This window comes from Musca domestica, unplaced genomic scaffold, assembly GCF_030504385.1.
Source record: "Musca domestica strain aabys unplaced genomic scaffold, Musca_domestica.polishedcontigs.V.1.1 6, whole genome shotgun sequence".
Classification (NCBI taxonomy): domain Eukaryota; kingdom Metazoa; phylum Arthropoda; class Insecta; order Diptera; family Muscidae; genus Musca; species Musca domestica.
In genome coordinates, this window is record NW_026712363.1 from 25,862,376 (window position 1) to 26,004,744 (window position 142,369).

Genomic DNA, 142,369 nt, shown 5'->3' on the forward strand with positions numbered 1-142,369 from the left:
GATCATTGGCGGCGACCTTATTCTGAAATAATGGAAGAAGGCCAAGTGAAAAATAAAGGACCTTTTGCGCAAAAAACAAAACTGGGATGGATCTTGTCTGGTAAAGTTCAGCTTAAAGATAAATCCAGAAGATTTTATTCGGCAGTGACAAACTTGGAAAGGTTCTGGGAGTTGGAGGCGGAGGACACGCCATCAAGTATGACGATCGGAGATGACTGGTGCATGCAAAGGTACAATGAAACGACGGTGGTGGAAGATGAAGGAAGAATAGTGGTGTCATTACCACTGAAAGATGATAAATCCCTTGGTGATTCGAAAGATGAAAGCTACAAAAAATTGATGAAGGAGTTCGAACAGCTGGGCCATATGGAAAGGTGTCAGCAGCAGTTGAAGGGAAGTACTACTTACCGCATCATTCAGTCGTAAGAGAAGGAAGTATAACTACGAAAGTACGAGTAGTCTTCGATGCATCGACAAAATCAACAAATGGCAAGAGCTTGAATGACATTATGTACACGGGACCTAAGCTGCAAAGGGACATATTTGACATCATGCTACAATGGCGTATGTGGCGTTACGAGATAACAGCGGACGTAGAGAACATGTACCGTCAAATAAAAGTGCATCCAGCTGATCAGGAATACCAGTATATATTGTGGAGAGAGGATGAAAAGCAGCCGATCAGCAATATAAATTGACAACAGTCACTTATGGAACAACAGCAGCGCCATTCTTAGCTGAGGAGTCTGTTTAGAATAGGAGACGATCCAGAAGTTGACACACATATAAAAAGATTATACGAGAAGATTTTTATATGGACGATTTGATGATGGGTGCGGATTCAATTGACGAATGCAGGAGGATTGTAACCAAGGTATCCAAGCAACTGAAGAAACATAAATTCAACATCAAAAAATGGCTCTCAAATACGACGAGGAAATCCTGGAATCAGTAACAGACAGAGGATACAATGATAAATATTTGACCACATTGCAACACAGAAGAAAGTGGTCCCAGCCAAAGGATAATGTGCAGAAAGGAGATGTGGTGATTGTCAAAGAGGAAACATCGCCTCCAGCAAAATGGCCTCTTGGACGAGTCGACGAGACATTTGCGGGCAAAGATGGCAAGGTACGGGTAGTATCAGTAAAGTTGCAAAACGGATGTTTAAAACGGCCTGTTCAAAAGATTTGTCCATTGGTGAAGGCAGAAGAAGAAGTTGATGTCCAGAAGAATACTAAGAAGGACAACAAAGTTTCAGCAGTTGGAGTGTTCCTGTCGGTGTTGTTGATGGCGTCGGTGAATTCAAGTAGAGCGGCGCAAATTGGCGGTACAATAACCCCACTGAATAATTCAGCAGCATTATACCTGGACTACAGTGGCTCCGTGGATGTAGTAGCGTCAACATGGAATGTAATAGTACATTTCAATATGCAGCCGTATTTTGAGTTAATACAACGAGCACAGTTACTTTTAAAAGATATGAGAACATCATGTCCAAAGCTAATGGACTTTGAGAGCCAGTGCGATCACGTGCTAGACGCGATAGGAAGACAGGTGGGAAATATGGAAAAAACAAATCAATATTTGTTCCCCGGGGAAGTTCAGCGAGTGAAGAGAGCTCCCCTGGAGTTCATAGGATCGCTGCAGAACGTGTTGTTTGGACAATGGATGCGGATGATCGAAGACATATGGAGGAAATATGAAGAACCTATTAAACAACCAGCATGATTTGAAATTCCTGATCAAAAAACAGACATCAGTGGTCGAATCTACTACAAATGTGTTGAGAAGAACCACGGAAGAGGTGAATGTTATTTCAAGAGGTTGGCTGAGAGAATCAACAACATCACGGAAGCCGTAAAAGAGAATTATTTCGTGTATAAAGAGTCCATAAAATTCTTCATGGTGACAAAAACCTTCAGCTAATGGTGGAAGAGAATGAAAAGGTTCAGGCGCAAATAATTGAGTTGCTGATTGATATAAACCACGGGAAATTGAATACAGCGCTCCTCACTCCAGCACAATTGCAAGACGCAGTAAACCACATCAGACAGCATATACCAGACCACTTGAAGCTGCCAGGGAAGAAGGATGATCAGTTGCGGACAATTTATAAACTGTTGACTGCCAGAGCTACTACGTTGAAAAATGACTTGGTGATTGCTGTATCTATTCCTCTCTTCAATGACCAAGTGTCTCAGCTGTACAAAGTTATTCCGATTCCGTTTATGTTTGAAGGAACGAAGATGATAGCCACATCGAGGAACCAGTTTCTTATATACAATTACAATGCGGATGCTTACCACTTGATGTCACAAGCGGAGCTAAACGGATGTCAGCGATTAGCAGAAAATAAATATGTATGTCAAGGAGGATGGCCGTGGATAGACGCAAATGACAACTCATGTGAAGTGTCGTCGATAAAGCCTCTCAATAGCCACAGATGTCAATTTACAACAACACAGCTTGAACATCTATGGACAAAGTTACATGCATCGAACAGTTGGCTAGTTTAGTTCTTTCAACATTACGTCGGCACATCTGCAATGTAATCCAGGAGGTCAAATGATAATGAAATTGCCGCTTCAAGGGATAGTGGAATTGCAACCTGGATGTACTCTGCGTATCAAAGGTGTTTTAATTTCTGCACCGGTACAATTGAAGTCGGAGCGAATTGTGGATAACAAGATGATGTTGGTCACCAATGTTACAGAGATAACTGCATTTAATATGGGTCCACTGAATGATATGAGGATTAACCATACGGAGACCATGCAAGGACTGCTTAAAGAAATCGCTGAGTTGAAGAAGACGAAGCTGAACCTTAGAGGACTGGATTTTCATCATCATAGCGGCATGGCGTCATTAATTATAGTACTTACATTCGTTTTAATAGCAGTAGTATTAAACATTAGAAATAGGTATAAAATGAAAAGGGCATTAGTTAGGATAAATTTAGATGTACCAAAACCACGTGAAGAAACAGAAAGTAGATTATAAAGATGATGGAAATTATGGGGGTAAATAAGCCCGGGGAAGATGTTCACGGATGAGTGAACAGATTTCATAAAATTATTTTAGTTGAATAGAGGAGATAAGTTGTGGAAAGGAAATCTATTGTTAACAAATGTACAGTCCACAAATAAATACAAACACCAAAGGGGCAAGCATGTGGGGGTCTTAAATAAGATAAGAAACTGTAGTGAGCAGACCTTCGATTTAGAAATAAATAATACAGAATTTTCAATTGCTGCATGTGTTATGGTGGAGTTAGATTATGGGATGTAATCTTTACTCAGGCTGATAAGCAAGTGCAGCATGTTTGCTTGCCACATGTAAGATAGCTATGTGTGTGTTTGACCTCCTCCTATGGTTTATGGTGGCATGGTGCATATGCATGTGTACAGTTAGAATCTATCTCTCTCTCATTTACACTTAATGATAATTTAGGTTAAGTCATATTATCATAACTAGTTCTTAAGAAATATTTTTAATAAATAAATTCAGTGTAGTAAAAATATTCCAACGGTGCGTACGTTTCTTCCGCGAACACCAAGTCTAAATGGAATCGTATTTTAATTTCGAGTTTTATGAACTTCATTTATTATTCAAATTTTGAACCTTTGTGGGGGAGGTACCAGAAGGAGTGAGCCAATATATTTCATCTTAACACCAGATCTTGTGTTATAGAAAACGTTGAGTTGTGTGAAATCTGAAGAGAATCGGATGCTTAGTTCGGATCATTTTAATTATTCAAAATCTCGACCCTTTGTGTGGGAGGTACCAGAAGGATTGGTCGGATAACTACCCTCTTTATAACAGATCTTTTGTTGATAGAAATATTCAGATTTGCCAAGTCGACAAGGAATCGGATGTTAATTTCGAGCTTCTGGGATATTAAAAATGTTGACCCTTTTGTTGAGAGGCACCAGAAGGAGTAGACCGATATATTCCATGTTCACACCAGACCATTTTCTTTGAACATTTCGACAATTTGCGGGGGAGTACCAGAGTGGGAGTGGACCGAACCATCCCCTAACTCGATCTAAGTTTGACAATAATATTAAGATATACCAAGTTTGGACCAAGCGGAAGCTCCCTTCGAGAGTTATCGTTCGCACCAGACAGACCGACGCACATCGCTAGATCGACTCCAAATGCCCTGAAACGGATTTGGTCCAAAGAGACCTAGGTCTAAAACCGTTATTTCAATGAGACATTTTTTGGCCGTATCAAATACCCTCTCTATATACCCTCTCGAGGGTATAAAAACAGAAAAAAAATATTGGTAGGCAATAACCTCCTGATACTAGGATATCTTATTGCCCGCTGCCGAATCAAGGTAAGTATGCCACCAGCAAAGGCAGAAAAATACAAAACCCTGAAAAAAGGATGATAGGTCATCAGTCACTTTTAACGACTGATCCAAAAGGTGCGCCGAGTATTTTAACTGACAATTACGTATTAGATCTCTTCCCGCCGAAGAGAAACCACCACAGTTTACGATGGGTGATGTTGCAAGTGTCATCCGAAACGCTATTTCATCCAAAACCAGACGGAATCTCAATGGTAATGTTAAAATAAAAAGTTGGAAACTTTTAATAATCAACTCTATGTGAGGACGCCAGTCATACATGAAATTCCGAAGCAAAAAATCCAACCCTGTAGAGTGAAACATGGTGATCACCCAGGTGGAGTGATATCATTGAGTCGGGACCCAGCGTTGATGTCACCTATCTCGTGAAGCTCGCCGCCTACTCCCACGCGAGGGATTTGAAAATATCCGCCACTTAATCAAATGCCACACATAGTCTGCGGAGATGAGAACAGAGAATGTGCAGGTAGAGGAAAATATAATATATAATAAATAAAAGACCCAACATAATCTAGAGAGTAAGGTCCACCTCTATGAAAAAGAGCCTCTAGATCAAGAAACCTGTCCGGCAGGTCTGAGTGGCATTCAAACTGATGCAGTCACAAATGCCATCAAAAATGACAGTATAAATACCGTCCCCCAACCATACATTGCAGCTAAAGAAAGTCGGCCGCCTAGACAATCAAGGGTAGTTTAAGCGCAATTACGCTCAGGATGGTGCAGTTATCTCAATTCGTTTTGGGCACGATGTGATGAAGATGTGCGTAACGTCTGCCCGTCGTGTGATCATTATTTGCCCTGCCAGACCTATCCCACTCAGCCAGAAATTTTTTGACTTCAGCCCACGAAAGTAGAGGAATTTTGAATCTGGGGCTAGGACCGGATTTGCAGAAATTAACAAACCATGTGAAGCTGTTACAACCTCAAGCTACTAATTGGGGTCCACTTTTCAGTATTTAAACGCCTTTTTCGGCCTTTTTGGACTTTTTAAAGGCTTTATACATTTGCGATGTCCGTCCGTCTGTGGCAATCAATCTAGATTCCGAACGAAATGAATTAGGTTGATAAAATTTTACTCAAATATATTATATGTCTGCAGGACTTTTTGTATTGAAAATGGGTCATGTAGCCCACGTTTTGGTATAGCCCCCACATAATGGTACCTCAAGACATTGGGTATTTTGATGATTTTAGTGACATTATTCATCGGAATTGTTTCAAATTTGTTATTTAAAGTTCGTAATGGATACTACAGCCTGAGACAGAAATTTTTCTGTGCAGATCCACGTTCTGGTATAGCCCCCATATAATGGTATTTTGATGATTTTAGCGACATTATGCAACGGCATAGTTTCAAACTTGGTATTTGAAGTTTGTAATGGGAAATACAGCCTATGCAAAAAAAAATTCGTATGCATGTCCACGTCGTCGAATAGGTTCCATATACGGCACCTCCCGATATTCGGTATTTTGATGATTTAAGTGACAATTTTCACCGGAATTGTTTCAAATATGGTATTTGAAGTTCGTAATGGATACTACAGCCTAAGACAGAAATTGTCTGTGCAGGTCCCACTTCATCGCAAAGCCCCCACATAATGGGGGGACATTATTCACCGGAATCGTTTCAAAATTTGGTTTTTGAAGTTCGTAATAGATTCTTCACCCTATGACAGAAAATTGTCTGTGCAGGTTCTCTTCTTCGCAAAGCACCCACATAACGAAACCTCCCGATACTCAGTATTTTGACGATTTAAGCGACATTATTCACCGGTCCACGTTGTCGTATTTAGGTCCACGTTGTCGTGTAGACCCTAATATAACGGCAACATTCGATATTTTTACAGATTTTTAAAAGATTTGATTTGTTTTGAAAATTGCCAAATTTGTTCCAAATAATAAAGGGTATTCAAAGTTCGGCCCGGCCGAACTTACAGCTTTGTTGTGTGTCATCAAATAAATGTTATTGCTAAACACAAAATTAAACAATAATAAAATAGAGATTGGTATCAAATGTCCACTAACCCCCAAAATTGTTTAGTAAGGCAAATAGTTATTCCGGAGCTAAGCTAGCCCGTATGAATTTCTTTCTTCTTCTCTTTATTAACATCAAACAAATTTTCCACAAATTTCAATAGCAACCAATTAGAAATTTGTGATACATTTTACACAATTTCACCTCTTTCTAGGAATGAAGAGCAAGCGATCAAGTAGCCCATAGATTAATTTCTTTAAACCCTCGGATGACTCACTCACGACCAGCAACATTACTTGATTATAAATACAATGTATAGTGATTTATGTGGCAATGTGTGTGGGGGGGAGAGGAGAGAGGCTGGGTGGGGGTGCTGGTTTGAATGTCTTTCTATGTGTAAGTATCAACTAATATAAAATGTTTGTCCATCATGTCTTTAATTTGCCATAATTAAAGAAACTAAAACAAATTCCTTTATTCTACTTCTCCTTCTCAAAGAAGAAATAAAAAAATTCCAAAGAAACAAAAAAAATTCTATAGAAAATTGAGGGAAAAAACTGCGCGCTTTTTTTTGCTTTTTCTCAATGCAATAACAACAAAGGAATAGTCCGAGCCAGCCAGCCAGCCAGTAGTGCACACAGTTCATAGTCAGCAGATCAGAAAATTTAAATAGTTTCGAGTGTGCATTTTCTTTATTTGAATGCAATCATCATCGGGGGGGACAGGAACCTAGAGACGGACGAACCCTTCATAGAAGCATGTGATTGTTGTAGTATTGCTAAGAATTTCTGAATTCTCTGGCATAGTACCCATACAGAGTACGGATAGTAGGGTGTCACTGCGTCAGCGGCGACCAGCATTCTTCTTCCTCAGTTTTTATTGATATTTGCAATGTGAAGAATCTGCAGGCATTAGTTTGTCTATTCTCAATGCATTTGCATTGTTGTTGCCATTATTGTTTTTATTTGGTCTCGTGCTGTGCTGCCGCCGTCCATCCACATTTGTTGGCATCGATTCCTCCTCTCTTTCCCCGGCATGGTAATTCCCTTTGCCCAGAAGCGGGTTCAAGTAGTTTACATTGACGTTTTATTTATTGTTTACAATTTTATTTTTGTTTTCGGCCATTGGCTGGTTGGGGATAACAATAGCAACAAAATAAAAATTGATAAACCTTTTTATCTTTGTTGCTTTTTGGGAGGACAACAAAAGCAAGGAACAATTTCAAAAAAAAAAACCCTTAAAATTTCCCTTTTAAATGATTTAAATACCGAATATCGCGAGGCACAATTATATGGGGATACACGAAATCGTTGGCCCCTATAGCCAAATATCTGACAGACAAAGCAGCAGATTTTCAATTTTGATACAATTTCGTTGAAAAATATGACTAAATTTTCAAATGTCGAATATCAGGAGGTACCACTATATGGGGACTAGGCTACAACTTGGGCCTATGTGGACTGTTCTTTGCAAGAATGCTCCAGTCAATTTACAAAACTATGACTTAAACACCAGAAAAAACATAAACTGGTGGTGCTGTGATACCGGGTCTATAACAAAATGTGGATCTGGCCTAGGTGGACGTTTTAAATTCCGAGTAACATTTTATCGACATACAACATTTCATTCGGAAGCTAGAGTGATTTCAACAGATGGATGGGTTCTGAAATTTTTATTTCGAGGAGCTACAAACGAAATGATAAACTTAATATACCCTCCAAAACCTATGGCGTGGATATAAGCCAAACTCAATGCAAATCAAGTCGGACCTCCTTCCTCCACAACATAATAATGTCATGGATAACAAGTGAAAAAGCTGTAAGTTCGGCCGAGCCGAACTTTGAATACCCTTCACCATTTGAACGAATTTGGAAATTTTCAAAAAAAAAAAAATCCGATAAAATTTCTGTTAAAATCTTAAATATTCAGAATGTAGCCGTTATATTAGGGTCTATACGACGACGTGGGCCTGCATAGGCAACTTTTGTCATAAGCCATTACAATATTCAAATGCGAAACTGTCGAATGACGAATGTCGCTAAAATCATCAAAATACCATTTTATGGGGGCTACACGAAGACGTGGACCTGCACAGACAATTTACTGTCATAGGCTGTAGTATCCAATACGAACTTCAAATACCAAATTTCAAACAATTCCGGTGAATAATGTCGCTAAAATCATTAAATACCGAATATCGGGAGGTGCCGTTATATGGGGGCTATACGAAGACGTGGACCTGCACAGATAATTTTCTGTCATAGGCTATTGTATCCATTACGAACTTCAAATACCAAATTTAAAACAATTCCAATGAATAATGTCGCTAAAATCATTAACATACTGAATATCTGGAGGTACCGTTATAAGGGGCTATATGAAGAGTGGACCTGTGCCGACAATTTTCTGCCATAGGCTGTAGTATACATTACGAACTTCAAATACCAAATTTCAAACAATTCCGGTGAATAATGTCGCTAAAATCATTAAAATACCGAATATCGGGAGGTACCGTTATAAGGGGCTATAGGAAGATGTGAACCTGCACGGACAATCTTCTATCTTAGGCTGTAGTTTCCATTACGAACTTCAAATCGAAAATTTGAAACAATTCCGTTGAACAATTTCGCTAAAATCATCAAAATACCGAATATCGGGGGGTGCCGTTATATGGAGGCTATACGAAGGCTGTAGCCAGAGATCTTCTGGAGTGAGTTGGGTAGGTTTGGCTGTGCAATTAAAAAGGTGCAGCGTATTGTGCGCGCCTGTATCACACGCCGGGCAGGCGTCACGCAGATCTTCGCCAATTCGTGCCCAATACGAATTGAGTCGACTACACCATCCTGAACGTTTTTGTGCCAAAACTTCCCTGGTTTGTCTAGGCAGCTGGGGTCTTCAGCTGCAATGGATGGCGGGGGTGGAGTCCGAGGACGACATTTATCCTGTAATTGCTGATAGCATCTGCGACTGCATCGGTATGAATGCCACTCAAACCTGTCTGATTGGCTTCTTGTCTAGCGGTTCTCTCTTATAGCATTGGACCTACCTCTCTAGATCGTGTATGTCCTTTCTGACACGCCATATCATGGTTATGATGACTCTCACGGTAGCACCCAAGCAGGTACTGCAACGAAAGCATATGATTATGCTGACATAAGGGGAGGACTTTTGCCTCCTCATGTAGATGGTCCATTGGTGTCATGAGGAGGCACCCTGTCGCAGGTCTGGATGTACTTCCACTGCGTAGCACTAGTATTCGCAGACCACACTGGAGCCGCATAGCTGACCACAGGTCAACATGGTTTCCTTGCCCGCACCCTCAGATGCTGCCGGCTAGCGCCTTAAGGACCTTGTTCCTACTTTTCATTTTGTCCCAGATAGCAATGGCTTGCGCGGACGACTTGAGCAATGCTGTCGACCCCTAGAATTTGGTGTAGTTCGTGTTCGGTATTAAATTCCCCTCGATTTTCACATTCAGCTGTGTTCTCATCTCCGCAGACCATATGGTAAAGAGTGTGGTCGTTGATTTCGTGGCTGATATTTTTCCTCGCGTGGAAGTATAGGCATAGGATTAGGATTTTAGTGTAGTTCACGATGGAAATTAATTATCTCTAGGCCTGTACATTCGGTTGTGTTCTCATTTCCACGGATCTTTAGGGAAACTAATGTGGCGTTTGGGGCCTTCGTGGCAAATTCCTCGCTTGGAACAAGGCAGCAAGCTGCACGAGATAAAAGTTCAGCCATACACACATGTTAACAACCAAAATACCCGATATCCGATAGTGCAGTAAACCGCATATATAAAGATCTCAATGTCGTTTGGGTGGGGGAGGAATTCCGGCAAAGTAGAGGTTTAACAGTTTCGGAGATATGTATCAGCATACCTTGGGAAGCAACACCCACATTGGTCGATTACGCCCCAATGTCGCTTAGCTTATAAAAGACTGGTCATCAAACTGGGACCCGGGACTCTATAGATTGATTCTTCAACTAATACCCATACTAAATTCCCTTCGCAGTAAAATGTCTCATGAGAGCAGCTTTAAACAAACTTTTAGGCCTATAACTATGAGATGTAAAGACTTTTCCATAATTGAATGTATAAGGGCAACCTGTGGTAAATACATGCATTTGAGGCGTCCATGGTAAGCCAATCTATGGACTTAAGCTGGTTTAAAATAAATCTCTGACCATCAGTTTGTATTCGAATATTATCTGGGCTCTATTCAGAAGGTATGTCCAATTGTCAAGACTTTTTTTCCGCCAATTCCTTTTCAAATCCAAAAAAAGAAATCAAATAAAATTCCTACGAGACATTACGCCATATCCCAATGTATACAAATAATCACTCGCCAATATAGGACAAATCCCTGAAAACTATTTGGGAAGATGTTTAATTGTTTATCTTGTTTACTTGTTCTATATATTTTTGCAAGGTGGCTCTTGTCTTTCTACACATTTAGAATCTAGAAAAGAAAAAGAAATTATAAATACATTTGGCTTTTTGAATAACAAGGGGGGAGGGGAGGAGGCTTAGGGCATACCACCACATTTGTTTGGGAATGGCCAAGACAGGCCGCCGCAATTGCTCCCTATTTTTCCACTATGGTTATGGTTTAGGACAAAGATAATATTCATTGTTTCATTGAGAATTTGTGTTTTCTTATATCAATGAGGGGGGATCTTGTTGCGGAAGTTTATCTTTTGTATATATCGTACTTTGACTTTGGAGCTGGCACAACAGCAACAACAATACAGTAGCCAACAACAATCCCTAACATATATAGCAGCACTGTGACGACGACGACGACGAAGCAACGTCGCAGACCCCTCCTTTCTTCGACCAACTTTTTCTCAATAAATAAATGTACATGGTAGCCAGAGTATGTAATGGGTGACGACAATGTTGTTGGTGTTGTTTTTTTTGTTTCTGCACTATCACCACTTACAGGGGAACTTACAATAATTTTTGTTTTTTTGGATAAATTTAATATTTTTCTGTTCATTCATTGTTACTCATACTCTCCAGCCAAGACGACGGGGCATATTATTTTTCTTTTTTCTGCTACACACACACACACACACGAACACTTGTACAATCATACACAATATACTTATATGTTCCCCGTCCGTCGTCCGTCCGTGTCACCCATCTTCAACAACAACGACGGACGGCGGCTACGTCAACGTCGTCGTAGTCGTCATCCATCATTTCATTTGATATCATCTCCAAAACCACCAACCAACCAAACAGCCAACCAAACAATTTGGCAAGATACACCATAATAACTCACCTATTGTCGATATAAATGTTGTATTGAAGGCATCTTCAGAGAATCGGAATAATATGCACGTTTTCCAACACCAGAATCACCAATTAACAACAATTTGAACAGATAGTCGTATGTCTTAGCCATTATTCTCTGATAAAATAAAAAAACACTTTCTGCGCGAATGCGTGTTACTTCTTCTCGAGCAACGAACAACGAAAAAATACAACACAAAACCAACAACCAAGCAATTTGACGACGACGTAGACGATGTTGTGATGATGATGAGGATGGTTGCTGTTGCTATTTTTCCACGATCGTTTCTATTTAATACATAAATCGAATACCACCGACGTTCTTCAATTATTGTATATTCTCAAACTTTGAAATCCTTTTCTTGTTACTTTACACTTCTCTGATGACAAAATCAAAATCTAGTCTTTCCACACAATCAGTCTACAAAAATTTTTCGTCGACGACTTTATGGTGGTTGATAAGTGTTGCCAGAAGGTTGGTTATCATGTAAGCACTGAGAGGTTCACATGAAAAAGATGAAGCACTGTCATCAATTCCCTTTGCATGAATCGAGGGTGCATAGCAATTTTACTTTATCTTGACCGTCGTCTCCTTGTTTTTCTCTCCTCATTCGTAACTCCATTTCTTTTTAATTCTGTATTTTTCTGTTCGTTATTCATCATCTACTTGTTGTTAGATGACCTGTTACAATATAGGTGGCATGTCCACTAGTCAAGTTGTTTTATTATTGGTCCAAACATGGTACAATGCATGGTACAATGAATTCAAGGTAGGGCAGAACTACCATATGATTTAAATTTTTTTTATTTTTCTGGCTTAATATGTCAACTTCATTTGCTTATGTGTGTGTCTTCTTATTAATAATAAAAAAATTGTTCAGAAAATATTAAAATTCGGGTGTTTTCAAAATGCTTATTGCAACGAATGCATCGACAAAATCTACAGTTTTTGTCGCGAAATAAACCATAAGAGATATATAGAACATGATATTGAAAAGAAATTTTGACCATTCATTCAGTTTTCGCGGTTTTAAATTATTTATTCAAAATCAATGCAACAAGTTTGCTTTTTTTTATTGTTTTGATAGTAATTCTGACATTACAAGCCAAACAGGTAGATCTCTATACTTGCAATTTTTTCAAAGTTGACCTACCTTCTCTTCATTGTACCATGGCTGGAAACCAAAGCGTAGTCCGACGTCAAGAAAGTGGGCGGAAGAAAACAGTAAAACAGTAACATCAGCAGAAATGTTTCGAAAAGTAAAGAAGCGGCCGAAAAATGGCTCGTGAGCTGAACATATCGCAATACTCCATTCAGAAAATATTGAAAAATGAGCTCGAGGTAAAGCCATTGAAATTCCAAAAAGTGCAAGAACTTACACCGCAACAGAAATAAAATAGACTCAAAAGAGCTAAATAGTTGTTTGGCTTGGCCGAAAGTGATGAACTGCCGAATTTGGATTTCTCCGATAAGAAAACATTCGTTGTCCAGCAGTAGGTTGTATTGTTTAACTTCTAATTGATCCCATGGTACAATAATAAGGAAAGGTAGAGCTAGCAGCTGATTACAATTTTTTTTAAGTGTGCCCGACTTCTGTCAATTTTGTGTATGTATTATTGTTTTGAAAAATAAAAACAAATATTAAATAGCGGGACGCACATTAATGATATTAACCAAATTTGCCACGGATTTAAAAGATTGAAAATTTAGGATCATATTTTTAAGAGAACGTCCAGGCATTTCATTCACCTTTCGCTCTATTTGATGCATTTGAAAAATTACCAAAAAATATAATAAATGAAAACTTGTTGGATATAATTTTGAATAATTCTGACAGGAAGCGGGCATAGCCTCAGGGCTGTATTTCTGTAGTTTTACGAAGCTGTTCTACCTCTTTATTGTACCATGATTGATCCTATGTTTCCTTCATGCACGAAAATCTTATTTTCAGTTATTCTTTAAATGAGACATTTAAGTTGGATTGAATTTTACAGCTTTCTCCCTGGTTCTTGTGTCATATGGTTCATAATTTTGAGTTATGCGTAATTGATATGACAATTTTAATCGAAAACTATTGGGATAACCCATTTATATGTAAACGTACTGTAACATGTTTAAAACTACGCACAATTTATGAAAAAAAACTCGAAAATGACAGATGACTTGTCGATGTAAACGTGACATAAAGTTTTGGGTTTCTGTAGATATATATTTTATTATTATAATTTAGCTATTTTGCATTATATTCAATAGGTACTTTACAAATCATTATATAGAAACCACAAATTGGTGTTAAGAGTGTATTGCTTTCATGGCATGATTGCGTTGTTAAATTAAAAACAAACAACTTCCATTTATATATTCAATATTGCGCATAAATTAACAACGAACGCCTTTCATTTCGTTTTCACCGACCCTTTGTTTTTTGTGTTATCAATGCACTGTGAACGCTCCACCAGCCCCAACAGTCGAGAAGAAGAGCTAGTATTGTTAACTTACAATGAAATTTCTTTTTGGTCATAAGATGATAATTTTCCAAAATAATATGGTGAAAATGTCGCATTGCAACATTGATAGTTGGCCAAGACGGTGTACTAATGAATTCCTGTGCAAAATGGATATGAAATTGGAACGCAAGTTATGAAAAACAAAATAAATAAAAAAAATAAAGTGTTAATAAGACGAAAAAAAAAAATCGTGTAATTGGCCTGAGAAAGAAGTGAAGAAAGAAAAAGAGAAATAAAAACAGACGTAGTTTTTTTTTCGTATTGTAACTGCCTCTGCTTCAAAGGCAGCAGTTTGGAGTATACGTGAGTGTGTGCGTGCGGGTTCTATGAGTTTTTGTTATTGTTATTTCGTTTGTCTTCTTTTATGAACGACAAAAACAACGACGAAGAACGCAGAGAATATAGCGAGCGAAGCCAGCGTTTTTTGTAAGGTGTCGTCTCTCCGGAATTTGAATTCCACTGAAGTTTGTTTTTTCTTTCTTTGGTTTGGCTAGCCAACCAACCAGCCAGGTGCAGTTAGCCATCCGCACTTCCATTTACAGATATTAACCACCACCCCACCCATTTTGCAAAGACAGCAAAATGGGTGCAAAGGAATCAAAACAGACTTGCATTAGTTATGAGGATGCAGTCAAAAGAGGTAAGCAAAGAAAAAACTTGGCTAATTATTTTCTTTTTGTATGGGGTTCATCTATTTGTGATTTATAGTCATCTTATTATTTGTGGTGGAGGCCATGAAGATAGCTGGTGTGGTGGGGGTGTTTTTGCTTTCTTTTGCAATGTCCACTACATGTGTGTGTGTGTGTGTGTGTGTGTGTGTGTATAGGAGAGCGCGGGGCCAACACCGAAAGGGGGTCAATGAAATGGGTTATTTTGCCTTATGGGGAAGAGGGCAAACAAGAGTGTAGAGTTCTTTATTTTTTTTATCATTAACTTTGTTGTTGTTTTCAAGTTTTTCTTTTATTTCTAATTTTTATTATTGTTTTCGTAATCTTTTTCAACGTCTCTTTAATTTTTGATTCTTAGATTACTATGATAGATTTTAGTTAATTTGTTTCTGTTGTTGTTTTTAATAATTTATACGCGAAGAAGAAAACCCAACTGAAGGTGTGTGAGTGAGTGTGCGTGTGGACTTATTGTTTTGCCTGTAAGTCGGATGAAGTTTATGACATGAGGGGGATTTTTTTTCTCTTGTTGCGGGATGCAAAAATGTTTGGCAATCTGGAATTGCGATTGAAACTAATGACTTAGATACCTACCTACAATTAATAAATATATTTAATTGATATCCTTATGATTGAACGCAAAATTCAGTACATTATATACTAGTAACCCAATTTACTAAATTTAATCAGTTAAGAACTTAAAATACAAGGTGAGATAAAAAAATGCAACAAAGTCAAACGCCATAATTTTTTTCCTTTTTTTTAATTTTTTTTTGAATGAAAGCAAAAATGTCGGAAATAGCATCAAATTTTAGAATAAGTTTTGATTTGGTCGAATTGGTCACCTTTGGCCTGAATTATGGCCAATGAAACCGTCACACGTTGCCCGAATGTTGCTCTGCGGTGTTTTGGCCCATTCCCGGCGAAGCGCTTGCTTGAGGTGCTCGACACTTTGGTATTTTTTAGTGGCAACTTTGCTTTCCAAAATACTCCAGACACTATAGTCCAACGGATTGGTATCCGGAGATTTTGGTGGCCACTGTGGGCTGAAAATTAAACAAGGAACCTCATTTTGTAACCATTCTTAGTAATATTCTGAATATCTTCAAATTACACACATCACTATACTTTTATTACCCCAATGCCTGGTGTGAAGATGGAATATATCGGACCATTCTTTCTGGTACCTCCCCCACAAAGGGTCAATATTTTGAGTATCCATGGAGCTCATAAAACACGAAATTGACATCCGATTCCATTCAGACTTGGCTCATCTCAATATTTCCATAAGCACAAGATCTGTTATGAAGATCGGACCATTCCTTCTGGTACCTTCCCCACAAAGGGTCAAAGTTTTGAATAACCAAACGATCATGAAATCCGATATAAGCATTCAGTTCTCCTTAAATTATACACAACACAATATTTTTATTAACCCAAGGTCTGGTGTGAAAATGGAATATATCATCCACTCCTTCTGATCCACTCCTTCTGGCACCTTTCCCACAAAGGGTCAATATTTTGAGTATCCATGTAGCTCATAAAACACGAAATTAACATCTGATTCAATTCAGACTTGGCACATCTCAATATTTCCATCAACACAAGAACTGTTATAAAGATGGTACAGATCAAACCATTTCCTTTGGTAACTCCCCCACAAAGGACTCAAGATTTTGAAAAATAAAACCCTCAAAGAAAGCAAAATAAGAATCTACCTCTCCTCACATCCAAATATTTTTGCTAACGCAAGATCTGTTGTGATATATTTGCCAACACCAAAAAGGGTCACAATTGACAATACTTAGCTACAAATTCTCCACAAAAATATATTTTTCTCCAAAAAAAATTTTATCCGCAGTCTTTTCTCTACAAAAATATTTTATCCGCAATGTTTTCTCCGCGACAATGTTTTGTCCGCAAACAATTTTTCTATAAAAATATTTTATTCGCAACATTTTCTCTACAAAAATTTCTCCACTAAATTCTATCCACAATTTTTTCTCCACGAAAATATTCTATCCACAACTTTTCTCCGCGATAATGTTGTATCCGCAACATTTTCTAAGCGAAAATATTCTATCTGCAATATTTTTTCCACGAAAATGTTGTATCCCTAATATATTCTCCACATAAATATTTTATCCGCATCATTTACTCCACAAAAATATGTTAACCGCAACATTTTCTCTACGTAAATATTTTGTCCGCAACACTTTCTCCACGAAAATGTTGTATCCGCAACATTTTCCACAAATTTTCTCCACAAAAATATTTTATCCGCAATCAATATTTTATCTGCAACATTTACACTACAAAAATATGTTATCCGTAATATTTTCTTCACAAAATGTTGTTATCCGCAACATTTTCTCTACGTAATTATTTTATCCGCTACCTTTTCAACACGAATATGCTTAATTCGCAACTTTTTCCCAACGAAAAGGGTTTATCCGCAACATTTTCTCCACGAAAATATAATTTCTGCTATATTTTCTCCACGAATATGTTTTATCCGCATTCTCCCCGAGAATATTTTAACTTTTTCTCCACGAAAATATCCTATCCGCAGCATTTTCTCCACGAAAATGTTTTATCCGCATCATTTCTCTAAGAAGAACGTTTTGGACGAAACTTTTCTTCTATAAAAATGTTTCATCCGCAACCTTTTCTCTACAAAAATATTTTATCCGCAACATTTTCTCCACAAAAATATGTTATCCGCAACATTTTATTCACGAAAATCTTTTATCCGCAATATTTTATTCACAAAAATGCTTATCCGCTACAAATTCTCCACAAAAATATATTTGTCTCCAAAAATATTTTATTTGCAGTCTTTTCTCTACAAAAATATTTTATCCGCAACAATTTCTCCGCGAATATGTTTTATCCGCAACATTTTCTTTGCGAACATTTATTATCCACAAACAATTTTTCTATAAAAATATTTTATTCGCAACATATTCTCTACAAAAATATTTTATCCGCAAACAATTTCTCCACGAAAATATTCTATCCACAACCTTTTCTCCACAACTTTTTTCCGCGAAAATGTTGTATCCGCAACATTTTCTTTACAAAATGTTTTATCCGCAACAAATTCTACGCGAATATTTTCTATCCGCAATATTTTTTCCACGAAAATGTATCCCCAACATATTTTCTCCACATAAATATTTTATCCGCATCATTTTCTCTACAAAAATATGCTTTCCATAACATTTTCTCCACAAAAATATTTTAACCGCAACATTTTCTCTACGTAAATATTTTATCCGCATCACTTTCTCCACGAAAATGTTGTATCCGCAACATTTTCCACAAAAATATTTTATCCGCAACAATTTCTCTACAAAAATGTGTTATCCGTAATCTTTTCTCCACAAAATGATGTTATCCGCAACATTTTCTCAACGTAATTGTTTTATCCGCTACCTTTTCTCCACGAATATGTTTTATTCGCAACTTTTTCCCAACGAAAAGATCTATCCGCAACATTTTCTCCAGGAAAATATAATATCTCCTATAAAAATATTTTATCCGCTACGTTTTCTCTACAAAAATATTTTATCCGCAACATTTTCTCTACGTAAGTATTTTATCTGCAACATTTTCTCCACGAAAATCTTTTATCCGCAACATTATATTAACGAATATGCTTTATCCGCTACAAATTCTCCACGAAAATATATTTTTCTCCAAAAATATTTTATCCGCAGTCTTTTCTCTACAAAAATATTTTATCCGAAACGTTTTCTCTACGTAAATATTTTATGCCCAACTTTTTTCTGCGAAAATGCTTTATCCGCAACATTTTCTTTAAGATTTTTTATCCACAAACAATTTCTCTATAAAAATTTTTTATCCGCAACAAATTTTCTCCACGAAAATGTTGTATCCCCAATATTTTATCCGCAACATTTTCTCCACAAAAATATGTTAACCGCAACATTTTCTCTACGTAAATATTTTATCCGCAACATTTTCTCCACGAAAACATTTTATCCTCAATTTCCTCGCCACGAATGTTTATCCGCAACATTTTCTCACGAAAATGTTTCATCCGCAACGTTTTCTCTACAAAAATCCTTATCCGCAACAATTTCTCCACGGCAATATTTTATTCGCAACATTTTCTTAAAAAAAAACATTTTATCCGCAATACTTTCTCCACATAAATATTTTATCCGCAACTTTTTCTCCACAAAAATATTTTATCCGAAATATTTTCTCTACGTAATTATTTTATCCGCAACTTTTTCTCCGCGAAGAAGATATTTGACCTCAAATGTTTCTCATCGAAAATATATATTATCCGCTATATATTCTCCCCAAAAATATTTCAACATTTCTCCACGAAAATAATTTATCAGCAACATTTTCTCTACATACGGGTTTATCCACAAATCTTTCCCAATTAAACTGTCTTATCCGTAACAATCTCGGGTTGATTTTTTTTTCTCTGGTACATTTTTATCCTCCGCCTTTGCCATGGAAAAATCCTGCATGAGATATTTTGTAAAGGTATTTCCCTTTCCTAACCTAAAAAATTCGCCCAGGGAACCCCAAATTAAGTCTGATAATGAGTCATTTCTTATTTTTTTCACGGCAAAGCCCATTAGGCTCATTCCAACCCACTCCCCCTTATGATATCCATACACTTTCACTATCAATTGTTAAACAGAAATAAAATTAATTAGGCAATATTTGTTTTATACGCAAAAACGTGGCGAAAAACAAATCCTTTTTAATAATAACAAAAATAAATATCGATCAGAACAGATTTAGAAGTGGCACAGGGGCCCCTCGACAATAAATGTATAAAATTAATAATACATGCTGCTTATGTCAATATTCTACATAAGGTTCTTTGGCAAATATAAGATAAGATTTCGAAACAGTGATTCATTATTTAAAAAAGCTATAGTAGAGTATGGGAGAGGTGGGGTGGGGGTTGAGCAAGCAATAACTTTAAATACGATTTCCAATAATTTGTACAAGACATTATTTGGTTAATACATTTAACTATTGTGATTTTTATCATTTATTGTATTGCTGACTTTTTAACATAGTAATTGATTAATTATTTGTTGTTCTATTTTGTTTTATTTTTTCTAGTCTCTGAATCGGAGTTAAGGCGCCTGAAAGAAGCCTTCAAGAAATCAGCTGGAGTTGGACGTTTTTATCTTAGCCGCAATGCCTTCCAACAGGATGTCTTGTTCGAGGGTGTTCCGGCCAATGTCACAGATCTTTTGTACACAGCCTGTGGCGGTACGAATAAGGGCATATCTTTCAAAGATTTGTTATGTGGTTTGGTTCTAATAACAAAAGGTACCGAAGATGAGAAAATAAGGTAGTTATGATTTGAATTTTTGCCAATATTGCAGTGCTAATATTTGCTCCTTATTTTCCAGATTTCTGTGGAATCTCTATTGCAACGATAGCGGTACCTATATCCTGAAATCGGATTTTACAAAAGCCCTCAACTTATTGCCCTACGAGAATGCATCCTTGTTTGCCCAAACAGATCGCATTAATTTTGAACAGTTTCAAGCGTGGTTACTGAAAAATCGCACCTCAACGGTCCTATCCAAATGGCTGTTATCCGATAATTGTATTTCCCTAACATCGGAACTGGAAACACCAACATTCTATCAAAGTTTAGCGGGTGTAACACATTTGGAGGAGAAGGTAAACAATCCCCAACCCTCAAAGAAAAATATGCTTTGTTATTTACTTTTTTTTATAATGCGCATGACATTCCTAGAATCTAAAATTGCTTTCGTTTGTTTTGTAAATGCAATAACATCTATTTCATCCATCCTCTTTCATGTGCATAGCATTTGCATCTGCACAAAGGATCAAAACAAAGAACTCCATTTGCTTTGTTTTTCAATGAAAACTATGAATTGGTCAGCTTTTAAAGAAGGTTAATGGTCCTTTGACACATAAATCTGGGAACTAAATTTGGAATAGAACATTGGCTAAGATAAGGAGAGCGTCATGGCTCAACAAATCATTTGATACGGTCAAAACTTACCTCATCTTTGAACCAAATCCGTTTCAGGACATTTGTAGTCTATCTAGCGATGTCCGTTTGTCTGTCTGGCTGGCTGGTGTGCACGATAACTCTCGAAGGGAGTATTCCAATTTGATCCAAACTTGGGACATCGTTATATTATTGTCAAACTAAGATCGAGTTCGGATATGGGCAATATCGGTCCACTTCTTCAGGGTACCTCCCCCCACAAAATTTCAAAATTTTCAAAGAAAATAATTTACTGCACAAAAACAGAAAGGATAGTCCGATTTTGCTCCAACTTTGAAAATCCTAATATTTGCATCAGTGCTAGGTCAGGTACGAAAATGGAAAATATCTTTTAACTCCATCAAGTACCTCCCTCACAAAGGGTCAAAATTTTGAATAATTATAACTCCTCCAAAATCGAAAGTAAGTCTCCGCTTGCCTTCAAATTACATACATCACAATATTTTTATTAACCCAAGGCCTGGTGTAATAATGGGATATATTGGTCCACTCCTTCTGATACCTCCCCCACAAAAGGGTTAAAATTTTGAATAACCAAAATGATTATAAAATTCGAAATAAGCTTCCGGTTTTCTACAAATTACACGCATCACAATATATTCATTAAGCCAAGGTCTGGTGTGAAAATGGGATATATCGGTTCACTCCTACTGGTACCTCTCCCACAAGGGGTCAAAATTGTGAATAACCATGAAGCTCTTAAAACACGAAATTAATATCCGATTCTATTCAGACTTGGTACATCTCAATATTTCCATAAACACAAGATCTGTTATAAAGATTGTTGAGATCGGACTAGTCCATCTGGTACCTCCCCCACAAAGGGTTAAAATTTTGAATAACCAAAACGATCATAGAATTCAAAATAAGCATTCGTTTCTCTTCAAATTACACGCATCACAATTTGTTTATTAATCCAATGTATAGTGTGAAAATGGGATATATCGGTTCACTCCTTCTGGTACCTCCCCCACAAAGGGTCAAAATTTTGAATAACCATGAAGCTCACAAAACACGAAATTAATATCCGATTCTATTCAGACTTGGTACATCTCAATATTTCCATAAACACAAGATCTGTTATAAACATGGTAGAGATCGGATCATTGCTTCTGGTACCTGGCCCACAAAGGGTCAAAGTTTTGAATAGCAAAAACGTCCATAAAATGCGAAGTAAGCATTTGGTTCTCTTCAAATTACACAAATTACAATATTTTCGTTAACCTAAGGTGTGGCGTGAAAATGTGATATATCGGCCCACTCCTTCTGGTACCTCCCCCACAAAGGGACAACATTTTGAATAACCATGAAGCTCATAGAACACGAAATAAACATCCGGTTCTCCTCAAATTACATACATAACAATATTATCAATAAGCCAAGGTCTGGTGTGAAGATGGAATATATAGGTCCACTCCTTCTGGTAAAATTTCTGGTAAATTTCACAACATCAAAATATTTTTGCAAACGGAAGATCTGTTGTCAAGATGATATATAACTAACAACCCCTTCTGGTACCTTGGTCAATTGGCTTACTGCTTTGGAACATTCCCCATATAGGGTCAACAGTTTGAATAATCATAACTCAAGGTTGGGGGTAGACATCTGTCGGCAAAATCGACTGACGGACTAGTTCTTCCAAAATTTACTATTTTTGTTCCCTTACCCTCTTTTTTTCCAGGACATTGTCGACTTGGAAAAGGAGTTTTGGCGTTTAAAAAACTCCTCACCAAATGGCCAATTAGATCGGTTATTTTTGGCACCTTTACTGAGTCCGCCAATACCAAAACATGCGCTACAAGGTCTCTTCAATGCCTTCGATGAGAATCGTGATGGTCACATTGATTTCAAGGAATTATGCTGTGGTGTCAGTGCAGCTTGTCGTGGACCAGGCGTGGAGAGAACTCGATGTAAATAGAGAATGAATTTCATTTTTGAATATTTTAATTTCCCAATATCTTTGTTTGCAGTTTGTTTCAAAATATTCGATGTTGATAGCGATGGTGTGCTCAGTCATTCCGAAACGCTGCAAATGATAAATGTTCTGCTGTATGTGGCCAAAGAGAATCGTAATGTTGATATGTACAAAGATATAACCAAACAAGAAGCTTTACGGGACATTGTCAATTTCACCAATCAAAAGGGTGGCGGAACAGCTGGAGTCAATGACAATAAAATGATGGTGAGGAAAATGAAAAAAGTTAGATTATCTCATAAATATAGAATTTATTTCCTCTTCTTCAAAGGATTCCAAACAGTTGGCCGATATGGCCATAACCCTTACCGCTGAGGACTTTATGATGTGGAATGTGGAAAGCAGTTTGAAATTGTTACAACCCTTTTTGGACTTGATATTTGAGGTGTGTCACATTGTGTTTGGCCTGTGGCCCCAATGTCGCCATATGGAACATGATATTGGTAGGATCCATTATTGCCTTTTCTAAATTCTAATAAATTATTATAATTCCAAAAAAAAAAAAATGTTTTTCTCTAGTTCGAGGTTGGCTGGATCGTGAGGAGAAACGTAAATACACAGTTGGACAATTTTGGTATTTAATATCACGGGACTGGTGGATCCAATGGCTGCATTATGTCAACAACACCACAGTGTCTTGTGAATATTGTAAAAACACCACGAACGGCACATATCAGAGGACATCATTTTCCGGCATCGATGAGGCGGTGGTATGTGATGAAACTTTTAATACAAATTCCCTGGATTCGGTGGCAGTGTGTGGTGACTTGGGCGGCGCAGTTTCGGCAGATAATTGTAGTTTAGGTAAGTAATTCTAACTTGAATTTGAAAATATTTTGAAATTTTCACTTTTTCCCCTCAGGCTCTTCCAGCAGTGGCATCTCATCATTTCGTCAGATGGGTGCCCGTCCCGGCCCCATAGATAATACCAATCTTGTTACCCCCAATCCCTACAAGAATGTTCGCACCCTTACCGGAGAAGGTGGCCATTTGAAACGAGACACCCCCTTGGTACAAAATCATAATTTCGAACTGGTTCCCAAATCATTGTGGAAGGCTTTGAATCGATGGTATGGTGATAATTTACCACTGCCACGGCAGGTCATACAGCCACCAAATACGAATCAAGTGGAGTTGGAGTTATATCCTTTAAATTTAAGGATATTGTTACATCAGATTGTGCCACAACAACAGCAGCAACAAATGGCCAACAATTGGGGAGCCATGACAAGTAAGTTTTGGAAATTCTCCATAGTTTGAAATTGTTTTTTTTAACTCTCCCATTTAATTTCAGGTAGTTATGGTGTCATTGCTTCCGGTGGAGGATTTGCGGCCATTTCATCGCCCAATGTCCTGCAACAACCTAAACGTTATTTGGCCTATACAGCAGCTTTTAGTCGATTGGCCACGGTACAAAAGTGGCGGCCTTCCTCTGTGAACAGTTGCGTTTGCGTTCCGATGATATACGCTTGTGGCACATTCCCTCGGGTAATGTGGACAACAGTGCCATTTTATTGGAAGAGGATAGTATGACGCTAAAAGAGCTAATGATAAAGGACAACGATCAAATTCTCTTGGAGATACGCAACAAAGATCAAACATGGCCCGAGGAATTGGGTTCACTGTGTCAGACACAATCTGGAGGATCTTCCATAAATGATCGTCGTTTAACACGCACCTCCATAATGTCGCTGCAATCCCCCGGTGCCACAGGTCTACACAATTTGGGCAATACCTGTTTTATGAATGCCTCACTACAGGTACTCTTCAATACTCAACCCTTGGCTCAATATTTTCGTCAAAATATGCATTTATTTGAATTGAATACTACCAATAAATTGGGAACACGTGGAAATTTGGCCACACGTTATGGTGAATTGTTAAAGGAGGTTTGGAGTGCCACAGCACGTTCGGTGGCACCACTAAAACTTAGATTTGTTGTGACCAAGTACGCTCCTCGTTTTGCGGGTGGTGGTCAACATGATTCCCAAGAATTGTTGGAATGGCTGTTGGATGCTTTGCATGAAGATTTAAATCGGGTTATGGAGAAACCATATAGCGAGCTGAAAGATTCCAATGGCAGGCCGGACAAAATTGTTGCCGCCGAGGCATGGTCTCAACATCATGCCCGCAATCAATCGATAATTATTGATCTATTCTATGGTCAGCTAAAATCGAAAGTTAGCTGCATGTGCTGTGGCCGGGAATCGGTGCGTTTTGATCCATTCAGTTTGCTTAGTTTGCCGCTACCGGTGGAGAATTATATTTACTTTGAGGTTTTGGGTAAGTTTCCAGTAGACTTCTTGCTTTTTAAAATATTTTGTGGTTTCATTATTCCTTTTTTTTTTCTCTTCCCTCCCCAGTTATACTCCTTGATGGGTCCGTGCCCGTAAAATACGGCCTGCGTCTCAACTCCGAATGTAAATATTTCGATTTGAAACGCAAACTGGCTTGTGTGTCATATTTAAATCCCAATTTCATGTTAATCTGTGAAATATGGAATTCCCAAATACGACACATTTTTCCCGACGAGGAGAAAATCAAACCGACAGCAGCCAAGGAGTTGTATTGCTATCAATTGCCCGAAGAGTGTCAAGATCGTTCCAGATCCAGTTCAACTATGGGTGTAAATATTGAAAAGGGCCTAAAGGATATACAAAGGAGTTCGGGTAAGTAACAAGGTTATTAAATTAAAAACAAAATAACAATTTCCCTTTTTATAGCAGCCATGTTGACGGCATATGATTCCTTTTCCTCACTAAATGCAATAAATAATTCCACCGGTAATGGCGCGACCACCACCGCCACAAACACAATTTCCAATAACTCCAATTTAAATGGTGGTGATAGAATCCTATATGCCGAAACATCATTTGAGGAAATGGTTGCTCCTCCTCAATTGCCAACATCACCGCCACCACCAACGGCCCAACCACAACCTAGTCAGTCGGCAGCAATAAATGTTAAGCCCACAACAAAATCCTCGGCACTGCAACAACGCTATCAGAACAATAGTTTCGACAATGTTCCCATGACCGTTATCGGTGGCGGCAGTTGTGGCCACGATGACGGTGACGAAACCGAAGACGATGACATTCATGTATCAACGAAGGTAAGGCGGTGCTTTGGAAACAATATGTGCATGCCCCAGACTTTATTATGCTTCAAGGTATGGCTATAGTTTTTAAAATTGCAAACATTTATTGTATTTAATAACGTATATACATTATATTTCCTTTTTTTTCGATAAAATATCCAAAGCACCAGGGGATGCAATGCTGAAGATGAGTAGTTAAATTTCAAAATTATGTCTGGCTAAAACATGTTGTTTCTCCAGCTTAACATGATTTCGCATTTGGTAACAATTATTTCCCTGAGAAGTTGTGAATATTTTCAGGGAGTTTGGGAGAGGTTTCAATGTTCGTTTCTTCGAATATTTTTTTAAAGGACTAGGCTGGCCAATTTTAAGGCGAATAAAATTGACATCATTTTTAAAGAACTATCCTAAATTAAGACGTAAAATTGAATATATTTTTGAATAACTATTCCAGAGAGGAAATACGAAGGCTTGCTGTTTTTATGCAAATTTTTATACCCTCAGCCATATGGCTAGAGAGGGTATATATCATTTGATACGTCCAAAATGTGCCTCATCGAAATAACGATTTTAGACCCTAGGTCTCTTTGGACCAAATCCGTTTCAGGGCATTTCCAATCGATCTAGCGATGTCCGCCCGTCCGACTGTCTGGCTGGTGCCCACGATACCTCTCGAAGGGAGTATCCGATTTGATCCAAACTTGGTACATCGTAATATTATTGTCAAACTTAGATCGAGTTTGGAGATGGGCAACATCGGTCCACTGCTTGCGGTAGCTCCCCCGCAAAATGTCAAAATTTTCAAAGAAAATAATTTACTGCACAAAACAAGAAAGGATAATCCGATTTTGCTCCATCTTTGCAAATCCTAATATTTGCGTCAGTGCTAGGTCAGGTGTGAGGATGGACAATATCTTTTCACTTCTTCAAGTACCTCCCTCACAAAGGGTCAAAATTTTGAAAAATTTATGAAGCTCATAAAACACGAAATTAACACCCGATTCCATTCAGACTTGGCAAATTTGAATATTTCCATCAACACAAGATCTGTTATAAAGATGGTAGAGATCGGACCATTCCTTCTAGTACCTCCCTCACAAAGGTTCAAAGTTTTAAATTACAAAAACTATCATAAAATCGGAAATAAGCATTCATTTTTTTCTTTAAATTGCACTCATCACAATATTTTTATTAACCCAAGGTCTGGTGAAAAGATGGAATATATCGGTTCACTCCTTCTGGTACCTCCCCCATAAAGGGTAAACATTTTGAATAATCATGAAGCTCATAAAACACAAAATTAACATCCGATTCCGTTCAGATTTGGCACCTCTCGATATTTCCATCAACACAATATCTGCTATAAAGATGATAGAGATCGGACCATTCCCTGTGGTACCTCGCCCACAAAGGGTCAAAGTTTTGAATAACAAAAACGATCATAAAATCCGAAATAAGCATCCGGTTCCCTTCAATTTACACACATGGCAATATTTTTATTAATCCAAGATCTGGTGTGAAGATGGAATATTTCGGTCCGCTCCTTCTGGTACCTCCAACACAAAGGGTCAAAATTGTGAGTATCCATGGAGCTCATAAAACGCGAAATTAACATCGGATTCCATTCAGACTTGACACATCTCGATATTTCCATCTACACAAGAGCTGTTTTAAAGATGGTAGAGATCGGAACATTTCATGTAGAACCACCCCCACAAAGGGTTAAGATTTCGAATAACAAAAACGATTATAAAATCCGAAATAAGCATGCGGTTCTCTTCAAATTACACACATCACAATATTTTTATTAACCCAAAGTCTGGTGTGAAGATGGAATATTTCGGTCCGCTCCTTCCGGTATCTCCCCCACAAAGGGTCAAAATTTTGAATATTCATGATGCTCATAAAACGCGAAATTAACATCGGATTCCATTCAGACTTGGCACATCTCGATATTTCCATCAACACAAGAGCTGTTTTAAAGATGGTAGAGATCGGAACATTTCATGTGGAACCACCCCCACAAAGGGTTACGATTTTGATCATCCGGTTCTCTTCAAATTACACACATCACAATATTTTTATTAACCCAAGGTCTGGTGTGAAGATGGAATATTTCGGTCCGCTCCTTCTGGTATCTCCCCCACAAAGGGTCAAAATTTTGAATATTTATGATGCTCATAAAACACGAAATTAATACCCGATTCCATTCAGACCTGGCACATCTCATTATTTCTTTCAACACAAGATATGTATAAAAGATGGTAGAGATCGGACCATTCCTTCTGGTGCCTTCTCCACATAGGGTTCCAGATTTTGAATAGCAAACCGCTCATAGATAGCGAGATAAGCAACCAACTCTCTTCATTTTTCACAAATCCAAAAGTTTTTGTTAACCCAAGATCTGTTGTGAAGATGATATATATCTGTGAACCCCTTCTGGTACCTCACCCACAAAGAGTCACAACTTCCAATACTTATATCTGTCATAACTTTCCTGATCGGTCTAAAAATTTCTCTCAACCAGAAACCTGAGATGAATATGGAATTTATGATTTCGCATAAAATTGGGTATAAATGTTCGATTTCCTTCCTTAGATGAAGTATGAAAATTGAATACTTCGGTCCGCGCAAATTTCCACATTTTCCAAAAATTTGCACATATCTCATATAAAGTATGGGAAATAGTCGATATAGTCCAAATCTGGCACATTGTAATATTTTTTTATCAATCTTAGGTCAGCCACGAATTGATCAATATTGTCCAGTTGCTACGGAACCTCCCTCATAAAGGGTCAAAAGTTTGAATAATCATAACTCAAGCCTGGGCGTATAAATCTGTTGGCCTCTGATACTATTTTACTTGTACTAAAGAGTATTGCTACAAAGACTATGGCAGTTTTTAAAGGACATTTTTTACCTTTGAAGGTATTAGAGACTTAAATGTCAAGGCTGGGGGTAAAAATCTTTCAGTAAAACCGACTGCTACTATTTTGCTTGTTCTAAAGAGTATTGCTACAAGGACTATCGCAGTGTTTAAAGGACATTTTTTACCTTTGAAGGTATTAGAGACTAAAATGTATTTTCAGAAAATTTTTTCAAAGTCATACAAACTATTTTCCAAGGACTCTTACCAGCAATAACAACAAACCCCAGCTATCCTGAATCGATTTTAAAATATATCTCTCTGTATAAAAAGTCCCCAAATATATTTGAACTGCCAATTTTCAAATTTTCCCCCAAATTCACATTGCATCCCCACCAATTGGCAAGAAATCTTTCAATACATATTCTTATTGTTAAGAATAAATACGCGCATTACATAGGCTTTGCTGCTGCCGTCGTTGTGTTGTCGTGTCGTAACAAATATATATATATATTTTTACAATTCTCAAACAATATTTGTTCAAGAAAAATAGAGCAAATTTGCCATTAAATGTTAGAGCATCAGTGCATCATATTATTAGCCCATAGGAATAAGGGTTTCAATGCAGCCATTAACTCTTTCATTTTCGTTTCACTGGAATTCACTTAGAAATGGTGAAGAACAAAAACAAAAAAAAAAGAAAAATGGACAAAACAAAAAGTGATACGTATTAAATACAAATGTTTACACTAGTAGCGAACCGTTCCTTTTTTTAGTATTTAGTTGTATGGTTTTGGATGTAAATATTTTTGGTTTTTTTAATTAATTTAGTTATCTTTTTTTGTAATGCAAACAATAGCGCAATGATGTACAATTGAAACTAATATTTTATTCTGCTTTCGGTCTTTGATTTTAAGAAGGTTTTCTGTTAAGGTCTTTCTAGACTATAATTTAAGGACTTTTAGATCTGTAAACGTGGACTTTCAAAGGAATGCTTTTTAGCATTTAAGGGATATTTCTGAAGGACGATGAGAGCTACATATCGTGACTTTTGTGGAATTTTTCTAAGAATATTTGTGTACCCTCCACCATAGTATGGAGGGTATATTAAGTTTGTCATTCCGTTTTTAGTAGTATATTTATATTCTTAATCAGCATAAAATTCTATGTCGACCATGTAGGTCCACTCCTTCGTATAGTCCCCATACAATGGTACCTTCCTATTTTCGGTATTTTGGTGATTATAGCGACATTATTCACCTGAAATGTTTCAAATTTTGTATTTGAAGTTCGTAATGGATACTACAGCATATGACAGAAAATTGTCTGTGCAGGTCCACGTCTTTCTGTAGCTCCCATACAATGGTACCTCCCTATATTCGGTATTTTCATGATTTTAGCGACATTATTTACCGGAATTGTTTCAAATTTCGTATTTGAAGTTCGCAATGGAGACTACAGCCTAAGACAGAAAATTGTCTGTTCAGTTTCACGTCTTTCTATAGCCCCATATAACGGCACCTCCCGATATTCTATATTTTGATGATTTTAGCGACATTATTCACCGGAAATGTTTCAAATTTGGTATTTGAAGTTCGTAATGGATACTACAGCCTAAGACAGAAAATTTTCTGTTCAGTTTCACGTCTTTCTATAGCCCCATACAACGTCACCTCCCGATATTCCATATTTTGATGATTTTAGCGACATTATTCACCGGAATTGTTTCAATTTTGGTATTTGAAGTTCGTAATGGATACTACAGCCTAAGACAGAAAATTTTCTGTTCAGTTTCACGTCTTTCTATAGCCCCATACAACGTCACCTCCCGATATTCCATATTTTGATGATTTTAGCGACATTATTCACCGGAAATGTTTCAAATTTGGTATTTGAAGTTCGTAATGGATACTACAGCCTAAGACAGAAAATTTTCTGTTCAGTTTCACGTCTTTCTATAGCCCCATACAACGTCACCTCCCGATATTCCATATTTTGATGATTTTAGCGACATTATTCACCGGAATTGTTTCAATTTTGGTATTTGAAGTTCGTAATGGATACTACAGCCTATGACAGAAAATTTCGTGAGCAGGTCCGTTTAAGTGATAATGCCCCCTTCCGAATGGTAGGGGGTATTAAAAGGACATTGTTTTTTGTTTTTGTCGAAGTTGATATTTTAACCATTTTGTGTTTGATATTTGACCACGAAAATAACAACGGCAAAACCATTTGGAAATATTGAAGTCATTTCCGACACTGGTCTAATAAGACCCTAGCGCTAAAAACCTCAATGTTGTGGCCAATTGGAACAACTCTAGTTTAGTAAAAACTTTTCGATTTTTTTCGACATTTTTCAGAGGTAGGTATTTTTACCCTGTCTTAGAAAATCTATTTTTTCTTGGGGGACGGGACCCCGAAAGTCCGGGTTCAGGACCCGGATTCACTTACCCGATATATACAAGTATCGTTTGAAAGCTTATTAAAATACCTATCCATGTGGTCACGTGACCACCGGAAGGCCGGCAACTTACAACAACTGTTAAATTTAGAAACCTTTAGTTCGCGTAGCCGATTGAACATACCCAGAAGAGAGTATCTCTGGACCCAGAAAAGGTACTAGCACAAATTATAGCATTTTGGAAAGGAAAGAGTGTCAGCCATAATTCGGCATCACTTTTGTTGTACCCCATAATAGACCCTTCTTCGACTTTTTGGGGGTTTTATAAAAAAAATCGGGTCTAAAAAATCTATAATGACCACTTGATGAATAGGTATTTTCATATGCGATACCTAAATAGTCTACATTGGGTAGGTGGATTCTAGCCACTTTTGACGATGTGCATAGAATCATATAATGAGTCGATTTATGCCGTATGTTCGTCCGTCTGTCTTTCCATGTATTTTTGTAAACAAATACAGGTGGCATTTATTTGAAATCTTGCACAAATCATTTGTTTGATCCAATGACGAACCCCATTGAAATTGGAGATAATCGGTCAAAATTTAGATATAGCTCCCATATATATCTTCGTCCGATTTGCCTTTTACTGTGCAGCAAACGTGCAATATCAGTCCAAATAGTATGGCATTTTACATATAAGAAAAAATAAGGCCTGAAAATAAGTATGCCAAATTTTATCGAAATCGGTTCAGATATAGCTATAGCTCCCATATATATCATTCATCCGATTTGTTGTTTTTGTCCTGCACAGACATAATATGCACTCGGTAGTAACGATATTCGGGGAAATATATCAAATACAGCTCAGAAATATCTTCGCTAAATTTCATCAAGGTCGGTTCAGATTTGGATGTAGCTCTCACATATATCTTTGTCCGATTTGCCTTTTAGTGTGCACAAAACGTGTAATATTAGCCCAAATGGGATAGAATTTGGCACTTACGACAAAATTGGGTCTAGAAACAAGTGTGTCGAATTTGGTGAAGATCGGTTCAGATATAGCTATAGCTCCCAAATATATTGTTCATCCGATTTGTTATTTTTGTCCTCCGCAGTCGTAATATGCACTCTGTAACAACGATATTTGGGGAAATATATGAAATACAGCTTAGAGAGACAATTGATTAGAGACTTGACTTGATTAGAGAGACAATTGATGGACGTGATAGTGGTGTTCTTGGTGCGCTGGATATTTCGAAAGCATTCGATTGTGTGGATCATTCAATGCTGATTGAGAAACTGTTCTCATTATATGCATTTGACAGTAATTCTTGTAAATTAATTGCTTCATATTTATCTGGACGTTCTCAATATGTTTCATATAATGGCGAGGCATCCAGCTTACGTAATATTTACAGCGGGGTACCTCAAGGTTCAATTTTAGGTCCGCTTCTTTTTGTTTTATATGTCAATGACATTAGTAGCATTCTAACTAATTGCGACTGTCATCCGTTTATGTATGCGGACGACATTCATTTATTTTTTAAAGGTCAATCAGACTTTCAACTAGAGAATACCATAAATACAACATTAGGTAATATTTCACGTTGGTTGAGAAATAATAATCTAGTAGTAAATGTTTCTAAGACAAAAGCAATGACATTTGGTTCACCTTGCCGACTGAATAGCGGTATTAATATACAGGTTAATGGTGTAGCGGTGGATTTTGTTGACCGCATAAATTGTTTAGGTGTTGTTCTTGATGCCAAGCTTGATTTTTCTTTGCATATTGATGCACTGTACCCCAAAGTTATAAATATGCTCCGAAAATTACACTCAACTGATTTCTATTTGCCCTTATTTGTAAAGAGAAATCTTGCTCATTCTATGTTATTTTCGGTAATTTCCTACTGTATTGAAGTGATTTCTGGTACAACACATGAGTATTTAATGAAATTAGAAAAACTTTTTAACATCATTGTAAGATATGTTTATAATTTGCGTCGTTTTGACCATATTTCTGCGCATGCAGTCCTCTTTTTAGGAGTGTCATTCTCTACTTTTGTTAAACAACGCGTGGTTTCATTTCTATATAAATGTATCTGTTTAAATCTTCCTGGTTTTCAGCGAGATCGGCTAGTGTTCTCTCGGTCTACTAGGAATACGCAAATAATTTTCCCTCATTTTTCTACGTCTCTATATGAAAGATCTTTCATAGTTCGTTCCGCACGAATCTGGAATCAGCTTCCAGCTGAGCTACGACAATTCTCGTTTTCCCGCGGTGTTTTTCGCCGCATGTTTGAAAACTTTGTAGAGGCAAATGGAGGTTAACAATTTGTTTTTTTAATGATATTGACGATACTGTATCGTTTGATTAAATATTGTTTTTTTTTATTACCAGCAATAGACTTAAATTTATTTTCATTGGCTGGGGAGCCTTTTTGTCCATATTTTACATATGATTTCTTAGGTTACTTTAAGATACACTATGTAATATTTTTAAGATGTTTTTTTTTTATTTTGGAGTACACTTTTGTAGTTTTGATAGTTGTGATACTTATTGGCCTAATGGCTTTTTCATTGCAACATATAAATAAATAAATGAAAATGAAAATGAAATTCCCTTCCCAAATTTTATCGAGATTGGTTCAGATTTGGATATAGCTCCCATATATATCTTCGTCCGAATTTCCTATTATTGTGCACCAAACGTGTAATATTAGCCCAAATGGGATGGAATTTGGCACTTACGACGAAATTGGGTCTAGAAACAAGTATGTCAAATTTGGTGCAAATCGGTCCATATATAGCTATAGCTCCCATATATATTATTCATCCGATTTGTTGAATTTGTCCTGCACAGACGTAATATGCACTCGGTAGCAACAATAATCGGGGAAATATATCAAATACAGCTCAGAAATATCTTCGCTAAATTTCATCGAGGTCGGTTCAGATTTGGATGTAGCTCTCACATATATCTTTGCCGATTTGCCTATTATTGTGCACCAAACGTGTAATATTAGCCCAAATGGGATGGAATTTTGTACTTACGACGAAATTGGGTCTAGAAACAAGTGTGTCGAATTTGGTGGAAATAGGTTCATATATAGCTATAGTTCTCATATATATCATTCATCCGATTTGTTGAATTTGTCCTGCACAGACGTAATATGCACTCTCGGTAGTAACGATATTCGGGGAAATATATAAAATACAGCTGAGAAATAACCTTTCCAAATTTTATTGAGATCGGTTCAGATTGGGATATAGCTCCAATACATGTATCTTCGTCCGAATTCCCTATTATTGTGCACCAAACGTTTATTATTAGCCCAAATGGGATGGAATTTAGCACTTACGACAAAATTGGGCCTAGAAAAAAGTGTGTCGAATTTGGTGAAAATAGGTTCATAAATAACTATAGTTCCCATATATATTGTTCATCAGATTTTTTTTATATGAAGCTTTACTAAATATGCAAATTTGATGCAAAGGGGTGTAGGGTATCATAAAGTCGGTCCCGCCCGACATTAGACTTTCTTTACTGGTTTTAAACTGTCGATGTCGCTTCTGTGCTTTACCATACTTACTTAATACCATTTTTGAATCGAAGCGATGGCGACTTGCACATAACGTCGACGACGACTATAGAAGTGACATCCGTAATTGGGCCGATTATGACCTTTGGTATTTGTGTCCTTGTTGTCCCATTGAAAAGGCTGAGCATTGGCATTACATCCAACTACGAGATGGCCTTTGCTTCCCAGCTCCAACTGCCGGGTCGGGTTGCTCATACGGCACGTAGAGGATATTGAAGATCAATACTCTGCCAGAGTGTGTCTGCTGCGTTCTCAATGCCGTAATATCTCCCTTTGAAAAGGCTGAGCATTGGCATAACATCCAACTACGCTTTCCAGCTCCACCTGGCGGGTCGGGTTGCTTATACGGCACGTAGAGGGCATTGAAGATCAATACTCTGCCAGAGTGTGTCTGCTTTCTAAACGCCGAAATATCTCCTCCCCTCAAATTACTTAGGAAGATTACGTTTAACTTTTTCTTTGCAACAATAAATGTCCTTAACTTATCTCCGTTAGAGGTGGCGTTTGTGATATAGCAATACAATGCCAGTTACTTTCCTTATCTTTGTGAAGAGTATGTGGTTTTTGATGAATGTTTTCTAAAGCGATCTGGAAAATTATCTTCCAGTGATCAAAGAAGGAACACCCAAAGTAGACCTTCCAGTCCGGTATAAGCGAATCATTCTCGTTAGCAAGGGTGAGATCAATGACTTCCTCCCTGTAATTATTTTGAAACGTCGTATTTTGAAAGAGATTCGGCCCTATTACCGTTGTCGTCGTCGACGTCGCAAAATGAAGTTGAGGCGACAATAACGGTATTAGGGCTGTTGTTTTAAGAGAATATCTGTGACGACATTGTGTTTTTAACCGACGTTGATATTAAAGATTATTGGTTTTTTGGTTGGATTCCAACATTTCTTAGGGAAGTGGATTTTTTTGTCAACTTTGCTGAAAATTGTACATCTTTGTGTAGAGATTATTATCATTTTTCAAATTAACTCTCCAAAACTATAAATGTGTAGTTCCGTTGAGTGTGCTGTAAATTAGCTATAATCACTGTAGAGCACTTTCGGTTTTTAAATTTTGAAATAATTTGGTTTTTTAGTTCCCTAATTTGTGGTGTAGCAATCGTAGCCGATTAATTTGTTTTTTTTTTTTTTTTTCTTTTAATTTTTATAAAATGTAGATCTTTAATTTAGTAAAAATTTGATTTGATTTTCGGGGTCTATGCCACCACAACATCCAATGCGAGGTAGCCATTACCACTCATTTGATGATGTGATTATAGGCCTGTACTTAGTTTTTGGGGTCAGTGTTCTGTAATGGCGATATGAAATGGGTAAATGAAAGCATTTTCCAAAAAAAAAAAACTCATTTGGAATGTTTTTTTTTTCTTTTCCCCCAACATTCGTAGCGTCATGCAGAAACAGGCTCCTCTTCCTTTTTTAATTGTGGTGTGGAGCAAGCGTGCTTTGTAAATATTCAAATAAATGCTTTTTCTTTTGAGCGTTTATCCAAACTAATTATTATTTAATTTTTTTTAATATCACCAATTTTAAACGCTTTTGTTATTGCACTTGGCTTAATAGGTGAAGAGTTGTTGTTATTTATTTTTCTTCATTGCCATAAACAGTTTAACAATTTATTGAGCTTCTTTTTCCTCTCTATTACCTATCCTAAACCCAAAGCACAATTGCTTTTCATACTCTTTTTAATTTTAGTCCTGTACAAACAAATGCTAATTTTTAAAAATAAAATACCTCTTTTTTTCAAATTTTCTAATAATATTATCTCTCTGTGCTACAGCACACCTCCAATGTAAGTCGTAGTCCCGAAAACACTTTCGTCAATGGAGGCAGTTTGCAAAAAAATATTTCCACCTCCAAGCTGTTGCATGGCACAACCACAGAACCAAACACTTGTTCCTCATCCTCCATTGCAACGGCTACACATTCCGGTGAAAATTCCATGGAAAGTTCGACCTGTGATCCGGCTGTTATAAATAATTCCAATAATTCCGAAACACCCAGTTCGGCAGCGCCAGTGATGTGTGAGGGTGGTTTGCGGCGTTTAAGTGAGTGCCCGTGTCGTTTGAATAATACCGCCGACGAGGCAAATGCCCAACGTTTAATGGAGTCGGAAATAAATCGTCAAAATTTCCTGAAACAGGAGTTGAATGATTCCTTTGGTGGCGGCGGCATGCCATTGAATGGCATGGATGGTGGTTTGTTTTCCCGAATGCCATCACAGCATTATAAAGTCGGCAAATATCTAATGGCCTTGCATCGTAAAATCACACGACAGGATAGCTATTTTTTGTCACATCATAAAACGCGACCCAGTATCTTTGGAGTGCCTTTGCTGATACCCAATCTGGAGGGTGGTACAAACAAGGATTTGTACTGTGCCGTGTGGCTACAGGTTAGTCGACTGCTGACACCACTGCCCGCCTCGACGGATCAAGCGAATCATGCAGCTGATTGGTGAGTGTGATGATGGGGAGAGACATCCCCTTTTTGGGTTGTTATTCGTCGTCGAAACATTTTATTTGGAATTCGTGGACTCTGTTTGTAATTTGTGATATTTCAATGCTAATTTGAAAAATTCATTTGAAATTCGTTTCATTCCATTTAAAGTTCGAGATATTTCGTTTGTCAATCGAATATTTTCATTTGAAATTCGAATTTTCCCATTTGAAATTCGGATTCAAAAAAAAAATAAAATCCATATTCAGTTACAATTTTTACATTTTTAATTCCAATTTTTTCATTTGTAATTCGAATTTGTTCATTTGTAATAGACATTTTTTCATATGTAATTCAAAACAGCAAATACAAAGCATTGGTAATTCGAGAATTCTGTTTATAATTCGTAACATTTCAATGGTAATTCGAGAAATTCATTTTCATTTAATTTTTAAATCGTATCATTTACAATTTTGATTTAAATTATTTAATTTAAAATTCGAATTATCCAATTTCCAAAAATTTTTAAAGAACATTTTGAATATGTAATTCGGAAAAACCTCGATTTTTTTCATTTTTAATTCGAATTTTTGTTCTTCGTAATTGAACATATTTTGTAATTGAATTTTTTTTTATTTGTAATTCGAATAATTTCACTCATAATTGCAATTTTTTCCATTTGTAATCAGAATACTTTTATTTATAACTGAAAAATGTTCATTTGTAATTCGAATAATTTCATTTGTAATTGAGTTTTTTATTTGTAATTCGTATAATTTCATTTGTAATTCGAATAATTTTATTTGTAATCGGAATTGATTCATTTCTAATTAATTAATAATTTAATTTGTAATTCTAACTCTTTATTTTGTAATTCAAATAATCTCATTTGTAATTGGAATTTTTTCATTTGTAATTCGAATAATTTCATTTGCAATTCGAATTTTTATAACCTCAGCCATATGGCTAGAGAGAGGTTATATATCATTTGATACGACCAAAACGTGTCTCATTTCGAAATGGTTTTAGACCCTAGGTCTCTTTGGACCAAATCTGGTTCAAGACATTTGGAGTCGATCTAGCGATGTCCGTTCGCACAATAACTCTCAAGGGGAGTATCCGATTTGATTCAAACTTGGTACATCGTAATATTAATGTAAAACTTAGATAGAGTTCGGAGATGGGCAATATCGGTCTACTCCTTCTGGTACCTCCCACACAAAATGTCAACATTTTTAAAGAAAATATTTTACTGCACAGAAAGAGAAAGGCTAATCCGATTTTGCTCTAACTTTGCAAATCCTAATATTTACATTAGTACTACAGCAGGTGCGAAAATGGACAATATCGGTCCACTCGAACCTCCCCCACAAAGGGTCAAAATTTTGAATAATAAGAACTGTTATAAAATGTGAGGTACGAGTCCGATTGCCTTCAAATTACACACATCACAATATTTATATTAACCTAAGGTCTGGTGTGAAGATGGGCAATATCGGTCTACTCCTTCTGGTACCTCCCCCACAAAATCTCAACATTTGCAAAGAAAATCAAATCTGATTTTGCTCAAACTTTGCAAATCCGAATATTTTTATCAGTGCTACAGCAGGCGCAAAAATGGACAATATCGGTCCACTCCATCCAGAACCTCCCCCACAAAGGGTCAAAATTCTGAATAAAAGAACTGTTATAAAATGTGATGTAAGTGTCCGATTGTCTTCAAATTACACACATCACAATATTTTTACTAACCCAAGGTCTAGGGTGAAGATGGGCAATATCGGTCCACTGCTTCTGGTACCTCCCCCACAAAGGTTCAAAATTTTAAGTATCCATGTAGCTCATTAAAGGCAAAATGAACATCCGATTATATTCAGACTTAGTACATCTCGATATTTCCATCAACACAAGATCTGCTATGAAGATGGTAGAGATCGGACAATTCCCTGTGGTACCTCCCCCACAAAGTCTTAAAGTTTTGAATAATAAAAAAGATCGTAAAATCCAAAAAAAGCATCCGGTTCTCCTCATGTGTGAAATAACACATCCAATTATTTCTACTAACACAAGATCTGATGTGAAGATGGGATATATCGGGCCACTCCTTCGGGTACCTCCCCCACAAAGGGTAAACATTTTGAATATTCATGAAGCTCATAAAACACGAATTTACCATCCGATTCCATTCAGACTTGGGACCTCTCAATATTTCTATCAACACAAGATCTGTTAAAAAATGGTAGAGGTCCAACATTTCCATCTGGTACCTCCTCCACAAAAGGGTCAAAGTTTTGAATAACAAAAACGATCATAAAATCCGAAATGAGCATTATTTCTGCTAATACAAGATCTGACGATGGGATGTATCGGTCCACTCCTTCTGGCACCTCCTCCACAAAGAGTCAAAATATTGAATATTCATGAGGCTCATAAAACACGAAATTAACATCCGATTCCATTCAGACTTGGAACCTCTCGATATTTCTATCAACACAAGATCTGCTATAAGATAGTAGAGATCGGACCATTTCTTCTTGTACCTCCCCCACATAGGGTTCAAGATTTTTAAAAACAAAAGGCTGAAAGAATGCTAAATCATTTGAATAATTTTTGCTAACACAAGATCTGTTTGAAAAAATTTCGAATTACAAATAAAAGATTTTGAGTTTCGTGTGGATTTTATGGGTTTTGAATTAAATGTTTCCAATTACTAATAGAATTTTCAAATTATAATTTTAAATGTTTGGATTTTAAAAAAGAAAAAGAAAAAGAAAAAATAACAACTCCCTTCTTTCCCCCTCAGTGATGACAGCTTGGGTTATGATTTCCCCTTTTCGCTGCGTGCCGTAAAAAGCGATGGTCTAACATGCGCCTTATGTCCCTGGTCAAATTTTTGCCGTGGCTGTGAAATACCCTGCAACAATGAATATGTATTCCAAAGTTCATTATTTAATAATAGTTTTGATACAAGTAAGTCATTCGAAATTCCCTTTTCTGGTTTCCACCATTCACCATCATTTTTTTTTTTTTTTTTTTTGCAGGTAACACTTCAACTCCAAAAATGATGCCAAAATCTGCAAATAATTCCATGGTTGTCGGTACTTTGGATAATCGCAAACCCTTAAATTCCACATCATCAGATCGTGATTCATTGCAATCGCAGCAATCGATGATTTTGAGTCGAAACTATGATAATAAATACATAATTGCCATCGATTGGGATCCAACGGCCCTGCATTTACGTTATCAATGTACACTGGAGAGGGTAAGTTGTGAACATTTCTTAATCCGTAATTGATCTGAAATGTTTGTTTCTTTTTATATATGTCCTCCCAGCTTTGGGTAGACCATGAATCTGTGGAGATATGTCGCAAAGAACAAATCGAACCGGTCGATCTGAATCATTGCCTGCGGGCCTTTACCTCGGAAGAAAAGCTCGAGGAATGGTATCACTGTAGCCATTGCAAAGGCAAAAAACCAGCCACTAAAAAGTTACAAATCTGGAAACTGCCACCAATTTTGGTAAGTAAGAGTGTTGGGGTCTATATTAAAATGATAATTCCGCAAACTGACACCATGGGTCTTAAAGGTTTAATATCTTCAAATCATAAGTCATAGTTTCATAACTTACAAGAAAGAAAGAAATGTGTGTTTAGTGCGAAATAAGTGGGAGTTGAATGAGAAAAATAACCTTATGTGGGGGCTATGATCGTTTCGGTTATTCAAAACCTTGAACCTTTGTGGGGGAGGTACGAGAAGAAATGTTCCGATCGCTACCATTTTTATAACAAATCTTGTGTTGATAGAAATATTGAGATGTGCCAAGTCTGAATGGAATCGAAAGTTAATTTCGCGTTTTATGAAGTACTCAAAATGTTGACCTTCTGTGGAGGAGATACCAAAGGAGTGGACCGATATTGTTCATCTTCACACCAGACCTTGGGTTGATACAAATATTGTGACGTGTGTAATTTGAAGAGAACCGGATGTTTATTTTGGATTTTATGATCGTTTCGGCTATTCAAAACTTTGACCCTTTGTGGAGGAGGTACCAGAAAGAATGCTCCGATCTCTACCATCTTTATAACATATCTTTTGTTAATGGAAATATTGAGCTGTACCAAGCCTGAATGGAATCGGATGTTAATTTCGCTTTTTATGAGCATCATGGTTATTCAAAAAGTTTGACCCTTTGTGGGGGAGGTACCAGAAGGAGTGGACCGATATATTTCATCTTCACACCTGACCTTGTGTTAATAAAAATATTGAGATGTGTGTTATTTAAAGACAATTGGGAGACCTACATCGCGTTTTATAAGAGTTATAATTATTCCAAATTCTGACCCTTTGTGGGGGAGGTACTGGATGGAGTTGACCAATATTGTCCATTTTCGCACTTGACCTAGCACTGATGCAAATATTAGGATTTGCGAAGCTTGAGCAAAATCGAACTTGCCTTTCTTCTTCTGTGCAGTAATTTATTTTCTTTGAAAATGATGAAATTTTGTGGGGGAGGTACCAGAAGGAGTGGACCGTCGACCGAACAAGTTCGGATCAAATCGGATACTCCCTACGAGAGTAATCTGCGCACCAGTCAGCCAGAGACACTGACAGACGGACGGACGGACATCGCTAGATTGACTCCAAATGTCCTGAAACGGATTTGGTCCAAAGAGACCTAGGGTCTAAAACCGTAATTTCGATGAGGTACGTTTTGGCCGTATCAAATGATATATACCCTCTCTAGCCAAAAGCGCTCCAACAGCCATATTGTTTTTTTTTTTTTTTTTTTTGAAAAGTTCGGCCCGGTCGAACTTACAGCTATTTCACTTGATTCTTCTTTATTCATTTTTTTCTCTCCTTTCAGATCATCCACTTGAAGCGTTTCAACTGTGTCAACAACAAATGGGTGAAATCACAAAAGGTGGTTCATTTTCCCTTGGATGATTTCGATCCGACACCCTATTTGGCGGCGGTGCCACAGGAGACAATTCTAAGGCACAAGGAACTACTCGAAATGAATGAAATTTCCAAAACCCTAAATGGTATTAATGAAAACAATGAAGCAATAACAACAAGTGATATTACAAAACTACAACAACAACAAAAGGAAGTGAATGAGGTGAAGGACGAAAATAATTTAAGTAAAGCAAAAAGCCAAAATGAGACCACCACCAAGAGCCCTCCCACAGGTATCCCAGCAAACATTGCCGCGCTAAATAATGGCAACAATGCTTCTGCTGCTGCAGCTGACACCAATAACAAACCCCTTAATGGTCTTACAAGAGAGGCTCAACTAGCGCTTAACGAAAAAGTCAATAATATATTAAATCTACAACAACAGCAGCCAGCAGCAGCAGCTGTAGCTGTAGCTGCGACCCCAAATAAAGAACAAATTCTCGATGCCTGTTGTAATATTATCGATAGCAAATGTTGCCAGGTTAATGGTGTGGCTGGTGTTGGTGCAACTAACGCAACGACGACTCTGGCTGATGACTATGACGAAGAGGAGGAGGAATCTTCGGATAAAATGCTAGACAATGCTGCCATATTGCGTAAGGCCGGCGATGATCGTACAATGACGCGACGAAAACGTCTAATTTCGACCAGCCTCACCAAAACGCCCATTGTTGATGGGGCCTTTGAAGATTTCCACCAGCATAAATTGAAAAAAGGCGACGATCCATTCGATCCGAAATATAAGCTGTATGCGGTTGTGGTGAGTTTTTTTTTTTTTTTTTTGGGAGAAGTAAAAAGTTTGGAATTTCCTTTGTCGGCTAGGCTAAAGAATAATTTTAAGGACTTATAGGGGTCTAGAAATACGAGAAGTTTTTGGATATAGTTTTTGAGGAACTTAAAGTCGATTGAACTAAAATGAATGAACTAAACCCCACGCAATTTTCGACTTTTTCAAAAAATTTGCACATATCTCATATGAAGTATAGGTAGTAGTCGATATAGTCAAAATCTGGCACGTTGTAATATTTATATCAGTCCTAGGCCAGATACGAAATGGTTAATATTGGCCAACTGCTTCGGAACCTTTCAACCACTAAACGTTAATTGTTTGAGAATATGTTTGGGGGGTCTTTCAACCACTAAACGTCTATTGTTTTGAGAATATTTTTTAGGTACCTTTAAACTTGGAGTTTTAAAGATTAAATTCTGACGGACATTTAGACCTCCAAACGTGGAGATTTTTCGAATAATATTAAGAGGCCTTTCGACCACTAAACATGTATAGTTTTGAGAAACGTCTGGATCCCTTAAGTTTGAGTTTTAAAGATTAAATTTTAATGGACCTTCTGAACACTAAACGTGGTACGTTTGGAAAATATTTTTGAGGTTCCTATGAACTTGGAGTTTTTATACCCTTTGTTTAAAACGGGCAAAAGGAAACGAGATAGGCCCATAGTTCCTTTTGATAATCTGCATAGAGTCACATGCTAAGTTGATTTATGCATGCCCGTCCGTCTGTCCGTCCATGTATTTTTGTAAACAAAGTACAGGTCGCATTTATTGCCCGATCCAGATGAACATTTGCTCAAGTCATTTGTTTGACCCAAGAACGCATCCTATTGAAATTTGAGATAATCGGTCAAAATTTAGATATAGCTCCCATATATATCTTCAACCGATTTCGGATTAATTGTGCACCAAATGGCCAATATCATTCCAAATTACCTAAATTTTGGCACATCCGACCGAATTCAGTCTAGAAGCAAGTAGATCAAATTCTTCCTATATATACAATGTTTCATCCGTTTAGGTCCTTCACATGTGTAATATGCACCCCACAACAATGACCTTTGGTACCAGATATCAGATACAGCTCAGAAATAAGTGCATACAATTTTGTCAAGATCGGTTCAGATTTGGATATATCTCTCATATATATCTTCGACCGATTTGCCTTTTATTGTGCACTAAACGTGCAATATCAGCCAAATTAGTATGGAATTTTGCATATACGACAAAGTTAAGCCTGGAAATAAGTACGCCAAATTTGATCAAAATCGGTTCAGATATAGCTATAGATCCCCATATATATTGTTCATCCGATTTGAAATTTTTGTACTCCGAAGCCGTAATATGCACTCAGCAACAACGATATTCGTGGAAACATATCAAATACATCAAAGAATTACCTTTCCTAAATTGTATCGAAATCGGTTCAGATTTGGATATAACTCCCATATATAACTTCATTTGTATTTTATTGTACCCCAAACGTGTAATATTATCCCAAATGGGATGGAGCATTGAAATTGAGCATTGAAACAAGTATGTCAAATTTGAAAAGAAAATCGGTCCAGATATGTATATTTTCATCCGATTTGTTATATTTTTTTATTTTTTATATGAAACTCTACTAAATATGTAAAGGGGTGAAGGGTATCATAAAGTCGGCCTCCCGACTTTCAGAGTTTCTTTTCTGGTTTAAATTAGATTTTTATGGACATTTAGATCTCTAAAAGTGAAAATTTTTGGAACAGTTCTTAAAAGACCTTTCGATCGCTTATTGTTTTGAGAATAATTCCTTTAGATGTGGATAATTTTTAAATACTTTGTGTATTATTGGCAACCCTGTTGTGATTAGTTCAAAAAATTGTGGTGCTCCGTGCCTTTGAAAAAAAGTTAGTAGTTATTGCGTTATTAAATTAATTAATCTGGTAAAAAAGTGTTTAAAAGTGTTCAATAGTGATTTGTAACTCAAAGTGATAATTGGTGTAGTGTTTTAAAATCTTGTTTTGTGTTTTAAAGTTATATCAATTTTAAAATTGTGTAGTTTTACATTTTCCTTTTATCCTCTTTCTTTTGTTACATTAGCTAATTAGTTGTTGTAACATTATCGTCTTGTTTTGTTTGTCATCTCAAAAGAGTTGCCAACATTTAAAAAAAAAAAATAAAAAAGAATAAATATAAATAACAAAAATTCCAGCTACAGATCTAATCTTAAATAAATATTTGGAACTTGTGTATTAAAAAAGAAATAGATATAATTAAAATAAAGAAAATGTCGTGCCCTTTTGAATTGTGTAATATTGTTGCAGAAGATGAATTGTGTGTTACCTGTTGGTTTTGTCTTAATCAATGGCATGCAAAATGTGCTAGGATTAATGCAAAAGTAGTAGACACAATTAGAAATAATGTTGGTGTTCGTTGGTGTTGTGTGCAATGCAGGAAACTCTCTGCAGACTTTTATAATTTTGTAAAGGATTTGCAGTCGGAATTGACATCGATGAAAAAAGATTTTTCCTCATTATCACTCCGATTTGAGAATTTCTCTACATTGTTTGAGAAATACCAAGAGTTAGATGAGTTTGTGTCGTCACCGTCAGTTTCTGGACAGAAACGCAAAAGGGCTGCGAAAAAGGCACCAACTAAGGGAATGCCTAGTCGCAAAGCAATAGTTTCTGTTGAGAACACTGTTCCACAACCGGTCTCAGTTAATATCACTGATACAACTGAGACTGGACGTGAACAGTCGTATGCCAGTGTTATTACACACCCAGTTCCGGTAGATAACAGCGGTATAGGTAAAGGGGTAATTAATCCTGATGTTATGAATATTGATAGTGAGGTTTCTAAGAAAACCTCACAATCTACTCGTGACATACAGGAATTATCATTTCCTTCACTTATCACTAGTGATCGTCCCGAGACTGCTACTGGCAAAACTCAACCTGTCCAAAGATCATTATCCATGGCCCCCGCCATGAAAATGATATTTGCAACAAGGTTTGCACCAGAAACAACGGCCGATGACATAAACTATTATATAAAATCAAAAATTGAGGGAGATTACTTTTTGAGATGTTATAAGCTCCGATCTGCATTTTCTGAAAATAGATCTTCTTTCAAAATCGTTGTGCCTGACAATATTTTTGTACAGTTGATTTTAAAAGAATTTTGGCCTGCTAGGGCATTTATTAAAGAATTTGTGGAGAGATCCGATAATTTAGCTCATTTGCCTCTTAGACCGGACTCGGTGCCAAAAAACTAAATTACTCATTTTCAATCTGCTATCAGAATGTAAGGGGGCTTAATACAAAATTAACCAGTTTATATACTGATAGCATTGGTTTCAATTATAATGTATTGACTTTCTCCGAAACTTGGTTAAAAACATCTATATTAAATAGTGAAATTTTATGTTCAAAATATCAAATATTTAGAAAAGATCGTGTTTGTAAAAAAGGTGGTGGCGTCCTTATTGCAGTTGATACCAAATATACCACTAATTTAATTGATCTAAATGATTTTCTTGATATAGAATTTGTTTGTGTTTCCATTGAATTGGGCAAATCTAAATTGTTTGTAACTTGCTCTTATATTCCCCCCTCATCTTCACTTGACATTTATAATCAGCATTTATCAGAAATAAATTTAATTACTTAAAAAATGAAAGATTCCGATCGCATTCTGATCCTTGGTGATTTTAATATGCCCTCCATTAAATGGCTTCCAATGCCAGATTCTGAAGCTTTGATTCCTTTGCAATCTGAAATGAACAGTACCCAGTATACATTTGATGTTGTAAATAGTTTGTGTGACTTAAATCTTTATCAAATAAACAGTGTAAAAAATTCCCACGGAAAAATTCTTGATTTGGCGTTTGTAAATATAACACAGCATTTTGATATATTCAGAATTCCTCCAATATGCACTCCTGAAGATATATACCATCCAACTTTATATATCTCCATGACTCACAGTTATGTAATTGAAGAAAGTCAGTCCGACTCATTTAAAACAGTCCTTAATTACAAAAAAACTAATTTTCGAAAACTTAATACCCTCATTTCCTCCATAAATTGGGCTTCTGTGTGCCTGTGTAACAGCCATACAGATTTAGAATATGTAATTGATAAATTTTATGATATTTTAAATAGATTTAAACTGGAATGTGTTCCAACCACTAGAGTTAAAAATTCAAATAAACATCCATGGATAACCCCTGAGTTATCAAGTTTAAAAAATTCTAAAAATAAGCTTTTTCGTAAATAAAAAAAATCAGGCTTAACAATAGACTACACTAATTACTCTGTTGCTAGATCTAAATATACTTTAGAGTCTCGTAGATTGTACAATCTTTACCTAGACAAGATTAAAAATAATGTTAAATCCAATCCTAAATCTTTTTATGATTTTGTTAATCTAAAACGAAAAGTTTCCTCAAAGCCCTCAGTATTGAAATATAACAATAAAGAATTTGTCACAGGCACAGATATTGCTGAATGTTTCGCAGATTTTTTTTGCCACAACCTATTCCAGTACATCTTGCCAAATTAAAGACTCGTATCCTTATAAGTTATCACAGGCTGATCAAATTTGTATGCCTTTTCTACAACGTCATGATGTATCCAATAGTCTGCGTAGTTTAAAATCGATTAAATGTCCAGGACCGGATGGCATACCTAATATAATTCTTAAATATTGTTCAGAAACATTAGCACTTCCGTTAACTATATTGTTTAATTATTCACTTAAATTTGGTCATTTTCCTACTTTTTGGAAAAAATCTTATATTATACCTTTACATAAGTCTGGTAGTCTTACTAATGTGTCAAATTATAGAGGAATTGCAAAATTAAGTGCCATACCAAAATTGTTTGAAAAATTAATTACTGCAGTAATTTCACAGAAAATTAAATCTATATTGAGTCCATATCAGCATGGTTTTCGTAGTGGTCTTTCAACTACAACAAATCTTATAGAATTTACGTCAACAGTAATAAAAGGATTTGTTCAGCGTAAACAAACTGATACAATTTATACCGATTTTAGTAAAGCTTTTGATAGGGTTAACCATGAACTCCTAATATATAAATTAAATTATATGGGTTTCAACACAAACTTAGTCAAATGGATATCATCTTACTTACAAAATAGATCACAACTAGTTTTGTTTGAAGGGTATCTATCCAAAACGATTAACGTTCCATCGGGTGTTCCGCAAGGAAGTCACCTTGGACCGGTCCTCTTTCTTTTATTTATCAACGATTCACCTAATTCCATAAATTACTCGAAATTGTTAATGTACGCAGATGATGTTAAATTATTCATTTCCCATAATTGTAATAAACGAGCCAGTTTACTTCAAAACGATTTAGATAGCCTTTTTAAATGGTGCAAGTTAAATTGTATGGAGTTAAATTTAAGCAAATGTAAGCATATGTGCTTCTCCAGATCTTCTTCTCTGATATTAAAATATAATATTGACGGTCATTCATTATCAACTGTAGATTCATTTGTTGATCTTGGCCTCTTGATGGATTCAAAATTTTAATAGCCATGTAATAACAATGGTAAATAAAGCAAATGGTGTTTTAGGTTTTGTTAAACGGTGGACCAAAGAATTTTCTGATCCATATATAACAAAACAGTTATTTACGTCTCTTGTTAGACCTATATTGGAATACGGTTCTGTTGTATGGGATCCTCAATATGCAATATATTCAGATAAAATAGAATCCGTGCAAAAACAATTTCTGCTATTTGCCTTACGAGGTTTACATTGGAATAGTGATTTTGTTTTGCCTTCTTATGCTAGCAGGCTAAAATTAATTAGATTGCCTACACTTAAAAGCAGACGTATTATGTTGAACTCCATGTTTGTACTAAAAATATTAAATGGTAATATACCCTCAGATTTTCTGATTTCATCTATTAGAATTAATGTTCCGTTTAGATCTAGTAGATACTACCAATTATTATATACTGATTTTCACCGCACGAATTATTCAATGGGCGAACCTCTTAGTAAAATGTGTGTTGACTTTAATTCTGTGTACTGTAATGTAGATTTTGGTATGAGTTTAGAAGTTATTAAATCTAGAATAATTTTATTTTTAAACAATTAACATACATGTTTTATTATTTGACAAACTAGCTGATGAATTAAATTCTGTAGCTGGTTTTAAATTTCCTACTGAATTCCCATTATGATGCGGATCATGATGTGTACGCGATCCCTCCGTAAAGGGAGGTCGCCCCCTCGGTCGGCAGGGGTGGGAATGTGAGGAGTGGGAACGTTCGAAAAAAAAAAAAAAAAAACCCATAGACCTCTAAGTTTCCAAGAATATTTTTAATGGATCGTAAGTTTGCTAGACATGAATTTTTTAAGAGTGTTTTCAGGGAAATATTAGAGCGATACACGTTAAAATTTTTAGAGTTCTTTAGACAACAAGACCTGGATAATTTTTAAATACTTGGTATAGCACCCTAAGACCTCTATGTTTTCAAGAATACTTTTAATGGATCGTAGGATTGCTAGACGTGAAGTTTCTAAGAGTGTATTCAGGGAAATATTAGAGCGATTTTTAGGGCTCTTTAGACAACAAAACCTGGATAATGTTTAAATACTTGGTATAGAACTCTAAGACCTCTATATTTTCAAGAATACTTTTAATGGATCGTAAGATTGCTAGACGTGCTGTTTTTTTGGGGAAATGTTAGGGTGATAGACGTTAAAAGTTTGGGATTATTTCTTTGAGTACTTTCTAGACCATAGACATGAAGTTATTTACCAAAAAATTGTTATTTAACCTTTTTCTGTGTTTTTTTTCTTTTTTCCTAGTCGCATTCCGGCATGCTGAACGGTGGCCATTATGTCTCCTATGCCGCCAATCCAAATGGCTCCTGGTACTGCTACAATGACAGTTCGTGCCGTGAAATATCCAATCCACCCAATATTGATCCTAGTTCAGCCTATTTACTTTTCTACGAACGCAAAGGCCTAGACTATGAACCGTATTTGCCAAATATTGAGGGCAAGACACTGCCAAGTGGTGTCTTGGGCAACGAAGACAATGACGAAACGGAAAATGATCTGAAGAAAATGTGTACAATATCCTAAAGAAAACAACAGAGAAAGAATGAGAAAAACAAAGAGAATGAGAAATAATATTGGGAACCACTATACACACGCCGAGCGTTAAACAATTATTGTGATTATTATATAATTTCTAGCTATATGTACTTTTATTATAATATTATTATTATTATTTTTTGTTTTCTAAATATATATGTGTATATTCTTATATTTCGTGAATGATGAAATTGGAAAGGAAACACGAGGGCGTCTGTTTGCTGCTGTGTGTGCGTGCGTAGTGCGCGTGATATTTTTTTTAAATAATAATTTAGACACAATACAATTCATACATAATTTATGTCTTAAATTTATATTTTAAACTAATGTTATAAAATAAATTATAATAGTCGAATTTTAGGTTCTTTATTTTTTGTTTGTTTTCCCAAACACTTCTCTCCTCTCCTCTACCCCCATTTGGCTTCTGTTCATGTTTATGTATGTTTCCTTTTAATAACTTTCCACATGTATTTTGATGATTAGGTGTTATATTTTTGTTTTTCTTTATGTTAAAAAAATTGTTTTTTTTTATATATATTCAATAGTGCTACTGCAATATTAAAAAAATATATATTATTGTTTTGTTATTTTTCCCCCCCATTTTGTTGTAAATATTTGTTTTAAGTCAAGTTCTGATGATAAGGAAGACGAAGAGTTGCAATGCCTGAGAGAGAAAATAAGAAAGAGAGAAAAAATAAGAAAAAGCTTTGGAAATTTATTTTGCAATATAAAATTATACTAATATACTAAACAAAATTATTGATATTTATTTGCATAAATGTTTCGTAAAACGGAAAACAAATTCAACACCATTTTTTTGAATAGTAATTATATAAAATATTAAATATAAAACATAATGCTTTAATATTAAATAAAAAACAAATGTCAAGCTTATTTTGAAAAAAAGAAATTTATAACCTGCATTTTTAATCAAAAATTATAAAAAAAAAAACATTCCCCAAGAAGTTAAGCATTTAGTAAACAAAATATTCATGGCAGCTATAGTTATATCTGAACCGATTTTCACCAAATTTGGCATACTTGTTTCTATGCTCAATTTGGTGGTAAGTAACAAATTCCATCCCATTTGGGCTAATATTACACGTTTGGTGTACAATTAAAAGCAAATCGGACGATGATATATGTATGGGAGCTATATCTAAATCTGACGATCTCGATAAAATTTTGGTAAGGTATTTCTGTGCTGTATTCGATATATTTCCCCGAATATCGTTGTTAAGGAATGCATATTACGTCTGTGGAGGACAAAAACACAAATCGGATGAAAAATATACATGGGAGCTATAGCTATATATGAACCGATTTTCAAATTTGTCACACGTGTCTCTATACTCAATTTGGCGGTAAGTGCCAAATTCCATTCTATTTGGGCTAATATTACACGTTTGGTGCCCAATAAAAGGCAAATCCGAAGATATACAGGGTGAGATAAAAACAAAGTCAAACGCCATAATTTTTACTTTTTTTTTAAATTTTATTGAATGAAAGCAAAAACTTCGGAAATAGCATCAAATTTAGAATAAGTTTAGATTTGTTCGAATTGGTCACATTTGGCACGAATTATGGCCTTCAAACGGAATTTAAATCGTTAAATTTGGTATTTTTTAGTGCCAACCTTGCTTTCCAAAATACTCCAAAAACAATAGTCCAACGGATTGGGATCCGGCCATTTGCTCTGGAAATGAAGCGAGGAACCACATTTTGTAACCATTTTTGGATGGCGCGTGCTGAGTGCGATGGTGCTGAGTCCTGTTGGAATCTCCAAGGTCTGCGGTCAAAATGTTTGCGTGCCCAAGGCTTTAATACACCCACCAGAATATTTTCGAGATAATATACGGCATTTATTCTGATCCCACGGTCGATTAATACGAACGGAGAGCGACCATCGGCTGTTATGGCGGCCTACACTATCACCATGGTCGGCGCTTGAGTTCTGGTGGCCAACCGAAGGTGCAAATTTTCAGCTGACCTCTTTGGCAAGTAAACACGATGATTTTGTTTGTTTACAAACTGCTGGACAACGAATGTTTTCTCATCGGAGAAAACCAAATTTGGTGGTTCACGTTCACGTTCGGCCAAGCGAAGCAACTCTTTAGCTCTTTTGAGTCTATTTTCTTTCTGTTGCGCACTGCACTTTCGAATTTCACTTACCCCGAGCTCATTTTTTCAATATCTGCGATATGTTCAGTACATGAGCCAATTTTTCCTGCGACGCGGGTTTCGATCAAGTCGCTTCCTTACTTTTCGAACCATTTCTGCTGATGTTGCTGTTTTCTTCCGTCCACTTCCTTAACGTCGGGCTACGCTACCAGTACCACGGTAACGAGCGATGGTACGAGACACAAAAGATTTATTCTTTTGTACGCTTGTAAACAATATAATCAGCTGTCACTGACAGTAGTCTGAAGTTTGTTGCAGATTTTTCATTTCACCCTGTATCTATTTTCCATTTTTGATTCATCTCCAATTCATATTAAAATACTTCCCACGTTTTTCGCTGAGTGTACGAAAAACACACGGTAAGAAAATACAACCCTGCCACAAATTAGGTTATGTTATTCCAATTTGACATTTCAGTCGGTGTTTTTCGCCTTCTGTCACTTGCATTGCATTGGGATTTTGTAACACTTTTTTTATTAAAAAATAAATAAATTAGATTTTTCACCGCGAAATATGGCTATTTCATATTCCTGTCAAGATTTTCTCGGCTTCCAAGTATGTGCTGAAGATTTCCTCATAATCGCATGTGTGTGTTCAATTTAATGACCACAAATTTTACACTTTCAGGAAGCTCTGAAGAAAATGCGAGATATTGACGATAAGATCATTTATACATTGAACACTTCCCTGCCGACTGAATCTTTCAAGGGTCAAGTAAACAGTGAACAAACATGCAGGGATTTATATGACAAACTGAAGGTGGGTCACAAACAACGTGAAGAGGCCATACGTGGTTGCATTATGGTCTCGGCTGATACATTGAAAACATTGCGGGAACAGCGTGAAGCTAACCCGGATGATGTTGATGTCAATAAGAAATTCAAATCGGAACAAAGAAAGGTGGGTTTCTAGATATTCAACACACGGACATGGGCAATCTTCTAATGTATTGCTTTCATTTTCCCGTATAGTTGCGCGTTTTACAATCGGAATTGAATGTGGAAGACATTGTAAAAGATCGTTCATACAAGGCATTCAATGAACGTTGCCGGGTATTCTTCAGAGCTGGAGATGCCGCCTTATGATTATAATACATTACTCGGTATGTGGAAATTAGCCCCTAGGAAGTCCTCAAATTGAGGAGCAAATAAATGTAAACAATTTTTTCGTCATTCAAATGTTTCAGCAGTTGCCGGCGGCAGCCCCAAAGTACAATGTTGGCATTTTTGATTATCTTATGTAACTAAAGAATAACAAAAAAACTTCTAGAAATATAGGTCAAACATATGTTATTGTTATTTTTTTAAACAACTTTGCTCAGTGCTATATATTCAAGATTAAATGAAGGGATATTTTCATTTATAGATTTTAAAGAAATTACGATATATACTAAATAAAATATATATTCTGAAATTATAACTATCTAAAAGGGGATGAGTATTTTCTAGAGTCTGTGGAATGCAAACTAAGGGAATATTACAAAGATATTTAAATTATTTCCCTATTCATTGAGTGGTAAGTTATATATTAAATGCATTTCCTTAATGGTCTTACACTCCAAATTGGCCAAAGCTCCCAAAACTATTTGTGCTGCATCTTTGACGTCGTTGAAATCATGCAGTAGCTGCATTATCTCCAATTTTCGCTCTTGCTCCATGGCTGCCACTTGGCTGTGTTGTTGCACTTTCTGTTGCAAAGCATTATACAAGGTTTTCAACTGATCGATATTGCTATTGTCCATCTTATCGGTCTGCAAAGGAAGACAACCAAAAGCATACAAAAATATGTTTTATTTTAATCCCTGTATATCTCGGCGAAAAAAAAAACCTGAATTAGACTCGAATCATCCAAATCAATATAGGTAATGTAGTATGTATGACAAATCATGAAGTTATTTTAGCTAAACTCCCAATGAAGTCGAAAATTATACATTGTGGAGGATGATAAAGTGAACCTGACACTCTAACCTTTCAAATTGGAGTAAAATGTATCTATATCTTTTCTGAATCCAGTGAAGTGAATGCAGTATTAGAATACGTGCAATCCGATTCTGTTAAGTTTGCCTTTAAATTCCAAAATAAAAATCTTAAAAATTAAATACAAAGCCGCGAAAATAGGAAAATTATAAGGAAATAAGAAGAAGAGGTGCATTGATAACACACAATAACTGAATAGACAGTTATTGATGACGTACGTACGTAAGGTTCACACTAGACGTACGCATGGTGAAAATGCTTATTACAATCCACATATGGACCGATTTTAATCCTTTTATGACGCAATAAATTTTAAGGATATATAGAACATAATTTTAAGAAGATGGTTAGCCATACTGCGAAGGTTATATTAAAGTTAGACTCATGGTACCATGGTTAGACCCAACAAAGTATATATAGCTACAGCTTTGGAACTAATTGAGATATAAGCCTATATTGTTGCACATTAAAGGCATGTTTACGATAGAGCTTTATTCTGGTTTAACCTCATGGTAGAAAAATATAGGTAGATGCATCAACGCTTGAGAACATTGATATGTCAAAAAATTTTTAAATGTTTTATCAAAAATAAGTAGATTTTAAATGTTTTTTTTTTCATACGACATTTCATTGTCCCAGCAGCTGTGTCGATGCGACTATCTGCATTTAGCTACATTATTTGCTGGAATTGTTTTAAATTTCGCATTTGAAGTTCGTAATGGGTACTACCATGAAAGAATTAAGAAGGTAATGTCTTATAATCATATTATTAACATTTTTTTCAAAATTGCCATTTGACAACATCTCATTGTCAAAAGGATTTTGATGAACATAAATTTCAGAAAGAGTGGACCGATTTATCAAATGTATTGTTCAATCCGATTTTTTATTTATATTCAAAATTTTTGGGAAGGCAACAGCAGGAATGGTCCATTCTATTCGTTCTTTATATCCGTTATTTTGTAGGTAGAAATATTGGGATCTACGAAATTTGAAGATAATTGAGCTTTCTTTTATCCTTGGGTCTTTTTCCGCTGCGGTATGTCCAATACATGCCTCGCGAATCAAAGTTTAGAAATTACGAAGAAAAAAGGGCAATTTGGGAATCTTCAGGACACCATGTTACAGGAAGTACGGGGTTCTCCCTGAAAAAATGTATGTTGTTTTAGTCAGGATAAAAAGGCCTAAAAAGGCTAACTTTTCATTCAACATTTTCAATTCCAAAATTGGTTTTACAGTTCATTGTCCCATCAGCTGTGTCGACGCATCTACCTATATTCTTCTACCATGCATGGTACGTATGTAAACATACATTTTCCAGGGGCTGGATTCTTGTCCAGCCCCAGGTCAACTTTTATTATGCCTGATGTAAATGTTGTTATACGTTTTACTTCTTTTTTTCTCTCACCTTCTCGGTGAATGGTAACAGATGTCAAATGCCATGCAAATCGAAATGATTACACAGAAATTAATACGAAGGAAGAAGAAGAATTATAGTACACGGAAACTACCAGTTTAACGAAAAAAAAAATTATTAACAAATTTTAGCACAAAATCTCCGTAACATATAGGTAAATCTAATGTTATTGAATACAATACAAACATTGCTCAATTGCCAATCAAGGAAATTATAATGAATTATCAGTGAATGGTGGTAAATCATGACGGATTTGTCGAAAGAAAAACGTGTGTTTTATAAGTAAAAAGTGATACTTTTTCTTCGTCTCTCTCTCTGCCCATATGCATGCATGAGTGTGTGTGCAAGTGTAGTGGTTGGTTGGTTGCACGTAAAAGTTTTTTTCTTGCGTTCGTTCGGTCGATTTGTTGGTGGTGCTGTAAGGAATAAGTAGGCAGAGATAGAATATGTACTTTTTTCATCATATTTCATGTGTTCATCGGTGATGCTTAATGAAGTGATGGTGATGATGATGATCACGGTTGCCACTTTGGTCCAATTGGACCAAAAATGGTCCTTTTTTTTACGTTTGGTCCACTGGTCCACTTTTTTCTGATTTGGTCCCTTTTATGAAAATGTTTACAATTATGGTACAAAGAAATTTTGAGTGTTTCATCACGCCTTTAAAAATTTATTTACGAAAATCAACACGGTTCACATAAAGCGAAAGATTTGATTCGTTGACAACACTTGAAAATATAATCAAATTTTACCAACCCACAATAGTAAATCAAGTGGCAATATTACCTGTCAGTCAAAAAACAAAGCTAGATCTAGCGGGAAAAAGCTAAATTGACAACACTGGTCAATTGTTTCTTTTGTTTACAAATCAGAAATTGACAAATTAACTTCAGTGTAACGAATATTTTATAATGTAATTGTTTGTGTAAAAGTAAAACTAGACAATAATTTACCATGGACAAGTAAGTTAATGGATAAGATTTAAATGGAATTTAAATTTTTGCATTGATTGATATGTTGTTTCAGGTTTTTGATAAAGAAGGCGAAGGTTGCAGAACAACGGCCTCCCACGCAGTCAGTCGAAAGCGATGGCAGTGAAAGGTAATAAATACATACATACTTACATAAGTACGTATTAATTGATTACATATTCTATATTTAGCGACACAGCTGGCGAAAAAAAGGATCCAAAACGCAAATTTCGGAAAGAATGGCTAACCCAATTTAATTGGCTCAAAGAGCAAAATGGGAGCGCATACTGCACTGCTTGCGAAAAGTCCATGGTGAACCACGTAGCGAAGCTAAAACGACACACAGAGCAATCAAGCCATGTTCAAAATGTGATCAAGAAAAAGGGCCAAGTGAAGTTAGATTCTTTTCTTAAAGAACAAAATGATACTTTAGAAAAGCAAATCCGAAACGCAGAATTCAGTTTAGTGATGTTCATAATAGCACATAATCTTCCATTTATCCTTATGGATTATTTGCCAAATTTGTTAGCCGTGTGTTGTCCGGACTCAAAAATAGCGCAGTCTTTACGCTGCGGCAGAACCAAATCGACCCAGCTGGCAGAGATTTTAGGGAACGAAGCAATGAAAAGAATAGTATCGGATCTCAGAACGTGTAAATTCTCTTTGATTGTGGACGAAACCACGGACGTATCAACAACAAAGTGTCTGGTTCTGGTGGTAAGGTATTTTGATAAGTTATCGAATACCATTCGTGACAGATTTTTATCACTAGTTGAACTTACCAAAAGCGATTCTGAGGCAATATACCAAACGATAAAGTCATTTTTCGAAAAGCACAGTGTACCTTTAAGTAATTTGATAGGGCTAGCAACTGACGGAGCCAATACGATGGCCGGCGAATTAAATGGGCTGAAAACAAAATTAAAAAATGATACTAATATATTTTACATCAAATGCACTTGCCACTCGCTACATTTGTGTTCGAGCTACGCCAGCAAACAGCTACCAGCAAAAATTGAAAAGCTGTGTAGAGATATATACAAATTTTTCTCGCACAGCCCAAAGCGAATCAACGAGTTCAAGGAATTTCAGGATTATTGTGGAGTAAAACCTCATAAAATACTTGGAATTTCTTTTACTCGTTGGCTCGCTCTGGAAAGTGTGATTGCACGGATTAATGAACAGTGGGAAGCGCTTCGACTATATTTTTTATCCTCGTGTCTTGAAGTAAGTGGCATTAGTGCATTTGAATTAGCGAATTCAATGGGTGATCCGGAACTAAAAGTTTACATGTTGTTTTTGGCCTACGTATTGAAAATAATTAATACCCTGAATAAAGAGTTTCAATCTGAAAAAGTTCGCTTACCCTTTTTGTACTCCCAAATTGAAGTACATTTTAAACTACTTTTGAGTAATTTTATGCATAACGACTTTGTAAAAAATATTGATTGTCTAGAAAATTTTAATATACATGACAAAACGAAATATCTGCAAGTTAAAAATATTTTTATAGGAAGTAGCGCAGAAAACTTTCTTGAAAGCGATAAATTTACGGATTCGCAACGAACCACAATTAAAACAAATATTTTAAACTTTTACGTTGAATTTTTGAAACAAATTCAGCAACGGTTTGACTTTGGAAGAACTGATTTAAAAAATTTATGCATAATTACCCCCAACAAAGTTCTATCAGACACAGAAACTTCAATAATGCCTTTAGTAAGCAATTTTTCTCATTTAATTAAATGTGATATAGATATTATTTTAACACAATGGAAACTCTTAAGACTTTTAAACAGTAATCTTAAACCTGATATGGACGTTTGTGTATTTTGGGAAAAAGTTAGTTTATATAAAAACGGTATGGATGAGAAATGTTTTCAAGAATTGACTGAGTTTGTATATGATTTATTGAGCCTTCCACATAGTTCGGCGGCAGCAGAACGTAAATTTTTTGAACTTTCTCTTATCAAAACCAAATTAAGGAATAAATTAGAGTTCAGTTCAATCAATAATATAATGCTGTCCAAAGAACTTTGTGCGCAAAAATCAGAGCCTCATTATGTTTGGTCAGTAAAACACATAGGCTGGGCTTAGAATAGAATCACCATCATATTATATTATTTTATTATATTTTATTATATACATTTATATCAATATATCTGTATAAATTTTATATTAATTTGTTTTATGTATTTATGTGCAAATTGAATTGAAGCACTTTTTGTTAATGTTTAGAAATCTTTACACTTCATTTTTACTTTTTGTGTTAAATAAATGTTTTGTTAAATAATATTGTAAGCATTGAGGATATGCGAAAAAAATTGCAAACAAATTGGTCCTTTTTTGTTTGGTTTGGTCCTTTTTTTGATGAATTTTGGTCCCGAAAAAAAATTTGGAGTGGCAACCGTGATGATGATGTAGTGTGGATGTGATAAATAACATAACAGAGTGTGTAGTGTGTGCCGTCTGTCAATTAGAAGGGAAATGAAGACACCTCACCTTTACTTTGTGATTGCTTAATGAAAAGTAAAAGTTACTTCTGCAAGCAATTGTTTATACAACATAAGACTGTATGCAAATTAGAAAGGTTGAAATAAAAGTAATATCCGCAATATACGAAGAGCAAACCTATTTGCCAAGAAAGGGGGAAAACATGAAATATGATAAAACCACACCCCTGACTTTGGAGGAATTTTTGTTTGAAAATCTCTATTGATTGGTGTTTTTTATGTTTCAGACAATATGTCAGCCACCAGTCACAGGCATCGTTACAAAAATGCTGGCATGGATTCCTCCGAAATGCGTAGACGACGCGAGGAAGAGGGCATACAGCTGCGTAAACAAAAACGTGAACAACAGCTTACCAAGCGACGTAATGTGGTCTTGGAAAATCCTTCCGATATTGGTATGGATAATGATTTCATGCAGGTATGTTTTTTCATTTTATTGTTTTCTCAATAATTTACATAATTTGTATTTGGTTATGACAGGAATCTGAAATGCATCAACTTCCAAATGATATGCAAACAATTGAAGCCGGTTTAGATTTAACAACCACACATCATAATGATCAACAACTAATACCTCAAACGGTGCTCAATCACCAACAACAACAAGATCAACAGCAGACAACACAGCAACAGCAGCAAAACTATGCCACACCAATGTCCCAGCAGCAGCAGCAGCAGCAACAACAACAGCATCCAACGGGGACAACAATTATCAAGAAAGAAATGATCGATGCTTTATATAGTGATAGCGAAAGTGTTCAATTGGAAGCAACACAAAAGTTCCGTAAACTTTTATCACGAGATCCAAATCCACCTATTGAAGAAGTTATACAAAGGGGTATTGTACCAAGATTTGTACAATTTCTAAAGAACAATAACAATGCTTCACTGCAGGTGAGATTGATGAATAATACGTTAATAACGTCATTTCTATTTCTAATTCAGCAGTCAAACAAGAAATGGGGGTTCCCCAGGGGAAAAAATATTTATGTAAAGTAGCAAAAAATGATTGGGCTTTGTTGTACCGATGTTTGATCAAGATCAGCTTTAGACTTCACTAACATTTTACTATGGATATAATTTGCCCTCAGTCAATGAAGAAAATTCTTTTAAGGAAAAAATTTCCTTCAACCAAATTTTTAAAACTGAAAATAATCTCGAATAGCCATTTATAATATCCTACACCACATAGTGGTAAGGGTATTATGTCTTTGTGCATTTGTTTGTAGCATAACGAGAAATAGAATCACATTCTGAGTCGATTTTGCATGTCCTTGCGTCCGTCTCTCTGTCCATGTATTTTTGTAAACAAAGTACAGGCCGCATTTATTGCCCAATCCAGACGAAAATTTGCACAAGTTAATTGTTTGACCCAAGGACGAACCCTATTGAAATTGAAGAAAATCGGTCAAAATTTAGATATAGTTCCCATATATATCTTCGTCCGAATTGCTTTTTATTGTGCATCAAACGTGTAATATCAACCCGAAAGGTATGAAATTTTGCACATACGACCAAATTAAGCCTGAAAATAAGTATGCCAAATTTGATCGAAATTGGATCAAATATAGCTATACCTCCCATATATATTGCTTATCCGTTTTGATATTTTTGTCCTCCACAGCCATAATATGATCTCCATAAATACGATATTTGGGGAAATATATCAAATACAGCTCAGAAATACCTTTGCCAAGTTTTATCGATATCGCTTCAGATTTGGATATAGCTCTCATACATATATCTTCGTCCGATTTGCCTTTTATTGTGCACCAAACGTGTAATATTAGACCGAATGGGATGGAATTTCGTACTTACCACCAAATTTAGCCTAGAAACAAGCATATCAAATTTGATCGTAATCGGTTCAGATATAGCTATAGCTCCCATATATATTATTCATCCGATTTGATATTTTTGTCCTCCACAGCCATAATATGCCATCCATAAAAACGATATTCGAGGAAATATATCAAATACAGATCAGAAATACTTTTGTCAAGTTTTATCGATATCGCTTCAGATTTGGATATAGCTCCCATATATATCAGCGTCCGATTTGCCTTTTATTGTGCACCAAACGTGTAATATTTCCCTAAATGGGATGGGATTTAACACTTATCACTGAATTGAGCCTAGAAGCAAGTATGTCAAATTTGGTGGAAATCGGTTCAGATATATGTACCTATAGCTCCCATATACATTTTTCATCCAATTAATCATTTTTGTTCTCCACAGTCATAATATGTACACCATAACTACGAAATTCAGAAAAAAATATATAAAATACAGCTCAGAAATATCTTTGCCAAATTTTATCAAGATCGGTTCAGATTTCGATATAGCTCTCATATATATCTTGATCCGATTTCAAGTTAAATGTGCACTAAATGGGTAATATAAGAACGAATTGAAAAGGCGCAAATGCCTCGGCAAATTTAGTAGTCGATTCAGAGAAGGGTGTTCCTCTCATATATAAGTTCGTTTGGACTTTAAATCATAGTTGGTAGGATTTTGGTTCTCACAAATTCCCCATAGAAACTTTTATTTGTTATATCATATCATAAAGTCACCCCACCCACTTTAGGACTATCTTTACTGATTTCTTTTTTGTAAAAAAATACATAAAGTGATTCTCATCTTAAAAATCAAGTGTCTCTTCAAATTTGCAAATAATTTCTAATTCCATACTTTTTTGTTTTGTTTTTAGTTTGAAGCAGCTTGGACATTAACTAACATAGCTTCCGGCACCTCACAACAAACCAAAATTGTCATAGAGGCAGGTGGTGTACCAATATTTATAGAATTGCTCTCCAGTCCCCATGATGATGTCCAAGAACAGGCCGTATGGGCTTTGGGTAATATTGCGGGTGATTCTCCGGCATGTCGAGATCATTTATTGAATTCTGGTATTATGCAGCCACTGTTGCAGTAAGTTTCACCTCCAGCTCCCCTCGGAAACAATAAATTGGCAAACCTATAATCCTCTCTCTCTCTCTCTCTCTCTCTCTATTTTTTCTCACTTTCTCACAATAGCGTTTTAAGCACCACCGAACGTTTAACCATGATACGTAACGCGGTATGGACTCTATCGAACTTGTGTCGCGGCAAAAATCCTCCAGCTGACTTTTCCAAAGTTGTCCACGGCCTACCCATATTGGCTAGATTGCTCAATCATACCGATACAGATGTTTTAAGTGATACTTGCTGGGCCATTAGCTATTTGTCCGATGGTCCAAATGATAAGATACAAGCTGTCATCGATGCTGGTGTTTGTCGGCGTTTGGTGGAGCTATTAATGTAAGTTGATAGTTGTATATGATTTCGGAATATTTATTCACTGCTTTTTTTCTTGATTTCCTCTTAGGCATCCCCAAAATAATGTTGTCACCGCCGCCCTTAGGGCTGTGGGCAATATTGTGACCGGCGACGATGTTCAAACTCAAGTCATTTTAAATTGCAATGCATTGCCCTGTATTAGTCATTTGTTGAACTCACCCCTGGATACGATTAAAAAAGAAGCTTGCTGGACGATCTCAAATATTGCCGCCGGCAATCGCCAACAAATCCAGGCATTAATTGATGCAAATATTTTCCCAATGTTGGTGGATGTTATGATAAAACCGCACGACTATAAGACACGAAAAGAGGCAGCATGGGCTTTGACAAATGCCACCAGCAGTGGTACGGCAGAACAAATAAGATATTTGGTGAGTTTTCTTTTGCACTTACAATATTCAAATGCGAAACTTGAAATACCGAATATAGGGAAGTATCGTTTTATGGGGGCTATACGAAGACGTGGACCTGCACAGACAATTTTCTGTCATAGGCCGAAGTATCCATTACGAACTTCAAATACTAAATTTGAAACAATTTCGGTAAATAATGTCGACAAAATCATAAAAATACCGAAAATCGGGAGTTCCCGCTATATGGGGGTTATATGAAGACGTGGACCTGCAAAGACTATTTTCTGTCTTTTTCTTAAGTATCCGTTACGAACATCAAATACCAAATTTAAATAATTTCGGTGAATAATGTTGCTAAAATCATCAAAATACCGAGTATCGGGAGGAGCATTTATATGGGGGCTATACGAAGACGTGGACAATCACAGACTATTTTCTATCATAGGCTGTAGTATCCATTACGAACTTCAAATAGCAAATTTGAAACAATTTCGGTAAATAATGTCGCCAAAATCATTAAAATACCGAATATAGGGAGGTATCATTATATGGGGGCTATACGAAGACGTAGACCTGTAAAGACAATTTTCTGTCTTATTATTTAGTATCCATTGCGAACTTCAAATGCCAAATTTGAAACAGTTCCGGTGAATAATGTCACTAAAATCATCAAAATACCGAATATTGGGAGGTACCGTTATATAGGGGCTATACGAAGGCGAGTACCTGCAAAGACAATTTTCTGTCTTATTATTTAGTATCCATTGCGAATTTCAAATACCAAATTTGAAACAATTCCGGTGAATAATGTCGCTAAAATCATCGAAATACCGAATATCGGGAGGTATCGTTATATGTTGGCTCCACGAAGACGTGGACCTGCACAGACAATTTTCATTCATAGGCTGTAGTATCCATTGCGAACTTCAAATACTAAATTTGAAACACTTCCGGTGAATAATGTCGCTAAAAACCTCAAAATACCGAAAATAGGGAGGTACAATTATATGAGGGCTATACCAAAACGTGGGCATACATGGCCCATTTTCAATACCAAAAGTTCTGCAGACATAATATACATTTGAGTAAAATTTTATCAACCTACTTCATTTCGTTCGGAAGCTAGAGTGATTTTCACAGAAGGACTGACGGACGGACGGCGCTAAAATTGGTCACCTTTGGCACGAATTATGAACTTCAAACGGCCAATGAAACCATCACACGCTCCCCGAATATTGCTCTGCGGTATTTTGGTCCATTCCCGGCGAAGCGCTTGCTTGAGGTGATCGACACTTTGGTATTTTTTAGTTCCAACATTGCTTTCCAAAATACTCCAGACAAAATAGTCCAACGGATTGGTATCCGGAGATTTTGATGGCCATTGTGCGCTGGAAATGAAGCGAGGAACCTCATTTTGTAACCATTCTTGGGTGGCGCGTGCTGAGTTCTGTTGGAATGGCTTTAATACACCCTCCAGAATATTTTCGTGATAATATTCGGTATTTACTCTGATGCCACGGTCGATTAATACGAGCGGAGAGCGACCATTAGCTGTTATGATGGCCCACACCATCACCATGGCCGGCGCTTGAGTTCTGGTGGCCAACCGAAGGTGCAGATTTTCAGCTGACCTCTTTGGCAAGTAAACACGATCATTTTGTTTGTTTACAAACTGCTGGACAAGTAATGTGTTCTCATCGGAGACCCCAAACCAAATTCGGCAGTTCACTACTTTCGGCCAAGCGAAGCAACTCTTAGCTCTTTTGAGTCAATTTTTTTCCTGTTGCGGTGTAAGTTCTTGCACTTTTTGGAATTTCAATGGCTTTACCCCGAGCTCATTTTTCAATATTTGCCGAATGGAATATTGCGATATGTTCAGCTCACGAGCCATTTTTCTGCCACTGCGACGCGGGTTTCGATCAAGTCGCTTCTTTACTTTTCATACCATTTCTGCTGATGCTGCTGTTTTCTTCTTCGGTCCATTTCCTTGACGCCGGGCTACGCTACCAGTATCACGGTAACGAGCGATGGTACGAGACACAAAAGATTTATTCACATTTAAATGCTGGAGTGCTCTAACGATAGCTACTTGTGGTTTCCAGCCAAATATAAAGAAATCACACTATCACGCTTTAATGAATGAACCACGAATAACTTTTTTTCTGGAAAATTCTCACCAAAATGCTTTTGGACGCTTGTAAACAATAAAATGAGCTGTCACTGGAGTAATTTTGACAGCTGTCGGACGAGTGTCTTAGAAATGACAGCAGTCTGAAGTTGGTTGCAGTTTTTTCATCTTACCCTGTATACTTTGTGGGGTCGAAAATGTATATTTTGTGACCCCGGAGTGACAAACTTAATATACCCTCCATACTATGGTGGAGGGTATAAAAATTGTTTACTAAGAGTTAAAATTCTCCTTTAGAAAAAAATTAATCTTCTTCTTTATCTTTTTTTCAGGTCCACATTGGCTGTCTTGAACCCATGGTCTCTTGTCTGACTTTGCTCGATTCGGACATGGTGCAAGTAGCTTTAAATGCCCTGGAAAATATACTTAAAGCTGGTGAGAAATTCCCTGAAAGACCAAATCCCTATGCCATGATCATTGAGGAATATGGAGGTGAGCATGGGCGATCCAATTTGCGTTTTTTTTTTGAAATTTTCACATCGTTTCTTTTGACTTCTAGGTTTGGACAGAATAGAATATTTGCAGTCGCACGAAAATCGCGATATCTATCATAAATGTTTCAATATCATTGAACAATATTTCTCCAATGACGAAGAGGTGGAACGAGTGGCGCCATCCGCCGATGGCAATCAGTATGCGTTTAATACGGATCTGGGTGCACCACAGGGAGGTTTCAATTTTTAGCCTTGTTTAGAGACACGAGAACAACAGCAACAACCTCATAAACTCAAACTGGATACTATGGTGATGACAATGTTAATGATCGTAATGATGAAAACGATGATGATGATGAAGATGGTGATGATGAAAACGAAAAGCATAACAGCAACAACAACAAAAGCCCTAATTTAAGTTTAGTTAGAGTGTAGCTTACTAATAAGGGATTCAAAACAAAGATGATGATGATGATGATAAAGAAATAGCATCCTTGACACTTTCAAATATTGCATGAAGAAGACCCATTTAAAATGAGGCGGCAATATTTATTTTCCTATTCCATTTAACAAACAAATTTATTAAACTAATTTCTCAATTAAATAGAAGTGGCAGGCATGGAAAAGGATTGGATGGGGGGATCAAGGGTCCCCATAAAATCAATTATTGAAATCCTTGCTCCATGGTTTTGTATTTATTTGAACGTTATACAAAATAGCTCCAAGTGTCGTTCGTAATGACTTCTTGATTTGTCTTGCATGTGGAACGTCAGTATGAGGTAGTATAAAATTATCTTTCTGATCAGACCCCGCCCCGCCCCCACGAAACAAAAACGTACATTAGAGGCAAACATAGAGGAATAAAAAAACAACTTCCTAACAACTTAAAATTAGAAAAACATTCTGAAAGTTACTACTATTTGCATGTCTAATATCCTCCCCCAAACTTGCGTTTCTTTTTTTACTTTAAAAGTACTTCTTTCATGCTTTTGTTATACTTTTGCTACCAACACAACACTATACTGCAGATTTTTATCTTATTACATTTATTCATTTATTTTTTATTTTTCATTATCATTTTTCTTTCCTTCCCTCTATCCCTCGAGTAATAAGAGATTTGTTTTCATTTTGAATATCCAAAAAAAAGCATCTCTCCTATGTAATATGTACATATATATTTTTTTATTATTATAATAATGATATTATTTAACACAAAACAAATGTTTAACAAAAGAAAAACAAAAACATGTTTATAATAATTTTTAGTTTACATTGAAAAAAAAGAAAAAACTGTGTTATTTTTTAATTTTTTGTTTAATCTTATTTCTTTATTTTCTTCCTTTTGTTTTCTTTGCTTTGCTTTCATTTATTTGCTTGTCTTTCTTTTTTTTTTGTTTTTTTGCTTTTTTTTTCATTTTTAAAGCATTTCGAAAAATCGAAACTCATTAACAACAAATTCATAATAAAGAATTACAAGTCTCAAAAAATCCAAAATGGAGTGTTAGTACATTAAAACTTTAAGCCTGAGCTGGCGTAGACGAGGAGATGGGTTGGTCTTGTTGAAGTATGTTTTTACGTAACTCATATAAAATTAGAGTAAGAGCCGATGCAACATTCAGACTATCAAAACCCTCGGCCAAGGGTATGTTAAGGCATTTTCCTCGATCACCAACCGTGGACATAAATCTGAAAGAGAAAGAAGAGAAAAATTCCAGGGGTTATTCCTTATGTAGACCCAACTTTATAAGGGTGTCTATGACTTCTCATCTCTATCTTTGTTGATAGAAAAGCTCACAGGGGTAGTATCTATTTGTGAAAAACGTCTTAAAATCCTGAGATGAAAAAAAAAATAGAATTCCCTTTTCCAAAATGAGAAGGCAATTTTGTGGACTACTGCACACAATATGAGAGGACTATGTAAAACCTAACGTCATATTAAACCAACAATGAGTACAGACTGAGATTTTAAGCGGCAGGATAGCAGGTGAGATGCTGAAGAAGCTTAGAAATAAGGGCCCCCTTGTGATATCTGTGACAGGCACTCTTACATCGAGAACCTACATTCGCCACAGAATACTTGTATCCATGGTACAATAAAGAGATAAGGTATTTTCTAAACAAAATAAAAATTAACAGAATATTTTCAAAATCAATGACTGGAAAACACGCACATTGCGGGTAGGGCATTAAGGCTATTAAACAGTTTAGCCATGAAATTGAAATATTGGAGAGTTTGGATCATATTTTTGAGATAAAATCCAGGCATTTCATACATTTTTCGAGTTTTTTTATTCAATTTAAAAATGAGGAAAAATTTAAAAAAATGGAAACAATTTGTTGTATAAAATTTTGAATGAATCGGACAGGAAGCGGGCACAGCCTCAGGGCTGTATTTCTGTAGTTTTACGAAGCTGTTCTACCTCCTTATTGTATCTATTTGTGAAAAACGCCTTGACATAGTACAGAGTTAGATGAAAAACTGCAACCAATTTCAGATTGCTGTCATTTCTAAGCCAATCGTTTGACAGCTGCTAAAATTATTCCAGTGACAGCTTATTATATTGTTTGGTAAGAATTTTCCAGAAAAAAAAGTTATTCGTGATGGAATTTTTTTTATATTTGGCTGGAAAACCACACGTGGCTATCCGTTAGAGCACTCCAGCATTAAAATGTGAATAAATCTTTTGTGTCTCGTACCATCGCTCGTTACCGTGTGAAACTGGTAGCATAGCCCGACAGCAAGGAAGTGGACCGAAGAAGAAAACAACAACATCAGTAGAAATGGTACGAAAAGTAAAGAAGCGACTTGATCGAAACTTGCGTCGTATTGGCCGAAAAATGACTCGTGAGCTGAACATATCGCAATATTCCATTTGGCAAATATTGAAAAATGAGCTCGGGGTAAAGCCATTGCAATTCAAAAAAGTGCAGAACTTACACCGCAACTGATAGAAAATAGACTCAAAAGAGCTAAAGAGTTGGTATGTTTGGCCGAAAGTGGTGAACTGCCGAATTTGGTTTTCTCCGATGAGAAAACATTCGTTATCCAGCAGTTTGTAAACAAACAAAATGATCGTGGACAGGACTCAGCAATAATGGTTACGAAATGGGGTTTCTGCTTCATTTCCAGCTCACAATGGCCACCAAAATATACTCCGGATACCAATCCGTTGGACTATTGTGTCTGGAGTATTTTGGAAGGCAAAAAATACCAAAGTGTCGATCACCTCAAGCAAGCGCTTTGCCGGAAATAGGCCAAAATACCGCAGAGCAACATTCGGGCAGCGTGTGACGGTTTCATTGGCCGTTTGAAGGCCATAATTCGTGGCAAAGATGACGAATTCCAACAAATCTAAACTTATTCTAAAATTTGATACCATTTCCTCCGACATTTTTTGCTTTCATTCAATAAAACTTACCAAAAAATAATTAAAAATTATGGCATTTGACTTTGTTACAGTTTTTTTTATCTCATCCTGTACTTCCCTGGGAGTCTTCTTTGTACAGAATACTTCGCAATGCATAGAATACACATCAGGGAGTACTTGATCAAAGAAAATCTCTTACACTATCCACAAAAATCTATAAATCTTGGTACAAAAATATTATCCAAAATACCTGTATGCTTCACTGCTCACACCATGACTTTCACCGCCAATTACCACAACATTATGTGCTCCGGTTTTCTCAACCTGTGAATAGTCAATAGCATCCACATTGTTATCCCTTAACTTGGCTTTATTGTTTTCGGCTATAAATACACAGGAGTTTTCCGCCATTTCGGGTGGTATCATTAGCGGTACATTTTCCCAGCTAACATCATCACGTATGGGTACACGAAAATGGCCACCACAACCACCGCGTAAAGCTTTCGATTCCCATGGATCACAACAGCCCTTTGTCACGACAATCTGAAAGCATGGCAACGCGGCACAGGTACGAATAATGCTGCCCAAGTTATTTGGTTCACGAATATTATCACAAACCACCGTCAAGGGCAGGGGATCCGAATTATCCGAAGATTTCCTTACGATATACTCCAGTGAAGGTCTTTGGAATAGGGTCATAACTCCAGGTGGGGTCGTTAAGGTGGACCATGTTTTTAAATCATGATGTGGTACTTTGTATATTTTACATTGTGGATTGCTCTGCAAGGCTTTTTGCAGTGGCTCCTTTATGTCGGCCAATTCTTCTTTTTGACTGAAAATTATTGCATTCAACTTTAGCTCACATTCCAAAGCTTCCAAGATCAAACGTCTGCCTTCTATGACAATTTGTCCATCCTTGTCACGGCGCTTCTTCGATCGCGCCGATATCATCAATGTACCCAGCCTTGGATCATTGAGATCTAATTTTAAATACTCCAAACCCAATTCTTTGTCATCTATTAATCGGGATTTCGATTCACGTTCCTGACGTGATTTTTTCACAAATTGCTTATGGGCTTTCTGTACAAATTTAGGACTTGGATGTTGCTCCTGGTGGGTTTTCAGTAGTTTTTGTTTTACGTTTTTACGTAAAACTTCTTCCGCCGTTACCGGTTCATATCGGATGGAAGCCTGTTCAAATAGATTGGCTTCAATCTTTAACGCATCATCCTCTTCCCGTTTACTTTTATCGGCATACTGCTGCTCTTTATTGCTCGGGGAGCATAATTGTCTGCAAAGTTCGTAAGTATAACGGGTTTGTGGTTTACTAGTCAAAGATTTTAAAAGATTTGCTAACATTTTAATTGATAATTCTTTAAATGAAAAATAAACAATAGATTGCAACAATCCTAACCTAACCTAGAAATGAGTTATGTGACATTTGACAGGGCGATATTAGTTGAGATTCAATGAAAGCGTAAAGCGTTTGACGAGGGCTATTCTTTTTAATAACGTTCTTAGATTTAAGGGTTTTATATAAATAAATAAATATGCATTTAATTTGTTTTACTCCCTCTTTTTTCTGATTTCATTAACGGTATTTGTATTTACCGCGAAACATAAATCCTATCTGTCGTTTATTTTGGCGTCAAACGCTGGCGCTTTTTATTGTGTGGTATTACATATTACCGCCATAATCACCTGTTTTTGCTTTTGTCATATGCCAAAGAGAGTAGATGTCAACAAGGATTTGAAGGGAAGCGCAAAGCGTATAACTTAAGTTATTTTCTTTATTCTCTCATAAATTAAAGAGTTTTATATAATATTGTTATTTTTTTCTAAAGAAATTTTTTTTTATATTTTTTTATTTCAACAAATGTTTTATTGAAGTCCTTATTCCTTATTCTAAAGTGAATTTCAACACCTAACGCCAGCGTCTGGCGTATTGTGTGCCATTACTATTTGCCGCGCCATAATCAACTGTTTTTTGTTTTGACAGCTAAGCTGTGGGGAGAGAGTTAGCGAAACTTTGTTGTTATTTGTTGTATAATTTCAGTAGTCAGTGGCACAGGAGGAGTAAAGAATTTCCAAAAGTATATCTCTATGAAGTAATCTTTTCATATTTCATCATATAATGATGTTTTTTGTTGTCTTCCCTAGATGTTGCGTCAAGCCTTGAATGCATCCCGAACTTTGGTACGCGGCCGTGGTTTCAACACATCGCCACAACTTAAGCAGGGTATCAATAACCACGAACCCAATGGTCTGGAAAAACGTTTTTTGGTATGGACTGGCAAATTCAAGAGTGTCGATGAGGTTCCCAATTTTGTAAGGTAGGTTTTACATTTGCAAGAAAAGCTAAAAAATCGCAGTTATTCGATAATAGCTATTATTTAAACAGGTTCCATTTTGATTTGAGAATTTCATGATACAGGTGCAAATTACGTGCATACATATGTACATGTTGCATATTGTATATAAACATAGTTGTTATGTATATATATGTATGCTGTTTCAATGGAATATTCCATTTCATTTTGGTTGGCTTATATTTTGATTAATATGTGCTTGCGTGCGTTGGGAAAGATAGATCCATGAATCACGTCGACGCGTGTATCAATTAAGGCAACATACTTGTTTTTGGCAATGTGTATTAGATCATTTAATCAATTCCAGCCAATGGAGCTTTATAGAATAATTGCTTTGAATATCCTAGGTCACAATGCTGCAAAGCTGCAATCTAATTCACAAAGTGAGACAAAAACTAAAATCGACAAAAAAATAAAAAAGTGTAGCCAAAACTTGTTGTTTCACATTCACGAGGATGGTTTGATAGTGTTCGGCTTACAGCGTTACTATGAAATTGCGCCAACAGAATTCAACGCATTTTTTTTCAAAATTGATATGAACTAATACATCTTGATATTATTTACTTTTTTTGGAAGAGCCCCAAAAATGCATTAAAATCGTCTGTTATTTAAGCAGCACGATCGACTCCCTAAGCATATCTGTTGGATATGTTCTATGGCTTTTCGTTATGAAGTTGTTTTTTTCTCATGCCTAAAACTATGCTACAAAAACGACACATTTGATACTCTTTACAAGTTATTACATTACAATAGCTCTGTTCTAGACCTAGCAAGAATTTGGTTCGTTTTGCAACTCTTGACTGGAGAATCGGCTATGGAAAAAAGGAAACGAATATCAAGATCATTAATTTGAATAGAAAAGATTTCAGAATAGAATCCAGCCTACTCGCTGTCATTCCTTGCTCAAACTCGATGTAATCAGACATCCAGGGCAAGATCGTTGGTAAGCCTATTCAATATATTTTCAATTCCATGGAATGCAAAAATCATAAGTTTCTATAACAGCCTTTCGGTCGGGAAACCGTATCGATCACAAAGAGGTAAAACGACTATCTTCCTCAGGTGAACTTTATGGAGTTTTTTCATTTCATATTTTCGTAGAACAGGAATCTAGCCTCGTCGTTGCTATTCCTTACTCAAACTCGATATAATCAGACTTCCAGAGAAATATCATTTCAAATCTTGTGTCGGACACCATTTCTAGCACCAAAAGTCGCTTCAAGATTAGGGTTTTGGGTTCCCTAAAGTTTCTAAAAGAGTCATAGCTGTCGGGAAACCCTATCGATCACAAGAAGAGACAAAAAATATCATCCTAAGATGAACTTTCAAAAGATTTATGGAGTATTTTCATGTCATATTTTCGTAGAGCAAGAATTCAGCCTCCTCGCTGCTATTCCTTACTCGAACTCGATATAATCAGACTTCCAGAGCAAGATTGTTGGAAAGCCTAGGTCAGACACAATTTTTAGCACGAAAAGTAGTTCTAATACCAGGGTAGTAAAATCAAACAATCAAACAAGGAGAATATATTCCCCGGGTGAACTTTGAGATAGAGTAAAAAATCGTGTAGTTGGTCAACAGTCTTCACAGAGAAGACTTTGATAATAATAAGTCCAATATCTTCATACAGGAGGTCAAAAGAAGTCTGATTCGGAAAAACTTAATCTCACAAAGTTGGCATGTACCCACAACACTCTTGTTGGGGTTTCCAGCTAAGCCCACTTTAAAGCAAGTCGAATGGAAGAGGTCCTACGGAAATTAGATACATTTTCAGGGTGAGATAAAAAAACTGCAACAAAGTCAAATGCCATAATTTTTACATTTTTTTTTTTAAATTTCATTGAATGAAAGCAAAAAAATGTTGGGAATTGCATCAAATTTTAGAATAAGTTTAGATTTGTTCGAATTGGTCACCTTTTGGCACGAATTATGGCCTTCAAAAGGTCAAACGCTGCTCAAATGTTGCTCTGCGTTATTTTGGCCCATTCCCGGCGAAGGTGATCCTTGCTTGAGGTGATCGACACTTAAGTATTTTTTAGTGCCAACCTTGCTTTCCAAAACACTCCAGAGACAATAGTCCAACGGATTGGTATTGTGCGCTGGGAATGAAGCGAGGAACCTCATTTTGTAACCATTTGCGTGCCCATGGCTTTAATACACCCTTCAGAATATTTTCGCTATAATATTTGGCATTTATTCTGATGCCACGGTCGATTAACACGAGCGCAGAGCGACCATCGGCTGTTATGGCGGCCCACACCATCACCATGGCCGGTGCTTGAGTTCTGGTGGCTAACCGAAGGTGCACATTTTCTGCTGAACTCTTTGGCAAGTAAACACTATCATTTTGTTTGTTTATCATCGGAGAAAACCAAATTTGGCAGTCCACCATTTTCGAGCAAACGAAGCAACTCTTTAGCTCTTTTGAGTCTATATTTTTTCTGTTGCGGTGTAAGTTCTTGCACTTTTTGGCTTACCCCGAGCTCATTTTTCAATAGTTGCCAAATGGAATATTGCGATATGTACAGCTCACGAGCCATTTTTCGGCCACTGCGACGCGGGTTTCGATCAAGTCGCTTCTTTGCTCTTCGAACCATTTCTGCTGATGTTGCTGTTTTCTTCTTCGGTCCACTTCCTTGACGTCGGGCTACGCTACCAGTATCACGTTAACGAGCGATGGTACGAGACCCAAAAGATTTACTCACATTTAAATGCTGGAGTGCTCTAACGGATAACCACTTGTGGTTTTCCAGCCAAATATCAAGAAATCAAACTATCACACTTGAATTCCATCACGAATAACTTTTTTCTGGAAAATTCTCAGCAAAATGCTTTTGTAATGAGCTGTCACTGGAATAACTTTTACAGCTGTCGGACGATTGGCTTAGAAATAACAGGAGTCTGAAGTTGGTTGCAGTTTTTCTATCTCACCCTGTAATTATAGGCCAGGCGCAGTAACATATTTCGAAAGAGAAAAAGAACTATTGATCATAAAGATTATATCGTGGCTAGGAAATTGAAAAAAGATTCATCGCAACCTGCCTAGAGGGAGCTCATGATCATGATAAGTCTATGGGAAGAATACTTCTTTAATTTTCTCCTTTATTTCCGAAAATTTGGTATTAGCTTCATGGATATGGTTTGTGGTTTTCCATTTCTCAAACTTCAATAGTCTCTGCTTCTCGAAAAATAACCTCAGATTTTTGACTCATATTAATACCTTTATTTTCTTCCTTCTTCCAGTCGCGATGTCATGGAACGTTGCCGCAACACAATCCGTATTCGTTTGGCCAACATTATGATGGCCCTGACCGTTATCGGCTGCGGCATTATGGTCTACAGTGGCAAGGAGGCCGCCAAGCGTGGTGAATCGGTTACCAAACAAAATCTCGACTGGCACAAGCAGTATAATGAGAAGTATGCTGGCAAAGAAGCAAAGGAATAAAGGAGGTGCCTACCAGAACTAGAAGTTGAAAGTATATTTTTTATATTTAGATACTCACTCTCATTGTATATAATACAAATGCGCTGTTATCTTTGTTTCGAAAAAAAAAGTTATACAAATAAATGTCGAAAACGTGTGCTTAGAATGAGAACGAAAGTCAGATCGCAAAAGCAACCACCGATTGCGGATAGTGGAGAGCGCAAAATACATATTAGGTAGCTGTGAATTAAATAAAACGCCTTGGACAGCTCAGTGGATCCAACAGGAGGCTTTCAATCATACGGCGGTAAGTTCTACGATGCCGGATTGATATGCAACAACATCGGCTGCCACCTCAGTGAACGTCTGTATGTGTTTATTTTTTTTTTGCTTTGGGAGCATCATATCCTGGTGTGTATATTTTGGGGATCCAAAAGGAGGGTTTCAATCATACGGCGGCGAGTTCTACGACACCGGATTGACCTGTAACAACAGCGGCTGCCACCTCAGTGAATGTGTATTCGTGTTTATTTTTTTGCTTTGGAAGCAGCATATCCTGGTGTGTCTATTTTAGATTCTTTTCGTACGTAGAAGAAAACCTAGGCTTATCAAAATATCATCCACCACATACCTGTCTCGGTGCGATGGATGCCAAGGATGGGTGCATTTTAACAATTGTTCTGTACAAACCTGGTTGCGAGACTACAGCGAACGTTTTATCGCAACAATGTAGTACCCAGAGAGCTCGCGTCTTGGTCATCAACGTCAGAGTAGTCTTCGGAGCATAGAATCCTACCACAGTATCTTGAATAGTAACTTCTACGCACAGCATCACTTGTTGTTATTCCAACTTCGGATGGTGTATCGTTTTTGCAATTCACTTGCCTGATATTCCGAGGTATGATTGATGAGATAGTGGAATTTATGATAATCGACATCCGAGTCGTCTTCGGAGTATAGTCTCTTGAACAGCATCTTACGCCAGGTGAGAATGTGAGGTGCTTAATGTGAGAATCCAATGCTTTTAAATTCTCTAATAACCGCCTTGTACTAGAGGATTTTACTGCCTACTATGTGTTGTGTCATTCTGTCCTAGGTAATGACCAGAGGGCAGGCAGAGCAGATTAACTGCTACACAGTTCGCATGGTAAACGAGGATGCCCCCAGAGGAGACTACCATACTGACACCCGGTCTGATAAATGACGTGACTTGGCAACCCGACATTTGTTTTGAGCCAGACCACCTTCTCAGTCGTCTCCATAGAAACCCCGATTTCATCACCTCTGAACGACGGGCTTCCCTTAACCATGAGAAAGCTCACTTCACTTGCTTCAGAGAACTGCCCAATCCTTCTGATGTTCGTGTAGCAAAAAAGCTAAAGCCGCTGGCTATATACTGGCTGGCCGAATAACCGAAATACGATCAAATTTACTAGCAAATGCGGCGAGATTAGCGAATGAACTTCAAATTGATAGTGAAGGTTAAAAAATCTCCATCTAGACCATCTGAAGGGCCATAACATTCGAACCGATATGGGTAAACTGTGGGTAAAGATTAACTTAATATTTCGAATCCTGGGAAAAAGGATAATGGGACCGAAGTCACTTGTCGAGCCAATTTATCGAGCACGCCAAGAGTGATAGGAAGAAGCGAATAGTACTACGTCACATAAGTTCTCTTTCCTACGTTGAGGTACCACACACAGTTTGCGATAGGTGTTGTTGCGAATGTCATCCGAAACGCTAAGTCATCCAAAGTATAGGGTCTTGGGGGAATATGAATGATAAAGTTTAAACAAGTGATTACCCCGAGTATCTCACTGAAATCCTATGCGGCTATTCTATAGCAGACCGTTCTGCTATTTTCTATAGCAGACAGTTCTACTATTTTCTATAGCAGACCTTTCTGCTATTTTCTATAGCAGACCGTTCTGCTATTTTCGATAGCAGACCGTTATGCTATTCTATAGCAGAGCATCTCCTATTCCATAGCAGAGCGTTCTACTATTTCCTATAGCAGACAGTTCTGCTATTTCTTATGGCAGACCTTCTGCTTTTTTATGGCAGACCTTCTACTATTCTAAAGCAGACCGTTCTGCTATTTTCTATAGCAGACCTTTTGCTATTTTTCTTTAGCAGACCTTTTGCTATTTTTCTTTAGCAGACCGTTCTGCTATTTTCTATAGCAGACCTTTTGCTATTTTTCTATAGCAGACCGTTCTGCTATTTTCGATAGCAGACCGTTCTGCTACTATTCTATAGCAGACCGTTCTGCTACTATTCTATAGCAGACCGTTCTGCTACTATTCTATAGCAGACCGTTCTGCTACTATTCTATAGCAGACCGTTCTGCTACTATTCTATAGCAGACCGTTCTGCTACTATTCTATAGCAGACCGTTCTGCTACTATTCTATAGCAGACCGTTCTGCTACTATTCTATAGCAGACCGTTCTGCTACTATTCTATAGCAGACCGTTCTGCTACTATTCTATAGCAGACCGTTCTGCTGCTATTCTATAGCAGACCGTTCTGCTGCTATTCTATAGCAGACCGTTCTGCTGCTATTCTATAGCAGACCGTTCTGCTGCTATTCTATAGCAGACCGTTCTGCTGCTATTCTATAGCAGACCGTTCTGCTGCTATTCTATAGCAGACCGTTCTGCTGCTATTCTATAGCAGACCGTTCTGCTGCTATTCTATAGCAGACCGTTCTGCTGCTATTCTATAGCAGACCGTTCTGCTGCTATTCTATAGCAGACCGTTCTGCTGCTATTCTATAGCAGACCGTTCTGCTGCTATTCTATAGCAGACCGTTCTGCTGCTATTCTATAGCAGACCGTTCTGCTGCTATTCTATAGCAGACCGTTCTGCTGCTATTCTATAGCAGACCGTTCTGCTGCTATTCTATAGCAGACCGTTCTGCTGCTATTCTATAGCAGACCGTTCTGCTGCTATTCTATAGCAGACCGTTCTGCTGCTATTCTATAGCAGACCGTTCTGCTGCTATTCTATAGCAGACCGTTCTGCTGCTATTCTATAGCAGACCGTTCTGCTGCTATTCTATAGCAGACCGTTCTGCTGCTATTCTATAGCAGACCGTTCTGCTGCTATTCTATAGCAGCTAGACCGTACTGCTATTCTATAGCAGACCCGTCTGCTATTCTATAGCTGACGTTCTGCTATTTTCTATAGCAGACCGTTCTGCTATTTTCTATAGCAGACCGTTCTGCTATTTTCTATAGCAGACCGTTCTGCTATCCTATAGCAGACCGTTATGCTATTCTATAGCTGACGTTCTGCTATTTTCTATAGCAGACCGTTCTGCTATCCTATAGCAGACTGTTCTGCTATCCTATAGCAGACCGTTCTGCTGCTATTCTCTATAGCAGACCGTTCTGCTGCTATTCTCTATAGCAGACCGTTCTGCTGCTATTCTCTATAGCAGACCGTTCTGCTGCTATTCTCTATAGCAGACCGTTCTGCTGCTATTCTCTATAGCAGACCGTTCTGCTGCTATTCTATAGCAGACCGTTCTGCTGCTATTCTATAGCAGACCGTTCTGCTGCTATTCTATAGCTGACCGTCTGCTATTCTATAGCAGACCTTCTGCTATTTTATGGAACACTTTCTGCTTTTGCATTTAAAAACTTAATTTTGAAGAAATTTTGTAGAGCACATTCTAATGCTCTTCTACGAAAGCTTCCCAGGCCCGCCTCTGCACACTTCACATACAAATAAAACTGTCTCACCGAACTCCTAATGAATATTAATTATCACTTTTTTTCAAATTCTGCACTTTAATTTGCACTACTTTCACAAATCTGCACAGACACACACACGGACACTTTATTAGTTGATCGAGTGTTAGCATTAACTTCGGTAAGCTAGCTTTATGACGTCATATAGAACTCATACAGCTAGATAACCAAAGAGAACATAACACCTCTTGTTTTTGCGAGGTTTCGAAGCGAAGCGCATAAATGGCGATAATAGTTTTGGTTTCTCGTTTTTTTTTTTGTTTGGTACAGTTTTGGCAATAACACTTTAAATTTTTGTAATTGGATTAACACTTGATGGCCACTTAAAAATCACAAGGCACGTTCGCGTAAAAGAAGGCAATAAATTTAAAATTTTTTCTCCGTTTTTATGAAAGAAACGGTGTTAATTGTTTGTAATTAATATTTGAGCAGCGTAATATCATTGACCAAAATTCATTTGCTGTCATCTGGGGAGGGGAGGGGGGACTTACGCATAATGTTGTTTAATCATGTATTCACATAAGGTTTTGTCGATGATGACCACCTAAAAACTGGGGTGGGGGAAAACTAAATCAAAATTTCAGGCAATAAAAATACTTACCGTAACAAATCATGGCACGCAAACAAGAGACAAGAAAGAAAAAAAAAATAAATAAAATAATAGCAACCTATAAACGTGTAATGAATGACCAAAAATATTTAATGCGGCGGTCCCGTCTTAAGCGATTTTTTCTCGTTTTCCCAGCAAATTAATTGACAACGCCAACGCATCATGAATTATGGCACTCTAAGTGGTTGGCGAACCGGCTTAAAGCTCATTGGATGATGGCAATGATGATAATGATGATGACGACGACGACGATGAGTTTCAGCCGCATGTGTTGTGCCAACAATTATTACATTTGCACGATTTGAAAGTGGCTGAAAATGTAAAAAAAGTTAATGTTTGTTAATAAATTATTTTATTTGGCATTTTATGTTTTGCAAAAAGAGAAAAGGTTAAATGCTTTGTAATATTTTATTTTTCATTTAATTTATTTTTCGTGTGTTTAATTGGTTACTAAAACGGCGAAGAAATTAAGTTACTTTAAATGGCCACAAGGTTTGTGTCTTAAGTCTTTCGTTTTGAGAGGCATTTTTTGGGTGAGAGAAATTTGAAAATTTATTTCATGTGAAAATATTTTTAAGTGAGTAAAACAGAGAGGGAGAGAGTTTTCTTGGAATATCCACCAAGTTTGTGTCTTAATTCTTTCGTTTTGAGAGGCAGTTTTTGGGTGAGAAAAAATGGAAAATATTTACATTTAATTCCCTGGTGTTTGTGTCTTAAGTCTTTTGTTTTTTTCTAGGAATTTATTGGGTGAGAGATATAAGAATAATAAATATATATTTTTTTTAATATTTATATTGATTTTATTTCCCCAAAAGGTTTGTGTCTTAAGTCTTTCGATTTGAGGTCATTTCTGAGGTTTGTTTTTATTTCTCTAAAGGTTTGTGTCCTAAGTCTTTCATTCTGGAATAATCATGTGAAAATATTTTTAAGTGAGTAAAACAGAGAGAGAGAGAGAGAGAGAGAGTTTTCTTTGAATATCCACCAGGTTTACGTCTTTCGTTTTGAGAGGCATTTTTTTGGTGAGAAAAAATGGAAAATATTTTCCTTAAAATATTTACATTTAATTCCCTGGTGTTTGTGTCTTAAGTCTTTTGTTTTTTTTTTTCTAGGAATTTATTGGGTGGGGGATATAAGAATAATAAATATTTTTTTTTAATATTTTTATTGATTTTATTTCTTTAAAGGTTTGTGTCTTAAGTCTTTCATTTTGAGGTTATTTCATGTGAAAATATTTTTAAGTGAGTAAAGCAGAGAGAGAGAGTTTTCTTTGAATATCCACCAGGTTTGTGTCTTAAGTCTTTCTTTTTGAGAGGCATATTTAAGGTGAGAGAAATTTGAGGTAAAAAATGTTTATTGAAATATTAACATTTATTTTAATTCCCTGGTGTTTGTGTCTTAAGTCTTTTGTTTTTTTTTTTCTAGGAATTTATTGGTTGAGGGATATAAGAATAATAAATATATATATTTTTTATATTTGTATTGATTTTATTAAAGTCTTAAGTCTTTCGATTTGAGACCATTTCTGAGATTTTTTTTTTATTTCTCTGAGGTTTGTGTCTTAAGTCTTTCATTCTGGAATAGTCATGTGAAAATATTTTTATGTGAGTAAAACAGAGAGAGAGAGTTTTCTTTGAATATCCACCAGGTTTGTGTCTTAAGTCTTTTGTTTTGATGTTATTTCTTGGGAGTGGGAGAGATGTGAGAATACTTTTATCTATTTCTCTGAGTTTCTTTTTCCTTTGTTATAATTGTGCTTCTTGTGTGTGTGGGAGAGAGAGAGCTATCTCCATATAAAATAGCTGTGAAATAACTGACTGACTGAGAATCAGTTCCCAGACGAAAGGAAACGGTTGAAGCTAGAATCTTGAAATTTTTCACAAGGGTTAGTCTTGGTACGTAGGCTTGTGATATGGCTGGGTTTTTGGAAATTCGTACTAAAAGGGTATGAAAATTAGTGAAATTTATCAAAAATAAAAAATAGCAATGAAATTTGGAATGAGAGTCACTAATGGAGTATAGGATTGATGTACCAAAGGGGGTTTTGCCAATTAGAATTTTAAGTTTACGAAAAGTTCATAGGCAACTGATTCTCTGAGATGAACTCAAATGAGTTGCTCTCTGAGAAAATGCCTTTGATATGTTGAGTTAATGAAGTTTGTGTCTCTGAGATAAACTCTTGAATAGATTGCGTGGAGAAAATCCATTTTGAGGGGTATTAAAGTTTGTTGCTTAAGTCTTTCGTTTCGAAGTGAATATTTTGTACAAAATATGACAATTTTTTATTTATTTATTATTTATTATTTTTATTTATTACTTTTTTATTTTTTTATTTATTTTATTTATTTATTAAATAACATGTTTATATATTTCTTTATTTTTTATTATTATTTTTTTTCTCTTCAAAAAAAAAAAAAAAAATTATTTTTGATTTTTTTCCTCTTCAAAAAAAAAAAAAACAAAGCTTTTTTCATTATTTTTTTCTCTTCAAAAAAAAAAACAAAAAACATTTTTTTTTTCAAATTAAAAAAAAAATACTAAATGCTCCGGTAAGTGTAACTGCAACATTTAAGGGTGCGGTTGCTTTTTTTCAACCAAAAAAAGAAATCAAATCAGAATCTCTAGATTGGCCATCAGTTTCCCAGTAAACCACCGGTCAGCCGGCCAGGCATTTAGCCAATTTCTGGCTGGGATTAGATATGCAATGCCCCCTACCCCCTCTCTCTAAGCTTTTCATTATCATAATACATTTAAATTAGTGGTGAATGGTGCTGGTCACCAGCACACACACTAATAACAATGAAAAAATCATAATGAAAAACCCGTTCCCATTCCAGTTTCTAACCCAACCCAATATGAATTTTTAAGGCAAATATTTCAAAGACTTTTGAAATCAAAAAAAAACCTGGTGGCGTTTCCCTCCATACAATTTAAATAGAAAAAAAATAAAATCATAGAGCATGGCAGACATTTTTGAAAGAAAAATAAAAAAATAAAAGAAAACCAAAGAAAGATAAGGAAAAACAAAGCAAAAAAAATTCAATATGGAAAATTTCCCACAATTACGTGAACCACATACCAAAGAAGCAGATCGTCATTCACATTGGCAACGTCATCATTATGTTATGGCCATGCATTGCTTCACTTACTTTCAATTGGTCTACACTTCATGCTTCACACACACACACTAGCACAATCAAGGCGTAAAGCCCAGCTTATGCTCTATTAAAAAAAAAACCACGACCAAGTTGCCGTCATCATCACTAAGAGGAAATATTTCAACATTTTTTTTCGACTTCTGCTTCTTTTTTTTAATGGAGGTCATCAAAATTATACACTTGTTAAGTTGTAGCCACGGTTATGGGTAAATGGATTTTTCGTATTTTTTTCGTCTTCTTGAGGGTTTTTCAGAATTTGTTTTTTTTTCACAAAATATTTTGTGGCATTATTTAATTAGGCGTAATGTTGTGATTTCATCAAAAAACAAAAAGGTTTTTGACTTGTGGTTGTGAACAAAAAAAGTAGAAACTAAAAGCAACAAAGATAGATACGATAGAGTCTTCAAGTTCTTGGGAACTTTTAATTTCATTATGATTCTGGGTTTTTTTTTGCTATCAAGGTTTGGTAATTCATTAAAAATATTTTAAGTCGGGTATTATTAAGAAAATGCCAAGAGGAAGTTATGAGATACAGCTGAGAATAGATTATAATTAAAATTTAGGAAAAATCTTAATTCTTTCGCTAATTTTTATTTTTATGAAAATGAGGAAATAATTTTAATGGGTACCTTTTTTATCTAATATAAAAGGCTCTCTTGTCCACCCTCAATTTGCTATGTTGCTATAAAATAGTTTTTTGAGCTAATTTTGATTATAAATTTTGTGTAAAAATTATTAAATAAGTAAAAAATTCAATGCAAAAAAGCTATTTTAGAATTCTCTTAAGTATTTCTCTTTCATTATTTTGCCCATCTATGCTCTGAAGTCACAGAGATAAATTGAATAACTGGTAAAGTTTCTCTCTTTACTGAGTTTGTGCCTTAAGTCTTTTTTGTTTTTGTTCATTACCTTGTAATGGTGAGAGGATGTGTTTTAACTGTTACAGAGAGAGAGAGAGAGAGAGAGAGAGAGAGAGAGAGAGAGAGAGAGAGAGAGAGTGTGTGTTAAAAACCAATGTAATCACAAATTTGCTCTTATCATTTCCTTCAAATTATTTGGGTTTGTGTCTTAAGTCTTTCATTTTTGTGAAATAAAAATTAAAATCAGAGAAAAAATAATAAAATACAAAAAATAAGAAAAAGCATAAAAATCTGCAGATTTTAAATAATTGAAAAAATAAAAAATATTTTGAAAGAAGATTACGGTTTTAAGGCTGTGAAACTCTGTAAAAGAAACCAGTAAGGTAAGGTCAAAAGTCGGGCGGGCCCACTATAAGATACCCTACAACTTTTATTAAAAGGTAGTTTCTCTCTTTACTGAGTTTGTGCCTTAAGTCTTTTGTATTTATTCATTACCTTGTAATGGTGAGAGGATTTGTTTTAACTGTTACAGAGAGAGAGAGAGTGAGGGATATAATTTCCTTTAAATTATTTGGGTTTGTATCTTATGTTGGGAATTTATGTGAAGTAGATCATACCATCTATGAACCTTAGTTGAATGCGTATCATGGCTTTAGGGAAGTCTCAATTTGAGAACTATATCCAACTCTGAATCGATTTTCAACAAATATAACTTACGGACGGTGCATGATATGACTTCGATAAGAATTATATTAAAAAATATTTATTGGAGCAATAGACACCCCGGGCCGAGTTTCACCAAATGGAAAAATTCGGTTGGAAATTAAAAAATCCATTAAATTTGGGCTGACATTGCAGATATGGTGGACAATAACCGTAAAATCGTATGAAGAGGTATATCGAAGGTATGTAAAAAATCTGAACCGATCTCGATGAAATTTGGCTGAGGTATTTTCGAGCTGTACCTGCTGTCCGTTATCAAATCTCATTGTTGTGGAGTGCATATTACGCATGTGAGGGCCATAAAACCCCAAATCGGATGAAACGTATATGTGGGAGCTATAGCTATATCTGAACCGATTTTCACCAAATTTGATGTACTTGCTTCTAGACCGAATTCCGTTGGAAATGCTAAAATTCAGGTCATTTGGACTGATATTAGCCATTTGGTGCACAATTAACCCGAAATCGGTTGAAGATATATATGGGAGCTATATCCAAATCTTAACCGATCTTGACAAAAATTTAGACACTTATTTCTGAGCTGTATTTGATATTTGGTACCAAAGATCATTGTTGTGAAGTGCATATTACGCATGTGAGGGTCTAAAAACCTCAAATCGGATGATACATATACATGGGAGCTATAGGTATATCTGAACCGATTTTCACCAAAATTGATGTACCTGCTTCTAGACCGAATTCCGTTGGAAGTGATAAAACTCAGGTAATTTGAACTGATATTGGACATTTGGTGCACAATAAACCTGAAATCGGATAAAGATATTGATAGGAGCTCTAACAAATCTGATCCGTTTTCGATGAAATTTTACAGAGGTATTTCTGGGCTGTATCTGGTATCTGGTACCAAAGATCATTTTTGTGGAGTGCATATTACGCATGTGAGGGACCTAAAACCCCAAATCGGATGAAACATGTGCATGGAAGCTACAGCTATATCTGAACCGATTTTCATCAAATTTGGTGTACTTGCTTCTAGACTGAATTCGGCCGGAAGTTTCAAAATTCGGTCCATTTAGGCTGATATTAACTATTTGGTGCACAATAAACCTGAAATCGGTTGAAGATATATATGGCAGCTATATCTAAATTTTTACCGATTCTCACCAATTTCCATAGGGTTTGTTCTTGTACCAAACAAATATTATTTGGAAAATTTCCTCTCGATCGGATAATAAATGCGACCTGCATTTTGTTCACAAAAATTCATGGACAGACGGATGGACGGACTGACAGGCATAAATCGACTCAGAAAGTGATTCTATGAAGATTCTCAAAAGTGACTATGAGACTATCTCGCTTCCTTCTGTATGTTCCAAACAAATTCACAAAGACATAATACCCTTACCACTATGTGCTGTAGGGTATAAAAATGGGAGATTTTAAAAGGCCTTTAAAATTTTAAACAAAAATTGAGAAGATTTTTTTTTTTCTTAAAAACGCTTTGAATTTTAGCTTAATTTTCAAACATTTGAAATGATTTAAAGAAGACAAGTTTGGTTCGCATGATTCAAAAAAATTCATCTGAATTTAAGAATTATTTTTTCCATATTTTTTATTTTAATTTTTTTTTTTTTTTTTTTGTTACAAATTTAAATCTCTGACTCATCCCGACAATGCGCATATAATAAAAATTAATTATATTTTGCTTTTGGTTTCTTTTTTGTTCGACGTTTTGTATTGTGAAACCGGAACATTTTCCGTAGACACTGAATACCGATTTGACCATATATGGCAGCATAAATGTAAAACAACACAACAAATAAATTATCTATAAATAAAATGGAATGACATGATCTGTTATGAATAACATCTAAATTCTGAGAAAACAAAAAATCTTGTGAGACATTTGAAAGCCCAACAAAAAAACAAACAAAAGTAAATGTGCGACTTGAGACATGTTAATAAACCGGTATTAATTAATAAATTACAAAACAACAACATATATACGCCATTTAAACGACCGTTAATTTTAAAAATACACATTAAGTCATGGAGATACATACGTACACATTTACAAGGGTATAAATTACAGGAGAAAATAATGCCGCATCGGCCTACGCTTAAACTGTTATTACCTTTTTATAGTTTGTACAGTTCTCTCTTTGATGGCATTGCTGTTTTGCAGATATGAAGCTCATTATATGGTTTGCTCTTCAGATATTTTTAAAGAAAAATCAAATTTTTTTCCGAAAGATTTTGAAGTTTTGAGTGCCTTTTAGACATTATTTTTTTGCAACATAGTTGTCTTTATTAATATTTTTCCTTAGGGTTTTTTTAATAATAAAGGCATTTTGGGGGCTCGGTGAAGTTTGTTTCCTAAGTCTTTTATCCCGAGCATAATGTTTTTATGAGCAATTAACTCTCTGAGTTGCTCTCTGAGAAAATGTCTCTGATATGGGGAGTTAGTAAAGTTTGTGTCTTAAGTCTTTTGTTACAATGTATTTCATTTTGAGAACTCTGAGAAGAGATCTGTAATATTTTGATCTGGCAACATTACCTTTTCTCACTTGATTGCATAGTTTGTGTCTTAAGTCTTTTATCCCGAGCATAATGTTTTTATGAGCAATTAACTCTCTGAGATGAACTCTAACGGGTTGCTCTCTGAGAAAATGTCTTTGATATGGGTAGTTGTTAGTGAAGTTTGTGCCTTAAGTCTTTTGTCCTTTTTGTTTCTATTTCTAAGAGATTTAACTCTCTGAGGTAATCTCTTGAGTAGATCCCATGGAGAAAATCCATTTTTGAGGCTTATCAAAGTTTGTTCCTCAAGTCTTTCGTTTCAAAGTGATTAATTTCAAACAAGATATAGGCGACCGAAGAAATCCATTTTCATCTCAGGTTTCCACTTGAGAGAAATATGTAGATAAAGCAAATTGTAGTAAAAAATCGCCGACTTGTTTCACAATTTATGACAGATAAAAGCATTGAAAATTGTGACCCTTTGTGTGTGGGATATCAGAAGCTATTCGCAGATATATGTATCATCTTCACAAGAGATCTTGTGTTGGCAAATAGGTTTGTATGTGGGAAATTTGAAGAGAGTTGGATGCTTATTTCGATTTCTGTGAACGTTTTGTTTGCCAAAATCTTGAACCCTATGTGGGGGAGGTACCAGGAAAAATTTTCCGATCTCTACCATCTTTATAAGAGATCTTGAGTTGATGGAAATATTGAGATGTGCCAAGTCTGAATGGAAACGGATGTCAATATCGGGTTTTTTAAGCTTCACGGATATTAAAAAATTTTCACCCTTTGTGGGGGAGGTACCAGAAGGATTGAACCGATATATTTCATCTTCACACCAAATATTGGGTTAATAAAAATATTGTGATGTGTGCAATTTGAAGAGAACCGAATGCTTATTTCGGATTTTATGATCGTTTTGGTTATTCAAAACTTTGATCCTTTGTGGGGGAGGTACCGGAAGGAATGGTCCGATCTCTACCATCTTTATAGGAGATCTTGTGTTTATGGAAATATTGAGATGTGCCAAGTCTGAATGGAAACGGATGTTAATTTCGCGTTTTAATGAGCTTTATGGATATTCAGAATTTTGACCCTTTGTGGGGGAGGTACCAGAAGGAGTGGACCGATATATCCCATCTTCACAACAGATCTTGTGTTGATAGAAATAATGCGATGTGTGAAGTATGGAGAGAATCGAAGGCTTATTTCGGATTTTATAATCGTTTTGGTTATTCCAAACTTTGATCCTTTGTGGCGTAGGTACCATAAGGAATGGTCCGATCTCTACCATCTTTATAAGAGATCTTGTGTTTATGGAAATATTGAGATGTGCCCAGTCTGAATGGAATTGGATGTTAATTTCGCGTTTTAATGAGCTTTATGGATATTCAAAATTTTGATCCTTTGTGGGGGAGGTACCAGGAAAAATTTTCCGATCTCTACCATCTTTATAAGAGATCTTGAGTTGATGGAAATATTGAGATGTGCCAAGTCTGAATGGAAACGGATGTCAATAACGCGTTTTATACGCTTCACGGCTATTCAAAATTTTTGATCCTTTGTGGGGGAGGTACCGGAAAGAGTTGACCGATATATCCTATCTTCACAACAGATCTTGTGTTGATAGAAATATTGCGATGTGTGTAATTTAGAGAGAACGGAATGCTTATTTCGGATTTTATGATCGATTTGGTTATTCAAAATATTGATCCTTTGTGGGGGAGGTACCATAAGGAATTGTCGGATCTCTACCATCTTTATAAGAGATCTTGAGTTGATGGAAATATTGAGATGTGCCCAGTCTGAATGGAATTGGATGTTAATTTCGCGTTTTAATGAGCTTTATGGATATTCAGAATTTTGACCCTTTGTGGGGGAGGTACCAGAAGGAGTGGACCGATATATCCCATCTTCACACCACACCTTGGGTTAATAAAAATATTGTAATGTGTGTAATTTGAAGAGAATCGGACTCTTACATCACATTTTATAAGACTTTTAATTATTTAAAATTTTGAACCTTTGTGGGGGAGGTACGTGATGGTGTGGAGCGATATTGTTCATTTTCTCACATGATCTAGCACTGATGCAAATATTAGGATTTGCAAAGTTGGAGCAAAATCGGTTAATCCTTTCTCTTTCTGTGCAGAGAATATATTTTTTTGAAAATTTCGATATTTTGTGGGGCGGTACCAGAGAGAGTGGTCCGATATTGCCCAACTCCGAACTCGATCTAAGTTTGCTGATAATATTACGATGTGCCAAGTTTGGATCAAATCGTATACTCCCTTCGAGAGGTATCGTGCGCACCAGCCAGTCAGATAGGCGAACGGACGGAGGGATGGACATAGCTAGATCGACTTCAAATGTCCTAAAACGTTATTTCGCTGAAGCACATTTTTGACGTATCAAATGATATATACCCTCTCTAGCCGTATGGCTGAGGGTATAAAAATTATAAAAATTAAAATTTATATAAAAGTAATAAAATTAAAAATTATTAAAAAATAATAAAAAAAAAAGATTTCAAACGTTATTTTCTTTTTGAAAATTAAAGCAAAACTAATTTCTGATAAAAAAAAATGGCCAATGCTTAAAAAATACCCTTTTACAAGAGAAATAGAGAAATAGAGGGAGAGAGAGAGAGCGAGAAGCCAAACAATTATTCCCATTATCTCATATCTAAACAGCAAAAATTCTTAGATAGACCCCGGCAAGCTTATCTGCTTAGATGTGTCCATTATTTGCTTTGAGTTTTTTTTTTATTTATTGAATACACCAATACATTGAACAATTGATTTTAGCAACTTTCAATTTAACACACACTCGCACACACACACACGAGAGAATGTCTCTTGAATATCAACGGAAAATACGCCGACTGACAACGACACTGATAAATGTTTTATAAAAGCGATTAAAAAAATCAAAAAAAAAAAAAAAATATTGAAAATAAATACAAAAAAAAAACCCGCGTACGCAAAACTCGTCTTGTCATCGGCATTGCTGTCAATGCCGTCGTCGCACAGTAACTAAAAATCGCCCACGTTTCTGGCCAAATGTCTGTAACTTAAAGACGTATGGAGATATTTTCATGATTCTAAAACACTGTGCCTTGCTTGTCAGCGTCGTCGCTGTCACACTCGCCGGGCTTATTTGCTATCATTGATCATCGTTGCTATTTATTCCCACAGCCGGATGTAGACAGACACAAAATCCCAATCAATGATGATGGTAAATCAAATATTGAGTTAACAGCGATGAAAAAAAAGATTTTCTTGGCATTTGACAGATGAAGTGATTGAGGAGATTTTTACTTTTTTTTTAATAAAAAAAAATGTTTTAAATTATGAAATTTGTATGCCGGCCACTGCAGTTGTGTAATAATTTATAGCGCATTTGGTTGTGGAATTTCAAAAAATTAAAATTTATTATGAAATTTCACAAAAGGCAAGGGCATGAAATATATCCGACATTGACACATAAGTCTTATAATTTGTTCAGTTTTTTCATGAAATTTATTAAATTTTTTTTTTTGAAAAAAAATGTGTCAAATTGAAAAGACCGATTTTGCAAAAAAAAATCGGAGATTGAAAGGAGAGACACAAATTTGCATAAAATTAAAGAAAGGTGTTTCAAACTATGAAATTGTTTATGCCTTCCTCCTCAATTGTGTAAGAATTTATAAATGTCTTGAAATGGATTTGGTCCAAAGAGACCTAGGGTCCAAAATCGTTATTTCGATGGGGCACGTTTCGGCCGTTCAAATGATATATCCTCTCTCTAGCCATATGGCTGAGGGTATAATTAGCAATAATTGCAGAACTTAGTGTTTAGGATTATAAATAAAAACTCTGTCATTTCAATGAAATGAACACTTACTGCTTCTCTCGAAAATAGTTTGAAGGCCTGAAGTTCGTTTTATTGTTTTCTCTTTAGATATTATTAAGAAAAAATCCCTTATTTTGGACATTCAGAAGTGTCTCTTAAGGTTTTTGTCCCACTATTTGCACACATATTGGTCCTTTTGAACATATTTTTTCTAGGGATTTACTTACTGCCGAAAATCATATTTTTAAGAAGTGAAGTTTGTGTCTTAAGTCTTTTGTTTCAATGAGCCTATAAAGGGAACTCTGAGATGAGCTCTCGAATGATTTGATGTAACATGATTGTGAAATTTGTTTCTTAAGTCTTTTATCCTTCGCTTCACTAATTCTCTGAGATGAGTGCTCTCTGTGAAAATGCCTTTCATAGGAGATTTAATGATGTTCGTGTCGTAAGTCTTTTATATCTGTGCTTAATGCTCTCATAAGCAATTAACTAACTGAGATGAACTGTAAAGGGTTACTCTCTCAAAGAAAATATCTTTGATTTGTGGAGTTAGTGAAGTTTGTGTCTTAAGTCTTTTATCCTTTGCTTAATGTTTTCATTAGCAATTAACTCTCTGAGATGAACTGTAATGGGTTAGTCTCTGAGAAAATGTCTTTGATAAGGAGAGTTAACGAAGTTTGTGTCTTAAGTCTTTTTACCCTTCTGAAATTTAACTCTCTGAGTTAGTAATCTTTGGAATAGATTGCATGGAGAAAATCCATTTTTGAGGCAAATTAAAGTTTGTGGCTTAAGTCTTTTGTATGAAAGGGATTTGCCAATTTGAAGATATTTACCGGTTTTTTTAATAATAATAATAATAATAATAATAATAATAATAATAACAATAATAATAATAATAATAATAATAATAATAATAATAATAATAATAATAATAATAATAATAATAATAATAATAATAATAATAATAATAATAATAATAATAATAATAATAATAATAATAATAATAATAATAATAATAATAATAATATAATAATAATAATAATAATAATAATAATAATAATAATAATAATAATAATAATAATAATAATAATAATAATAATAATAATAATAATAATAATAATAATAATAATAATAATAATAATAATAATAATAATATAATAATATAATAATATTAATAACAATAATATTTTAAAACTAATAATGTAATAATTTATTTAATGTCTCTCTGCAAAGGATGATCAGTAAATTTTATTAAAATTGGTCAAGCTTAATTATTTTATTTGAATATATGGACTATATGAATGGTTCGATTGTCTTTGTTTATCTTATAAATATGTTGGAAACCAAGTAGTTTTTAATACGTAGGACTCTTTAGGATATTTCTTCGCTTAAAAACATGGAATTATTTTTTATTTTTGCAATATTTTTTTTGTGTAATTTTTATAATGTTTTGAACAAGGATTGCTTTTTTAATATAAAAATCTGATACAAATATTTAAAGTGTCGTTAATTTTTCAACATTTTTTATATAAATCTAGAAAACAAAGTATTTTTAAAATATTTTATATTTGAATACTCGGATTTTAAATTTATTTTTTTTCTGTTGGTTTTTTTAACACGTAGGACTCCTTAGGATGTATCTTCGCTTAAAAGAATGTAATTATTTTCTTTTTATTTTTACAATATGTTGTTGTTTTTTTTTTTTTTTGCATTACTTTTTCTAATTTGCAAATGTGATACAAATTTTTAAAATGTTTTTGATGTTAAACAATTTTTAATTTAAATTTAAAAACAAAGTATTTTTAATATCTTTTATTTTTGAATACTCAGGTGTTTAATTTCATTTTTTTGTTGGGTTATTTTTATAAATTGGATTTTAAAGAACAACTTAAAGAATAATTTAAAAACTTCTACAAAATGTTCAAATATTTGAATTTCTTTAACATATTTTCTGTATTTTTAATTGAAAAAAAATTTTTTTTAGTTTTTTGTTTAATTTTTCAAAATTAAATAATTTTAAATTATTAATTTTTTTAAACATATATTTTCTACATTGAATATTTTTAGAATTTTTGGCGCCTTTGATTTAATTATTCAATTTAAAAATGTATATTTTTAAAAATTTTGAAAAATAAAAAATAACTTTTTCTAAGTCTTTTTGAACTTATATTTAAAAAAACACACACAGAAAACATTTAAAAAAATATGCAAATATTTGAAAATTTTGTAATGAGTTTTTAAGTTGATGGTTTGTGGCAATCAGAGTTCTTTAAGCTACTTTCTTTATTTTTAAATTCAAAAACAATGTTCTTAATTTTTTTTTTAATTTTTCAAAAATTTTAATCTTTAAAACCCATTTTTTATAAATATTTTTCTTTTGAATTTATATTTAAAAATATAGAAAATATTTAAAAGAATAAATAATAAAGAACTATATTTGGAAATTCTGTAAAATTTTTGTAAAGAGTTTTCAAGTTGATTTGCGGCAAAATTTTCACAAAAATCCAGTTTTTAAAAATAAACCAAAAATATGAAAAATAAGGGTTAAAAAAATAAAAATTTGTACTAATTTTTGGAAAAAAATTAATTAAAATTTGGATACTTATTTAGACTTACTATAAGTGATAAAAATTAGAAAAAAATAATTTCAGATTTTTGACAACTTAAAGTCTTGAATTTTTTGAAAAAATGTAAAGTTATCTTCAATTTTTTATATATATTATTGGTTACTATTTACAAGTAGTGAATAAAATTTCAAAAAAAAAAATGTTTCTAATTTTAGTAAATTCTGTAAAAGTTTTTCGAGTTTTTTTCTATTTTATCTTTTTGGAAATCTTATATTCAAATATTAGGCAATTTTCAATTTCATCAATTTTTTTCAATTTTTCAAAATATTTTTTATTAACTGAATATTACAAAAAGTGTAAAAAAATATTTTCAATTTTTTTTAATTTCTTAATTTTTTTTTTTAATTTTAACTTTTTTACTTTTGTGTCAATTATACTCACCTTGTTTTGGATTTTCGTGCCGTTCACATATTTTTTAAATTGAAAATTTTAATTTTTAATTTTACTTTTCATATCCCAAACCTGAAGCAACACTTTTCTAAAAATTTCATCACAAATGATTTTGAAATCGGTTTTTAGTTACACACTGTACCTTTGGGGAGAGGGCAACATTTAACTTTTTTAGGTGGTAAAAAGAAAACGCGAAAAATGCGAAGCAGGGTCCTCGTTCTAGAACTCTTGTCAGCCAAAAACAAAATTTGCGTCCCACTCATTTCAGAAAAGCACATTTTTTTCTTTTTTTGAAATTAGTCTTGAAAAGAAACGTTGCTGATGCCTTGGTTTGATGACGCAAACCATTTTTTCCATATTTTTTTAATTTCAAAAAAAATCGTTTATTGCTTTTTTCTGCGGCTGCTGGAGTATAGCAGCTACATGTCGGTGTGTGTGAGTGAGTTTTTTTTTTTAATTTGTTTGTATTAATTTTTTTTTTGGTTAATGGAAAATATTTGCCGGTGCCAAAGACCGTGAGCTGTGTTCACTGTAATGTCCGTTTCCAAACTGATCTGATGTCGAAAACGTGTTGACTTAGCTGACGTTGTGGCTTATACTGGTACTGTTGAAATTTGGCCCATACCATAAGCCGCAAAAGTTGAGAAGTCTTGAAGTTTTACCTGATTTTCGGGTTTTTTTTTCTTCTTCTGCTGCTGCTGGTTGCGATCGTTGTTGTTGTTGCGGCTGCTATTGCTGGGCTCTTGTGTGTGAGCGCGCGCCTCATACCACCAACGTTAATGGTATGGGTTATATTACGTTGTTGTTGTTGCTGCTGCTGTTACTTTCTTAACACAACCCTCAATCTTAAAACCTGTCATCGTTGTTGTTGTTGTTGCTGCTGCATTCTCATTCTCCATTCTCTTTTCAGTTAATGGGGGTTATGTACACGTGTATGTGTGTGTGTGTGCGTGTGTTTTTGGCTTAAAACCGGTGACGCTCTAGCACTTAGTTCAGTGACTTGTAATACAGTCAAAGCAACAAGTACCCACACAAACATACACACACACTCTAACCCAAGATGTGTTCAAAACAAGGCACGGAGACGGAAATCAATTCATTTTGAGTCTCGTTTCTTTTTATCTTTTTATTTATTTTAGTTTCTTTATATACCACCTATTAGCTCTTTCTCTCACTCTCATGTTCGTACATTGCCACATATATATATATGCACATGGGGTATGTGGGTTTGTATATAAAGATATTGTACAAGTGACAGAGATTTGAACTCACCCTCTCATTTGCACGCTCTTCCCTAGTAAACGCACACACATGAGGGGGGATTCTTTCGCTCTCTCTCTTTCTCTCTATCTCACATGTAAACAGTAATTTAATTACGCCTTAGAGAAGAGTTCAATTCTAGAAATTCTTTCTCAGGCTTGCAACAGATTCATTGCTTTCAAATGAAATTTTATTTCAAGAGCCGGCTTGAAAAACGATTTTCGAAGAACGTTCATTTGAAAAAAAAAAAAATAATTTTTTGTTTAAGGGAAAAATATTTTAAATTTATGTAATTGAAAAACAAAAGAAAAATTATTAAAATCTATGGTGAGATGCTGAATAAGAAATACTCGTAAAATCTAAAGAATTTCTCCGATTTTTTCGTAAAAACCCAAAGATTATTTTGGTCGAAAATTTTAAATATTTCAAATATTTTTGAAAAAAAAAAACAAAATTCTAGAAATCAACAGTGACCTCAATATCAAATTTCAGATCTATTTCCACATCCAATACCAAATGTAGTAACATTTACTACGCATATCCAAAAACAATCTTCATCTCTCCATCCTAGACACCTGTGATCTGGAATTAGTAACAATTCGGACTTTTCAAACAATTATAGAACGCATATCCAAAACCAGCTCCTTTTCTCAACCGCAGACACCAACAGTGACATCCATATCAAATTCCAGGGGTTCAGCTCTATCCCTTGACCCAATACCAGATTTTAGTAGCATTTAGTTCTTTTCGCGCAGTTAATCTACGTATTTTCAAAAAAATATCTCCATATCTCAACCTTAGATACCAACAGTAACCTTAATATCAAATTTCAAGATTTCAGCTCAGTATTTTCCCACATTATCGATTTAGTACAATAAATGCACGCCTACTCAAAACCACCGCAAAATATATATTCCAGGTATTAACAGAGACCTCAATATCAAACCAACTGAGCCTTAATATCAAATTTCGGGATTCCAACTCTATTCCTTCGCCCAATGCCGAATTTAGTACCATTCAGTACAATTATAATACGCATTTCCAAAACCAGCACCTTCCCCCAACCGCAGACGGCAACAGTGACATCCATATCAAATTTTAGGATTTCAGCTCTATCCATTCGGCCAATAACAAATTAAGTCCTATTTAGTACTTTTCGTACAATTATAGTACACATTTCCAAAAACACCTCCATATGTTAATTCGAGATACCAATAGCGGCCTCAATAACAAATTTAAGGATTCTAGTCATATCACATCACCCAATACCAAATTTAGTACCATTTGGTATTTTACGTACAATTGTTGGACGCATTTCCATACCATCGCCAGATCTCAAACACAGAAACCATCAGTAATTTAAATATCAAATTTCAGAATTTTACATCTTTCCCTTCACTCAATACCAAATATATCGTAAACCACCTCCATATGTCCAGGCTACACATGAACAGCGATCCTAATACCAAATTTCATATTTCAAGTACTATTGTACCAAATATGGTACCTTTCGTACAATTATAGTACACATTTCCAAAACCACCTACAGTTACCAAGAGAGATCTCAATATCAAATTTGAGGATTTCAGCCCTATCCATTCACCCAATAACAAATTTAGTACCAATTAGTACTTTTCGCACAAATGTGGGACACATTTCCGAAATGATCTCCATATGTCTAGGCTGTACATGAACCGTGATCCTAATACCAAATGTCAGATTTCAAGTATTAATTGTTCACCCAATACCAAATTGTAATTTCGCGTTTTATGAGCTTCTTAGATATTCCGAATTTTGACCCTTTGTGGGGGAGGTACCAGAAGGAGTGAGCCGACATAGCAGATATTGTGTTAGTAGAAATAATTGGATGTGTGAAATATGAAGAGAACCGGAAACTTATTTCGGATTTTATGATTGTTTCGGTTATTTAAAACTTTGATCCTTTGCGGGGGGAGGTACCAGAACCAGTGGACCGATCTCTACCATCCTTAAAGGAATGGTCGGTTCTCTACCATCTTTATAGCGTATCTTGTGTTGATGACAATAATGAGATGTGCCAAGTCTGACTAGAATCGGATGTTAATTTCGCGTTATATGAGCTTCATGATTATTCAGAATTTTGACCCTTTGTGGAGGAGTGGGCCGATATATTCCATATTTCACACCAGACCTTGGGTTAATAAAAATATTGTGATGTGTGCAATTTGAAGACGATCGGAATCTTACAACACATTTTATATGAGTTATAACTATTTAAAATTTTGACGCTTTTGTGAGGGTAGCACTTGATGGAGTGTACCTATATTGTCAATTTTCGCACCTGACCTAGCACTGATGCTAATATTAGAATTTGTAAAATTGGAGCAAATTCGTTTTATTCTTTCTCTTACTGTGCCGTAAAATATTTTTTTTTTTTTTTTTTTTTTGAAAATTACGACCTTTTGTGGGGGAGGTACCAGAAGCAGTGGAACTGTATTGCCCATCTCCGAACTTAATCTAAGTTTAACAATAATATTAAGATGTACCAAGTGTGCATCAATTCAAATACTTTCTTCAAGAGTTATTGGGCGCACCAGCCAGCCAGACACACAGACGTTGGAATATCGCTAGATTAACTCCAAATGTCCTGAAACAGATTTGTAAGAAGCCATCGAGTATTGGCAAGAATGAAATTCTGCTCAAAGTCCGGTTGCTGCCTGGCTTGCTAATAACGAGTCATAATCTCTGAATTCATTGATTACCATTTGAGAAAAATCCCATTTGTTTCTCTAAGAAATGAAACAAAACAAGTGAAAAAGCAATACGTTTGATCGGGCCGAACTTTGAATACCCTCCACCATTTGGAAAGAATTTGAAAATTTTCAAAAAAAAAATAAATAATAAATAAAATCCGCTAAAAATTCTCTTAAATGCTGAATGTGGCCACTATATTAGGGTCTATACGACGACGGGTCAATACAACATTCAAATGCGATACTTGAAAAAAATCGGTTAATAAAGTAGATAAAATCTTCAAAATACCGAATATCGGGAGATACCGTTATATGGGGGCTATAGGAAGGCCTGGACAATTTTCTGTCATAGGAAATTCAAACACGAAATATTAAAAAATACCGGTGAATAACGTAGCTAAAATCATAAAAATACCGAATATAGTGAAGTACCGATGTTTAGGGCTATACGAAGACCTGCTTAGACAATTTTCAGTGACAGGCTGTAGTTCTCAAAAGGAACTTCAAATACGAAATTTTAAATAATTCCCGTGAATAAATTTGCTTAAATTACCAAAATACCGAAAATAGGGAGGTACCATTATATGGGGGCTAGGTTAGGTTAAATGATATGAAATGGTTGTGCAAACAACAACTCCACTCGTCGTCCTTAGCCACTCGGCCCACTCTTCCACAAAGGGTCAAAATTCTGAATAATCATGAAGCTCATATAACGCGAAATTAACATCCGATTCTATTCAGACTTGGCACGTCTCAATATTTCCATCAACACAAGATCTGTTATAAAGATGGTAGAGATCGGTCCACTGGTTCTGGTACCTCCCCCGCAAAGAGTCACGGTTTTAAATAACCAAAACAATCATAACATCCGAAATAAGTTTCCGGTTCTTTTCATATTTCACCCATCCCATTATTTCTACTAACACAAAATCTGCTGCGAAGATGGAATGACCGTTGGCTCGATGTCGGAGAGAGAGAACAAGTCGGGCAGAATTTTCTTACCCACTATCATCTGTCTAACTCCGATAAGAGTTGGACAGTGGCAGAGTAAATGCTCCACCGTCTCAGTTTCCTCCTCGTCCTGACAAAGCCTGCAGTGCTCAGTATCGTCGCCCCCCACTTGGAAGTCATGACCTTTATGTTGCAGTGTCCTGTAATTAGGCCCACCACAAGCTTCAAGTCCAGCTTCGTCATGGATATGAGTGACCTTGATCTCCTTTCGAAGTTCACCGGCCAAATCTTTTTGGAGACATTACATCCCCTTCCTGTTAGCCAGTTCTGTGGAAATCTCCCCAGATAATGTTCATACAGTATTTGGAAGAAGTTTGCATAAAGGTGGCTTCACTGAGCTCTCAATCTCTAGATCTACTGACTCAGATCCGCGTCTGATCAATTCATCAGCCGATTCATTGCCAGATATGTTGCAGTGTCCAGGGAGCCAAAAGAGTTTGACAAACGACTTAACCTTTTGCTGCAATCCAGAACTGCAATAGATTTGATTGTAAAAGAATTTAGAGCCTTCAAGGCCGCTTGACTATCGATATATATGTATAGCCACCCAGCTCATTGATTCTGTTTGCCAGCAGCTCTATGACCTTCCTGACAGCAAAGATTTCGGCCTGAAAAACGCTGCAGTCGTTGTTTAGTTTGAAAGATCTTTGGATACTTATGCTTTCACATACGACCCGATCCACTATCCATCATTGACCCATCAGTATAAACAGTTATACCTTTAAAAGGTGGAATGTTGCGGGTCCAGACGTCTCTGTTAGGTATATGGATATCAAGTAATTCAAAGCTCTGCCTAGGTGATATATAATCACTGGCTATAACTTGATTTCCTATGTTCTCCACATACTTGGGAATGACGGAGTGTCCAAAGGACTGACTCCGCCATTGTCCCTGTTCATTGAGTCAGAGGGCACACCTCTGGCAGCTTGTTCCTCTACAATGTGGACCTACATGGCCCATTTTTCAATACCAAAAGTACGGCAGATATAATATACATTTGAGTAAAATGTTATCAACCTACTTAATTTCGTTCGGAAGCTAGAGTGATTTCCACAGACGGACTGACATCCCAAAATCGACATAGAATTTTATGCTTATTTGTGTGGTCTAAAATGTATATTTCGAGGTGTTACAAGCGGAATGACAAACTTAATATACCCTCCATACTATGTAGGAGGGTCTAAAAAGAAATCGAAAGAAAAAACCCAAATGACGCAGAATTCAAAACGATGACGAATTTCACAAGTGTCTCCGGCTCGGTACAGACTGTGGGAATTTTACCCGGCAAAACAAACAGCATATCCGCAACTGGTGATAATTCTTAGAAACATTCATGGCCAGGTAACTTGGTCACCATCTAGCAGCTCATTAACGTAACACAACAACAGATTTCCTGTAAAAATTTCACCCTACCAAGGAATGACAAAAACAGTCCTTAATCTTAACTTAGCTCTGCAGGTGCTAAGAAAAATATTTAGAAAAAGGCTCTAAATACACACATACATATTTATGTATGTATATATGTATGTATGTATGGGTGTACATAGCTAGGTAGCCACCCTGTCCAATTGTGAGCGAGACTAGTCAACCGGTAAATATCAAAATTCATGGTTAAGCAATTCGGCCGGGCATAGCTGGTCGCTCGGCATGGCAGAGAAATCAAGCAACACCAGTTTTTGGTTGGTATTCTGGTTTCTTAACATTTTGACATTACTGCCAAGATTCCGAAACATAGCAACAACAACAACATTAGTCAGAATATGTAGCAGCATTCAAACTCCCCCATTGTGGTATTTTGGTTTAAAAAAAAAAACTGGCCAAGAATTGTTGCCTGGCATTTTTAATGATTTCGGATGGTGATGTTGGTGGTGGAAGGAGGTTGGTAATAAAGTCAAAGAAAGGTTAAGATTTATAAATGGTGGTAGGCAAGATGGAGGAGGAGGGGAGAAAATCAATAAGAAACAATGAATTTCCAACAATGATTTAAATTTACCCCCCCCCCTCCCCCCTCCCTTACCCTTCTCAAATAGCTGAGAACAACCAAAAGCAATAAAGAATACAGATCATAAAACAATGCGAGCAAAACTAATCACAGACGGAGTTTTGTTCAAAGGAAAATCAGAAGAAAAAGAAGTTAAGAAAGGTACACACAAACACACACAGAGAGAACCTCCTATCCTCCGACGGCCTAACTGATTGTCTGTCGCACATAAAGCCGCATTGTTTCTGGTTTTAAACCTTTTTTTGTTCTGGTTCTGTTTGCTGCTGTTCCTAGCAGCAGCAACAGCCGCTTGGGGCGGGCGTGTGTCTGTGTTTGAGTCCGTGCGCGCGTACAGCTTGTACGTGTGAACATGTATTGATCATTAAATATGTACACCGACAAAACGACCGACCGACCGACCGATAGACCGATCAACAGAAATTACCTGACTTTGAATTCGTGCAATTAAATAAAATCGGCCTAAGCCAGGCCGGGGTAAGGTATGGCAAGGCAAATAGGCAAGTCAGAAGGCCAGCAACAACAACAACAGAAACAATAAAGTTAAATAAACATTAAGAATTGATTGATCGAGTTAAGGGTAAAGAAGAACAACAACAAAAGCAACAAGTAGAAACCAGGAGTGATGCTGCTGCTGCACAGTGTTGTGAAAAACAAAGATCAGATCGATTTATTTAGGGAGGATATAAAAATGGAGGGAAGCCAACAATTATGTGTGTTTGGAGAATATTTTTTGAATGGACTATCCAAACAAAAAAATGTATTTTTTGTTGATTTGGAAATGATTTGAGAGCCTTCCGGTCTTGCAGTTAAAGATCTATTCTATTCTAAAAAACGATCTATATAATTTGGCAGGACGAAATTCAATTCAGAATATTTGGCGACAATCTAGGCATGTGTTGAGGTTGCCGAAATGATTACCCACTTGTCAAGTTTCAATCATTGCATTTGTGAACTTTCACATATTGGGCGCCAGTCTTGCGTGTATTCAGAAATACGATCAGTAGATTAAAAAAGGGAGTCGTCCCATTTCATTTCGCTGCACCCTGAACTAGGGTTTTGAGTAGAGACAAAATACGGTATCATAAATTACTTGAAACTTTGCATTGTCAGCGCCACATGTTGGGTGCCAACCCTGGGTGCTGTAAGTTTGGCCAGGCCGAACTTTGAATACCCTCCACCGTTTGGATCGAATTTGGCAATTTTCAAAAAAAAAAAAAAATAAAATAAAATAAAATCCATTAAAAATTCTGTTAAAATTTTAAAAATACCGAAAGTAGCCGTTATATTAGGTTCTATACGTGGACCTGCGTAGGCATTTTTTTCTAAAGCCGTTACAATATTCAAGTGTGAAACTTGAAAAAAAATCATCAAAATACCGAATATCGGAACTATTATATGGGGGCTATACCAAAAAGTGGGCCCACATGGCCCATTTTCAATACCAAAAGTTCTGCAGACATAATATACATTTGGATGACATTTTATCAACCTACTTCATTTCGTTCGGAAGCTGGAGTGATTTCCACAGGCGGACAGATGGACGGTCATCGGTAAATCAACATAGAATTTTATGCAGATCAAGAATATATATACTTTGTGCGGTCTAAAATGTTTGTTTCGAGGTGTTACAAACGGAATGACAAACCTAATATACCCTCCATACTATGGTGCAGGGTATAAAAAGGGAGTCGTCCAGACAAAATACAGTATCATAAATTACTTGAAATTTTGCATTGTCTGTGCCACATATTGGGCGCCAATCGTGCATGCTATTCAGAAATAGCAAGCTAAAAAGTATAAGACGGTCTTGCCGACAGATGTATATCCTCAACCAATGTTCGATTACTTTAATATATTTTGACTTCTTTTATGATTATTCAAATTGTTGGCCCTCTATGGAGTAGATTCCGAAGGGATGGACCAATATTGTCCATTTCGTATTGTACCTAAATAAATATGATATAAAAAGAAAATGTTGAAATGTGCGTGAGTAACCAGATATAGCGGACCGAAATATTCCACTTCATCCAACAAAGACAAAAATATTGATATGTGCAAAATTTAAAGGATGTCGACCATTTATATCTAATTTTATTCGGAATCGTAAAATCCGATAAATTACAGATTCATATCAGATTTCTGGTTAAGAAAAATATTTACGTATATCAAGTTGTATAGAATCGCCGATTTGTTTTGCAAGCTATGACAGATATTAGTATTGGAAATTGTGACCCTTTGAGGGTGAGGTACCAGAATATCTATATACTTTACAAGAGATCCTGCGTTAGCAACAATGTTTGTATGTGTGAAATTTGAACAGAGTTGGATGCTTATTTAGTTTCCTTTGAGCTTTTGGTTTTTGAAATCTTGAACCCTCCTCCATCTTTATAACAGATCTTGTGTTAGTGGAAATCATGAGATGTGCCAAGTCTGAATGGAATCGGATGTTAAATTCGCGTTTTATGAGTCTCATGGACATTCCAAATTTTGAGAATTTATGGGGGAGGTAACAGAAGGAGTGGACCGATAAATCCCATCTTCACACCAGACCTTTGTTTAATAAAAATATGGTCATGTGTGTAATTTAAAGACAATCGGATTGTTACACCAAAATTTAAAAGAGTTGTAATTATTCCAAATGTTGACCCTTTGTGGGGGAGGTACTTCATGGAGTGGACCGATATTGTCCATTTTCTCACCTGAGCAAAATCGGATTATCCTTTCTCTCTCAGTTCAATATAACATTTTTTTGAAAATTTCGACATTTTGTGGGGAAGGTATTAGAAGGAATGGATCGATATTGCCCATCTCCGAACTCGATTTAAGTTTGATGTTAATATTACGATGTACCAAGTTTGGAGTGTAATTGTGCGCACCAGCCAGCCAGACAGATGGACGGGCGGACATAGCTAAATCGACTCCAAATGTCCTAAAAACGGACTTGCCCAAAGAGACCAAGGGTCTAAAAGCGTTATTTCGATGAGGCACGTTTTGGCCGATATATACCCTCTCTAGCAAACTAGTAATTTTTCCAATATGTTGGAAACTATACATTGTAAACGCACGCATGTTGGGCGCCATTCATACGCGTAATTCATAAATTTATTAGTTGACTTGACAAGAAGGTACTCCATCTAAATGCGGAGCTGCCATAAAAACTCCCACTGGTTTCCGCTCATTATCAAATGGATACGTATATGTGTCAATTGTTATGTGATTCTCACCTAAGTAGCGCTCCTTTGGTGGCAGTCTCTAAAGAAATATCTTACAAGAGAAGCATTATTAAAGTTCGAAGAGCAGCATCTCTACTGATTGTACAGTGCATTTCGGAGCACATCCCAACCTGCACTGGACACCCTACTTAACTACATATCACCCAGGTTAAACTTCGAATCACTCAACATCCACATATCTAGCAGGGAGATCAATGATGGTTCAAAAATGGAGAGTTTAACGGCTACGGAGGTCTTCTGCGAAAGCCTGAATATAAGAAACTCCTTCAAGCTAAACCACGACCACAAAAAAGCCATAGATCTGCTGACAAACAGAAACAGTGAACTGATGACTATATATGTCGATAGTTTTTTTTAATCAATAGAAGATACATATGTTGGAAAAAAGCTATACTTTTAGTAGTGGTGTTATCTCCGGGGGGTTCAATTGTCACAAAAAATCTTTCTATTTTAAAATAAGTCGTGCAATTTCTTACATTTTTGTCAAATCAAGTTCTAACTCCGAATCCAGGCGTACGTGTAAATCCGAAATGTTGATGATCCTTATATTGAAAATAATAGTTCTCCAAGTTCAGATGATTCTCTGGAGAGATTAACTGTCATAATTTATGGCTTATTTTTTTCTTTTTTGTTTTCTTTCTAGAATTTTCAGCAATGTGAAAACGTGCAGCGACGACTATTCATGCTTGAGTGTAAAACTTTTCGTTATTAGCTCACATGTTGGGCGCTAGTTATGTTCGAGGCAGTTATGTTCGAGATCCGATAGTAAAACAAAAAATAATTTGTTTGAAACGCTGTGTTGTTCACAGTCTACACATGTTGGGCGCCATTCGTATATGCAAGATCCGTAGAAGTCGAAGTTTTGCAGATAATCACAAAAAATAAGTGTATATAAGTGTTTACTACTTTAAGTGTTAAGTTGGTCATTCCGTTTTTAACTCATCGATTCTTGATCTGCGTAAAATTCTAGGACGATCTAGCCCATCCTTCCTAGAGTCAAAACGAAGCTAAAATTTTGCATAGATCAGTCTTTTGTCTGCAGTTAGGTCTAATTCGAAGATTGACTATATCGGTGCAATATATCGTATAGCGCCCCATATAACGGTTCCCTCCGATATTCGGTATTTTGATGATTTCAGCCACATTTTTCAATGGAATTGTCTGAAAATCCACACAAGTTCTTTTTGAGTACTTCACCACCTGGAAGAGAATTGTTTATATACGTCCACGATATCGTATAGCCCCCTTATACAGTACCGCCCAATATTGGGTATTCCCATGATTTTAACAACATTATTCACCGGAATTGCTTCAAATTTCGTATTTGAAGTTCGTAATGGGTCCTACAGCCTATGACAAAAAATTTCGTATGCAGGTTCACGTTTTCGTATAGCCCCCATATATTAGTACCTCCCTATATTCGGTATTTTGATGATTTTAGCGACATTATTCATCGGAATTGTTTCAAATTTCGTGTTTGAAGTTCGTAATGGGTACTACAGCCTATGACAAAAAATTTCGTTCTTTGCTTTATAAGTTTTCATTTCTAGTTCAGAATTGAGACCCAGCTGATTTAGCCTGCGTGAATTATAAATGCTGCTTCTGCTCCTTTCTATTACTTTCCAACATTAACCCTTTCAGGGGGTCCTCACCCCAGTAGCTATAACAACAACCCCATAAAATAAGCACGACTTTAATTCCCCTCCCCCCTTGACGGAATGTGTCGAAATATCGAGATGTTTATGCATGCTCTGCTCCATGAATTGCCAATATTTCAAGCTTAAAAGCGGCAACACCCAATATTTTTTTTTTTTTGAAATGAAATTCGTTCAGAACGAAATTCTTGCAAAACTAGTTTAGATGTTGTTTAAATTTCCAAAAAAAAAAAAAAAAAAAAAAAAAAAAAAAAAAAAAACTTGTTTTTTTTTCTCTGTGCCGTTTTTTCGCCGATGTTGACGGTGATGATGACAGTGACTAAATTTCATTGATTTTGTTTTCTAAGCCTCTTTTTAGGCTGGTCTTTTTTTTGAGCAGCCACAAAAGAAACGTAGATAATTAATTGATTTGACAATGAGGCAAAGATCGCTTGATGTTGTTAACAGAAGTGAAAGTTTTCGAGTGGTTGGTTGCTGCGATCTTAAATACCAAAAATGTGGGGGGGAGGGTTGGGTTAGAGATCTAGGAAGCTTCGATCTCAAAATGATTTTTTATGGGAAAAATGATTTTTAATTCTTCAATTATTGTGTGTGTGTGTGTGTGTGAGTGTGCGTGTGACATGTTGTTGAAAACATTTAATTAAAAAATAATCAATTCAACAATTAAAGAACAAATAAAAAATTTCAAAAAAAAAAAAAAAAAAACATTTCGTTCCTCCATTCTTTGGGCCTGCTTCTCCACTTGCTACGTGATTATGTTTTAAATGGGTAATTTTTGTTTGGCTGTTCTCAAAAGAAATCGTTAAAAAGAAAATTAAATGTTCGTTACTCGACACAAACACACACACACACACTCACAACACACACACATACAAATTTTGAAAAAAAATTACAGGATTTCTTGTTTCATATTCTATACAAGTCATGATATTCCATTACCTCGGATATTTGGTACAACAAAAAGTCTACAAAGTCATACTATGCGTACGTATAATACAGATGTACATATATATGTGCAGGTTCGTATGCTGCTATATACTTTCATGTATTTATAAGAGAATTTCAAAATGTATGTATATATGTACAGCTTATTTATCTCTTGTCCTTCTTCTTTTGCTTTGTCTTTATTTCTGCGTACGCCAAAAGGAATATGTAAGGCTCAAAGTAAAAGTTCCATTGATCGGTATGATATAGAAGTTCGTTTGGCTTGGCATATAAATATTGATAGATATGTGCGAGGGTTGGGACGGATTTAATTGAAAAACCAGTAAAGAAAGTCTTAAAGTCGGGCGGGGCCGACTTTTTGATACCTTACATCACTTTGCTAATTTAGTAGAGCTCCGCATAACAATTAAAAGTTTTTATGGGAGAATTCAATCATATACGGTATAATTTCAATTAAAAGTCCAAAGACTAAATGTGCCGAAGCATTTGTATCTTTTAAATTCGGACTTGTATTGCCCATTTGGTGCATAATTAATTTGAAATCTGATAAAGATATATATGGGAGCTATATCCAAATCAGAACCGATGTAGAAAAAATTTGGCAAAGATATTACTGAGCTGTATTTGATATATTTCCCTGAATATCGTCATTGCGGAGGGCATATTACGGCTGTGGGTAACAAATATAACAAATCGGATGAACAATATATATGGGAGCTATAGCTATATCTGAACCGATCTACACCAAATTTGACGTACTAGCTTCTAGACTCAATTCGGTCGTAAGTGCCAAATTCCATCCCATTTGAAGAAATATTAGACGTTTGGTGCACAATAAAAAGCAAATCGGACGAAGTTATATATGGGAGCTATATAAAAATCTGAACCGATCTCGATAAAATTTGGCAAAGATATTTCTGAGCTGCACTTGATATATCTCCCCAAATATTGTTGTCACAGAGTGCATATTACGGCTGCGGAGGGCAAAAATAACAAATCGGATGAACAATATATATGGGAGCTATAGCTATATCTGAACCGATCTTCACCAAATTTGATATACTAGCTTTTAGACTCAATTCGGTCGTAAGTCCCAAATTCCATCCCATTTGGGCAAATATTAGACGTTTGGTGGACAAAAAAAGTAAATCGGACGAAGTTATATATGGGAGCTATATCTAAATCTGAACGGATATCGATAAAATTTAGCAAAGATATTTCTGAGCTGTATTTGATATATTTCCCTGAATATCGTTGTTACAGAGTGCGTATTACGGCTGCGGAGGACAAAAATAACAAGTCGGATGAACAATATATATGGGAGCTATAGCTATATCTGAACCGATCTTCACCAAATTTGACATACTAGCTTCTAGACTCAATTCGGTCGTAAGTGCCAAATTCCATCCCATTTGAAGAAATATTAGACGTTTGGTGCACAATAAAAGGTAAATCGGACGAAGTTATATATGGGAGCTATATCCAAATCCCAACCGATCTCGATAAAATTTAGCAAAGGTATTTCTGAGCTGTATTTGATATATTTCCCCCAAATATTGTTGTTACAGAGTGCATATTATGGCTGCGGAGGACAAAAATAACAAATCGGATGAACAATATATATATGGTAGCTATAGCTATATCTGAACCGATTTCGATCAAATTTGGCATACATATTTTCAGGCCTAATTTGGGTGTATATGCAAAATTCCATGCTATTCGGGCTGATATTACACGTTTGGTGCACAATAAAAGGCAAATCCGACGAAGATATATATGGGAGTTATATCTAAATTTTGACCGGTTAACTCTAATTTCAATAGGGTTCGTCGTTGGGCCAAACAAATGATTTGTGCAAAATTTCATCTGGATAGGGTAAAAAATGCGAACTGTACTTTGTTTACAAAAATATATGGATAGATGGATGGACAGACAGACGGACGGAGGGACATGCATAAATCGACTCAGAATGTGATTCTATGCAGATCATCAAAAGGAACTATAGGTCTATCTCGTTTCCTTTTGCCTGTTACAAACAAATGTACAAAGACATAATACCCTGACCACCTTTGGTTATAATTATGGGCGAGTAGGGCGAACAATGTCGCTAAAATCATTAAATTACCGAATATCAGGAGATACCTTTATATGGGGGCTATACGAAGACATGGACCAGCAGATGAAATTTTTAGGCATAGGCTGAAGTACCTATTACAAACATCGAATACGAAATATGAAACATTTCGGGCTAATATGTAGCTAAAATCATCAAAATACCAAATATCGGGAGGTACCGTTATATGGGGGCTATACGAAGACGCGGACCCGCACAGACAATTCTCTGTCACAGGCTGTAGTACTCATTAGGAACTTCAAATACGAAATTTGAAACAATTCCGGTGGGTAATGTCGCTAAAATCATGAAAATACCGAAAATAAGGAGTTACCGTGATATAGGGGCTATACGAAGACGTGGACCTGAATACGAAATTTTTTGGCATAGATTGTAATATCCTTAACAAACTTCGAATACGAAATTTGACCCCATCCGGGTGAATGATGTCACTGATATCATCAAAATACCAAATATCGGGAGGTACCGTTATATGGGGGCTATACGAAGACGTGGACCTGCATAGACAATTTTCTGTCTTAGGCTGTAGAATCCATTACGAACTTCAAATACAAAATTTGAAACAATTCCGGTGAATAATGTCGCTAAAATCGTTAAAATACCGAATATAGGGAGGTACCGTTATATGGGGGCTATACGAAGATGGGACCTGCTTACGAATTTTTACGCATAGGTTGTAGTACCCATTACGAACTTTGGATACGAAATTTGAAACAATTCGGCTGAATAAAGTCGCTAAAATTGTGAAAAAATACCGAATATAGGGGGGGTGGGGGGTACCGTTGTGCCCCAGAAGGGGTTGGCAGATGTAAATCATCTTCACAACAGATCTTGTGTTAGCAAACATGTTTGTATGTGTGAAATTTGAAGAGATTTGGATGCGTATTTCGCTTTCTTAGACCGTTTCGTTTTTCAAAATATTGACCCTTGTGGGGAAGGTACCAAAAGAAATGGTCCGATTTCTACCATCTTTATAACAGATCTTATGTTGGTGGAAATATTCACATGTTGCAAGCCTGAATGAAATCGGATGCTAATTTCGTGTTTTATTAGCTTCATGATTATTCAAAAACCTTTGTGGGGAGGTATCAGAAGGAGTGGATCGATATATTCCATCTTTACAACAGGTCTTGGTTTTATCAAAATATTGTGATGTGCGTAATTTGAAGAGAGACGAAAGTTTTTTTTTTTTGGATTTTATGATCGTTTCTGTTATTCAAAATTGTGACCCTTTGTGGGGGTGGTACCAGAAGGAATAGTCCGATCTCTACCATCTTTATAACATATCTTGTGTTGACGAAATATTGAATGGAATTGGATGGTAATATCGCATTTTATGAGCTTCATTGGAATTCAAAATTTTGACCCTTTGGGGGGAGGTACCAGAAGGAGTATTCCATCTTCACAGCAGATCTTGCGTTAGTTGAAATAATGAGATGTGTGAAATTTGAAGAGAATCTAGATTTTATTTCGCGTTTTACGAGCTTCATGGCTATTACAAATTCTGATTCGATATTTCCCATCTTCACAGCAGATCAAGTGTTAGCAGAAATAATGGGATGTGTGAAAATTTAAGATGACTGGATGCTTATATCGGATTTTATATTTGGGTTATTCAAAATATTGACCCTTTGTTGGGGAGGAACCGAAAGGAATGGTTCCACTTCCTACATCTTTATAAAAGATCGTTGCGTTAATGAAAATATTGAGATGTGGCAAGTCTGAATGAAAACGGATGTAAATTTCGTGTTTTATGGGCTTCATGGACACCCTTTGTGGGGGAGGTACCAGAAGGAGTGAACCGATATTACCCATCTCCTCAATCGATCTAAGTTTGACAATAATATTACGATGTACCAAGTTTGGATCAAATCGGGTACTCCCTTCGAGAGTTATCGTGCGCACCAGCAAGCCAGTCAGACGGACGAACGGGCATCGCTAGACCGACTCCAAATGTCCTAAAACGGATTTGAGGCACTTTTCGGCCGCTTCAAATGGTAGCCATATGGCTGAGGGGATAAAAATATTTATTGGAGCAATAGATATACCGAGATGCACCAAATGGTAAAATTCGGTTGAATATTAAAAAATCTATCCAATTTTGGCTGATTTTACATATATGGTGGACAATAACCGTAAAATCGGTTGAAGATGTATATCGAAGCTACATATCTGAACCAATTTCGATAAAATTTGTTAGAGGTATTTTGGAGCTGTATCTGATGTCCGATATCAAATATCATTGTTCTGGAGTACATTTTACGCATGTGAGGGACTTAAATCCCCAAATCGGATAAAACATGTATATGGGAGATCAAGCTATATGCGAACCGCTGCTCACCAAATTTGAAGTACATGTTTCCGGGATGAATTCGGTTGGATGTGTCATGTCATTTGGCCATTTGGTACACAATTAACCCGAAATCGGTTGAAGATATATATGGAAGCTATATATAACCTAAAACCGATTCTCAACAATTTCAATAGGGATCGTCCTTGGGCCAAACAACCTGCCGAATGGACAGACAGAATAAGAACCTCTCTAACCTCTGCAACAGAAAGCGAGTTGCAAAAGCAGTTCTTGCAGCAGACGAAGTGTAGACCAGGGGATCAGTCAAAACGGCCTCAAGGCGTCAACAGAGACGCTCTACAAGACGTCTATAGAGACGCCGTATAGGACGTCTATAAAGACGCCCTACAGGACGTCTATAGAGACGCCCTATAGGACGTCAATAGAGACGCCCTATAGGACGTCAATAGAGACGCCCTACAGGACGTCTATAGAGACGCCCTACAGGACGTCTATAGAGACGCCCTACAGGACATCTATAGAGACGCCCTACAGGACGTCTATAGAGACGCCGTATAGGACGTCTATAAAGACGCCCTACAGGACGTCTATAAAGACGCCCTACAGGACGTCTATAAAGACGCCCTACAGGACGTCTATAAAGACGCCCTACAGGACGTCTATAAAGACGCCCTTCAGAGGACGTCTATAGAGACGCCCTAGAGGACGTCTATAGAGACGCCCTAGAGGACGTCTATAGAGACGCCCTACAGACGCCCTATAGAGATGCTCTACAAGACCTCTATGGCGATGCCCCAGAAGACGTCTGTATAGACACCCTATAGGACGTCTATAGAGACGCCGTACAGGACATCTATAGAGACGTCCTAGTGCAAGTCTATAAAGAGGACGCCTTATAGGAAATCTATAGAGATGCCCTAGAGGACGTCTATAGATACGTCCTACAGGATGTCGATAGAGATATCCTACAGGACGTCTACGAGACGCCCTTAAGAGGACATCTACAGAGATGTCCTTTAGAGGACGTCTATAGAGACGCCCTTTAGAGGACATCTACAGAGGCGTCCTTTAGAGGACGTCTAGGGAGAGGTTGTCTATAGAGTCGCCCTAGAGGACAGACGGACGGACTGACATACATATCAAGTTTTATATTAATGACTCAGAGGTTTACAAATCATCCTCCGATCATTTCGAATGGTATTCAAAAAAATCATTTCCTCCCTTAGAAAATTTGCAGATCAATCCTCGTATAAAATTGAAAAAAAAAATATTCTACATATCCCAGAAGGTACTTTTACATTGAAAGAGTTGTTGGTGTTGTTCTCCCTGTATATAAGCATCTGAGCCAAAACTCACACAAACACACACACACACACTCACCCAAACCCCCGAATGAAGAAAAGACAACAAAAGCAAAAAAAAGAAAAAATCACTTTAGATTTGGTCTTGGCCATCCATGCATTCGTCGTCTATAGCCACCTCTCAGCCTGTACATTTTTATAGGAATATCTGACTAAATAAGTTTGGCCGTCTGTCCGTCCGTCCGTCTCGAGAATGGCTTGTATCTGTTTGGTTTGGTTGATTGTCGTCTCAGAGCCAAGGTAGGCTGATGACTTGTTGTTTGTAGTTGGGTTAACTTGTTGAGACACGGCGAACGAACGAACGAACGACCAGAACACACACACGCTTTACATTGAGGCGTTTTATGTGTGCGTTCCGAAGAGTGAGGTATGTATGTCCGTCCGTCCATATCTACATGCTAGATGTGTACGAATGTGTGTAGGAAGATAGTTTGATTGTTTGTTCTGCTGTGCGAGACATGGCTGGGGTTGCGTACAATTCAACTGCTATAAGACATGGAGTTTTTGCTGTTTGGTTTGGCGACCCTGTCTCACCGGCTGTCTGTCGTGTAGCCGGTCTGTCGGCCGTTTTGTGTGTGTGTGTGTGTGTGTCATTATACCTCACCAAGTGAAGGGTAGGCGTGAGATGTATACATATATGTAGGTAGTTAGGTAGGTAGGTAGATATGTTCGGTTGTTTGCATTGACTCAACTGCTGGCTTGACTGTAGATCACCGGCCAGTAAATGGCCAGCGGTCAAAAGAATTGCTTGTCGGTCTACCGAGCCGGCTTTTACTTATCTCCAACAGACATTTTGCCCAATGCCGGCCATGCCACCAAGCCACGCCAAGGCATGACGCGCCGCAACCACTGGCATTTTGCTGGGCTTTTCAAAGCAATTGAACTGAAACTCTAACTAAATGACAGTGTGGTTCATGCGGCAGGCAATGGCGGCGGCAGAAATCTCAGACAAAAAAAAAACAAAAAAAGCAAAGCTACGAAGTATGGACATGGTAGATAAAGGACCATGGCAACATACGGGCACACATGCGTGTGTGTGTGTAGGTATTTTTTTGTAACGCTTTTGGACGCATAGTTAGACATTGAGACTGTTTTGGGCCAAGCAGCCAGTTAGCCAAGTCAGCCCGCCCGCCGACTGGTCGTTTTAAATCATGATCTTGGCAACATTCGTAATCAAGGGGTTGTAGCTGCTTGTGGTGACGTTGATGACGACAACCATCATTACAGAGATCATAATCACTACACACACACACACACACACACGTTCGTAATGATAATTACAATTACTCATGATGATGATGATGATGTCTACGGCGATGATGCCATAACTCCGCTAAATGTTAAAATAACTTGTGGGCAGTTTAATGTTGTTTTTTTTTTGCAGAACAAAAAGATTGTAACTGTGTCTCGAAATTGCAGCGGAATTTAAATTAGATATTTACACTACAAATCACTAGGATAGCATAGGTTATTTTTAAAATTGTGTTCTGTTCCAGAACCTGCAAGAATCTACTAGTTTAGCAATTTTTTTTTTTCGATGACATAAAGGAACAAGTAAAAAAGCTGGAAGTTCGACCGGGCCGAACTTGAAATACCTTCCACCATTTGGAACAAATTTGGACATTTCCAAAGTTACGGAGTGCATATTACGGCTGTGGGTAACAAATATGACAAATCGGATGAACAGCATATATGGAAGCTATAGCTATATCTGAACCGATTTTGACATACTAGCTTCTAGACTCAATTCCGATGTATGTGCCAAATTTCATCCCATTTGGACAAATATTAGAAGTTTGGTGTACAATAAAAAGTAAATCGGACGAAGTTATATATGGGAGCTATATCCAAATCTGAACCGATCTCGATAAAATTTAGCAAATGTATTTCTGAGATGTATTTGATATATTTCCCCAAATATTGTTGTTACAGAGTGCATATTACGGCTGCGGAGGACAAAAATAACAAATCGGATGAACAATATATATGGGAGCTTTTGCTATATCTGTACCGATTTCGATCAAATTTGGCATATTTATTTTCAGGCTTAATTTGGTTGTATGTGCAAAATTCCATACTATTCGGGCTGATATTACACGTTTGGTGCACAATAAAAGGCAAATCGGACGAAGATATATATGGGAGCTATATCCAAATTTTGACCGATTATCTCCAATTTCCATAGGGTTCGTCCTTGGGTCAAATAAATGCGATCTGTACTTTGTTTACAAAAATACATGGCCAGACGGACGGACGGACATGCATAAATCGACTCAGAATGTGATTCTATGCAGATCATCAAAAGGAACTGTGGGTCTATCTTGTTTCCTTTTGCCTGTTACAAACAAATGCACAAAGACATAATACCCTGACCACCTTGTGGTGTAGGGTATAAAAATCCGTTAAAAATTCTCTTAAAATCTTAAAAATACCGAATGTAGCCGTATATTAGGGTCTATACGACGACGTGGACCTGGAGGTAACCTTTGTCATAAGTGATTACAATATTCAAATGCGAAACTTGAAAAAAAACCGGCGAATAATGTGGCTAAAATCATCAAAATAGAGATTATCGGAGGGTACCTGCATGGACCTGCACATAGAATTTTTAGTCATAGGCTGTAGTATCCATTACGAACTTCAAATGTCAAGTTTGAAACAATTCAGGTGTATAATGTCGAATAAATAATCAATCTACCGAAAATAGGGAGGTACCCTTATATGAGGGCTATACGAAGGCGTGGATCTGCACAGACATTTTTCTGTCTTGGGCTCCAGTATCCATTACGAACTTCAAATACCAAATTTGAAACAATTCTGGTGAATAATGTCGAATAAATAATCAATCTACCGATAATAGGGAGGTGCAGTTACGTGCGGGCTAGACCAAAACGTAGACCTGTACAGACAATTGTCTGTCATAGGCTGTAGTATCCATTACGAACATCAAATACCAACTTTGGAATAATTGCGGCAAATAATGTCGCTAAAATAATCAAAATACCGAATATCGGGAGGTACCGTTATATGGGAGCTATATGAAGACGAATACCTGCACGTGCAATTTTCTGTCATAGGCTGTAGCATCCATTGCTAACTTCAAATACCAAATTTGAAATAATGCCGGTGAATAGTGTCGCTAAAATCATCAAAATATCGAATATTGGGAGGTATCGTTATATGGGGGCTATACGAAGGCGTGGACCTGCACAGACAATTTTCTGATACAGGCTGTAGTACCTATTATAGACTTCAAACACCAAATTTGAAAAAATTCCGGTGAGTAATGTCGCTAATATCATCAAAATACCGAATATCGGGAGGTGCCGCTATATGGGGGCTATACGAAGACGTTGACCTGCACAGACAATTTTCTGTCTTAGGGTGTAGTATCTATTACGAACTTCAACTACCAAATTTGAAACAATTCCGGTGCATAATGTCGCTAAATTCATCAAAATACCGAATATTGGGAGGTACCATTATATGGGGGCTATACGGAGACGAGGGCCTGCACAGACAATTTTCTGTCATAGGTTGTAGTATCCATTACGAACTTCAAATACCAAATTTGAAACAATTCCGGAGAATAATGTCGCTAAAATTATCAAAATACCGAATATCGGAAGGTGCAGTTATATGGGGACTATTCGAAGACGAGGACCTGCACAGAAAATTTTCCGTCATATCCTGTAGTATTTATTTCGAACTTCAAATATCAAATTTGAAACAATTCCGGTGAATAATGTGGCTAAAATCATCAAAATACCGAATATCGGTAGGTACAGTTATATGGGGACTATACGAAGGCGTGAAACTGCACAGACAACTTTCTGTCATAGGCTATAGTATCCATTACGATCTTCATGTATCAAATTTGAAACAATTCCGGTGAATAATTTCGCTAAAATCATCAAAATACCATATATCATTAGTTATATGGCGGCAATACCAAAACGTGGTCCTACATGACCCATTTTCAATACCAAAAATCCTGCAGACATAATATACATTTGAGTAAAATTTTATCAAGCTACTTCATTTCGTTCGGAAGCTAGAGTGATTTCCACAGACGGATACTTTTACAATTTTTTTTTTACTCAAAGGTGGAGGGTTCGGCCCGGGCCAACTTAATATTTTTATTGATTGACAATACACCACCAGAATACCATAACGTCTATTTCTAACAATTTTCTTATGCCCTCAGCCATATGGCTAGAGAGGGTATATATCATTTGATATGTCCAAAACATGCCTCATCGAAATAACGATTTTAGACCCTATGTTTCTTTGGACCATATCCGTTTTAGAACATTTGGAGTCGATCTAGCTATGTCCGTCCGTCCGTCTGTCTGTCTGGCTGGCTGGTGCGCACGATAACTCTGGAAGGGAGTATCCAATTTGGTCCAAACTTGGTACATCGTAATATTTTTGTCAAACTTAGATCGAGTTAGGAGATGGGCAATATCGGTCCACTCCTTCTAGTACCTCGCCCACAAAAAAATGTCAACATTTTCATATAAAATAAATTACCGCATAGGAAGAAACCCTGCAAATAGTGACCGCAAGATCAGGTGCGAGAATGGACAGGATCGGACTGCTATTTCTAGTACCTCCCCCACAAAGAGTCTAATACGTTCATAAAATACGAATTATACTGCAGATTCTCTTCAAATTTCACACATACCCATATGTTTACCATTATAAAATCTAATGTGAAGATGGAGAATAGCGGACCACTCCTTCTGGTACCTCCAGCACAAAGGGTCAAATTTTTGAATAACCAAAACATTCATAAAATTCGAAATAAGCATCCCATTATTTTCAAACTTCGCACAACCTAATTTTTTCTACCAAAACAAGATCTGATGTAAAGATTGGATATATCGGCCCACCCCTTTGAATGCCTTCCCCACAAAGGGTCAAAATTTGGAATATCTAAAACGTTTATAAAATGCGAAATATTCATCAGATCCTCTTTCGGACATTCCAATATTTAAAGCATCAGAAGATATGGTGTGAGAATGGAATATACCCGCTCACACCTACTGGTATCTTCTACACAAAGTTCAACGTAATAAGAGGAAATATATTGGTAAGATATATATTAGAAAATATATTAATAAGAGGTAATATATTGGCCCACTCCTTCTAATTCCTCCCCCCCATAACGGGTCAATGTGAAATAAGAGCCATATTGTCTTCAAATTTCGTACATCCCAATATTTCTACCAACACAAGATCAGGTATGAGGGACGGACAACACCTGACACCTCCCCACAACACATCAAAACTTTGATCCTAATACTACACAAGATCTATTATGGAGATATAATACAAACAAACGGTCAAATTTTTGAATAATTACAACTCTCATAACATTCGAAATATATGAAAGATTTTCTTCAAACCTTATGTTCTACAATATTTTTACCAACAAGATATCTGATCTGAATATTAAATTCATGGGCCCACTCCCCCACTCTTTCGCAATTGAAGTCTTCGCATGGCATATTTTATGACATTTCATAAGGGGATGTAAGATTCGCACTGGAATCCTGCCGCCGTTTATCCTTACAATTAGACATTAATATGCCTAGTCATGATGCCAAGTTGTTTATGCGCCCATGCTTAGGTGAGAATACATAGAAGGTTTTTTTTTTTGACTGACGTAAGTCATCGGCTGGCAAAGAAGCGTAGGTTGGACAAGTATAAATTATGGGCCAAAATCGAACTAAGTCAACCTTATAATCCTTTGTTACCCAAAAACCCAGCCGATGACTTACGTCAGCCAAAAAGGCCTTCTATGTATTCTCACCTTTAAGGGTATGTTCGTGGTAGAATTAAGAAGGCGAAGTCATGCAATCATATGTTTACATTTTTTTCAAAATTTTTTCATTTGACAAATGTTGTCAAAATGTATTGTCAAAATGTATTGTCAAAATGTATATACATAAATCAGAGATGGGAGCCTGTTTTCTATGCATTGAAATTTGACAAGATAAATTACAGGGAATGGAGAGATCGGAATGCTTATTTAAAATGACTTTATCTTTTTATACCCTCCACCTTGGAAAGGAGGGTATATTAACTTTGTTATTCCGTTTTTAACACCTTGATCAGCATAAAATTCTATGTCGATTTATCAATGTCCGTCCGTCTATCCGTCTGTCCGTCTGTGGAAATCACTCTAGCTTCCGAACGAAATGAAGTAGGTTGATAAAATTTTACTCAAATGTGTATTATGTCTTCATGACTTTTGGTATTGAAAATGGGCCATGTAGGTCCGCGTCTTGGTATAGCCCCCCAAAAAACGGTACCCCCCCCGATATTCTGTATTTTGATGATTTTAGCGACATTATGTACCGGAATTGTTTCACAATTGGTATTTAAAGTTCGAAATGGATACTACATCCTAAGACAGAAAATGGGCCATGTAGGTCCACGTCTTCGTATAGCCCCCATATAATGGTACCTCCCGATATTCGGTATTTTGATGATTTTAGCGACTTGATTTACCGGATTTGTTTCACATTTGGTATTTGAAGTTCGTAATAGATACTACATCATAAGACAGAAAATGAGCCATGTAGGTCCACGTCTTCGAATAGCACCCATATAAGGGTACCCCCCGATATTAGGTATTTTGATGATTTTAGTGACATTATTTACCGGAATTGTTTCAAATTTCGCATTTGAAGTTCGTAATTGATACTACAGCCTATGACAGAAAATTGCCTGTGCGGGTCCACGTCTTCGTATAGCCACCATATAACGGAACCCCCGATATTCGGTATTTTGATGATTTTAGCTACATTATAAACAGATTTGTTTTTTTTTAAGTTTCCCAATTGTATATTGTAATAGCTTGTGACAAAAGTTGCCTATGCAGGTCCACGTCGTCCACATATAGACCCTAATATACGGCTACACTCGGTATTTTTAAGATTTTAACGGAATTTTTAACGGATTTTTTTTTTTAAATTTGAAAATTGCCAATTCGGCCGAACTTAAAGTTTTTTTTACTTGTTCATTCTACCATGGTTATGGCTTTCTATATTTGGATAGTTGCCTTTTTCCAGATACTTTCCAACCTTTTGGCTACTTTTCCAAAATCTCGCAGGGGACTTGTAAAATGTGTCAAAAAATCTAAAGTTTACTTGTCCAAGTTGTCTAAGTTGAAGGTGACGGTACTGAAATGAGGGAATAACATATAGCTGACGTACCTAATTTTCTAATTTTTTTCCCAGGATATTTTTGAAATATGGTCTATGTCTCGTAAAATACATAGTTTTCTAAACATTTTCAATCCGATCATTATTTCAATTCTCTTCACCCTCATTGTCAAGATATCGGTTAACGAAAACGACCAACTGTACGAGTTTCGCTCTTGATTGAAACATCCCATTCCACATCGATTCCGCTAAAATCAAATCAATTGATTTTCGCTTTTTTTCTCTGCATGTAAGAAATAACAACGGCTTACATATTGACAATCACGCTTTAACACACATACATTTATACATACAAACCCGTGTCTATATAAATCGTAGTTGGCTGATGAAGTAACGTCTTTTTCCTTTCGAATTTCTTGTTTTCTTTCTTTTCGGGCAATCAGTGAATGTGGCCAAGAGCCAAGAGTAAAGTGTCTAAACGATGCTCTGGGGGGGATTTCAAGATGAGAAAAAACAAAAAAAAAACAAAGAATACAACAACAACAGCATAATTCAACGCGAACGAATAAATATTTTTCCTACAAGTCATGATGCTGATGCCGATGATGATGATGATGATGATGATTATTATGAAATCCCATACATAACATTTATGATCGTGTCTGCGAGTGATGATGATGATAATGACGACAACGAGGACCACGAAGTTTTGTTTGGCAAGGGAGATATGGATGGAGTAAGGGAGAGAGAGAGAGAAAGCAGAGGAATGAAGTGGCGTTACATCGAGAGTTCATGACAAGGGAAAAAAGACGTTGGAAATATATTTGAATTTGAAAAATAAATATGTGACCCCTATCTGAAATAGGGATTTGCTAATTTTTATGCCCTCCACCATAGTATGGAGGGTATATTAAGTTTGTCAATCCGTTTGTAACACCTCGAAATATACATTTTAAACCCCACAAATTACATATATGAAGTAGGTTGATAAAATTTTAATTTTTTATGTCTGTACGACTTTTGGTATTGAAAATGGGCCATGTAGGTCCACGTTTTGGTATAACCCCCATAACGTCATTATTCACCGTAAATGTTTTTAATTCGGTATAAGTTCGTAATGGGTACGAAGAGTCAAAACGAACTCAGATAGGAAGCTAAAATTTTTTACAGGTCAGTCTTTTGTATGAAGGCGGGTCAAGTTCGAAGATAGGCTATATTTGTCCACTTTTCACACTTTTCAATGGAATTGAAAAAGGAGTCATTTATTGATATTTTACCGCCGGAAAGAGATTTATTTATGTAGGTCCACGATATCATATATGTATCTCCCATATAATGATACCTTCCTATATTCGGTATTTTTCAATGAAATCGTCGGAAAATCCACACAAGGAGTTCCTTCTGAGTACTTCACCACCTGGAAGAGAATTGCTTATATATATGTTGTTTATATATGTCCACGATATATAACAGTACCTCCCAATATTCGGTATTTTCCGGATTTTATCAACACTATTCATCGGAATTGTATCAAATTGGATATTTAAAGTTCTTAATGGGTATTACAACCTATGACGGAAAATGGTCTATGCAGGTCTACCTCTTCATATAGCCCCCATATATCAGTATCCCCCTATTTTCGGTAATTTGACGATTTTTGGGTAATTATTCACCCGAACCTTTTTCAAATTACGTATTTGAATTTCGTGATGGATACTACAGCCTGTGACAGAAAATTGTCTATGCATGTCCACTTCTTCGTATAGCCCCCATATAACAGTACCTCCTGATATTCCGCATTTTGATAATATTAGCGACATTACTTACCGGAATTGTTTGAAATTTAGTATTTGAAGTTCGCAATGGATTCTACAGCCTATGACAGAAAATTGTCTGTGCAGGTTCTCGTCTTCGTATAGCCCCCATATAACGATACCTTCCAATATTCAGTATTTTGATGATTCTGGCGACATTATTCAACGGAATTGTTTCAAATTTGGTATTTGAAGTTCGTAATTAATACTACAGCCTACGACAGAATATTGTCTGTGCAGCTCCACGTCTTCGTATAGCCCCCATATAACGATACCGTCCGATATTAGGTATTTGGATAATATTAGCGACATTATTCACGGGAATTGTTTCAAATTTGGTTATTGAAATTCAAAATGGCTACTACAGTCTAAGACAGAATATTGTTTGTGCAGGTCAACGTTTTGGTATAGACCCCCGATACTCGGTTTTTGGATGATTTCAACGACATTATTCACCGGAATTGTTTCAAATTTTGCATTTGAAGTTCGAAATGGCTTCTACAGCCTATGACAGAAAATTGTCTGTGCACATCCTCGTCTTCGTATAGCCCCCATATAACGATACCTTCCGATATTTGGTATTTTGATGATTTTAGCGACATTATTTACCGGAATTGTTTGAAATTTGGTATTTGAAGTTCGTTATGAATATTACAGCCTATGACAAAAAACTGTCTGTGCAGGACTACGTCTTCGTATAGCCCCCATATAATGGTACCCTCCGATATTCGGTATTTGGATGATTTAAGCGACTTTATTCACGGGAATTGTTTTAAATTTGGTATTTTAAGTTCGCAATGGATTCTACAGCCTATAACAGAAAATTGTGTGTGCAGATCTACGTCTTCGTATAGTCGCCATATAACGTAACCCCCCGATATTCGGTATTTTGATGATTTTGCCGACATTATTAACGGGAATTGTTTCAAATTTGGTATTTGAAGTTCGTAATGAATACTATAACCTAAGACAGAAAATTGTCTGTGCAGGTCTACGTCTTCGTATAGCCCCCATATAATGGTACCTCCCGATATTCGGTATTTTCATGATTTTAGCGACATTAATCACCGAATTTTTGATTGAAGTTTCGCATTTGAGTATTGTAGTGGTTTATGACAAAGGTTACCTATGCAGGTCTGCGTCGTCGTAGAGACTCAAATATAACGGCTACATTCGGTATTTTTAAGATTTAAGCAGAATTTTAACGGATTTTTTTTTTTTTTTTTGAAAATTGCCAAATTCGTTCCAAATGGTGCAGGGTACTCAAAGATCGTCCCGGACGAACTTACAGCTTTTTTACTTGTTGTTATTCAAAACTTTGACCCTTTGTGGGAAAGGTACCAGAAGAAATGGTCCGATCTACCATCTTTATAACAGATCTTGTGGTGATGGAGATATTGAGATATGCCAAATCTGAATGGAATCGGGTGTTAATTTCGAGTCTTAAGATCTTCATGGGCTTTCAAAATTTTGACCCTTTGTGGAAAAGGTACCATAATGAGTGGACCGATATATCCCATATTCACAGCAGATCTTGTGTTAGTAAAAATAATGAGATGTGTGAAATATGAAGAGAACCGGATACTTATTTCGGATTTTATGATCTTTTTTCGTTTTTCAAAATTTTGACCCTTTGTGGGGGAGGTACCAGAAGGTCTGGTCTGATCTCTACCATCTTTATAACATACCTTGTGTTGATGGAAATATTCAGATGTGCCAAGTCTGAATGGAGTCGGATGTTAATTTCGTGTTTTATTAGCTTCATAGTTATTCAAAATGTTGAGCCTTTGTGAGGGAGGTACTTGATGGAGTGGACCGATATAATTCATCTTGGCACCAAACCTTGGATTGATAAAAATATTGGGATGTGTGAAATTTGAAGACAATCGGACACTTACATCACATTTTATAGTAGTTGTAATTATTCAAAATGTTGACCCTTTGTGGGGGAGGTACCTGACGGAATGGACCGATATTGTTCATTTTCGCACCTGACCTCGCACTGATGAAAATATTAGGATTTGCAAAGTTGGAGCAAAATCGAATTATCCTCTCCCTTTCTGTGCAAAAAATATATTATTTTTTTTAAAAATTTCGATCTTTTGTGCGGGAAGTACCAGAAGGAATAGACCGATATTATCCACCTTAATACCAGACCTTGGGTTAATATAAATATTGGAATGTGTTAAGTTTGAAGTCAATCGGACACTTACATTACACTTTATAAGACTTATAATTATTGAAAATTTTGAACCTTTGTGGGGGAGGCACATGATGGAGTGGATCGATATTGTCCATTTTGGCACCTGACCTAGCACTGACGCAAATATTGGGATTTGTAAAGTTGGAGCAAAATCTGATTATCCTTTCTCTTTCTGTGCAATAAAATATCTTGTTTGAAAATTTCAACATTTTGTGGGGAAGATACCAGAAGGAGTGGACCAATATTGTCCACCTCCGAACTCGATCTAAGTTTGAGGATAATATTACGATGTACCAAGTTTGAACCGAATTGCATACTCCCTTCGAGAGTTTTTGTCCGCACCAGCCAGCCAGTCAGACGCACGGACGGAAGGACAATGCTAGATCGACTCCAAATGTCCTGAAATGGATTTGGTCCAAAGACACCTAGGGTCTAAAACCGTTATTTCGTTGAAACACGTTTTGGTCATATCAAATGACATATACCCTCTCTATCCATATGGCTGAGGGTATAAAAATGTTCACTTGTCGGTGAAATTCTGGAAATGTTAGTATTAAAGGGCATTGCAAAATGTGAGCGGTTATAAATATTTTTTTTAGTTTCCCAATATAGCCAAAAATATAGGGATATGTAAAGTTCTCAGAAATTTGAACTGTGATTTGACCCTTTGTGAAGAGAGGTAAAAGAAGAAGTGGGGATGGTCTGGTATGACAGCTCATTTTCAGTGTCTCCCAGGTTCTCTTTCACTCTCACTCCCTCTGCCTATCTTTGAAAAACCATTGATGTCCTAAGGCTCTTGAGTCACGCTTCCGAGATTCCTCAATTCAGGTGAAAGGTCCACAAATGGCGATTATTGCGGCTGTAAATTAAAATCTCGCCAGAATTCCATGGGGGGCTTTCATTGTGGTCGTCATTGTCGTTGTTTTCTTTGGCGTATCCCATTTGTTATTGTTTGCAGTTTCAATAAAGCATTCAAGTTTATTAAGAAACGAAAAAAAATAGCTTTGCAATCAATTTGCTTACAAAATAAAACAATAACAACAACAACAATAGCAGAAGCAGAAGCAATGCCGCGCTCACACGTAATATTGGAATTTCCCATTATTTAAAAATTCACTTCCATGCTCAAACTCACACAGGCGGGCGGGCAGGCAGACAGACAGACAAACAGACAGACAGATAGCCAGCCATCCACTCATCACGATTTCTGTTGCCCAGCCAGATCAGTCACAACCCACCTATGGTATGATTTAATTTTGAGGTTGAGGAGGGCTGGGGAGGAGGTGAATAATTTTTGTCTCATAGCTTGGTATCTCCTGAAAAGAAATCTGTTCATAGCTCTGAGTTTCTTAGAAAGCGGTTGGTTGTGTTTTTTTATTTATCGAACAGATGATTCATCGCCAACAACTCTCTCTCTCTATTTTACGCTCTCAGATTCCTGTTCTCTTTTTCATTTGACAGTTTTTTTAGTCTCAGCAAATCTTTGCCATTTGATTATAAATATTTATTTGTAAATATTTTTTTTTTCGTTTCCCTCTGCCTGCATATAATACCTTTCAAATGTTCATTAAGCGGGCTCTTTCACTCTGGAAACTAATGACGGCACAGAGTGGGGGTGATTTTTTTGTTGGGCGCCACAAAGGGGCCTTTAACGAAGACACAATTTTCTTTTAATAATATCGAGAAAATAAATTTTTAGAAGTTAATAAAAAAATATTAATTATATGATTATTAAAAATGTTTGACCCTCTGTGGAGTAGGTTCCGAAGGAATGGATCAATAGCGTACATTTCGTATCGAACCTTAATAAATATGATATAAATATTGCTTATTTCGCTTTCATTGAGCGTTTTGTTTTTTTTTTTCAAATCTTCAATCCCTTGTGGGGGAGTTACCAGAAGTAGTGAACCAATACATCCCATTTTCCCACCAGATCTTAGGTTAAAAAAATATTGCGATGTGTGTAATTTGAAGAGAACCGGATGCTTATTTCCGATTTTATAATCGTTTTGGTTATTCAAAACTTTGACCCTTTGTGGGGGAGGCACAAGAAGAAATGTTCCGATCTCTCGAATATTTATAACAGGTCTTGTGTTGATGGAAATATAGAGACGTACCAAGTCTGAATGAAATCGGATGGTAATTTCGCGTTTTATGAGATTCATGAATATTGAAAATTTTGAGCCTTTGTTGGGGGAGGTACCAGATGGAGATGGACCAATATATTCCATCTTCACAACAGACCTTGCAGTAATAAAAATATTGTGATGTGTGAACTTTGAAGACAATCCGACACTTACATCACATTTTAAAAGAGTAATAATTATTCAAAATTTTGATCCTATGTGGGAGAGGTACCGATATATCCCATATTCACAGCAGATATTGTGTTAGTAGAAATAATGGGATGTGTGAAATGTTGACCCTTTGTGGGCCATCTTCGCAGCAGATCTTGTGTTAGCAGAAATAATGGGATGTGTGAAATCTTTGAGACAATCGGACTCTTCTTTCATATTTTATAGGAGTTGGAATATTCGAATTTTTGACCTTTTGTGGGGGAGGTACTTGATTGAATACACCGATGTTGCCCATTTTCGCACCTAAATTAGCCCTAATTGTAAAGAGAACCGAATGCCTTTTTCGGATTTTATAATCGTTTTGGTTATTTAAAACTTTGATCTTTTATGTGAGAGGTACCAGAAGAAATGGTCCGATCTCCACCGTTTTTATAATAGATCCTGTGTTGATAGCAAAATATTCAGATGTACCAAGCCTAAATGGAATTGGATGTTAATTTCGCGTTTCATGAGGTTAACGGATATTCAAAAATTTGACCCTTTGTGGGGGAGGCACTTGATGGAGTGTACCGATATTATCCATTTTTGCACCTGACCTAGAACTGACGCAAATATTAGGATTTGCAAAGTTGGAGCCAAATCGAATTATTGCTTCCCTTTCTGTGCAAAGAATTTTTTTTTAATTTCAACGTATTGTGGAGTAGGTACCAGAAGGAGTAGACCGAAGTATTCCATCTTGACACCAGACCTTGGGTTAATTAAATTATTGTGATGTGTGAGTGAAATTTGAAAACAATCGGACTCTCACATCACAATTTATAAGAGTTGTAATTATTCAAAATGTTGCCCATTTTCGCACCTGACCTAGCACTAATGCAAATATTAGAATTTGCAAAGATAGAGCCAAGTCAGATTATCCTTTCTCTTTTTTTGCAGAAAAAAATATTTTTTGAAAAAGTAGACCTGAGTGATGTACCAGAAGGAGTGGACCGACATTGCCCATAATCGGAAAATCCCTTCGAGAGTTATCGTGCGCACCAGCCAGACAGACAGACGGACATCGACTCCAAATGTCCTGAAACGGATTTGGTCTAAAGCGATCTAGGGTCTAAAACCGTTATTTCGACTAGGCACGTTTTGGGCGTATCAAATGATATATATCCTTTGTACCCATATGACAGAGTGTATAATGAACACTTGTATGAAGTGACAAGAAATTAGGTGGACATCATCTACTAAAGATAGGAGGACATACACTCTCATAACAAATGTAGACATAGTTTAACAAGCGACATGGTTATTTAAATTTTCATATCCTCCAGTTTCTCGGAAGACATGGATGCTTCAGATCCTACCTATACCGATTTGATCTTGATAATTCTCCAAACGTTTCGTGCTGTATCGAACACGCAAATTAGCATATTTTCTTTCTATGTCCGCATTCAGCATTGAGATAATGAACGTAGAGCGAAAAGTCAACAGTAAAAATTTCTCCGTCTCTCTCTCTCTCTCTCTTTTATGGAATGATCTCTCTGGGAGCATATTTGTAAATATGAAAAGAAAATAATTATGGAGCTTTGTAAGCAAGAATATCACACAGTGAAAATATTGTCCTCCACCTTGAAAAGGAGGGTATATTAACTTTGTCATTCCTTTTATAACATCCCTAAATATTCGTCGTAGACCCCATAAGGTATGTGTATTCATAATTAGCATAAAATTCGCTGTAAAGATGTCCGTCTGTCCGTAATAAATATTTACAAAAACATCGGGGGGGCCTTAAATCATCCTCTACCGGCCACTGATTATAAACTCAAATCTATTATTAACCCCTATGCATTTGCACATCCAAACAATTGCTGGAGAGAGATAGATAGAGAGAGAGAGAGAGAGAAAGAGAAATTGTGGGGAAGAGTAACAGAGAGAAGGTTGTCTCCTCTAACCTTATAAGTCGACAAAAAAATAATAGCAAACATGTGAGGTTATGAATAGTATGTGGCACATATTGTGCGGCCTTATTGCTTTCCTCATTGCTGCCATCGTCATCAACATCTAATGGTAATAAATGCTCCCTCCACCCGCCTCCTGCCACAACATTAAACGATTTTTTTTTAATATTTTTGGATAAAGTAGTTAAGAGAAATAAACTCACCCGCAGAGTTGTAGATGAAGGAGAGAAGGATGAGTTGAGAGAAAAAAGCATAAATAACAACAAAAACACCAGCAACGGCTGCCATAGAATATGCTGTGTTCGGCGGGCGTTCTAGAATGCTACGGCAAAAATAAAGCTTTTTTTGTTTTAATTTCTTTTGGCTGCGTTCTTTTGTGAACTTCAGAAAAGTACGACATAAAATACGTTATAAAATACCAAGGCATATATTCACACACACACACACACACACTTTCATATGTATGTGTGTGTTTGTTGTGTATCAATATATAAGCTATTTGCGGAGGTGGTACTATTGTTTTTTTTTTCGGTTTCGTTATCTTCATATGCCAATGCCGGCATTAAGACATGACGTGTAACTTTTGCCAAAAGATCTTTCTCTTGTATTTTTGGAATCCAACAACAACAACACAATTAAGGGGAAGAGGGTATGGTGGTATGTTAGCTTGTGGCCCGAGAGTTTATAACACCACGAAATATTGGCCTCAGATCCTGATTTTTTTGGAAGATTCAGTTTTTATACCCTCCATCATGTCATTCCGTTTGTAATACCTCGAAATATACATTTTAGACCCAACAAAGTATATATATTCTTGATCAGCATAAAATTCTATGGCGGTTAAGCGATGTCCCTCCGTCCGTCTATCCGTCTGTGGAAATCACTCTAGCTTCCGTACGAATAAAATAAAATGAAAAAAAAAGATAAAATTTTACTCAAATTTTGTTATTATGTCTGCAGGACTTTTGCTATTGAAAATAGGTCCATGTAGATCTACGTTTTGGTATAGCCCCCCGTATAATGGTACCTCCCTATTTTCGGTATTTTCATGATTTAAGCTACATTTTTCACCGGAAATGTGTCAAATATGGTATTTGGAGTTCGCAATGGACACTACAGCCTAAGACAGAAAATTATCTGTGCAGGTTCACGTCTTCGTATAGCCCCCATATAACGGTACCTTCCGATATTCGGTATTTTGATGATTTTAGCGACATCATTCACCGATTTTTTTTCAAGTTTCGCATTTGAATATTTTGATGGCTTATGACAAAATTACCTATGCAGGTCCACTTCGTCGTATAGACCCTAATATTTTAATAAAATTTTTAACTGATTTTATTTTTTGGAAATTGTCAAATTCGTTCCAAATGATGTAGGGTATTCAAAATTTGGCCCGACCGAACTTACAACCTTTTTACTTGTTATACCCTCAGCCATATGGCTACGAGGGGTATATATCATTTGATACGGCCAAAACATGCCTCATCGAAATAACGGTTTTAGACCCTAGGTCTCTTTGGACCAAATCCGTTTCAGGACATTTGGAGTCGATCTAGCGATGTCCGTCCGTCCGTCCGGCTGGTGCGCACGATAACTCTCGAAGGGAGTATCCGATTTGTTCCAAACTTGATACATCGTAATATTTGTTTCAAACTTAAATCGAGTTCGGAGATGGACAATATCGGTCCACTCCTTCTGGTATCTCCCCCACAAAAGATCGAAATTTTCAAAAAATATATTTTCTGCCCAGAAAGAGGAAGAATAATCCGGTTTTGCTCCAACTTTGCAAATCCTAATATTTGCGTCAGCGCTAGGTCAGGTGCGAAAGTATCGACCCACTCCATCAAGTACCTCCCCCTCAAATGGTCAAAATTTTGAATAATTAGAACTCTCATAAAATGTGATATAAGAGTCCGATTCTCTTCAAAGTTCACACATTCCAATATTTGTATTAACCCAAGGTCTGGTGTTAAGATGGACAATATCGGTACACTTCACCTGTTAACTCCTCGACAAAAGATCGAAATTTTCAAAAAATATATTTTTTGCGCAGAAAGAGAAACAATTATCCGATTTTGATCCAACCTTGCAAACCCTAATATTTGCATCAAAGCTAGGTCAAGTGCAAAAATGGACAATGTCGGTTTACTCCATCAAGTACCTCCCCCACAGAGGTCAAAATTTTGAATAATTATAACTCTTATAAAATGTGATGTATGTGTTCGATTGTCTTCGAATTACACACATCACAATATTTTTATTAACCCAAAGTCTAGCGATAAGATGAAATATATCGGTCCACTCCTTCTGGTACAATGGGTCAAATTTTTAACTACCCATGAAGTTCATAAAACGCGAAATTAACATCCGATTCCATTCCAGAATTGGTATATCTCAATATTTCCATCAACACAAGATCTGTCATAAAATTGGTAGAGATCGAAACATTTCTTTTGCTACCTGCCCCACATAGGGTTCAAGATTTTGAAAAACAAAAAGCCCACAGAAAGCGAAATAAGCATCCAAGTCTCCTTAAATTTCACACATACAAACATTTATGATATATATCTGCTCACCCCTTCTGGTACCTCACCCACAAAGGGTGAAAATTTTCAATATATTTTATCTTTCGTAACTTGCAAAACAACACAGCGACACATACCTTCTATTGCAGAAAATTTCCAATAGAGGTCCGTACCTCCCTGTATTCGACATTTTGAAGGCTGTGGTAGCATTGTTCATTGGAATTGTTTAAAAGTTGTTATTTGGTATTAGCTATAGTTACTATATATATTTACTTAAATTTAAATTTTATTTACTTAAATTTCCATTAAATGGCAAAATTATAGAATTTTATTTCATAACATAACAAAAGAAGTGAGAGAATGGAATTTATAGTCGCTGAAATCAAAAAACTTAAGACACAAACTTGTTTCTGGATTAAATGCATTGACGTTTTTTGGGGGGTTTTGTTTACGTTCCAAACACACACACGCACACATACTTTATTCCGTAGCATGTGAGTGTATAGTCTACGGATTCAATATGCTTTCAAATTATGAAAATGATGGATGTCTCGAAAAGTTGGAATGTCACAGAAATTGTCTGACATGTCAAAATATTAAATGACATATGTTGGACTGTGGACTTTTCGAACCAAGAAAAAAAGAAATAACAAAACATGGAAGTTTTGGGAATTAAGAAGACTTTATGTTAAAGTTGAAGACCAAGAAGTCTTTATGAAGAATTGAAGAATATGAAATCAATATTGATGATGAGGATCGGGGAGTCTATATAGATTAGCTGGAAACCGGATAAGACTTAAGTTGTACGTATTCCAAATGAACGGTCCCGGAGTTCTATTAAGACGAACTGAAGTGCATAGAAATATATGTACATAATGTGACTAGATTGGGGGTTCATATATTGATGGTAGGAAGCCCATCTTAAAATTTTAGATTTTTTCCAACAGCTCGTTTTAGGCCTGTTTTTGTACTCAAAACGCAAAATTTGTTCAGTTTGACAAACATTTTTAATCACAGGTTTCTAGGTTTTGCATATTATTCAAGTTTCTCTCTCTTTTCGGAAAGGAAATAAGGAAAATGTTTTTCCTTTTACACCAAAAAGTCTTCAAAATCTTTGATTTTGATGTGTATCGAGGAGGATATTAGTAGAACCTATTTTTGTTCTGTCCAAAAATAATTCAAAGTCTCCATATGTAAATTCTACAAATCGACAGTGACCAAATTTGAAAATTTCAGCTCAATTCCTTCAGCGAATACCAAATCAAGTAGCATTTAGTACAGAACAGTCTACATCTCTCCATCCTAGAAAATTGATTCGAATTTCACAAATTTCCATAACCACTTTCATATCTCAATCCCAAATACCAACAGAGACCTCAACATTCAAATTTCCTTCATCCAATTCTAAATTTAGTACCATTTAGTACTTTTTGAACATATCCAAAACCACCTCCTTATGTCAATTCCAGATACCAACAGAGGCCTCAATATCAAATTTCGGGATTTCAGCTCTATTCCATCACCCAATTTCCAATTTAGTAAGATTTGGTACCATATCTCAATTCCAAGTACCAACAGAGACCTCAATATCAAATTTGAGGATTCTAGCCCTATCCCTTCATTCAATTCCAAATGTAGTACCGGTTAGTATTTTTCCTACAATTATAGTACACATTTCCAAAACCACTTCCATATCTCTATTGCAGATACCAACAGAAACCTCAATATCAAATTTCGGGATTCTATCTTGTTTCCCTCAGCCAATATAAAATTTAGAACCATTTAGTACTTTTCGTACGAAAATAGGACGCATTTCCAAACTACAGCCAAATCTCAAACACAGATACTATCTGTAATCCTAATATCAAATTTCAGAATTTCACCTCTATCCCTTCACCCAATTAAATTTTATTAAATGAAAAAATGTCGAAAAAAAAACATGAAATTTTAGAATAAGTTTAGATTTCTTCGAATTGGTCACCTTTGGCACGAATTATGGCCTGCAGACGGCAAATGAAACCATCACACTCTGCCCAAATGCTGCTCTGCGGTATTCTGCCCCATTCCCATTCCCAAGTCCAAGGCGCTTGCTTGAGGTGATCGACACTTTGGTATTTTTTAGTTCCAACCCTGCTTTCCAAAATACTCCAGACACAATAGTCCAACGGATTGGTATCCAGAGATTGTGGTGGCCATTGTGTGCTGGAAATGAAGCGAGGAACCTCATTTTGTAACCATTCTTGGGTGGCTGAGTGCGATGGCGCTGAGTCCTGTTGAAATGTCCAAGGTCTTTAATACACCCTCCAGAATATTTTCGCGATAATATTCGGCATTTATTCTGATGCCACAGTTGATTTATACGAACGGAGAGCGGCTGACACTTTCAAACTTATTTTTTTTTTAAATTTAATTTTAAAAAAATGGAAATTTTGAAAAAATTATTTATTTTTTGTGGATAAGCTTAGAGTCAGACAGTCTTTATACATCAGCTGAAGTGTCAAAGATGCAAAATGCCAACAAAATGATTCATGAAGTCAACAAAAAAAAAATACTGAAAACAACAACAAGTACCCTCACATATCATTAAAATCAAATTTAACAACTTTATTTATCAACAAAAAAAAAAACAAAATCGCAAAATGTTTACATTTTTGCGGCTTCTTAATTTATGGACGAAGCATTGCCCAAAAAAAAAACTGAAAATATTTTTTAAGAATATTTGTTGTTGGTTTTGTAAAAAGTCATTGCATTCTTAATGTGACAACAGTTAAATGTTTTTTTGAGAGGGATATATTTTTTAAAGAGAGAGAAGAGAGTGGGAGCAAGGAACACTCACCAAAAAAAAAATCAACAATTCCGAGTTGCTGTCTTAAGTCTTTTGTTTTGTATTTCGTTTCGTTTTGCCAAAAATGGTGTCGTCGTTATGCAAACAAGTTTGTTTCTTAAGTCTTTTGTTGCAATCGAATGCAGTTCCATTTGTTGCTGCTTTATTTTTTTTTTTGGGGGGGGGGGGGATATTTTTCGGCTTCTTGGTAATTTATGTTCTTGTTTTTTGGTGTTTTTTTTTCTTAATTCGTTCTAAAAAGAGGGCACTTGAAGAAAAGAATGGCGGGGAAAGGGAGAAAGGGGCGATAAAAACAAGAATTCAATAAAAAATACTTTCTGCCAAGAATAACAATTGAAATGTGAAATACATTCCGAAAATGCAACGAAGTTTTTTTTTTTTTTTTAAATATTAAGGAAATGTCAATGTTTATTAGGGTGGTCAAGGGAATTATTAAAATTATCAAAATTTATTTACAATTGGAATTGAGAGGATTTGAATATGCATTGAACGAAAATTATTGAAAAGTTATAGAAAATCTCGTTTTGATATAAAGACTAGTAGGCCATCGGGACCGGGACCTTCATCTACATATCTATCTGATCAGAATGATATCAGAATCAATGCCCAGACGAAACGGCTGAAGTTAGAATCTTGAAATGTTGATATAGAATGTTAGAATCTCGTTTTGATATATAGAATACTAGGCCATCGGGACCGGAACCTTTATCTACATATCTATCTGATCAGAAAGATATCAGAATCAATGCCTAGACGAAACGGCTGAAGTTAGAATTTCGAAATTTTGCACGGGGGCCAGCCTTGATGCGCAGATATGTGGTAAGACTGGGTTTTTGCGACTTCGTACCAAAAGGTACGAAAAACACTGAAATGTACTAAAAATTGATATAGGACAAATGAAAAAAGCTAGAATTGGAATAAGAGATACTGATGGAGTGCAGGATAAAGTTAAAGTTACGAAAAGTTTTAAAATGGCACAAAACTTCTAACATTGTACCATTTGGTTTTATGTGAACGGATAGATATGAAAAAACTTGAAATTTTGGTATGAGAATCAAGGTTGGAAAATAAGTTTGAAATGTGAAGGCGGTTTTTGGGAAAAAAAAAGTGTAGTAAGTGTGCAAACTGTACTAAATGGTACTAGATTTGGAACATTCATCGGTTCAGGGCGAACGAATGAAGTTGAAATTTGGAAATTTTGTATTGGACTCTATGTTTGGTGATAGGTTTGTGATAAAGAGGTAGTTTTGGAAATGTGTACTACAAGTTCGCTCGAAAAGTACTAAATAGTACTTTATTTGGTACAATTTGATATGGGAAAGCAGATAGTGCTAGAAATCTAAAATTTGATATTAGGCTTGCTGTTCATGTGTATGTCCTGAACATATGGAGGGGGTTTCGGCAAGGTGTACTATAGGTTGTACGAAAAATTCGGAATGGTACTCGAAATTTTATATTTTGGCCTCTGTTGGTAGCTGTGTTTGAGATTTGGCGGTGATTTGACACTGCGTCTTATATTTGTACGAAAAGTACCAAAAAGGTACTAAATTTAGTATTTAGTGAAGAAATAGAGCTGGAATTCCGAAATTGATGGTCTATTGGCATCTGGACAATTTGTACTTGGGTGAACATATAGTGCTTGAAATCTGAAATTTGGAATTAGCGGGGCTGTTCATGTGTAGTCTGAACATATGGCGGCGGCTTCATAAATGAGTACCATAATTATACGAAAAAAAAACTAAATGGTATAATTTTTGGTATTCGGTGAAGGCATGGAGCTGAAATCCTTACATTTAATATTGAGGTTTATTGGTATCTGGACAATTTCTGAATGGGTGAAAAGGTAGTGCTTGAAATCTGAAAGTTGGTATTAAGGTTGCTGTTAATGTCTAGCCTGAACATATGGAGGTGATTTTGAAAATGTGTACTATAATTGTTCGAAAAGTACAAAGTTGTACTAAATTGGGAAATGGGTGAAGGGATAGAGTTAAAATTCTGAAATTTGATATTATAATTGCAGATGATATCTGTGTTTGAGATTTTGTGGTTATTTGGAAATGCGTCTTATATTTATACGAAAAGTACTAAATGGTACTAAATTGGGAATTGAGTGAAGGAATAGAGTTGGAATCTTCGAATTTGATATTGAGGTCTCTGTTGGTATTTGGGATTCAGACATGGAAGCGGTTGTAGAAATGTGTACTATAATTGTACGAAAAGTACTAAGTGGTACTAAATTTGGAATTGAGTGAAGGAATATGACTGGAATCCTCGAATTTGATATTGAGGTCTCTATTGGTATCTGTATTTGAGATTTTTCGGTGATTTGAAACTACATCCTATATTTGTACGAAAAGTACTAACTGGTACTAAATTTTGTATTGGCTGAAGGAAACAAGCTAGAATCCCGAAATTTGATATTGAGGTCTCTGTGGATATCTGGAATTGAGATATGGAGGTGGTTTTGGAAATTTGTACTATAATTGTACGAAAAGTACTAAATGGTACTATAACTGGAATTCGATGAAGGAATTGGACTGGAATCCTCGAATTTGATATTGAAGTCTACGCTGTTATTTGGGACTGGGATATGAAAGTGGTTTTGGAAATTTGTACTATAATTGTATGAAAAGTACTAAATGGTACTAAATTTGGAATTTGGATGAAGGAATAGTTCTGGAACCCCCGAATTTAATATTGAAGTCTCTTCTGTTATTTGGGATTGAGATATGGAAGAGGTTATGGAAATTTGTGAAATTCGAATCAATGTTAGTGTCTAAGATGGAGAGATGTAAACTGTTCTGTATATGCGTACTAAGTGCTACTAGATTTGGTATTGGCTGAAGGAATAGAGCTGGAATTCTAAAATTTCATATTGAGGTAACTGTCGATTTGTAAAATTTACATATGGAGACCTTGAATTATTTTTGGACAGAAAAAATTGGTTCTACTAATATCCTCCTCGATACACATCAAAATGAAAGATTTTGAAGACTTTTTGGTGTAAAAGGAAAAACATTTTCCACATTTTCTTTCCGAAAAGAGAGAGAGAGAAACTTGAATAATATGCAAATTCTAGAAACCCTTGATTTTGAAATTTTTATCAAACTGAACAAATTGTGAAAAAAGGCCTAAACGAGCTGTTGGAAAAAATCTAAAATTTTAAGATGGTCTTTTCTCTGACGAAGTAGCAGGCACTTCCTACTATCAATATATTATCCCCCAATCTAGTCACATCATGTACATGTACTACTAGACTTTTAGTTCGTCTTAATAGAATTCCGGGACCGTCCATTTGGAATACATACATATTAAGTCCTATCCGGTTTCCAGCCAATCTATATACCCTCCCGGATCCTGCAGTCCGTCCATATTGATTTCATAGTCTTCATAAAGACTTCTTGGTCTTCAAACTTTACATAAAGTCTCCATAATTCCCAAAACGCCAAACGAAGAACAAAACATTTCTTCTTTCTTTCTTTCGGTTCCAAAAGTCCAAAAGTCTTTTTTTCCGTTCCAAAAGTCCACAGTCCAACAAATGTCATTAAATATTTTGACATGTCAGACAATTTCTTTGACATTCCAACTTTTCGAGGCATCCATCACATTCATAATTTGAAAGCATATTGAATCCAAGAACATACAGTCACATGCTGCGGAGTAATTTTATGTGTGTGAGTGTGTGTTTGGAACGTAAATACAACCCCAAAAAAAAACGTCAATGCATTTAATCCAGAAACATGTTTGTGCCTTAAGTCTTTTGCTTAAATCGACCATAAATTCCATTCTCTCACTTCTTTTGTTATGTTATTATGAAATAAAATTCTAAAATATTGTTATTTAATGGAAATTTAAGTAAATATGATTTCTTAAAAGGGCAAGAGTTTTTCTCAAAGTACCGAATATACGGAAATGTGTGCATGTATAGATAATTTCCCCTCGGAGAATACAGTAACAATTGCCAACACCAAATAACAACTTTTAAACAATTCCAATGAACAATGCTATTACAGCCTTCAAAATATCGAATACAGGGAGGTATAGGGATTATATGGAGGATAGGCAAAGATGCGGACCTCTATTGGCAATTTTCTGCAATAGAAAGTAGTAGCCATTGCGAACTCCAAATTCTACATTTAATTTTAATAATTCCGTTGAAAAATTAGGATAAAATCGTGAAAAAAAATCGAATATCAGGAGGCATGTTACATAGAGGCTACACGAAGACGTGGACCAGGCTAGCCATTTTTTTTGTCATAGGACGTAGTATCCATTACGAACTCCAAATGCCAAATTTGTAATATTGCCGTGGAAAAGATTGACCACATCATAAAAATAATGAATATTTGAAGATACAATTATAAGGGGACCATACCAATACTTGGACCTATATAGAGAGTTCTCTGAACGGATTTTTCCTACATACTGTAAACGTAAACTTACAATTTACAGCAAATTCGGTTTAAAAATATTGCCTTTACTGCACCTATATGGTTCATTTTCAATACCAAAAGTTCTGCAGGCCTCGGATACATCTGAGTAAAATGTTAGCAATCTTTTTCATTTCGTTCGGAAACTAGAGTGATTTCCTCAGAAGGACGGACATTGCTAAATCAACATAGAATTTAATGCTGATCAAGAATATCGAGGTTTTAGGTTAGCTTAGGTTAGAGGACGCAGGATCGCTCTACCCGGAGGCCTGCTGGTTCATTGTGTTCACCCTAAATTGGAAAACGAGAAGAGATCAAAGAAATAATAATTAAATCCACGGCTAAAAATATTGCCTTGTCGTCTTTAGCCACTTAAATCTTCGGGCTCATTGGAGAATTACTGTTCAGCAGAAGGAGTGAACTGATATATCCCATCTTCACACCAGACCTTGGGTTAATAAAAATATTACGATGTGTGTAATTTGAAGATAACCAGATGTCAGATGATAACGGATTTAATAATCGTTTTGGTTATTCAAAACTTTGACCCTTTTTTTGGGGGGAGGTACCAGAAGGAATATTCCGATATCTACCATCTTTATAGCAGATGTTCTGTTTATGGAAATATTGAGATTTGCCAAGTCTGAATGGAATCGAATGTCAATTTTGCGTTTTATGAGCTTCATGAATATTCAAAATTTTGACCCCCTGTGGGGAGGTACCAGAAGGTGTGGACCGATTTCTACCATCTTTATAGCAGATCTTGTATTGATAGAAATATTCAGATGTACAAAGTCTAAATGGAATCGGATGTTAATTTCTCATTTTATGAGCTTAATGGATATTCAAAATGTTGAGCCTTTGTGGGGGAGGCTCCGGGAGGAGTGGACCGATATATTCCATCTTCACACCAAACCTTGGGTTCATAAAAATATTGTGATGTTCGTAAGTTAAAGACAATCGGACTTTTACATCACATTTTATAAGAGTTATAATAATTCAATATGTTGAACATTTGTGGGGGAGGTACTTGATTGAGTGGACCGATATTGTCCATTTTCGCACCTGACCTAACACTGATGCAAATGTTAGAATTTGCAAAGTTGGATCTCCGAACTCAATCTAAGTTTCCCAAAAATATTACGATGTACCAAGTTTGGATCAAATCAGATACTCCCTTTGAGAGTTATCCGCCAGACAGCCGGGCGAACGAACGGACAGATGGACGGACATCACCTATCTCGACTTCAAATATCTTGATACGAATTTGGTTCAAAGAGACCTAGAGGTCCGTTAATTATATGAAGCTTGTTTTTGATATAAAAATAATGCTCTGTTCAAGAACCTGCAAGATTCTAAGAAGTAAAAAGGCATTAAGGATGGCCGGTCCGAACTTTGAACACTCTCCACAATTTGGAAATTTTCAAAAAAACTTAAAATCCATTAAAAATTCTTTTAAAATATTAAAAATACCGAATATAGCCATTATATTGGGGTTATTGGGGTATATACGAAGACGTGTAGCTAAAATAATCAAAATACCAAATATAGAGAGGTACTGTTATATCGGGGCTATACGAAGACATGGGCCTGCATAGACAATTTTCTGTCACAGGCTATAGTACCTATTAGGAACTTCAAATGCGAAATTTACATCTATTCCGGTGAATAAATGTCCCTAAAAGAATTTTGAAATAAAACAAGTAAAAAAGTAGTAAGTTCGACCGGGCCGAACTTTGAATACCCTCCACCATTTGGAACGAATTAGAAAATTTTCAAACAATACGATTGGAAAATGTGGCTCAAATCATCAAAATACCGAATATCGGGGGTACCGTTATATGAGGGCTATACGATATCGTGGACCTGTATAGACAATTCTCTCTCCGGGGGTGAAGTACTCACAAGGAACTACTTGTGTGGATTTTAAGACAATTTCATTGAAAATTGTGGCTAACATCATCAAAATACCGAATATCGGGGGGTACAGTTATATGGGCGATATACGATATTGTGGACCTATATAGATAATTCTCTGCCGAGGTATAAAGTACCCACAAGGAACTACTTGTGTGGATTTTCAGACAATTCCATTGAAAAATGTGGCTAACATCATCAAAATACCGAATATCGGGGGTATCGTTATATGGGGGCTATACGATATCGTGGACCGATATAGCCCATCTTCGAACTTGACCTGCCTGCAGACAAAAGAGAGATCTGTGCAAAATTTTAGCTTCCTATCTTTATTCGTTTTGACTTTAGCGTGTTTACAACAGACGGACAGACGGCCGAAGGGACAGGGCGAAATCATCTAAGTATTTTACGCGGATCAAAACAAATATTATTTCGATGAGTTACAAACGGAAAGATATTTTTATACCCTCCACCATACTATGGAGGGTATATTAATTTTGTCATTCCGTTTATAACTCCTCGAAATAGTCATGTCAGACCCAACAAAATTGTTGTGCAGGTCCACGCCTTCGTATTGCCCCCATATAACGTTACCTCCCGATATTATGTTTCAAATTTGGCATTTGAAGTTCGTAATGGATACTACAGCCTAAGACAGAAAATTGTTTGTGCAGGTCCACGTCTTCGTATAGCTCCCATATAACGACACCTCCCGATATTCGGTATTTTGATGCTTTTAGCGACATTATTCACCAGAATTGTTTCAAATTTGGTATTTGAAGTTCGCAATGGATACTACAGTCTAAGACAGAAAATTGTCTGTGCAGGTCCACGTCTTCGTATGGCCCTCATATAATGGTACCTCCCTATTTTCGATATTTTGATGATTTCAAAGTTCGAACTTACAGCTTTTTTACTTGTTCCTTTATGATATTGAAAACAAAATGCGGAACTAATCGATTCTTGCAAACTCTTTAACAGAGCAAAAATTCTTGAATTTTCTAACCAGAATTTATACTCAAAAATATTTGGAAAATCCTTAAAAAATATCAAATGAAGATTGGTCGTCCATGTCTTGTCATTGTTGTTATTTTTCTTCACCAATAAATCAACAATATTTTTTACAAAAACAACAAGAAATTGCTCTGCTCCAGAATCTGAAAGAATCCAGTAGTTTTGCGATTTTTTTTTCGATATCATAAAGGGAAATCGGTTATCGTAGTAAAAACTTTTATATTCTTGCAGTTCTGGAACAGACCAAATGTGATTAAACTTAAGAATTTTGAAATAAAAAAAATTCTAGAAAAAAAATTAAGAATTTAAAAAAAAAGTTATTCCCCTGCAACATTTGTGAGTTTTTTTTTAGTTTTTCAATTCAAAAAAAATTGAAAATTGCTAATAAAAATTTTAAACTCCAAATTTCCACCAAACTCCTTCCAATTATTGTCTTTTTTTTTTGGTTCTCCCCACTAATTGAGTTATTCGGTGAAAGTAAATAAACATTGCATAGAACCTCTAATTATTTCTCTGTTATTTTTATTTTTTTTTTTCTCCGGAACATCAACAATTCTTAGACTTTGAAAATGGATAGGAAAAGAAAAATCGGCCAAGAAATAGGAAATAGGTTAAGGTCTCAACATTAAAATTACAATTTAACACATGTCTTCCCAAAAAAAAACGAAGCAAGACAAAACAAAGCAAAGCAAAAAAAACAAAGTAAACATAATTTCTTGGAGATGTGTTAAGGTCAAAAGGAATCATTGAAGCGTACAAAAAAGCGTCAAGAATCAAAGAAGAAAAAACGGAACGAAACGAAGCTTTTAAAAATAACTCCAACAACAATGGATATCACACGTTGATCTTTGCACGATTTTTCTTGCTGACTTCCTGGCGTAGGATCATGGGGATGTAAAGTCTAGCAACTAGTTCCTTTTGGGGGCCATAGAATATTTTTTTGCAAAAAAAAAAAAATCAGAAAAAAAAAGTTTCATTATTTATTGTCTTGTCAGTTTATCTGCCATGGTCTTGGTTATTTTTAGCCTTTTTTTATATAAACAACAACAACACAACCAACAAAAAAATTCGATAAATTTTTATTCTTAGTTTTTTTTTCGAATAAACACTTTTTCAGTTACAACGAAACTGTACCCCTGTCGTTTTGTATTTTTTTTTATAGAATTTATTGAGTGTGTGTTTCGGTGTGTGTGTGTGTGTGTGTTTCTTAATTTCACGCAAAAGAGATGCTGGGCCAAGCAACACAAACCATGGCAGCATCTCGAACAGCAACGTCATCATGATCTCCAAAACATATTTAAGCCAAGTTAAAGGAACAACCACCACCGAACAAGAACGAACAATATTAATGGTAAGTTACGAACATGGTCATATACCAACTACAGACAGACATACATGTGTATGTATGTATGTGTGTGTGTTTGTATGTACGAACACATAAAAGAAATTCAAAACGAACTCACAAATTTAGCTCCGTTTTTTTTTTCTTTTTTTCTTTAATGGGCCGTTTTCGTTTTTTGGTTGGGGGTTTTTTCACCCGAAGAAAAAATATATGGATGGGCCAGGAGGGCAATTTTTATAGACGATATGGATAAGGACAATCCAAGGAGTAAATTCCCATGGAAAAACTCAGATTGGCCAGCCATGGAGTTGATTTGATATGGCTTACCATCCAAGGAGTCCAATTCCATAAATGCTGTCCCCTTTTGACGTTTTCCATAAGGTATGACCTACGTGACTTCTATCCTTCGATCCTTTGAAATATAGAATGTCACAGACCTCCAGAAATATCCCATCTCTTCAATTCCAGTGACTTCTTTGGAAAACCGAACCGAACTCCTCCCCAGCTTTAAAAACTGAACACCTGCAATGTCAACAAGTGAATCCAGTAAAGAAAGTCTTAAAGTCGGGCGGGGCCGACTTTATGATACCCTACACCACTTTGCTTATTTAGTAGATCTCCGCATAAGAATTAAAAGTTCTTATGGGAGAATTCAATTATACAAACAATGATTATTATAATTATAATTTTAAGTTCAAAGGACTAAACATGCCGAAGCATTTGTATCTTTTAAATTCGGACTTGTATTGCCTATTTGATATATGGCAGCTATATCCAAATCGGAATCGATTTCAATAAAATTTGGCAAAGATATTTCTGAGCTGCATTTGATATATTTCCCTAAATATTGTTGTCACAGAGTGCATATTACGGCTGCGGAGGACAAAAATAACAAATCGGATGAACAATATATATGGGAACTATAGCTATATATCTGAACCGATCTTCACCAAATTTGGCATACTAGCTTCTAGACTCAATTCCGTCGTATGTGCCAAATTCCATCCCATTTGGCAAATATTAGACGTTTGGTTTACAATAACAGGTAAATCGGACGAAGTTATATATGGGAGCTATATTCAAATCCGAACCG

General features: G+C 36.1%; 7 protein-coding genes across 10 annotated transcripts; 5 read left to right on the forward strand and 2 right to left on the reverse strand.

The window, feature by feature from the left end:
- Positions 1–14,217: 14,217 nt before the first annotated feature.
- LOC131805756 (ubiquitin carboxyl-terminal hydrolase 32-like) lies at positions 14,218–51,055 on the forward strand. Its single transcript, XM_059129327.1, is given in 18 exon segments — positions 14,218–14,806; positions 19,953–20,187; positions 20,249–20,525; positions 22,565–22,793; positions 22,854–23,065; positions 23,130–23,301; positions 23,378–23,662; positions 23,721–24,089; positions 24,153–24,269; positions 24,272–25,141; positions 25,222–25,527; positions 25,582–25,970; positions 36,613–37,289; positions 40,075–40,241; positions 40,313–40,536; positions 40,608–40,793; positions 42,139–42,990; positions 49,855–51,055. Coding segments are annotated over 18 exon segments (5,904 nt in total). The 5' UTR covers positions 14,218–14,748; the 3' UTR covers positions 50,134–51,055.
- A 1,668-nt stretch (positions 51,056–52,723) lies between these two features.
- On the forward strand, positions 52,724–53,755 carry LOC131805758 (protein MIX23-like). Its single transcript, XM_059129328.1, has 3 exons — positions 52,724–52,881; positions 52,954–53,226; positions 53,298–53,755. The coding sequence occupies exons 1-3, from the start codon at positions 52,840–52,842 to the stop codon at positions 53,409–53,411; spliced, it is 429 nt and encodes a 142-aa protein (XP_058985311.1). The 5' UTR covers positions 52,724–52,839; the 3' UTR covers positions 53,412–53,755.
- A 64-nt stretch (positions 53,756–53,819) lies between these two features.
- Positions 53,820–54,287, reverse strand: LOC101888128 (uncharacterized). Its single transcript, XM_005182422.4, has 2 exons — positions 54,154–54,287; positions 53,820–54,076 (listed from the first exon to the last, which is right to left on the reverse strand). The coding sequence occupies exons 1-2, from the start codon at positions 54,211–54,213 to the stop codon at positions 53,828–53,830; spliced, it is 309 nt and encodes a 102-aa protein (XP_005182479.2). The 5' UTR covers positions 54,214–54,287; the 3' UTR covers positions 53,820–53,827.
- A 1,467-nt stretch (positions 54,288–55,754) lies between these two features.
- Positions 55,755–66,108, forward strand: LOC131805657 (importin subunit alpha-7-like). Of its 4 annotated transcripts, none has more exons than XM_059129123.1 (8): positions 55,755–55,873; positions 59,431–59,621; positions 59,684–60,097; positions 61,914–62,134; positions 62,240–62,503; positions 62,571–62,913; positions 65,356–65,515; positions 65,583–66,108. In XM_059129123.1, exons 2-8 carry the CDS (start codon positions 59,436–59,438, stop codon positions 65,765–65,767), a joined length of 1,773 nt encoding a protein of 590 aa, XP_058985106.1. In that variant the 5' UTR covers positions 55,755–55,873; positions 59,431–59,435; the 3' UTR covers positions 65,768–66,108. The 4 variants fall into 4 exon arrangements, with proteins under 4 accessions (XP_058985106.1, XP_058985107.1, XP_058985105.1 ...); XM_059129124.1 differs by lacking the exon at positions 55,755–55,873 and adding an exon at positions 56,062–56,148; XM_059129122.1 differs by lacking the exon at positions 55,755–55,873 and adding an exon at positions 59,198–59,219.
- Positions 56,409–58,344, forward strand: LOC101887966 (uncharacterized). The gene is made up of 4 exons (XM_059129294.1): positions 56,409–56,681; positions 56,746–56,820; positions 56,882–57,412; positions 58,314–58,344. The coding sequence occupies exons 1-4, from the start codon at positions 56,674–56,676 to the stop codon at positions 58,342–58,344; spliced, it is 645 nt and encodes a 214-aa protein (XP_058985277.1). The 5' UTR covers positions 56,409–56,673.
- Positions 66,109–66,816: 708 nt separating the features above from the next.
- LOC101900081 (rRNA methyltransferase 3, mitochondrial) lies at positions 66,817–70,379 on the reverse strand. The gene is made up of 2 exons (XM_005182405.4): positions 69,136–70,379; positions 66,817–67,203 (listed from the first exon to the last, which is right to left on the reverse strand). Exons 1-2 carry the CDS (start codon positions 70,242–70,244, stop codon positions 67,035–67,037), a joined length of 1,278 nt encoding a protein of 425 aa, XP_005182462.2. The 5' UTR covers positions 70,245–70,379; the 3' UTR covers positions 66,817–67,034.
- A 439-nt stretch (positions 70,380–70,818) lies between these two features.
- LOC101900259 (UPF0389 protein CG9231) lies at positions 70,819–74,855 on the forward strand. The gene is made up of 3 exons (XM_005182406.4): positions 70,819–70,978; positions 71,046–71,218; positions 74,498–74,855. The coding sequence occupies exons 2-3, from the start codon at positions 71,046–71,048 to the stop codon at positions 74,697–74,699; spliced, it is 375 nt and encodes a 124-aa protein (XP_005182463.1). The 5' UTR covers positions 70,819–70,978; the 3' UTR covers positions 74,700–74,855.
- Positions 74,856–142,369: the final 67,514 nt, after the last annotated feature.

What these genes read in the sequence shown, in the direction of transcription:
- LOC131805657 (XM_059129122.1), top strand. An exon ending in TGGATAATGATTTCATGCAG is followed by an intron (nt 59,622 to 59,683) that starts GTATGTTTTTTC and finishes TGGTTATGACAG; the next exon opens with GAATCTGAAATGCATCAACT. An exon ending in CAGAACAAATAAGATATTTG is followed by an intron (nt 62,914 to 65,355) that starts GTGAGTTTTCTT and finishes TCTTTTTTTCAG; the next exon opens with GTCCACATTGGCTGTCTTGA.
- LOC131805758 (XM_059129328.1), top strand. Translation starts at nt 52,840, where the DNA reads ATGGCTATTTCATATTCCTGTCAAGATTTTCTCGGCTTCCAA. An exon ending in AAGATTTTCTCGGCTTCCAA is followed by an intron (nt 52,882 to 52,953) that starts GTATGTGCTGAA and finishes TTACACTTTCAG; the next exon opens with GAAGCTCTGAAGAAAATGCG. An exon ending in TCAAATCGGAACAAAGAAAG is followed by an intron (nt 53,227 to 53,297) that starts GTGGGTTTCTAG and finishes TTTCCCGTATAG; the next exon opens with TTGCGCGTTTTACAATCGGA.
- LOC101900259 (XM_005182406.4), top strand. Translation starts at nt 71,046, where the DNA reads ATGTTGCGTCAAGCCTTGAATGCATCCCGAACTTTGGTACGCGGCCGT. An exon ending in GAGGTTCCCAATTTTGTAAG is followed by an intron (nt 71,219 to 74,497) that starts GTAGGTTTTACA and finishes TCCTTCTTCCAG; the next exon opens with TCGCGATGTCATGGAACGTT.
- LOC101900081 (XM_005182405.4), bottom strand. Translation starts at nt 70,244, where the DNA reads ATGTTAGCAAATCTTTTAAAATCTTTGACTAGTAAACCACAAACCCGT. An exon ending in GTGAGCAGTGAAGCATACAG is followed by an intron (nt 67,204 to 69,135) that starts GTATTTTGGATA and finishes TTTCTCTTTCAG; the next exon opens with ATTTATGTCCACGGTTGGTG.
- LOC101887966 (XM_059129294.1), top strand. An exon ending in GAAAGCGATGGCAGTGAAAG is followed by an intron (nt 56,821 to 56,881) that starts GTAATAAATACA and finishes TTCTATATTTAG; the next exon opens with CGACACAGCTGGCGAAAAAA. An exon ending in TGTCTGGTTCTGGTGGTAAG is followed by an intron (nt 57,413 to 58,313) that starts GTATTTTGATAA and finishes AAACAAATTCAG; the next exon opens with CAACGGTTTGACTTTGGAAG.
- LOC101888128 (XM_005182422.4), bottom strand. Translation starts at nt 54,213, where the DNA reads ATGATTTGTCATACATACTACATTACCTATATTGATTTGGATGATTCG. An exon ending in ATGATTCGAGTCTAATTCAG is followed by an intron (nt 54,077 to 54,153) that starts GTTTTTTTTTTC and finishes CTTCCTTTGCAG; the next exon opens with ACCGATAAGATGGACAATAG.